Source organism: Rhipicephalus microplus, chromosome 7 (genome assembly GCF_043290135.1).
Source record: "Rhipicephalus microplus isolate Deutch F79 chromosome 7, USDA_Rmic, whole genome shotgun sequence".
NCBI lineage: Eukaryota > Metazoa > Arthropoda > Arachnida > Ixodida > Ixodidae > Rhipicephalus > Rhipicephalus microplus.
This window is the reverse complement of record NC_134706.1, coordinates 160,590,650-160,734,828: the sequence shown is the minus strand read 5'-3', so window position 1 is coordinate 160,734,828 and position 144,179 is coordinate 160,590,650. Positions and strand designations below refer to the sequence as shown.

Here is a 144,179-nt window from a genome sequence, read left to right as displayed (position 1 = left end):
AGTAGGAGGGGAAGGGGAAGGCGGGAAGTAGACGCTGCAGGACAAGGGACACAAGCCCCCGGCATGAGATGATTCGCATCTAAAATTACAAAAAAGAAGTTCGTTGATTTCGATGAGATTGGAATGAATTTGGTGACCTCTAGCTCCAACGACAAGTCACAGGCCGTCCTACAGGTTCCCGGTACTCCCCTCACTTCGACAATAACTCATATGCACAAAGCTTTACAGGCGCACCCTATATCTGATACTTCTCCAAATGTACCTTCATAACTGTGGTGGCACTGTTATCGTCAGCAAACGACCGAGTAGTGCGTCATGATATTAATGAGTTTAAAAAACTAGCGCAGGGAATGCTTGAGTAGACTTAGCGGTACGAAGTCTTTTATTACAATGTTGTAGGGAAATGGTACGGTTGACAAATCTCGCTGTGTGCTATGATTCGGTTAGTGACGAATCAGTGCGAGTTTTATCTTTGGCGTCGTGTTGACGTGGTAACTCGTACATAGAATATATTTCACCTACACAATTGGTGTTTTTGAGACGCAGACTGCTTCGAGTGCTATATGATCGGCTATTAAAACTGCTGCAAGAAGCCACACAGACAGGCAATGGCGCAGGCGGAAGAACGTCACGCATAGAGTGATTTGGTCCAGTTAGAGAGGCAGCGGCGTAGCCAGAAATTTTTTCCGGGTGGGGGGGGGGGGATACAGGCATCAGCTTTTCTCTGTGACGTCATTATCGGTGGTATTTAGGGAATTTCGTGTACATGTATATCAATATCAAGAGACTCCCGCACCCCACTCTTCCCACCAATCGCCATGCGTATATGCTTGTGAAGAGAAAAAGCAAAAGTACAGTAATAGCAGTAAAACATAAAGTAAAAGACTGGTACAGCGGTCGTTTCAAGCAACTGCCTCTCGTCAAGCCAGTAAATGGACCATAGTGTTCGAAAACGCATCACTGCGACGACCCGCCGGATTGGAGAAGACATTGGTAATTGTTAATCTCTGTTAAGCGTAGATGGCGTAGTCCTCGTCGGGCCGAAGTGCGTTTCACAAGTCAAGGACGGCTCCGCTTATAACGTGAAATGAGAATGACTGCATGCATATGGGAATGATTTTTAAGTTGAGCTCCATATGCCAAGCAGCCCTGCCACAGTGATAATTTTTGTCAACATTTTTTTTACTTTCCTGCGCGCATCTACGCATGCTTGCGATACGCAATGAGTATTTTTTTTTGTAAATTCTGCTGCACGTTGGCAGCACGATTGTGCACCCGTTATTTTTCAGGCAGACTTTCTCGCAACCATGGTTAACATTACAGTTGCACTGTGATTTATGATATCAATGAAGTACTCTGATCGCAGTGGTTTTATTGTGCAATCAGCGAGGGCAAGGTAATCATTGTAGAGAAGTGTTCGCTACAAATAATCAAAATGCGCCTGGAACCAGCCAATACCTACTCACATAGCAATAAGTTCTTCGCTTCGTATATGCGCTAGAAAAACCTGAATATGCACAAAAACGCTTAATGTACTCGTTATTTTTTTTCGTAGCTTTCGTCGCTCTGCTCCCTGAAACGATAGCATTGCAGCAAGGTGCATTCCGTTGTTTCCAAGCGTGCGGCCGTCATTTCAATTTACGTTAACAGATTCAGAATCATACAGAATATTTCACTGCGCAGCATGGATATGCCATGTACACGCTGCTCTAACTAGTTAGTGCAATAATGTTTACAGCACTTACGCCGTCTCGAACAAGAGCAGTCTAGTACCACACAAAATCTCGAATGATTGGTTCACTGATAATGAAGGAAAGAACTCCGGTCTTCTTCAGAGCATAGTGCACCATAACCAATTTCTCGGAACGCGTGATCTCCAACGAGAACTGCTAGAGTATGCAACACAAGTTTACTTACACAAGTGCACAATCCGTGAGTGTCGCTTGTCTGTTTCAGGTATTCTGATGCGAGGCGCTGGAACATCAGTGCTCGCATCAACACCTTCGCGTTCATTCACGTTTTTAGTATGCCACCACAACGCAACAGAACCCACCAGCTCCATGTAAGGGCGCAATCACAAACTCGAGACCTTTCGCGCGACGAGTAATATGCTGGGGCGCGCGCGACCTTACCGGCCCCTAAAAGAAAGCAGAGGAAATATATACCGGCGAATCTTTCCGCCAGAAGAAAAACGAGAGCTTGTGTTTAAGGCAGAATATTGCGAACCGACGTGTATTGTAGGTAATGTTCTCGTTCCTCGTATTAAGGGTCACTGCCCGAACTTTGCTGAACGCGTTGCTTCTAGCAATGCAAAGTCACCCTATTGAAATACGCTGCCTACACGTATTGCTGAGTAGTTCGTGTTCTGTGTCAATCAGTGCCCCTCTATGAAACTCGATAGCTGCGCTAGAGTAGAATTTAGCCGCGCCTAAACACCGTAAGCAACCGAGAATACGGTTCCCAAATGTAGTGCTGCGCTGCCTGAATACGACTCGTGGACAAAGAAAACTCCTGAGAATGAATCGAATTATGATGCATCCACCGAAACCGCGATTCCCGACAACATTGATCCTTGCGTGTTTAACGGGCCAAGATACCAGAAGTTGCAGCACGACGAGACTAGACGACGTTTGCTAATGACGACATGTAAACCAGGTGCTCACTCCGTACAGCTTTCCCCCAGTCAGTAAGGGTAAACTGAAGTTTCAACCTCGCTGGTAAGAAATATTTTCTTGGCTGCTGGCGTATTCCAAGTATGATGATGGAGCAAGACATGTGCGCTTTTTGGAAAAGAAAGTTGAGGCAAGGAAACTCTCCAAGTTTTTGGTGCAAACAAGGTCCTGTCTTCGTTCGCACGTCGGAAGAAGGCGCTCGACAGTCTCAGACGCCAAAACGAGCTTAACTACCACAAGACCGCTGCTCTCTAAGCAACAAAGTTTCTACAAGCACTAAAAGGCGTGTCAATCGCCAAAAAGGTAGAGTCATCAGCGCAAGCAGAAAATGAATAAAACAGAAAAGCAATACTGATCTCTATCATAGACACTGTGATCTTCTGTGGCCGACAAGGTGACATGAGAGACGGTTATGAGAACCACACTATGAATATGAGAGACACCATTGTTGGGCGTTCCGAACATTTCACCACTTTGGATCTTTAACGTGCACATAAATCAAAGTGCACGTTCCTCGCGCGTTTACGTCTACAATAAAAATACGACAGGGATTCAATTACTTGACCTGCGGGTCAGCAATGGAGCACCATAACCACTGGACCATCATGGCGGGCGGTAAAAACGACGATTTGGGTAAAATTATTATGCGCTTCTTTTCGTCAAGCTGTAGGAGTGCAAGTTAAACTGACTGAGGTATATTGCTGAAAATCACTTTTACACCATGCCAGAGTGATTTCGTTTTCTTTTATTGCCTACTTCTTGCTTTTCGGTGGCATTTTTTACTTGCAGACGTGGTTCGCAGATACAAAAGGTCTGAATGGCAACGCAACAAGCCAAGTTTGCATGTAACGATTCTCGTAAATTTTGGGTAACATATGTGGCATATGATATGAAATGTAATGCGCACGACAATCTTCATATCAGTTTAAGAAGATAACCAACAGTATTTCGCTGTGTCATGTGTCTGTTCTTTGCGTGAAATATCTTTTGCACAGAGTTTATTTCCTTCCCTCAAAAAATTATGGTTACTAAGTATATTGTTCTTAATATGGCATAGTAACATGTCCAGGTCCACCCATGTTTCTTCATTGTTTGCATTTCTTATTGTGCGCTATGTCGCTAGTTGCAAAAATCACTCGGTGTGCCCTGGCTTCCAGTCATGCCAATGTAAAAGGACGAACAGATGAAGCGAATCAATACAAATATTTTCAATTCGTAACATATTTTTTCAGTTTTATGTTCCGCATTCTTGCGCTGTTTGCCACGCTGCTGAACAATAAAACTCGTTATCACTAAAACTTCCCCACACTAAATTTCTCGTTATGCTGCTTTAGGTTTATGACCAGCACCTTTTTTAAATATGGGTATTTAGTAGGCCTTTCTAAGGTTGTGATTGGCCTGCACGTTTACCAGTGTTGCATCTTCTCACTAGACAACACTTCAGAGTACCTTTAGCAGTTAAAGCATAAGAGAATAGGTATCATTATATTGTACACTCACATACAAGTGAAGTTCGCTGGATAAGCCAAATATTCTGTAGCGCGCGCGCGTAAGTGTGTGTGCCTGCGTGCATGTGTGCGCGCGCGCTTGTGTGTGTGTGTGGGGGGGGGGTTGTTCACGTGTGTGTGTGTGTGTGTGTGTTTGTGTGTGTGTGTGTGTGTGTTTAGATGTTAGCAGAACGTGCGAAGGTTCAATCGAAATGTTTGTGTCGTATTTTGGTATATATTGGCACACGTTCGAAGAGTCACAAGGCAATATTCTTGAACGCGACCTATCAGACCTTGAAACTGCACATGGGTTTACAATTAAAATGAACCTCTGCCTACAGAAAATTTTTCGTAGCGATCGATTTCGACAAGGTCTGCTCCGGCGGGTACAAGTATGACCACAGGTGCAGCATTAATCCCGTACTCTTAAAACGCTCACGGCCCAGATTCCTGCCCAAAATCTCACAGAGTGTATCGGTATCTTACAGACGTACTAATATCTGAATAACGTACTGAAATCTCGCAGACGTACTGATATCCAAATTTCTGTGGCGAAACTCAAATGAGTCTGGCTCGAGTTTGACCATGGCTACCTTTCTTCTAACAAAATAACTATCATTAGATATATTTATCAGTCCCCATCATTGTCTTACGGTGACTTCCATGTTGAACTTGACAACATTCTAAGCTCGTTATATTTGAAAATACAATGTGATGATATTATGCCATAAAGATTGACATTGCAAATAATAAGGATACCTCTTGTGTTGAATACTCCAACTGTTGCATGGGGCATGGTGTAGAATCTCTCCTGGATTCTCGAACATGATGCATTTCTCCCAGCCGCAACACGCTTATTGACCATATACTCAGTAACGTAATATCTATTGAAACGGCTGGTATGGTCGATTTCCAGTGTCTTCCTACTTCTCTGTCTTCGTTTGTCGCGCTGTTTACCTTAAAAAATGAATCGTTACCAGCTCGCCAAATTTTCAATACTACTCATGGTCATTTTCAACCTGACAGACAATTATACAATTTTTCTGATATTAAATACGCAAACTCATAGCGAAACTAAAATTGCTAATAAGCGTGCTTTATATTCTGCAAAGTTCGTTGATACGGTATTGTGCTTCGGCGGGGGGACTTGTCACAAGATCTATGGGTCAACAAAGCGTTCAACGCTTTGACCGAGAAACTTACAGATTTCATACATTTGTGTACGTCTGCATCCATCATATCACGTTGGTACTAAGCCCCTAGAAACTAATGGATAACGAGAGGACGGCTGCGCAGCATAAAAAAGACAATCTCTACAAAAAAGTAGAGCTCAGGCTATTCAACTTGTCTCTTCGGGCTCACTTCAAAGTGTATTCACGAACGCTTACTGTCCTACTTAAAAAAGCTAAACGGACCTACTATCAAAATAGTGTTTGAGAATGGGAATGGCTGTAGAAAAAAGTAGAACGTATATTCATCGTTTATGTTCTATTTCAATAAAAAAAGAGTTCTTACATCTTGATCAGCCAGACACACTTTCAACAGTATTTTAGAATGGCACCAACACTATGACCACCGCCATTGCTATCGCCAATTCATTTAGCGAACAATTTTGCGACAACTCTGTATCGACTACCTTGCCTTCATTACTTCGCTTGTCTTAATTACTTTTCTTAAAACCCACATTACTAGATGAAGTTCCACGCACTATAAAAAGTTTAAAGACAACAGGATGTGACCTAGACCTAATTCATTTTTCTAAAATCAAACTTGTTGGCCCCGATTTATCATCTCAGCTTTCAGATCTTATTAACACCGCATTTCGTTCTGACGTTTTTGCTACTATTCTCAAACAAGGAAACGTAACAACTCTAATTAAAAAATGAGACCGAAAAGCTTTCTTTAATTATCGCGCAATAACGATCCTCCAATTATTCAGTAAGGTTATTGAGAAGCTCAATGTTAATCGCCTTACAATCTACCTAACAAAATTTAATCTTATATCACCTAAGCAGTTTCGTTTTCTTGCTAAGCTGCCGACCAAACTCGCACTAATAAAACTAAATGATAGTTTAATTAAAACAGCTTATCAATAAAGGTCTACGGGCAGGGGCGGTATTTATTGACCTAACCCAAAGCGTTTGTTACCATTAACCACTCTATCTTGATTGCTAAACTTAATTCATGGGAATTTGTGAGCCTACTTTAGCTCTTCTACAATGTTACCTTGGTAACAGGACCCAAGATGTGAAATGCTGCGGTGTTTTATTCATTCCAATGACAACTAACTAGAGAGTTCCACAAGGCTCACTTTCGGGACATCTCTTATTTCTCATCGGTATTAATGAATTACCATTATCGCTTACTTTTGTTTTGACGGCATCCTTTATGCTGATGATACAATATTTTCGAATGACAAAGATATCAACAATACGTGATCAAATTAAGCACTGATGTCAGGAATCTTGTTTGATGGTGCAATAACAACTCATTTAAAGTAAGCCCTATTGAAACAACTTTGATAATATTTCACTCACATAAAAAGCGTAACAATAAATGCGGACGTACACAAATACGAATGTGTTATTACACCGTCAAACTTCGTTACTTTTCTAGGGGTAATATTGGATTTTCACCTTTACTTTAACTTTCATAAAAACTATGTCATCAGAAGACAGCTTATGGCATCCGCATACTCATTCGCTCAAGACATTGCCTTCAGCAACGAATTCTCAAATCCCTTTGCTATGCATTTATTCACAGTCACCTTAATTATTGCATTTCATCCTGAGCCAACACGTACACCACTTATCTGGCATACATAATTCACCTTCAGAAAATACCAATACTTATCGTCACTCGTAGTTCACACACTGCATCAGCAGCACCTCTCTTTAGCATTCTGCAAATTCTATCACCTCCACTTTTAACTCAAACATGGTCTTTTATTACTCAGAAGCAAAACAGGTGACATTCCAACTGACGGAATTCCCCTAACACATCTTCACAATGGTAATAACGCATGGCTTTCTGAAAAAAGAAAAATTCTGCTTCCAAAAGTAAACACTAACTACGGTAAAATGGCAGCATTGTTTACTGCAATTTAATCCTTGAATTCACTTCCATCAACAATTAAATCAACCCCTTAACTACATTCTTTTCGGCGTCAACTCAAACAGTTTTTACTATCTAGACGCGTCACCTGATCGTATTTTTGCATTTATATGTGTGTTGGTTTATATATAAATGTATTTATGTGTGTTTGCGCACTATGGATGTATATCTCCTAATAAACATTTAAATAAGTGTTAGTTTCTTATACTGAAATGGTTTCTTACGGTTTCTTAGTTGTCAATCTTTGTTTACGTTATTTGTCATTGTTCTAACAGGAAGTTCCCCTCACAGTTTTCACTTTGGGACCTGCTTCTGTATTATACGAATTTTTGTCTTATTAAAAAAAGTGTCAAAACCTTGGCAAACACTGCGACACGTTTTTTTGCATGCAGATGTTATTCATTGTAAAATCAACCAGGAATTGTAGTGACACTACTTAGTTTCTAAATCATGTCAGCACGAAGCGACAATAATAGGTTGGTAAGGGCCGAGGAGGGGTGGGGTCGGGCGGAAAATTTCAAGAGGAATTTGAACCACACCCTTCTTGACGACGCGACTGCACAGAGGCCGGCTTTTGACGTGCACCTTCTTGAATTCGCAGCGCAAGCTACCAGCCACACATCTCGCTTCTGTGGTATGTGCGTGAGCATAGACGTAGGTTATCCTAATTCTGTGGAGCGCACAGCTTGAAGTATGTCTGCTCAGATGACGATACTTTGAATCAGGGCATATTAGGTACTGTTGTTTATTAAACAGTTGTTGATGCTATCTTCGCGCGGCATATTAGGCACGTCAGTCATCGTGATAAAGATGGACCACTGGGCTCAAAGTGTGCGCACTGACGTTAAGTGGTGCTTTTAGCTGCCAAACACCGACATACTTTGTACAAACTATCAAACATGACTGCAAAGCAATAAACTACACGCCTGTAAAGACTTGTTTCGCTTTTATGTTTTCCCGATTGCGGTAGTGTTTTTTTCTCAAGTTCGTTTATTGATAACACATGAAGGCCATTTCATCCTCTTCTGCAACCACCGAAAAGCTGCAGGAGGCAAGTGTGATAGGAAAGGTGAATTACCTGTGTGGAAAGGTATCTTGAACGGCCACTTCCTCACTGTTAAGGCTGTTACATCTTTACAGTATGATGTTACAGTCATAAATTTCTTTCTAGTTCCTATACATATTTTAATTTGGTTGCAGTAAATATGCACGCAGTTTTTTATATATCCAAGCCTGCTCCTCGGCATAATATCTTTTTTTTCAAAAATACACTACAAGTTTTCTTCATGTAGTAAGTCTAGTAGAGAACGGTGGTATGGTCCGCGAAGTCGGTGGTCAAAGTCGTCGATAATGTTAATTCTTTAGGTTTAACGTCCTCTAAGATGATATGATTACTTGAGATGTCGAAGTAGAGGGTGCCGATTATTTCTTCAGCGCCTAGTGTCTACACCCAGAAGGAAGCCTGTGCACTTAGACTTACTGCCATCGCAAGGTAAGTGGGGCCTTGTATGCGCCCCCAAGCGAGGATATAAAAATGTTGCGTTCATCATTAAAATCGTGCCTTGCCCCTTGCCTGCGCAAAATACGATGCCAGACAACGTACCTGTTTAAGTTTCCCGGTCCCAGGACTTTCATGTGACCGCTATAACTTTTTGCGTCAGTTCTGTATCCCGTTGCTCGGAAGGAGACGCTAAAGCAGATGCGTGACAGGTTCATGTGAGAGCCCATGTCGTCCACAAAGTCGCCGAGAACATTCGTAATAGTAGTGCGGTTTATCGTGCTGGTACGGAAACAAGGAGAAACAATGTTCATACATGTAGGTACACAAGGAGTCTTATACTGAACTGTAAAAAAATTGTTAAACAATTGAACAGCACCAACAAATTACATGACCGCATACAGCTTGTGTAACGGGCAAGGAGCGCTTTGTCTCAGCTCCCCCCCCCCCTTATCTTCTAGGCCTCATACTTTAGTAGATTTTAATGATGTGTATTCAAACAGAGGAGTCGCAGCGAGGTCGCGACGGAAAATGGGCGTACGGCAAGTCTGGCGAAGGCGGCACAGGTTCTCGCGCAATCAGAGCACGGGGTTTTTCGTTCTGTTTGGAAGGCGCATACGCGTTAGTGCGTATGCTGCGCTACAGTACCCCCGGGGTGAAGAGTAGCCATCCTGGCGGCTCAGGGAGTAAGCAGAATGAGAGGGTCGTAGTAGGGCTTGAGACGGTCGACGTGCACGGTCTCGCGTCCTCGACGGCGCAAATGTGGCAATTGTGTTAGGGGCTCGATGATGTTATTCACCGGCGAGGTTGCGTCAATGACACGGTATGGACCATGGTACCGGGCCAGAAGCTTAGAAGAAAGACCAGGAACGTGCGAGGGCACACAAAGCCACACAAAAGAGCCAGTACGAAACGTAAGCGCTATGTGATGAACGTCGTCACGTCGGGTTTTTTGTAGACCTTGAGCCTCACTTGTCGTAGACCGAGCCAACGGCAGTCTTCAGCGTGTCTGGCGACTTACGAAAGCAGGGAGCACTCCGGCGCCTCAGGGCGGTACGGGAGTATAGTGCCGAGTGGGTGGGATGGTTCGCGGCCGTACAACAGAAAGAATGGGGAAAACCCGGTAGTCGCTTGCGTCGCGGTGTTGTAAGCGACGGTAACAAAAGGTAATACAGCGTCCCAGTTAGTGTGGTCAGAGGAGGTGTACATCCTGAGCATGTCGCCGAGTGTGCGGTTGAACCATTCAGTGAGACCATTCGTCTGAGGATGGTATGCGGTACATTTCCGATGGATGATGTTGCATTCAGTGAGAATAGCTTGGATGACCTCCGGCAGGAACACTCGACCCCTATCACTGAGTAATTCCCGTGGAGCCCCACGGCGGAGAATGAAGCTGCGCAAAATGAAAAGTGCAACTTCGTGGGCGGTCGCTGCTGGTAGAGCTGCAGTCTCAGCGTAGCGTGTCAGATGATCGACGCCAACAATAATCCACCGGTTTCCAGAGCGACTATATGAAAGGGGGCCATAGAGGTCGATACCCACGTGGTCGAATGGGCGAGCCGGGCATGGGAGCGGCTGTAAGATACTGATAAGTTGCCGCGGAGGTGTCTTGTTCTGTTGGCAAGTGGTGCAAGACTAAACGTATTTCTGCACAAAGCGATACATTCCTCGCCAGTAATATAGTTGACGTCGCTTTTCGTAGGTTTTCAGGACACCAGCGTGAGCACTTTGGGGATTTGCATGGGAATTTATGCAGCTGTCAGACCGCATATGAGTTGGGACAGCAAAGAGCCATTTCCGACCACCAGGCATATAGTTGCGGCGGTACAAAATGTTGTCTCGCACGGAAAAGTGGGCTGCTTGTCGGCGTAGCGCTCTCGTGGAAGGAACAGCAGGCGGATTGGTAAGGTAGTCGAGTAACAATGCAAGGTATGGGTCTGCTCCGAAAGCATGTCAGTGGTGTCGATTGGTGGCAAGGTGGTAAAAAGGGGTGACAGAGAAGCCACATCTGGTGTTAATGGCGATCGCGAAAATGCATCGGCATCCGCATGGTTGCGACCAGAACAATATACGACACGGATGTCGTATTCTTGCAATCGAAGTGCCCAACGACCCAGCCGTCCGGACGGGTCTTCGAAGGTGGACAGCCAACATAGAGCGTGGTGGTCTGTGACCAAGTCGAGAGGACGGCCGTAAAGGTACGAGCGAAACTTCGTCAACGCCCAGAGTATGGCCAAACACTCCTTCTCTGTTACGGAGTAATTCAATTCAGCCTTCTTGAGAGCGCGACTTGCATAGGCGACTACGTATTCGGCTTGGGTGCCTTTCCGTTGTGCCAAACTGCACAAAGACCGATGCCACTTGTATCGGTGTGAATTTCCGTGGCAGCAGTGGGGTCGTAGTGACGAAGAATAGGTGGTGAGGTCAGCAGGTGGCGCAGCTGGCGAAATGCGTCGTCACATGCAGGTGAACATGCAGATATACCTTTGCTGTTGGAAAGCAGCCTCGTGAGAGGTGCGATGATGGACGCGAAGTTGCGCACAAAGCGACGGAAGTAGGAGCAGAGACCGACGAAACTTCGTAGGGATTTCAGTGATGTGGGCAACAGGAAGTCAGCGACAGCTCGGATCTTATCGAGATCCGGAAGAACACCGTCTCTTGTGATGACATGTCCCAAGATGGTTAGTTTTCGTCCTGCGAAGTGGCACTTCTTGGAGTTAAGTTGTAGGCCTGCAGAAGTTAGACACGTCAGAATCTTGTGGAGGCAAACAAGATGTGTCGGGAAATCAGATGAATAGACTACGATGTCGTCCAGGTAACACAAGCAACTTTTCCACTTATGGGCACGCAAGATGGTATCGATCATGCGCTCAAATGTGGCAGGTGCGTTGCAGAGCCCAAATGGCATGACTTTGAACTCATATAGGCCATCCGGCATTACAAAGGCTGTTTTAGGGCGATCACATTCAGGCATTGGCACCTGCCAATACCCAGAACGCATATCCAAGGATGTAAAGTACTCGGTGCCTTGTAAACAGTCAAGACCATCGTCTATTCGTGGTAGCGAATAGACATCCTTCTTCGTAATCTCGTTTAAGCAGCGATAGTCCACGCAAAATCGAAGGTGCCATCTTTTTTCTTTACCAGAACCACAGGTGATGACCAAGCACTTTGAGAAAGCTGTATGACTCCACGTTTAAGCATGTCATCTACTTGCTCCGTAATGACGCGGCGCTCTTCGGCTGAAACGTGGTGAGGACGCTGTCGCAGAGGCGAATGTGAGCCGGTGTCAATAGTATGAGTGATAGTCGTGGTGCGGCCCAAAGCAGGTTCTTGAAAGTCAAAAGAAGAGCGAATCTTGTTAAGGAGAGCAACAAGTTGGCGGCGATGCGAGAGGGGAAGGTCTGCGTCAATAGCATTGTCGAAGGCTGATGAACTTGATGGCTCAGACGCATGAGTGATTGCGGCAATGTGACATTGCGTTTCGTCGGGAAGAATAATATCATCGATATGGTCGACAGGTTGCACATATCCTAACGTTTCACCACGAAGTAAGTCAATGAGGTAGTTCCAGTGGTTGGTAACCAGCATTACGGTTAAACCAGACGAAATTGTAAGAAAGGCAAATAGAAGAACGATGCCCTTGCGTTCAGTGAAAACCGGAGATAACGTAAACACCACTGTGGCATCAGGTTGCGCCACACATGAAAGGCTATAGGGACCGAAGCTTCCGGAGGCAAGGTGATGTTGTCGTCAGCGATGAGTTTGCAGAGCTCAGGAGAACAGTCGGGTGGCAGAAATTCACATGTTCGCCCAAGGGACACTTCAGCACGGAAATAATCGATGATAGTGTCATGATGTGATAAGAAATCCCAACCGAGGATAAGGTCATGAGAGCAAGATGGTAGTACAAAAAACAATACGACGTACAAAACGTCTTGGATGACGACGCGCGCCGTACACACAGCCGAGGGATGAATGCGTTGCGCGCTAGCCGTGGACAGCACCATGCCACAGAGAGATGTTGTCACTTTCTTCAGTTTCCGACAAAAGCTTGCGTTCATCACAGAAACGGCGGCACCGGTATCAATTAACGCTAATGTGGCAACTCCCTCAACATCGACATCAACAACATTTTGCGGCGAAAACGGAGGCCTCGGGAATTGCGCACAAGTTGCGGTTCTTGCCTCCGGAACTGCACTGATTAGTTTTCCCTCCTCAGGAGGTGGTCGACGAGACATAGGCGATAGCGATCGGCGACGAGGGGATGGGAAACAAGCAGTCGATGGGCGGCGATCCAAATCTGAGCTCCTCTGTTCATATGCAGACGTAGTGGCCTGCTGCGGCGCGTAGGTAGAAGTTCCGAAGTATGCGTGTGCAGGTGTGGGACGGCGGCGGCAGAAGCGTGCAACGTGGCCAGCGATGCCACACGCGAAGCAGATAGGACGATTGTCTTGGGTGCGCCACTCATTAGATGGATGGAAAAAACAAGGTGGGGGCCTGTAAACTGGAGGTGAGGCCGGAGGAGGTGGAGCCGATAAGGCGACTGGATGTAGTGGGGGCCGCGCGACCATAGCTGCGTAGCTGAGAGGTGAAGGTGGCGCAGGTGGTGCGTAGCTGGCAGTTGAGAGATCCGATGGTACTGAAGTGCATGGGTAAGGACCGGTACTGTGGGAAGGGCATCGCAAATGTCAGTGCGTGTGGCCAGCTGCAGTGTCGAAGGCATGCTTTTGCTGGGCGCATCGCTATGCGGCAGCAGGGAGAGCTGTCGGGCGATTTCCTGTCTGATGAAGTCTTTAATCTTGTTCGACAGAGTTCCTTGGCGAACGTTGCCATTTGCGAGTGCGACGGCGGCGATGGAATCTGGTATTGGGACAGTCTGTCGGGCGATGGAACGCTGACGACGCAATTGATCGAAACTCTGGCACAGGCTTACGAGGACTGCCACCGTGGTGGGGCTTTTCGCCAGCAACATCTGCAATGCGCCATCCTAGGTGCCCTTGAGAATCTGTCGAATTTTTCTTCTTCAGGCATAGATGGGTTAACGCGCCTGCAGAGGTCGAGCACATCCTCAATATAACTACTAAACGTCTCACCAGGTTGCTGGGCTCGGTGTCGTATACGGAGGGTTTGCGGACCTCTGGACGGCCGTACGCTTTGGTCACGAGGGTCTTAAAGGTGGACCTGTTGGCGATGGTGGTTTCGCGGTTGGTAAACCATAGCTTAGCGATGTCAGCCAAGTAAAAGATAACATAGGCGAGCTTAGAGTCGTCGTCCCACTTGTTGCTGGCACTTACGCGTTCGTACAAGGAGAGCCTGTCTTCGACGTCTTGCTCACCACTGCCGCTGAAGATCGATGGGTCCCGCTGACGGGTAGAGCCGGGGCAGCTCGACGAAACAGCCGATGGTGCTGGCTGTGCTGGGATGGGCTGGTTGGCGACTGCGTCAGTCATGTTGTACGGTGGTCTTTCGGCCAACTTGCGAGAGCGGAGCTCCAGGTCTGCTTAGGGATCTCAGCAGCCTCCACCAAATGCGATGATGTTTATTCAAACAGAGGAGTCGCAGCGAGGTCGCAACGGAAAATGGGCGTACGACAAGTCTGGCGAAGGCGGCACAGGTTCTCGTGCAACCAGAGCACGGGGTTTTCGTTTTGTTTGGAAGGCGCATACGCGTTAGTGCGTATGCTCCACTACAAGATATATAATTAAAACACGTTGCTGAAGCACAAAGGCACACAAATAGAACGTAATTAGGCACACAAGAGGAGCGCGAACACTTGCGTGCTTACGCATGCCCTTTTTGGGGGCGAAGCTTCTTAGACTGTGGGTCATTCCCTACTCTGTAGTAGTGGTAGTAGAAATAGGAGTACTACCATTAGAAGCAGTAGTATTAGTAATACTAGTAGTAGTAGTCGCATGCCCCGCCGCGGTGGTCTAGTGGCTAAGGTACTCGGCTGCTGACCCGCAGGGCGCGGGTTCGAATCCCGGTTGCGGCGGCTGCATTTCCGATGGAGGCGGAAATGTTGTAGGCCCGTGTGCTCAGATTTGGGTGCACGTTAAAGAACCCCAGGTGGTCAAAATTTCCGGAGCCCTTCACTACGGCGTCTCTCATAATCATATCGTGGTTTTGGGACGTTAAACCCCACAAATCAATCAGTAGTAGTCGCATTAGTAGTTGTAGTATGTAGCCACTTCTAGTTCATGAATTCCACTATAGATGGTGTTGTGGGTATGTTCTTAGAAATATTTACACTAGAAGCGCTAGGGGTGTTTGTAGATTTGATAATTTTGTATAGTTGATGGACGAACGGACAGACAGACAGACAGACAGATGGAAGGACGGATGAACAGACAGATAGACACAGTCAGACGCTTCGTCCCATCTATCATCATTCACTCCGAGAATATGTTCTGAATTTTTAGTGCGCATTTTTTTCCGTCCAATGAGTGCGTTGCAAGTGTCTACCTTGCGCAACAAGCTAGCATCAACTCCTGCTTTTATGTGCCGACCTATTTATCAGTAAGGCTTGCTTTTCAGCATAGAGATGGGAAAATTAACATGCCTAGCTGCTACATACCAGCAAAGTTATGGATGTGGTGGCTGGGTGCCTGTGTTAGCGGTGTCAAGTTTAGCTAGGTATAAAAGTTTTTCAGCCAAACTCCGAAAAGTCTTGTTTACCTTGCAACAGAACACCTTGAGTGAACTTTAAGTGAATTATCTTCAAAAAAAAAACAGCGGAAATTCTCTACAAACAATCCTTATTTGTGCTGCACCAAAAAAATTTTTTGCAGCTGTACATGCTCCACCTAGTGTTGAACCCTGGTAGAGTACACATGTTTCGATGGCCCACCCATCACACTCGTGATTCTATATCAGTTGCGGCAGCACTCGCGGCACTGTGTATTGCGAGCTCGTTAGCCATGCATGCGTGTTCTGTTTGCGAAAAAAAATGTTAATGTCCAACAGGCTGTTACACATCAAAAGAACATAGATAAAATCGGGCAAGACTTGTTTACGTGCACTCACCTCTCATGCGATGTACAAGTCGGTGCGTCACATTTCAATAGTATAACACTTTATTCCAGTAGCTTATCACGCTTACCACAACGGCAAGATAGGTCAGCGCACCTTAAGCGACAGCAATCGCAACTACGAAACAAATTTGCATCCATCCACAATACAGCGGCACACCTGTCGAGCGTTAGCTTGCTGAAAACACCACGTTGTGCATTGATACAGCTTGTGCGCGAACGCTTTTTTCAAAGAAGGGGGATGGGGGGCTTATATATTCGCCTATTTTCGTGCTATCTAAAGAATATTATTTCACTGCTGCCGCAGTTGCCGTAGTTGTCATGATCATTTACCTTGAAATAAACTGTTAACAGTTGATTTCTATAGGGGACTATTTGTTTGCTCGCATGCTGACCGTTCCTCTCAGGCCGCCACTGCACCGGAAGGTTGCATGAAAGTAAACGCTGCTCCGCATAGTATAACTGTTCCTCCATAAGTTTGCATGAGGAACACTCGTCTTGCAGTTATTTCCTCCAAGCATTAACTCTTTGTTGCGGGAAGTTAATGCACAGCATACCTCCAATTCGCTCATTTGCTGCTTAGAGTGAAGCTTTCCGACGCGGCTTTCGCACCCCTTTGGGAAAAATTAGAAGCCTGTGCCACTAACACTGAACAACGAAAGCAGCTCCTTTCGCGCTCATTTCTCAGCGCAAGTATCTATGCGACACTTTTCCCCTATTCCATGTTCATGAACCTTTTGTTTTTTTATTCTGACACTGTGAGGCGGAACACAATGACAGCGTTTGTATAAAGTTTGATCACCAATGAACACTTTTTTTATCCTGTACCGAAACGTAGATCACGGAGGCCTTCTTTACTTGAGTACGGCTGTTGGATAAAAAACGAGATTTGGCCTGCTGTGTGCCGCCGAAGCGGTGGGATGGGCCTAGTTCATCTCGCGCCCGTCTGGCGCCACCGCTTCTCCCAGGACAAACACTTCCACACGCATTTCTGCGGGGAATATTAGGCCCTAAATAACGCGTTTTGTAGGTGCACATCACAGGTTCAATTTCGAACGTTATTAGGAGTACCTATTGCATGACATACGTGATTAGTTTGCCCTAGGAGGGTCAATCATTCGTGGAGTATGGACCTCGTTACTTTCTATGAATGATGCCCGTTTGACTCCCCTAAAATGAAATGGACCACTGATACCGTTCATTGAAAGGCAAGTTCTGGGTAGATTCCAAAGGCGGACGTATCGCCCCATCGAAAAGCACTGCAAAAGCACTGAAAACGCTTGACACCGTGATTTGATGCTGTCGTCTGGAGGTGGCAGCGCATGTCTGCTACAGTGCTCGTTTGTGACAAACATAGGTGCTCTGTTACAAATATGCGCATCCCGATACGCTTCTGGAAGATGTAGACCGCAAGGGAATACGTTGTGCTTCGATGTAGCGGTTTTTTTTTTGCGTTTGATCTGCTCAGCGGCACACAACAGCTTCGCGACGCCATACCACTAAAAAACCGTGTGTGGCACACGCGCGCTCCGAAGAATCGTTTTCGATCACAAAAAAACATGATTCAAACTGCCCCCCCTCCCCATTCACAATCGCACACAAGATAAGCACAAAAAAAGCAGACGGAGACGAACGAATCCTCACGCAACCACATGGAAACACGAAGTGCCATCTGCTTCGACGGGTGGAGCATTAACACCCTCCCCCAAAAAGCGGTCAGAACTGTGAAATCTGCCTCGACGTGCTTGCCCATTGACGGCGACGCGACGCAGCAGGCCGCACTTTGTGTTTTAACCAGTGGCCGTGATTCGAGTATGTTTACGCAACAAGAAAGACACAGGTGAAAGCGAATAGCTAACATTGAACAGTGTCACCCACGATACGCTCCAAATAGAAACAGCATTGCCTGTGTATGTGCGGAAAGTGAATAAAATATCCATAATTATGAGTGAAACTATCTTGCCTCTTTGATGGCATAGTTGATCGTTTTAGCCTGAGTGGATTCGCGATTGAGCTGAGCAGCTGCGTCAAGGCACAGCACATATTCGAGGAAAAAATAAATGTTGTTTGGCAGCCACAAACTAGAAAGTGTTTTTTTTCATTTTGTGGCCATGGAAACATGTTCGCTATAGCAGGAACTCAACCTCGTTTTTTCATGCTAAGACTTCTGAGTCACCACAGCACGTTGGAAACATCTTCGTTTCAGTGTTACTTACCTCTCGAATGGACTCGGACAAGAAGCGAAATGATAGCCTGGTCTTGGGTAAAAGCCGTGTGTTTTGAGGATTATCCAGTCGACCTTCAGAGCAACGTAAATGATGTCGTAGTTCTGCAGTCCCTCTTTCTTCCATGGAAGGATCGCACCTAGCGTGTATTTCGGTCTGCGAAGATTGTACAGTTTTTAATTCCTTATTTCGTCAAGCAACTCAGGCAGTGCGATAGCTTTGATAGGTGGGATATATTTCAACCTAAATGCGTGTGAATGCAAGTCATGTAATATTTATACATTTTAACAAAAGGGATCAAGTAACAACGAAGGAGATGCGCAAACAAGAAGCGCTGATTGCGAAATGTCGGCAACGATTGATAATCCTGTGTGCATTTTCATCGTCTGTTTTTCAATGCCTTTAATTATTGGTAGCTATACCAAAGAAGTTTGTCTGTTACAACATAAGGTATGTCATGAGCATAGAACGGCCCATTTTTTGTTTCTAACAGTTCGTTAGAAAGTCCACAATGTTTTTCTCGCTTTCTCTTTGTCAGAAGTGCCGAGAAGTATTGCTCAGAACATCGAAACGATAAACGGGAAATGATCTCGTGTTCTTTTTTATAAAGTTATGATGTTATTTTTTGTCAGTGAACGTTATTTTGGTTGAAGACACTGCGTTTGAAGGTTTTATAATCCCTCTGTGCACCACTCGATGAAGCCGTGCCCTGTATCCTCCTACTGAGGAAATGCATGTCCAAACTTAGCACACGAGTACACTCTCATCAGTGATGTTACACTGTATTAGAGATGTTCAACGGTGACCTAAGTTAGCTAAAGCGTGACGTGGTTTAGAATTTTGTTTCACTCTGCAATTTTTGTTTCGTTAAACTTGTGCGTCGTTGTCGTGACAGGTAATCTTAATGTCTTCTTCGCCGAACCTGTTCGCATTGTGCAGGCTGTTCACTAGTTTGTGGCGCTCGGTGGTTATCATTTTGTAACACAGGTTTTTATTGTTGTTTTTTATGCAAGCCGGCTTTAGGGTGACGCGTCAGTCTGATAAAAAGTAGTTTAAATCGATCGATCATCACTACGACTTCGTTGACATGCGTACGACCACATATATTTATAAATTCTAGGTGTGTGATAGAGGCACCAAATGTTCTTTTCCCAAAAGAACCAATAATGCGGTGAAGTCTCTCTTCTATGAAAATACGATGACGGTATTCATGATGAGGGGCGAATTTTTTTCCTTTCATGAGAAAGCATCAGTTGCTGGCCCTCTGCTGAAAAAATAACGATGCTTTGGCATTCAACGCTTAAAACAGAGAAACTTGACAACTGTGAAGACTAATGTGGGGTCTTGCAGGTTGGGCATAGATTATAGCTAGGTGGTGCAGATGCTGGGGTTCTTCTAGGCTGTTGAATTCAGAGAGGTTCGAGTTAAACCAGAGACAGAGAGACACGACACATTTGTCAGATTTCCAGAGAGAGAGAGGCATGAGGTCAAACCATCTGTTCCCACCACTAATAGATCTATGGACTCGTCGTCGTTGGCGTATGGCTTCTATAGCTTTGCCTTTTAGGGGCGAAGCTTCAAAACTTTCGCTCGTGTGTCCCCGATGTATGTAGTCGCAGTAGGTAGCCACATCTACTTTTGTCCTGGAAATGTCCGCTGGATGGCGGTACTTGTATATTATGAATATATGATGAAAAGATGCGAGATAGTGATACCTGAATTCTTCACTAGATAGACGGATGGATGGATGAATGGACAGACATACAAACAGACGGACGTACGTACGAGCAGGCGTACAGACAGACAGAAAGACGCACAGACGAATTACAAACGAACGATCGAACGAACGGACAGGCAAGCAGGCAGGCAGGCAGACAGGCAGGCAGGCAGGCAGGCAGGCAGGCAGGCAGGCAGGCAGGCAGGCAGGCAGGCAGACAAACAGACAGACAGACAGACAGACAGACAGACACAGACAGGTGGACAGATGGACGGACGTGGCCAGCAGTTGGACGATTCACGGTTTACCGACAAAAGCCCTCACGTATCGTCATTTGCTTCGTGGATATGCTGTGATTTTTTTTACCTAGGTCTGTTGCGCGTTGCCGTCGCTTCGTAGCTATTTTTGGACTACCTGCTGTTTTTTATTTTTGTACTAGACCAGTCGTGATGGGTGAAATTTTTTCAATTACTCTCGCACATACCACTTCAAAATTTCTGATACGATTGTTTTTTACGGTCATACGTTTTACATCGAACTTTAGGTCCATGGGTGTTGAAATGAGGCGGTGTAGTGAATGCTTGTCGAATTAGTATAAAAATGGCGGAACAGCTTGACTAGCAATATTGCACCAAGGTATGAGAAAAATCATCGGTATCTAAGCAGAAACTATACGGATTGCTCAATAAAATTTGGATGACGATACCACGAGCCCCCAGTAAAACTACACCTTCTGTCCACTCTCTCTATACTTTTGAGCAGAGCTCTCTCAGATGCGTAGCGGCTCTTGCTATAGAAGGGAGTGGAATTTCGGTTCCATTGTGTCCGTCTTGTATTGTCGTGACTGCTTCTGCTTGTGAAAAATGGAGACCAGCGCCTTTCGATACATTGCAACAATACGACTCTATGTACAGGAACTTATGCACAAATTTACAAGACTGCGCCACCGTTGGCACCGTCACATGTTGCCTCGGAAAAGTCGATAGTGCAGAGCACTCGTTGCTGCGACCAGAGTGACCGCAAGCAAACTGGAGCCAAGTTTTAACCCCTCGTTTGCTCCTCCCAATCATCCTCATAGCCAATCAAAACGATTCAGTTCGTTTATGGGACAGAATAAACACACTTGTTGTCGTCCTCTCCTCTCGCTCTCTTCTTCAAGCACTTGCAATAACCTCCCAGTCTGAGAGAAAGAGAAGAAATGACCGGCAAACACAAGACGTTCTGCGAACTGGCGAACGCACGCGATGGTGGCGCCGTTCGGCTGCAGGCCCATGCCATTACTGCGGCATGACTACGCTGTCCAGCGTGACAGCCGTCCCGCGGTCTCTAATCTAGATGGATGGGTGTCGATACACCGAATGTTCCCACGTCGCCCGCCGGCACTCGGCTGACCGGGGACCACCTAGCTGGTTGTTAAATGTGCCGACCGACCGTGGTATCTTACCAGAACGGGTGCCCTTACGCCTGGATTATGGTCTTCAGAAAATCGGCTCTTTGGGAAGCGCGCCCTTTTTCGACAAAGAAGATTCACCCCCCTGGCCTGTGACGCGAGACCTTACACGCCCTTCCCAAGATTCGCGCAAGGGCTTAAATGCAGCTACGCGAATTCCCACAACATAAAGGGATGGCGCTGAACATCCCCAACACTGGGGGCGCACTTCGCAGTTCCTTGAACGCCAGAGGTGTTTCTGCAACGCGTGCAATAAAATCTCTGCCTAAACCTAGTGTCTCTACCAAACGGGCGCCATCACAAAGGAACAAAAAAAAAGAACAAACAACAACACGAGGTCACAGTCTACACAAGTATAATCGATAGAGCAGGCAATCATATGCGCCAAACAGAAGAACACTTAAAAAACACTTCCCCGAAACACACACACCATTCCCCAACATGGTGTTGTTGAAGTAAAAAAAACCATAACACCTGCTTGCTTACCCACACACGAACAAAAAAATACATTTCACTGAGGCACACAAACATTTCAATGCATGGGGCTGTTCAAGTGTCGCCAGGTTCGCGCAGGTCACTCTTAACTAAAGTAGTGTCCACCACGTTGCTCTGTCCTCTAGTGTCTCAACATCCTCTGAGGCACCGCAGACATTTTCCGAACGACCATCACGTGCCTTCGACAGCGTGCATGTGTCAGCAACAATAGTGAGTGGCGGCCACAGACCATGGTCATCAGTGCGCTGAAGGGCCAGAAATGGAACGCTCCCGTATTCCAGCTGACTGACAAGGAATCGCGGGATTGAGTTGGAGAAAACCCGTGCCATGCAAACGCGATCGACACCTGAGCGTCGCTCTACGCCCGCCGCGTTCGGTAGGCCTCAGAGGTGGCCATGGACAAGTTCACTACGAGCCATTATGAATTTTCGGGATCTACTCTTATCAATGACGCTGCCCCACACACCGTGGCTCCGTGCTAGCGAGACGCCCCATCCGCCCACGCAATTTTGTCCGCCACCCGCTCTCCCATTAGCTCAGAAAACGGCAGAACTACCTCCGCGTAATTTAGCCCGTAGCTTAGGTAGTGTCCACACGATCCCTGAAATTCTATCAGCTTCGTCCTTATGGTTGCCACACTCAACTCCTTGACTTCCGGAAGCTTCTCATCGTCAGGCGCCCAACAAGGGGAACCTGCAACACGCCCTTAGTAGCTCTCCAAAAGACTCTCCACGCAACACTGTTCCCACTCAATAAGCCTTCCCACTTTCCTTTTTGCGTTTCTATGTGGATACGAGTTCTTTCGGGTTAACGTCTCTTCAAGAACTTCTAGCTGCCGCACCGAAGCCGCATTAGGTTGGCCGCCGAACGGCACCCCGTGCTTACTAAAATTTCAGGTACTCGGTCGTGGTCTCGTTTTCCGGCATTGGCCAACCGATCGGAAACCGGACAAGTACCCGCAGCACACGCTGCTGCTGGCCGCAGTTCATACTCAGCATCGCTAAATTCAACGCCTTGTTCGAATGATACACCAACTGACCCAATTTTTGGGCAACAAAGGCGCCATTCACTTGCGTCCCCCAGCTCTCGAGGCCCCGCAAGCCCCTGTACCATGCACAAACGCTCGCGGTGTCGCTCAACAATGCTTTCTGCGCCCTCCTCGGCTATCTGCGGTTTTACCTCGGCTTGCTCTTTTTCACTGAACTCCTCGGGTGCGCATGTATCTTTCCTGCCCGCCACTGGCGATCCATCGGACGACGCACGGCTGTCCTGGCGTTTGTCGTCGACCCCACTCTCTACGACAACATGGGTGATCGTACCCTTCATAGCCGCGGTTTCCCCCTGGCTTTCAGGACTCTCAGCTTCTAACTGCCGCACTTTACCCGTGTTCAACGGGCCACTTTTCTGCGTCAGCTGTGTGCCGCCTGTCTCGTACGCGCCCTTCAATATGCTCTCGGGAGCACACTCATTTTTAAGCGATTTCTACGTTTCTTTTGCTGTAAGTCGGTCAGTTTACGCGCAAAGCACGCGAACTGTTCCGTTAAGGTCAGCGCCAACGCCGCGTTCGCTAGACATTGTCAACGGGACTACCATGAGCTTCGCCTTTACTGTACCACTGAACGCAGAGTCAATAGTGCCTTGCGGCTTCACTATCTCCGGTGGGATCGCGCTCTCCTGCAATACAGTGATCTCCTCCCCCATGTCCAAAACCGCTCCGATATGTCTATCCTTACAATCGAGTGACACGCCGATAAGGTCACTGTGCGCTACCACAGCTTCTCCCACCGAAACGTGCGCCACTAAGCTCGTGCTCTCAGCGCACGGAACCCCCACAGTCGGCTGTTTCTGTCGCTGAGGGCAATTCTTTTTTTGGTGCCCTGCGCTACCGCAACTGTAGCTTGCCCTACACTTACGTTTTCATTCTGCGCCTAGGCTTTCTCCGGCACCGCGGCTCTTCGCTGTCTCATTCTGAGCTCTAGCTTTGCTCGCGTCTTGCAATTCCGCGGGCATTTTTAGGTGCGAATGAACTTTATAAGCGACCCTGAATCCGCCGACTGTGGTGCACCTCCTCCTCTCCCCTAGCAACGGCGCTAGGAGCGGAGAGGAGCGTCTGTAGCAACGGCGCCCGACGTCACACACCACGTGATTGCGCGCGCCGCACCGGTTGTAGACAAGGCAGCGCTACAGTGTCTAGAAAAATACTACCTAGTGTGCTGAGTGCGCGCATTTTGTACGAGGGAGAGTGGTCTGACAAGTGATGACTGCGTTCAGTTGCCGCAATAGGCGCTGCGAGTCGAGTGGTTGCCTGATTGTGCGAAGAAGTTTTCTCGTCCATTTGCTGCCAGAACCTCGCTACGAGTAAGATAAGTATTTGCCAGCTGTTATCTGTCGTATTGTGAGGTTCGATTTTGCCAGATGTGAGCAGCCACATACTGAGATGTTAAAGGCTAAGGGGCAATGCAAAGAAAGGACGTTTTGTGCCTCTGTGTTGAAGCGGTTATCGGTCGAACGAGGAAGGGGTATCATTGTTCACCGCACCGACAGACCCAGCACGGCTTGCAGAATGGCAAAGCGGGATCAAGAGAAGAGACAGAAGACTGACGCCGAAGGCTCTCGTTTACGAATGACATTTTGAGAACGACTGCATCGAACGATCTTTTCAGATTACGGTGAACAGTGCCATGAATGAAATCGCCCGAGAGAAGCCGCGCCTGAAGCCCGATGCTGTCCCTACAGTGTTCGCAAATTACCCAACACATCTTGTACCTAAAAAGTGTGTACATGTGTACGCGTGTGTGCGTGTGTGTACGTGTGTGTGTGTGTGTGTGTTTTGTGGGAGGCAGCCAACGCTGAGGTGTGTTACGACATTATCTTCATTTGATATTGCTAAATACGAGCACTTTGAGAGCAGTCTTGTATGTATTGTACAATAAAGCGTTTTGTAAAGAACTCTGAAAATACGAAAAATTGAAAGTTGGTCTCGCGCAACTCGGCCTGCTGAAAGCTTCGACGCGCTTGCGGAGCGCGCGGATTGAATGCAGATGCACCCACTCGCGGCGCAGCGCACCAAGCGGGTGCCATCGGCAGTCATCAGAGACAGAGCCATCTCATCGCCCGCGCTCAGAACACTAGGCAGTATTTTTTTAGACACTGTAGCAGCGCGGCGAAGGGCCCGTGATGCCGATCGCAAGCGGGCGAAGCGGGCCGTGGATCCCGAACTCCGCACGCGGGAGGCCGATGGGCGACGTAAAGGACGCATCGCCTGCGGTGATGAAGGCCAGCGGCGAGACGCCGAACGAAAGCGGATGAAACGAGCCGAGCCCCCGAAGCCGATCTGGCGGGGGGACGCGCGATGTGTGAGCGAGCGCTGGTACCGGAGTTTGCTTGTCCAGACGCGTGTTTCAAGCGCGACTTTGTGGATCGCAGCTCCGGCCACAGCTGCGCCGTGTGCGACCGGCTGTTGTTTGACAACAACCTGAGCTGCATTTCCGGCATGAGCAACGAGACCAACAGGTTGAACGCGTTGCGGGTTCTTTGGAACGAGTTCGGAAGACGGTCGGGTGAACACAGATGCAACGATATGGATGCGCAAGACCCGCGGCTGGCTCCCTTCGGTGCGTTGCGGGTGTGTGCCTCGTGCCGAGAGTCCCTGCTGGCCGGGCGGGTTCCGCCGTTGAGCAAAACCCACGGCAACGCGTACCCGCCTTGTCCCGCGGACCTCCCCGATCTGAACCCGGCGTAAGAGCGCCTCATCTCGCCTCGACTCTCCTTCTTGAGCATCAGGCGGCTGACGCGGGGCAACGGTCACTACGGCATTAAGAGAAGATCGTGAACGTGCCCATCGACGTTCCGAGCGTAATAAAAAACACATAAACATCATTATAGCGCGAATTTACTCTCACATATGCGCGTAAACTCACCAAGATATCTCGAGAGGGTCTAATGGTTCCTGGGAATCGCAATGTGATCACACGGGGGAGTTTACGTTAACTCAGGGACGAATGCCAACGGATTTTAACTTTACTCCCCCTCATACATCACCCCGTGAATTCGCACTGAACCATGTTCACCCTCAGGAAAATGCTTGGGAGTTTTCTTATTCGCCTGTCTCGCAGCGCTGTTCGCACCCTGCGCTTCCTGGAATGTTCGCAGCAATGCAAATATTTCTGGAGCACTCATCCACTTTCTCCCTTGTTGGAGTGGTACATACCACACGGCCTGCGACAAATTTTTCTTTAATTAGTCAACAACCAAAAGCCTAACCAGGACCTTGAATGTCGCCACACCCCCTTGGCTCAAAGTAAAAGTCGAGGTAGCTCTCGAAACATGTCGAAAAAGGTCTCCACCCTTCGTTCGCACGCTTCCTTGACCCCAAGAATCTTCTTAGATACTCCTCTGCCAGAAACTTGAGCTAGTCAAGCACGGTTTGCTTGATTACCTGGTAAGTTTTATGCTCTGTTGGGTTTAGTCGTATGGACAAAAATGGAACTCTCTGCGCTACCAACGGGAAAACCAACCGCCCCAAACTCTCCCGGTACCTCGTACGCTTCTAGGGCACTCTCCATGGACTCAATCCACACCGCTGCTTCAGACTCGGCTGGAAATTTCGGTAACACCTCTGTGAGAACTTTCGAGTAGCGTCTCAGTACGCTATGCAAATCCAGCCAGCCGAACTCAAGTCCACTCCACCGAAAGAATCCGCCCATCATCTGCGACAGTCTCTCCATCTCCAACCGCAACTCCTGCATTCTACGCTCCGGCGTGAAATTTCCGAACCGGTCATCTCGCTGGCTCTCCCATGCACTACCGTCTCCCGGGTTTGCTGCCTTGTTCTCGCCTCCCGACTCATGACTCATTGCCAGCGCTCGCCTGTCCGGGTTTAAGTGGGCAAACCTTGTGTCCACAGGACACCTTAAAACTCAAAAAAGGCAGCGGCACCCCTGAGACATAAGAACGCCAAAGGACGCACCAGTTCTGAAGCTGCTCCTCGCTGCCCTCTCACCTTGCGCGCCGTCAGACGCTCGACATCACCCGATGTCGCCAGAGTTGTCGCTGGACGGACGAATTCAGGAGGACAGTTGCTGGCCCTCTGACTTCCTAGGGTCAGTGGTTGCTGCATCGCAGACTCCTAGGCTCGGTGGCTTGCTTCTTCGTTGGACTGGCCCTTGTCTTGGCTTTCGTCTTCCGTGTCCTCCGCAACACGACGTACTCCTTGGTAAGCAGAGCGTTCCTTGTTGTCGTTGTCTCGATCTTGTCTGACTGCGCCAGTAAAACTCAATCTTCAGCCTACTCCCTCTGTCCCCTTAAGCAGAGCTCTCTCAGCTGTGTAGCGGCTGTTGCTATAGAAGGGAGTGGAAGGGTGGTTGCGTGGTGTTCATCTTGTCTTGTCATGGCTGCTTCTGCTTGTGAAGGATGGAGACCAGCGCCTTTCGATGCGTTGCAACAACATGACTTTATGTACAGAAACTTATGTACAAATTTACAAGATTGCGTCACCATTTGGACCGTCGCACGTTGCCTCGGCAGAGCCGATCGTGCAGAGCAGTCTTTGCTGCGACGAGAACGACCGTGAGGAAACGGAAGCCAGGTTTTAACCCCTCGGTTGCCCCTCCCAGTTCTCACAGCCAACCAAAACAAATCAGCCCGTTTATTGGATAGACTAAACACACTTGTTGCCGTGCTCTCCTCTCGCTCTATTCTTCAAGCCCTTGACCTCCCAGTCTGAGAGAAAGAGACGAAAGGACCGACATACACAAGACGTTCTGCGAACTGTGCGAACGCACGCGATGGTGGCGCCATTCGGCTGCAGGCCCATGCCATTACTGCGGGATGACTACGCTGTCCAGCATGACAGCCGTCCCGTGGTCTCTAATCTAGATGGATGGGTGTCGATACACCGGATGTCCTCACGTCGCCCACGGGCACTCCGTTAACCGGGGACCACCCAGCTGGTTGTTAAAAGTGGCGACCGACTGCCATCTTTTTACCAGAACAGGCGCCCTTACGCCAGGATTATCGTCTCCCGAGAACCGGCTTTTTGGGAAGCGCGCCCTTTTGCGACAAAGAAGACTCACCCCCCTGGCCTGCGATGCCAGACCTTAAACACCTTTAAGGACACTGCACAACTGCTTCAAAGATAACCAACCATCAGTATGAACTGAAAGATGATCAAGGCTGCTTTCAGCTATCCAAAATGAGTATGTTATTAAGATAGCATGGTTTGTATAAGACCATCTGATAACAATCTGAGAGCGTGCAAACGAATTTGGCGTAGGCGCATAATAAATCTCGAGTTAAAATTAGTGCTGAACAACGCGGTATTTCAAATTCGGGCCTTAACTTTTAAAAAGGAGGTAGAAAAAAACTGCGCCTTAGAAACATTTGTGTTTCCTAAAGCGCTTGACTCCCCCGACGTGGCTTTTTAAAATTTCTGACTTTTTCTTAGTATAAAACGTCGCTTGGGAAACACCACGATGAGGGCGAAGGCCCAGCTCACCACCATTCTCACAGCATACGAGAAGTGTTTCTAACACTCCCTGCCGGGTGCTACGGAAGCATTGCAAGAATCACCGAGGATACTTCTTTAGTGCGATTAACGTTTCCTACCTTCGGGTTAATTATTATATAGCAAATAAAAGTAAATCAACTTGGAAGAAACTGAAAAGTATGTCGATCTACTATCGTATTGGCCGAATGTTTAAAGTACCTGGTCAGTAGGTTAAGAAGCCGCTCCTATGCAAGAAGGCCTGCTTCCAAAGTTTGCAAGAAGGTGTGTGTTTTACTGAAGACAATAACAATTACCGCCCAAGCACTCCATACTGACGGTTAACCAGCGATGGCTGGAACGTGCTGACGGTTAACCAGCGATGGCTGGAACGTGCGGTCTCAGTGTTCAGCAGTGGGTTCACCCCAACGCTGGGCTGAAGTATTTCACAATTATTGAGCACATGTTCGTGCTTTGTAATGACGTTAAACACACGTTTGGATTGGATTTTTTACACTGCATATTTCGTATGCCGCACATTGTGCCTTGCAAGGTCACGGACATGGTGGAGGAGTGTAAGCAGCGGCGGCAGGGTTTCAAAATGCCTTATCACTGTGTTCTCAAACCCCAGGCGGTCACAGGCGTTGCAGCCGAAGACAAACTTCCGCTGGATAAACTCCGCAGAAACAGGCATTCGCCCCGACGAGTGCGCTTCTGCAATCGTCACGCTCACCCTGTAGTATTCGCAACAGCACCTGTTTGGCGCGTAGCTGTTGCAAACGTTTGACATCTCATTTTAGCACGGTGGCGTGGCTTGCAGGATCCGCACGCCACCGGCACTTCATTCCCGTTCAGGATTTAACGCAGCTGAGAACGCTGCCACATCATTTGTTCACAGTTGTTCCAGCCTCTTTTTTTGTGCTTGCTATGCGCCATCGCCGGACGAATGCGACCCATTTCGCATTTTCACTGTCGGCACTCTTTTACAGTTGTCCGGGGCTTACCCATGTGGAAGGTCTTATCAGAAACTGATGCGGACGTGCTCGGTGTTCCGGCTACGACGAGATGGACTTCGTTACTCGCAACGCAGGCAAAGGCGCGTGTGCTTCGATACGACACCGAGAATGACAAAACTGACAGCACAGACAATGAAGGTCGCTCGAGACACCATTGACGAACAGTTTGTTGATTCTCCTGGCCAAATACAGGTCTCGCTGTAAAAAAAACTGGTGTTTTTCGAGGCCTTGAACAGGTGCGCTCTCCCCAAAAAACATTCCTAGTGACGAGCCTCAGTAGCACGTTGGAGTTGCTGGAAGCAAACCTGCACACAGGTTTTTTGAACAACGAGCCTCGACAGCTCACCCACAGAGCCACATCTTTGGGGCAGTCCGAGGGCAGACACCCGGATCGTCACCCCCGCTGTACTGACAGGTTACGGTTGGTGACACGTCACGGAACGTGTGGGAAGGTTTTCTTTCCGGCGACCCACAGACGATCACAGCCACTGCACAGATACACAAACAGGTTGCTCACCAATTCCAGCTGAAATCTTTTAGAGGCTCACTGGAAGCGCTCGTCTAATATAAATATGCGCCTCTAGGTTTCCGGACTTTATTTTTCTCAGAACGGAGAGGGCACTTTTGTGAAATTAGTGTTTCGGCAGAAACTCTGCATTTATTAGAGTTTAGTCAGGGGTGGATGCAGACACCTATTAGGGAAGGGGGGGGGGGCGTTGCCTAAATGAAGACTCGTGGTTATGCTCACGCACTCTCCGGTGTCGTCGTCAGGCATGTACCCTAGCGTTGCCAGTGTACATCGGTCGTTGCACAAGGTCACCGCTCCACTCGCCTCTCCGGTGAATCCAACAATGCTCACCAGATGGCGTGCCGCAACCGAAGGCGTCACATTTCGATGGCCCACGCGTTTGCCTCCTCGCGACTATATCCACCCCATTCTCGTCTCTTCGTAGGCATGGCCCAAGTGACAAGTTCCTATGGTGAGCTTTACGAACGGGTACCGACATCCTCCAAAGCCCTCTCACTTGCCTGCTCTCAGCCTCGTCGAAGAAAGCCTGACAGCTTCATGTCTGCTGTTTCATAGCGTTATATCAGTGACCACTAACAGACATAAACTCCAAGGAAAGTAAAGGGGAGGTTCTAGGAAGTAATTGTGTTTTAACTGTGAAGAAAAAAATTGGGTGGCAGATCCAAACCTGTGACAGTCGAGTAACGTGTTCGACGCTCTACAACTGAGCAGTGGTGTTCCATACTGCACCGAAGAATTCCCATTCGGAGACATAAAAATTCTTCATTTTGGGGATTATTCATGCAACAAAATTTCCTGCGAAATTCTCTGCACATTGATACTAATTCCCGCCCCCATCCACGCACACACATACTATAATTACACGTGTCTCACGTGCTGGTGACTTGAAATAATAACTAGCCCCTCTACTGCCACACAACCTGTTAGTACGCTGCACATTGTGGATTTCAAGTCTAACACCGATAGTGCACTAGAAATCGCTCCGAGTAAATATCAGAAACGGAGCTCAAAGGCCATGCTTGCGTGGTGCATGCGTCAGAACAGATTGCAGCATATGAAGGTGCAGTGTGACCGCTAATTATCGCTTGTTCTAAGAGAATTTAATCATTCCTGTAATTCTCTGCAATATCGCGAACATTCCCGTCTTCGCTTTGGTTCAATAAGACTGGTGAAAATTTCCCGAAAAAGAGAATATGCCTTGCACAGAACATCACTGCAACTGAGCTGTGGTAGAGGTTATCCGCCCGTTCGCTTTAAAGGGCATATACATGCATTTTACCATAAATCGATGAATGTATGAATGTATCCAGCTGGGCCCTTTAGATAGGGTGGTGGCTCACGTCACCTAGCCATTAACTTAAGTACTCCCACTATGTGTTTAAGTATGACATTTAAATTGTGCCTCGATTGTAGCCACCAATAAGTTGGGCTCCTCCTGGGTATTTCTACCCTGTTAAAGTTTATTTTGCTTCCCTGCTCCTAAACTGGAATGCTTTGAAGAATTCTGCGCCTTTATCTTGGACTATAGGGTGGAGCCTTTCACAGAGAATTATGAAAATTTCAGCCATTTCCTGCTCCTCTTCACACGCACTATATACTGTCTGTCTGTGCCTTCGTATTTTGCTCGGTACGTTTTGGCCCGCAATACTATCGTTCCAGCATCAAACAGCAAAGAACTACCCCGAGACAGCGTCAGTCAGTCAGTGCCACCTGATGCCATGGCGGCAAGTGTTTTGTTTTTGGCATGACGTAGTAGGTGGTCTTACAAAAGCTGAACTGTCCGCTCTTGCTCAACCAGACCTTGTGTAGCATGTGGTCTATCTAAACACGTAAGCGTCTGAACTGCAATTGTTATTTCAGATATTGAGGGCAGCAACAGACGTCATCGTAACAAGAAAACCGGCTCTTGCAATTTTCGCATTCGTGTTAAGAAACACGTGTCGTAACGAATAATACACCGCAAATAATCATTACCGAAAAGTGTCAGCGAACGTGCTGAAGACGGCTTTGGATTTGTCCGGTGCGTATGGCTGGGACCAGCTGACGAACAGTCCATCGTATTGGAACCTATTTACCCATTCCAGGAGCAGTTTCGCCAGTTGGTCCAGTCTTCCAGAAGCCAAGTTGAAAAGCGCCGTCTCCAGTACTGCAGTGTTGGCGGACAACACAGTGTACACCTTATTTTAAAAGAAAAAGAAAACAAAATGAAGAATCGACGTTTTTCAGAAAAAAAAATAAATGCACGCGCTTCAATAACTTTCCGCAAATGAGAACTAAGAGACAAAAGAACGAAGGACGGTATAAGGATATGTTTGTATTCTGCAGGTAAAGTGTACAAAATGATTACTTTCCGCCAGCAGGTGCCAAACCTACGACCTTCGAATAAGGAGTCCGATGCTTTACTTGACCAGTCATAACATCCGACGGTGCATTCAAAGGTTCTGGCCGTGGAAAAGGCAGTCAGGTTATCTTCTCGTCAACTTTACTTTCTTCGCATTTATTTTTTATTTATTTATTTATTCACAATACCTTTCAGGCTCCCTCCTAATTGGAGCATTGTAATTGGAGCAATAATTTACGTCCTAATTACTACTAATGGCATCACCTATAGTTTCCTTGGCTATCGCGTCTTTGAAATACAAATGATCCTGCAATTAAGGAAAGTGAATGAGCCCTGTAAATTTCTTTTTGTTCTATAACTTACAATGTAATTTAAAGGAGCTCTCAAAACGTCGCATGTAACGTGACTACGCTGACCGGTCGGCACACGTACTATCATGATGACGTCAACCTAACTAGAGTACACCTTGATGGATGCTTATCAAGAGAAATCCTGCATGTTCAATACGCCTTTTCAGCTTTTGCCTAGATAAGCGTTCATGTGGGTACACTCAGGCTGATTTCGTCATCATAGTGCATGTCGCTGCCGGCGTTTTGAGGAGTTAGCTTTTCTCGACGCTTTTAGGAGTCAAGCACGCTAATAGAAATGGATTTAGTATTTTTTAAGCCCTTTTTGGTCTACTCGATTGATTACCTATTTTAACCAGATATGTGTTTTACACTAGACGAGAGGTCAGCAACTTTTTGATGCGGAGGTCAAGTTGCATGAAGCAGACACAGCAGCGGTAATCAGCTAGGAGGAGGAGGGGGACATTCCAGGACGACGTCAAAATTTACTGCATTCACACAAATTTGCAAAATAAATAAAAAATCATGTTCAATTTCAGCAAGCATGCCCCTCCCTATTGAAAATTCTGGTTTGGTGGATGCTGGAATTGTTGGTGGATATGGTGGAAATATTAGTGGATATGATGGAAACTGTAGTGGGCATAATGTTTGATGGCGGCGAGACAGGAAAAAATGGTGGCAGATGGTGGCGGTGGTGGCGAGCCAATGATGGGGATGGTGGAAAATGCCGGCTCATGGTGGCCATGCAAAACGTGTTTGGTAAAAGGCTTGCGGTGAGCAAGTTGGATGACGATGGCATGATGGAAGCTTGGTGGATGACGGTGGCATGATGAAAAGCACATGACAGTATGTGAAATCACTTATTTGTAGTGGTTCATTCTTGAATGCGCAGAGATATATTTTTACGTTCAAAAGAAACCACACTGCGCATCATGCTTTCTAGTACGTTTTTTTATTTTTTTGGTGTCAACAACGCTTTAATATTTGTGAAGCATAGAGCATGCGGCCGGGAATATGTTTACATTTCGCGCACATACTTACATAAGTTTGACATCCGTGATGTGTTTCTTTGTTGTAATGTTTGGAAGACTAGAGTTGTCACTGTGAACATGACAATAAATGTTTTACATCATCGAGCAGTTGTCGACAAATAAATAATAAATAGGCTCCAGTCCAAAATTCTCCCTTTCAATGTTGGAGCAGAACGCAGTGGTCACTTGATGTCGCCACGCTAGAAACGCAACTCTGGTAATTCTTCCACACTCTATTGTTCGAGCCGGACCTTTCAGTTAACAAAGTGCGTGCGAATATGCATAAACTTCCCCTTTCGACATGCCTCAAGATGAGCCCCAGCGAATTTGACTTTCAACCTTCTGTTCTACCACCATGATTTCCACCAAAGGTTAGACCGAGCCCGTACAAGTGTTATCGGTGCTTCTGGGCTTCAGAATACACAATTTTTACGAGTAAAAATGACAATACAGCACAGCTGCGGCATCGTTCACCCTAAGGCCGCGTTCACACTGAGCATTCCGGCCGCCGAAAGTGTTCGAATCCGGTTCGGCGGCGGCGAGATCCGCCGAAAGGGCCCTCTCCGCGCCGATCGCTCTCGGACCGATTTTTGCGGCGTCTGCCGCCGAAACGGTCACTGCGGACCAATAGAAGCGCTAGTCAAGAAATTTTGAAAAACAGGCAGCAGTTGTTCGTGGTAATCAAATGTTCAAATTTTAGTAGCAGGTGCAGATCCCATCCCTCTCGAGTAAACGACAAACAGAACTAAAGTTAAACAGCGACTCTATGAGTTGACTGCTTCTTTAACACCCGCACCGCAAACTGTCGGCGTGGAGCTTTCTCGGTCTTGAACAACGCCAATGCGTGGGAAAGAAATTAGTAATGCTGGGCGACAATAATTGCATCCTGAGCGCACACGACAAAACAAGCACCCGGGGTTACAGAGATAAGAGTACCGACATCTTGACTAGAATTATCGCAAAATGGGACGCCGAGGATGTAGCAGAGTGTATTACAGGCACAAGTGTGGTCAAGTACACGCATTTTGAAGGCCCTAGCCACACAAGACTTGACCGCATTTACGTTTCTGTCGACATCCTACCAGAATTCACTAGTTATGATGTCAGCCCTGTGTCTATTTCTGATCACTGCTCAGTCCTCTGCTCTATCGGTATTACGAAGCAAAATAAGTCTTTCTCATGAGAACTGTGGAAATTGAACGATAACCTTCTGCATGACGACATTTATAATACGAAAGTGAAAGAAGAAATTAGTAAATAAGCCCCAGCGAAAAGATGCACCTCTGGCAACAGTGGGAACTTTGAAAAGAAAAGCTTAAACTAAAATCAATAAACCGGGCCACGAGCATTCGGTACGAGGCAAAAAAAGAAGGAGACTGAGTTGAGGGTGTTACTCGACAAATTACTCATGCATGAGCGCCGAGCCCCGGGAAAGTGGAGTGAAGATATCAGAAAAGTAAAACAAAAGTTAGAGCAGCTGGATGAAGAGCGTTATCGGGACGCGCTGGTGAGGGCAAGGGCGGAGGACACTGCAGCTGCGAAAATGCCGTCGAAACGTGCTCTAAGCTTGGAAAAAGCCCGCGCGGAAAGAAACTGCGTACGCGAGATAGAGCGGGGCGGCACCGTATTAACTGATCCTGAAGGCATCACAAGAGCTTTCACGGACCATTATTGCGAGTTGTTCGCATTGCACGACGCGAATTCCGTGAGATTCCAGACTGAATTTCTGACGTTGTTACCCCGTCTGGATGACGAAGAAAAAGAGAGTTTGGAGCGTGCAATAACTGTGACCGAAGTAGAGGTCGCCATAGACTGGTTAAACCCAGGCAAGTCACCCGGTCCAGACAGTTTCACAGCCGCCATTTATAAAGAGTTTAAGCACGAAATTAGCCCTATTTTGACAGGAATACTTAATGAAGCATATAAACTAAATACCTTGCCGCCATCATACAGGACGTCCCATACGGTTCTCATACCGAAAACAGAGGATTCACGTAAATTGAAAGCTGTCTCAGCGTATCGTCCTATAGCCATAACAAACGTAGACTATAAAATCTACATTAAGGTATTAGCTCGAAGATTACAGGCAGTTATCAAGGACATCATGGGGCCTCACCAAACGTGCGGCATCATAGGGCGTTTCATCGCTTTCAAAATTCATAAGGCACGCAGCGTTATAGTATTCTGTGATTATTCTGATGAAAAAGTTGCCATGTTACAGATTGATCTAGAAAAAGCCTTTGATTGTGTTGATCACCAAATTTTGTTTTCTGTGTTAAACCATGGTAACGTCGGTTCTGTTATTTGCGAGGGAGTGACCCTGGCGTACAGGGACTGCACGACGAGGTTGATTGCGAATAAGAATCCGAGGGCCCCCATTAACGTGCAGCGTTCGGTTCGACAGGGTTGCCCCCTCAGCCCTTTGTTATTTCGTATATATATAGAAACGCTGTGCTCGATATAATCAACGACAAAGAAATTCATGGTTTTGAGTTGCAGGCAGCTGAGTCAAGGTGCTGGCGTATGCAGATGATGTGGCTATTTTCTCAAGGGATCAAGACAGTATTAAACGAGATGTTGGTACTGTGCGTGCTTTCAGTCAAGCTACTTGGAGCGGTGTTAACTGGTCAAAATGTTTGGGGCTCTGGCATGAATCGTGGCCAACGAAGCCAGACCATTTCGCTAACGTGCCCTGGGCAACGATCCCAGGCAAGTACTAAGGTGTCCCGCTTGGCGCATATCGCGACAGCGACCAGTTTTGGAAAGGCCAAATTAAGGACACACAGGAAAAAGGGAAGAAGTGGAAAGGAGGCGCGTTGTCGATGTTTGCCAGAGCCACCGTTTGCAACCAATTTTTATAAGCAAGCTGTGGTACGTCATGCAGGTACTACACTGTTCAAGGACAAATGTGCAAAAGTTCCACAGAATATTTGCCGTCTTTGTGTGTGCCTCAGAATGGGAACGCTGCAGCCGTACTAACTTCTTTCGAAGAGTGAAAGACGGAGGACTTGGTTAAGTCACCTATTTCTACGGCAGCTAGTTAATCGGTTTTTGTTTTTTCGAGACGTCACCGATCCCTTCCTGCGCACCCTATGTCAATTGCGACTAGGCAGACATCTGTTGGAATATGTTGTGACCACAGAAGAGAGTGTAGGAGGGATAGGGGGCTATTACAGAGAAATAGTGTCTAGTATGAGTTTTTAAGTGTTCGGTTTTCAAGACGATACCTTGCGATTGTTAAACGAAAAGAACTGTATTTCGCTTTATGCGATATTGTCTTTCCTGTGCCGTTGTACAGGTCATTATACGGCAAAGGCCCAGGCACAAACGTTTTGAAGAGAGTGAAGAAAATGTATGTACAGCCTGGAGCCAAAACTTTTTTCTTTAATTGCATACTGGTACATTGCCTGTGAAAAAATGCCGCCATATCCACGAAGTGAATGATGATGAGTGGGCGAAGCTCCGGAGGTAAACCTGGTAAACCATGAATCCTCCGTACATTTTGCCCACTCAATTTTATTGCAACGCTCCCCCTAGCCTACGTCGCCGCACTATATCGAACGATGACACGCGCCATATGTGGCATCATTCCTATTTTATAACACCTCGCATCTTTCATAATCAACTACACGTACCGCCGTCTAGTTTATAACATCTTGCATCTTTTGGACGGACGGACGGACGGACGGATGGACGGACGGACGGACGGATGGACGGATGGATGGATGGATGGACGGACGGACGGACGGACGGACGGACGGACGGATGGATGGATGGATGGATGGATGGACGGACGGACGGACGGACGGACGGATGGATGGATGGATGGACGGACGGACGGACGGACGGACGGACGGACGGATGGACGGATGGATGGATGGATGGATGGATGGATGGATGGACGGACGGACGGATGGACGGATGGACGGATGGATATGGCTGTACCCTTTAGATCGGGCGGTGGCTAGCGTAATACTTAGAACTGAACGAGAGGTGGCTACATACAGGGGACGCACAGCCCACGCCTTAAGGAGCTTCGCTCCTAAAAATGTTTGGAAGGAAAAGGATGCTATTTGCCCTGGGGCACGCATTGCCTAATTTGTAAGCTCCCAGAAACCATAGACCATGTGTTTTTACATTGCTGGGAAGGAGTTTATTTTTGGGATGTGCTGCAAAGGGCTCTTAAGAAAGAATTCCCGTTGACCCCACACGGGATTCGGTTCTTGAGTGTACAGGATGAAGATGGGCTGCCATTCGACGCAATTGTGCTCATGGTCCTCCACTCGTTGTGGCGTTCAAGAATGGCAGGCTATCATTGTGATAAAGATGCACGGCCTGCTCGAGCCTACTTCAGAGAGAGCGTCCACTGGTTTATTGAGATTCACAGAGCGGTACCGGAACCACCCGACTGGCTCTCAAGAGTAGAGCCACTGGTCACGTTACCAGAATTTTAATCCGACGATACCAGCATCACGCTGGTTGACAGCAATGTCATCGTATAAACGTGGTTCATGGTGTGGTTTTACCATCAGTGTTGTTTTTGTTGTATGTTATGTACCGAAGACAGGTAAAAAAAGTGCTGAGCCGTGAAAAAAAAAGTCGGCGTGGCACAGTGGTTAGTGTTCTCAGTTCATATTTCGGAGGTGCCAGGTTTGATCCCCGCAGGCGCAGCTTTTTTTAGGGGTGCTTGATACATTCTTGTTTTACACAATGATTATTATTATTTTTTTAGCGGCAGCACGTCACAGTGGTTCTGACGCTGCTTCTCACTCCAGCATTGCGGGCTGGAGCGCGCCATCCACCACACGCCACCATACACCATGTGCCACCATATCCACCGCCATAATCCACCAAAATGGTGAACGGTGGAATCCACCATTCCTATGGTGGACGCTTTTTCAATAGGGATGTTTCGATAAAACAAACGTTACAAACGAAAACCTCAATATAACTCAAAACTGCCATGTTGGCCTTTAGATATGAATTGGCCAGGAGAAGAGGTAGGGAGGTTCGACTCTGTGCCAGGACCGCAAAATGCTGCCACGCTGGCCGCAAGTGGTCTAGCCTTGTATTAGGCGTTTTTGTTGCGATAGAAATTATATGGGCACTCTCGACTGGTTTGCGCCACCGGCGTCGGTGTCGACGTCAGCATCATTCACCACATATGTATACGTATCTATATATAGAAAAGCGCAGAAAAAAAAATAACCCAGGAAAACTCTACAGCGCGTGGTGTCGAACGTTCGACCTTTCCTTCATGAGCGTGAGCTGTAAACCACTCAGCCACGAAGATGCACCTTCTTCCCCGTTGAAACAGCAAGCTAATGACATCTCCCACTTACTGCTGACGCTACCAACCTCGGAAGAAATGACGTGCTTTCAGCCTAACCAGCAAGATAGCACAATGAGCCAGCTCAGCGTATCTCGGCGCCAAGCTCGTCGCGATGCGTCGACGCGCGCTTATCTGCCGTTGTTATCCGTCGTGCTGAACTACGGCGGCGGCCTTTCACCCCTTACGCATTGTTTTGCTTTTTTTGTCTGAGCGGCGTGCTAGCCGCCTCTTCGGTAAGTACAAAAAATGAGCGTGTTATTCTCTCACGGCATTTCTAGCTATTGCGGTAAAATCCGTGTCGCCAGCAGTTCGTTCATATGACTGCAGGACAAAAAAAAAAGTCACAGCTTTGCCGCAAAGGCGAATAAATAGACGCAATAGCACCAAAGTGGAAGTGACGTGCAGAATGGAAAGCAGATCGAAACGTGCGCCGCGTTTCTCACGCATAAATGACATGCGAAACGAACTCACAGGTACAGATGTACGCGAATAAGCATCTGAGTGGTTACTTAGCTGTGTCTGAAAAACGCGCGTTTTTCGCAAACGAAGACGGCAATGATTGCAGTGACTTTTGTGTGCCTGGTAACTACAACAGAATTGTTCCAGGTTAAGCCCGAAGCCAGCCAAGATGTACAATCCGCCCCTTCTACCCACCAGGAGATCAGGTTGCGCAAGGGAGCGTCGCTCCGCTTTTCTAAGCGGGGAAAAGAACGCGTAGGAGATTGGAGTGCGCGCCGCCGAGTGATGTGGCGATGCGTGCTCATTACGCCAACCTACTGGTAATGCTGAAAACACGATAATTTCACCCAGGATACCTGCCAGCAGGGGTAAGTGGTAGATATAACTAGCTTGTCGTCGGGACATTGAAGGACGTGTTCTTTAGTGGCTATTAGGGTAATGCCTCGCACTCACGATTCAGAGTACCGAAGTTCAATGACGCACGGCGGAGACTTTTTCTTGTTTTTTTTCTTGCATTTTCCTATATATACATACGTATACATATACAGTGAGTGATGGCGACGCTGACACCGGTGATAAAGTCCAGCCGCAAGTGCCCACGTAATTGGTGTCGCAATAATAGGCTCTTGAGTGGTCGATATGCAAATTATATCTGTTGTCAATTGCCCCTACTCTGCTTTTTCACGCAGTTGTCGCAGTCGCATGCCCTTCCTGCCTTGTCTTGGAGGACCATCGTCTGCGATTAACTAATTGCAGTTCGTTTTTTTGCGTTTGTGAATGCGCAGTCAGAGGTAGCAGCGTGCAGTAAAAAAGCGAGAAATGAGAATGAGCTGAACGCTTAGTGCTGACATTCCACGTGTTCTAATTAAAAATAAGTGGTGAGGAGAAAAGAGCGCCTGTAGGAAGGGTAGTAAAGCGAGAAAGAAACTACTGTCTCGCCGTTGAACTCAGTTTCCTGACATCAACTTAATGGGGTGTTCTTTTTTAACTTTATAACTCTCAAGATGCCTTTACCACGTTAGGGAATAACAGTAATTGAAGTGAATTGCCCGTTCAATGTCCGACTGGGAATGGATGAATATTTTTTTCATTTTGAGGAAGTGAAAGGAGTGCAATGGCGGCAAGTTCTATGTTACAAGCTGCCACTCAAGCGTCGCCAGCGCGAAGTCGGCGACGGGAATGACAGCAGGTTGGTTCGTTCCACACGCAAGCAGAGACAGTGAAGAGATCAGAGACGTGAGAAAACAAAACAACTTTACTCTAGTGATATTGCAGCACACGGGATATAATACAACACTTCAATACAACTAACAAAGCACATCAACACTTGATGCAACTAAAAAATATATACAAAACAATAAATCAGCTTACGCGAGAAAACTATCACAAACTACACAAACTAACAACAATAGAAATACGGAGTAGAAAGTTCGAAGATATAAACAGGTGAAGGCATACGTGTGATGACCGGCAGCGTTGTGTCCCCGACGATCGGATGCGAGAAGTCGAAGAGAGTTCTGGCACGACTGCGATGTCGGTGGTGTTGCAACGCTGGTGGCTCCGGGAGGCTAGTGCTTGCAGGTGACTTCGAGCAGGTTGAGCTAACTCGAGGCGAAGTCCCGATGTCTACGTTGCCGACGTTAATATCGCGTTACAACTAGACGAACGGCTAAGTTTAGGTGGCCAGCCGATACAGAGCCACACTAAAAACTTCTAGAAGAGATGCTTGTTGATCTGTTTCTACACCATCTTGGTCAGCGACTAGTCTGCCTAGCAGGGCAAAATCCTGCACTTAAATCCCCCTCGTGTCTCCTCGCTCTCTTCCTTGGGGACAAGAGACCTCTACCTGGGTCCAATCATGCGCGTTTAATTGAGGGGAAACTCCGCCCCAAAAATATTTTGACCCCACCCCTTTTTAATAGGGAGAGGGCCCGCAACTAGCGAGAGTGACAACCTGTCGGGTTGTTGTCATACGGCTTGGCCACCAGAGCGTTTCCCACGCTTTTCTCTGTGGGAACGGTCAACCACTTAGCTCTCAGCCGGGCGTCTTGTAGCCTAATCCTTGTACGGGGTATACCGCGGCCTTCCACGACCTTGCAGACGTCGCCACGGTTACAAAAGGATTAACTGTCGGCGGCGACGTTCTAAGGAGAGCACCCCCATTTTGCACTTATCGGTTCCCTTTCATGTGCCACCGTTTCTCACGGTCGGTCGGGGAGTACGGCGCCCGTTAATTGCCGTGACGCGGTGTCGCCGAAAATAGCCGTCCGTGACATTGCCCCCCACTTTCAGAATGTTATTCATAACATTTGTTCGCACGGAGGGGAATTTTTTCGACAACAAGGAACAAAACACCACCAACAAGGAAGGCATGAGGACTGTCCCTCTCATACACAACATAACTAGGCAGAGTGCATCAAAGCAACAACAAAAGAAAAAAACAAACAAATTGTTAGAGTACCAGCTTCAGTTACATGCAACAATATCAATGCGCCATACAAACAAGAAGAGGAAGTAGCCGTGTACGGCAGCCATCAATACAGAATACACTGCACGAATGTATACTACAAAATAAAACGGAACAGGTGCGCTCCTCAACTGTAGTGCAATCCTTCAATGTGCATTACAGCAAGTAAAAACAACCAATGCACCAAGCAAAAAGAAAATAACTCAAAATACACTTCTTATACAATGAAATACGTACATACAAACAGAAAACAGCCGACGGAAGGAGAAAAAATGCTCATAGACCTCAATTCTCAATGCGCGCAACGACAACTGTACTGGGTCACGCCAATCTTAATCAATTTACGAAATCATTTGGTTTATGCTAACATCTTCCTCCTTAAATGCCAATTCACGCCATATCCACATGACAGTGAAGGCATGCGACATAACACTAAACCTATGAACACTAGAAAAAAAAACATTTTCTTGGTTTTTACCTTTATGCAAATTTTCGCACAATGATTAAATTACTTCGATGCTATTTTTCAGCCTTTGGTTCGGCGATTTCCCTTTTTGAAAACTTTAAATCAAATCTTGTAACCTATAAAAATTAAAACGACTCAAACATGAATCTCCAATGTTGCCCTGAATAATTATACTTAGTACGCGCGTGCAACAATTACTCAACTGACCGTGCCCCCTTTTCTACAATAGATTCGCTTGAATCGCACACGATGAGGTCGCGGTCCCGGCGGTTTTCCATCAGGCCTGAGGCTACTAAACACACGAACGTTAGGCTGCGTTTTGCCGTCACGCCTCATTCTGCACTTCGGCCGGCTTTCTTCGGTAATGTGAAAGGGGTACGAGAAGCAGGGGGGAAGCCTGTGCCATTTTTCTTTTGTGTTCTCCCCTATGCGGTATTTAGCCACTCTGCCCTTTCGACTCTGACCCTTCGGCAAAGGCCGCTTTCCCGAATTTGTCGAACTGAACCGCACGCTGCGTTGGGGTGGCGTACCTCGTTTCCTCCCTCTACACCTGGCTCGCCGCTTGTGCTTCCCTGAACGCCACCATTGACGTTCCTTGAAACGGACTAATGGCCTACCCTCTCGTCTTTCTTGCGACTGAGTGGGGCCTGACCTAGGCTTGCGCAGCGCAGTGCGCTTCCGCTTCTTTCGTTTCCGGCGATGTTTGCCTGCGCCCTTTCTCTCGATGCCATCATCAAGTCGCGTCGGGAACTGAGAAGTCGGGAAACTCGTTGGAGCTTGTGTTACATTTTGCCCCACGCTCAAACATTTTGAACTCGGTGTCACGACGGACTGCCGGGCCAAATTATCTTTGTTAATGCTGATGAAACCATTAACTGGGCCCTCTCCGATGGCATCGCTGCACTCCTGAAGCGTCGCGTTCTCGCTGTGTTTAGCCACTGTGCTAACCCTATCTGCATGTGACGATCTCGAGACGTCCTCTCGAGGCATGAGGATGGTTTCCAGCTTCTTACTGGGTCCATTAGGGCTGCTGGCACACACCTCATCCTCGCTAGGACCGTTTTTTGATACTGTCTCTACCTCGAGACCGGCCAAGGCCTCGTTCTCTACATCATTTATATGGCTGCATTCGAGAATATGCGGGCCCTTTTCTAGCGCGATTTCTGGTTCTGGCGTTTCATGACGCGCTTCAATGTCCAATGCTTTCCGACGCGCCTTGCTTTCAGACTCTTGTCTTTCTGCTTCGCGCTCTCTTTCAGACTCTTGTCTGAGCTGCTCTTCTTTTGTCCAGACAGAAGTTCCGAACATCCGGAGCATCTCTCCCTTAACAACCTCGTTGTTCGCGTTCTGCTGACTGAGTCGCGCAACAGCTTCATTTGCCTCGCAAGGCAGAACCGTGAGTAGCCCTTGACACCATGTGTCTCGCTCAAATGACAGTTTTTCGCCGGCATCGCCGTGCTCACTGCTGGATCGGCTCACACTGCTACTCTCATTGAGGCGAATCTTTAATTGCAGTAACTGCACTTCCCGTTCTCCGGCTTCCCTTGCCGCTTCTCGTTCTTTCGCCCTTTCTTGGCGCTCTCTCTCCCTTTTTTCCCTTGCCGCTTCTCGTTCTTTCGCCCTTTCTTCGCGTTCTCTCTCCCTTTCTTTTTCCCTTTTCTCCCGGGCCCGTGCCCGCTCTTCTCTGGCTTACGCCAGCGCCTGTTCCTGCTGCTCCTTAACACATTGTCTCAGTTCGGCGCCCTCGAGGCCTAACTGTTTACCGTGCGCGATCCACTTATCAAAATCCATACACTCCATGCTGCAACTGTCACTATAATGCCACTATAAAAATAGCGCCATCATATGCAGGATGCAACCGCTTCAACTGTGCGGCTCTATAGCACGCTATCCGCACGGTTCTCGTTCACCCCTCACTGTCTTACTCTTGTACGGAACGTCCTGTCTCGCGGACGCCAGTTTTGTTACAAGCTGCCACTCAAGCGTCGCCAGCGCGAAGTCGGCGACGGGAATGACAGCAGGTTGGTTCGTTCCGCACGCAAGCAGAGACAGTGAAGAGATCAGAGACGTGAGAAAACAAAACAACTTTACTCTAGTGATATTGCAGCACACGGGATATAATACAACACTTCAATACAACTAACAAAGCACATCAACACTTGATGCAACTAAAAAATATATACAAAACAATAAATCAGCTTACGCGAGAAAACTATCACAAACTACACAAACTAACAACAATAGAAATACGGAGTAGAAAGTTCGAAGATATGAACAGGTGAAGGCATACGTGTGATGACCGGCAGCGTTGTGTCCCCGACGATCGGATGCGAGAAGTCGAAGAGAGTTCTGGCACGACTGCGATGTCGGTGGTGTTGCAACGCTGGTGGCTCCGGGAGGCTAGTGCTTGCAGGTGACTTCGAGCAGGTTGAGCTAACTCGAGGCGAAGTCCCGATGTCTACGTTGCCGACGTTAATATCGCGTTACAACTAGACGAACGGCTAAGTTTAGGTGGCCAGCCGATACAGAGCCACACTAAAAACTTCTAGAAGAGATGCTTGTTGATCTGTTTCTACACCATCTTGGTCAGCGACTAGTCTGCCTAGCAGGGCAAAATCCTGCACTTAAATCCCCCTCGTGTCTCCTCGCTCTCTTCCTTGGGGACAAGAGACCTCTACCTGGGTCCAATCATGCGCGTTTAATTGAGGGGAAACTCCGCCCCAAAAATATTTTGACCCCACCCCTTTTTAATAGGGAGAGGGCCCGCAACTAGCGAGAGTGACAACCTGTCGGGTTGTTGTCATACGGCTTGGCCACCAGAGCGTTTCCCACGCTTTTCTCTGTGGGAACGGTCAACCACTTAGCTCTCAGCCGGGCGTCTTGTAGCCTAATCCTTGTACGGGGTATACCGCGGCCTTCTACGACCTTGCAGACGTCACCACGGTTACAAAAGGATTAACTGTCGGCGGCGACGTTCTAAGGAGAGCACCCCCATTTTGCACTTATCGGTTCCCTTTCATGTGCCACCGTTTCTCACGGTCGGTCGGGGAGTACGGCGCCCGTTAATTGCCGTGACGCGGTGTCGCCGAAAATAGCCGTCCGTGACATTCTATAACCCCGGATTGAAATAGATTGAAATGAAGGCGCCCACTCTGCAACACTGCTGGGGACGTTCTGTTTCAGGTGACTAGCAGCAGAAACTTTCCTCTCGGTTTCCAACACCTCCTTGAGTAAATGGCAGTTCACTTAATAGATCGTTAGCATGTGAAAAAATGTGCATAAATGCCGCTATGAATAAGCGTTGCCAGCAATATATTTTATTGGCACCTCGTGTTCTTTATTATGTCCGTATATTGTTGAGTCCTCATGAGTTACTTGCATGAGCCTTGAGCAAACAGAACTGATGTTAGTGTGAGCCACAGTGAACTTCAAGCCTTACACATGATTGTCCATTTACAGTTTGGGTTATATTTCGTGCCGTTGGCCCGAACTGCACATACCTGAATTTGTGCCTTTTATCGCACGGACGCTCAAACATTATACTTGAACGGTATAAGACAAATCACTGAAATCTGACTTGAACGCTTTATTTACACGTCCCTCAATACACAGCTATAACGGCTTCAGTTTCAACTGTGTCATTTTTTCTAACTAGAATACTATAGACTTAGCGGACGTGGAAATTGTTGGAAATACAAACTAGCAACCTAAAAAGACTTGTAGTTCTAAGTGACTACCTCCAAACGCAGAGTTTTTTCTGATTCTCAATGCTTTATTGTATAAAACACAGCGAAGACGGATAGCGGATATTTCGTGCGATCATTCAAGTATCCCTTTAGTTACATTGGCCAATATTTTTCAACACAAGTGTGCTCGAAGACCAAAAACTTGGGCCTAGCTTACGATACACCAATGAATGTTCACACAAGAAAAAAGGTTTCGGTCGGAGGCGTAGATGACTACTTGCGCTCTAATCGTCAGTTCACTCTTATTGGAAAATGAATTATTCGCTGCGGGGTAGCTAGCTGGGTAGCTGGGTCGCGCGTGCTTGAACCCTGAAAAGGAGCGACTCAACTCATTGGTGACACTTTCAGGATTGGTTCATTAAAGATTGAAGACGACTAAAAAGTTGGAAAGCATAGACAGACGTAGAATAAGAAGAATGAAGGATCAGAGCTGGTTCCATGCAGGCTACCTCGGGAATGATGCGGGCGAAACCCCCTTTTCTCCCGTCGGTTTTCTCATGTTGGCAATCCTATTGACCTGTGAAGTTGGGTGGGGAAGATGGACCTCTTCGATGGTGTCTGTACGGCGGGAAGGCAAGACGAACCCTCCAGAATTCTGAACATCCTCCCCCACAAAAGCTCACGCTCAATACTGGTCGTCTTCGACCCTGGTGGCTGCTTAGGCATTGAGCGCAATATAGTACAAGGCTTGCACTGGTCGTCGAAGTTCCCCTTTTCAAGGCGGAAGTACTTGGCAACCAGAAAAAGTGCAGGTTTCAATGGCATAAGCTTCCCCGTTTCTGTACAGAGAAAGGTCGGTCGAAGGACGAAAATTAACCTCAGTTTCTGCGTGCGTTAGAGCTTTAGAGACTGTCGAAGTCGAGATGTTGAGCCAATGCTCTATGAATTGTTATTTTCCAGAGTTCAGGAAGCTGCCGGCACGATTTGTTCCATCTCTTTTGCACATCTGAAAGAATATTGTTTTGCTCTGCTGTACCCCGTATCCACAGTCTTTGAAACATTACTTTTGCGGTGATAGTAGTGGGCGCGAGGAAACCACACGGACCGAAAATGCGTTTTGAGGCCTGTAGTACCAGTAGCAATTGCTTTCTATTCCGCCAAGCTACCAGGAATCTAATCAAAGCGGACATATCAAAGACGAACTCATCTGTTTCGGGCATCCATTCTACACCAATAATCAATGAGTGCTCCAACTCCGGTAGAACCTTCAAGGCTGTTTCAGTCTAAGCAAACGGTGCCATTAAAATTGAATCCTTCAATCACTTCTCCCTCATGTTCATGCCTCCGATCAAAAGTATAAACTGCGTTTTTTGCGTATCTGGTCCGTCTTTTCTACTCTGTCAGCACCAGTAACGAAGTCAGCGACATACACGTCACTCAGGATCTTTGCAGTGCGGGGAAAGTTATCTTCGCCACTTTTAAAATGATGACCTAAAATAGCAGCGAGGAGTAAGGGGCTGCAGGTAGCATCGATTCGTACCCTGGTTATTCGGTATTATTCGATTGGGGTAGCGTTTCACCCTGCTTTGGTATACTTCGATACCACAGAAAGCGCAGGGCGTCGCGATCCTTCGCAGCCAGCTCAGTTAGGAGAAATGCCTCTCCTATTTCAGACATCATGACCACATTGTGCACTTGCAATAGAATCGGAACATGTCATATTTGAATTTTGTTTGGACCTTGCGCAGTGAATGTCGTTCAACTATAGCTTCTCTGCTTCTTTTGAGGACGCATCAAATACGACCCTCAACTCGGTTGTTTTGCTACCTGGCCGGGAAACTTCTCGGTGTAGCATGTAATAAATAGGCCTCTGCGGGGACTGACCTAGTTCTTTGGCTTACTCAGCGTGTCTGATTTGAAGGTAGTTCCGGATTGGCTGGGCATAGTTGCGGATCAGTTTGAAATTTCGCAGCAGTTTTTCGGAGTGAGTGAGGCTTGTGCGATGCCTTTTGCCTGTCATCGGTCAGTTGCGATTCGTTTTCCTTCCATAGAAGCTTGACTTCGTATCAATTGTTCATGTGGACCATGGTGTCCTCAAATGCCCGATTGTCACGAACGGCCATTTTTGGCGGCCCCGTGTCACGGCAATTGACGGGCGCCATACTTCCCCACTGACCATGGGAACGGCGGCGCATGAAAGGGAGCCGAGAGGTGCAAAATGGGGTGCTCTTCTTGGAACGTAGCCGCCGAAGTTTGATCCTTTTGTAACTGCGGCGGCGTCTGCAAGGTCGTAGAAGGCCGCTATGTACCCCGAACAAGGATTAGACTACGAGACGCACCGGCTGAGAGCCAAACGGTTTAACCGTTTCCCACGGGGAAAAGCGTAGGATACCCTCTGGTGGCCAAGCCGTATGACAACAACCCAACAGGTTGTCACTCTGGCTAGTTGAGGGCCCTTTCCCAATTAAAAAGGGGTGGGGTCAAAATATTTTCGGGGCGGAATTTTCATCAATTAAACGCGCATGATTGAACCCTTGTAGAGGTCTCTTGTCCCCAAGGAAGAGAGCGAGGAGACAGGAGGGGGATTTAAGCGCGGGATTTTGCCCTGCTAGGGAGACTAGTCGCTGACCAACATGTTGTAAAAACAGATCAACAAGCATCTCTTCTAGAAGTTTTTAGTGTGGCTCTGTATCGGCTGGCCACCTAAACTTAGCCGTTCGTCTAGTTGTGATGCGATATTAACGTCTGCAACGTAGACATCGGGACTTCGTCTCGAGTTAGCTCAACCTGCTCGAAGTCACCTGCAAGCACTAGCCTCCTGGAGCCACCAGCGTTGCAACACTTCCGACATCGCAGTCGTGCCAGAACTCTCTTCGACTTCTCGCATCCGATCGTCGGGGACGGAACGCTGCCGGTCATCACACGTATGCCTTCACCTGTTTATATCTTCGAACTTTCTCCTCCGTAGTTATATTGTTGTTAGTTTGTGTAGCTTGTAATAGTTCTCTCTCGTAAGCTGATTTATTGTTTTTATATGTATTTTTAGTTGTATCAAGTGTTGATGTATTTTGTTAGTTGTATTGAAGTGTTGTACTAGATCCCGTGTGCGGCAATATCACTAGAGTAAAGTTTGTTTTGTTTTCTCACGTCTCTGATCCTTTCACTGTCTCTGCTTGCGTACGGAACGAACCAACCTGCTGTCATTCCCGTCGCCGACTTCGCGCTGGCGACGCTAGAGTGGAAGCTTGTAACACCGATGAACGTCGTCGTTTTCAGTGGTAAGTGTGGCGTTAACAATTATGTGAAGGTGTTTCATGCGTCATCAGGTTCCTAATTCACGCTGCGAGTATCACGCCGACGCTTGTCAGGTGTGTTGAGGCTGACCATGTCGTGTGTGGGCCCTGCAGCACCCATCCAAACACAGTCTCAGCAGCTATGAGCCTCTCGTTGAAGCGCTTGACACTACCTGTTGTGATGCCCCAGTAGTATTCAGCTATAACAAGTAGTTCAGTTCAAACTCCAGGCTCGTAGCCGTCAGGAAGTGCCTCAGCGAAATTGAGACCCTGTTCCTGCGCGAGGTGCGTAACGTGGTCTTTCGGTGGTTGCAGCAGGTCTCCGCAAATCTCAAATATCTCGAGTGCTTTTATGCAGACTTTGGTGTTGTTGCGGCCACTTTTCAGCCAGCATTCTAACTAACGACAGCGTATTTTCTACAACGGCCCCTAGCTTCCGAAGGCATAGATGATTGGCTTTTCCTTCCTATAACGTGGAGCTTTAGACGACGAGAAACCACTTCTCGTATGAATGTTCTCTGGCTACCACCGTCAAGCAGCAGTCGCACCAAAGCAGTGTTGTTCCCTCCTTCTGCAAATGCTAGTGCCGTATGTGGAAGTACTCTTGCCTTTCTTTGGGTTCATTCCACCTGTTGCGATAACTAGACTATGACACCGGCTGCTGAAGAACCTTCCCTTGAGGGCATTAGCACTGCTCTTTGTTGAGCTCGCAGACGCCTGTGGCGTGCCGTCCCGAACACTTCACACACTTGATCTATCTCGATGTTCGGCACTCGGCGGCACAGTGATTTCTTTTCGCGTACTTGTAACAGCACCGCTATTTTCACATCACCGCCTTTTTCTTGTCCATGAAAAGGGCAGTGATACAGCTATTCGCAGTGTGCCTGTTTTGATCACAAAAGATGCAGAGCACTTCACCACCACTGACCGCTAGAGCAGACGCAGACGGTGTTTCATGACAATCTCTTGTGCTTGGAACTTTCTGTTTCATAGCGGCGTCAGACATCAGTCTCTCTTGAATCTGTATCTCCACCTTCATGAAATTCAGGAACTGCTGAAGTTCATCGTCAGGAACGGCTTCTGTTTCTGTCTTTTTCCGGTAATACTCGAGGGAAAGATCATTCGGGATGATTTTCTGGAGAATGGTCAACAAAAGCATGCAGTATCAGCTCGAAGATGATACTGGCTGATACTGATACGAGGCACACCCAATGCCTCATGACTGCGAACACCTGTCTGGAGTTTATTGTAGAGTGTCTTTAGGCATTCGGTATCTGGAAGGTTGTGCACCGGGTGGACCGCAAGCAAAGGTGACATGTGCTCTTCCATGATGACTTCGTCCTTGCCAAGTCTTTTGACCTTTGTTTTCAGAGAAATTTCGTAGTTTTGTTCACTGATGGGAAGTCTATCAATAGCAGCCACATCCTTTCCGATCAGACAGCTTGTGAGATACTGGAACTTGTCAATGGTATGGAGCACTGAATTTCCGTAAATCGTACTTTAGAACTCGTTGCAAAATCTGGTCCATGAGTGCAGATCTTGTTGCACTTCGCAATCTTCAGCTTAAAAAGTCTGTTTGCCAATGACGTTAACTGGAGAGACGAAGGCGTCTTAGCGCTCGGAGCAGAACCAGAATGCACTGTCTGTTCCAAATTGTTGGTTACTGATTAGGTACTTGACCTAGTTTCACGTAGGGCTTCATTATTTGGGGCTCGCTTGATTTTAATCTTCGTGGTGGTGATCTTTTTGTTGTAGTCAATGAATTCCGTGAGCATGGCATCGAGTTTTTGTAGCTCCATATTCTCGATGCCGTCGTTGACTGTCTTTAGCTCATTTGCTTGCTCTATAAGGTTTTGAAATTGTTGTTCGAGCTCACCGGTTGCTGTGGCTGGTGCTTGCAGCATGATGCTGCTCTATGCGATGACGGCGTCAATGGCTTCTCGGGCAGTGGCTTGCTTTTTCTGCAGTCGCCCTATGGCGCTTTGTATGTAAGCTGGCGAAGTGATCCTGGGTTTTTACACTAGAAAATGTATAAGTTTACTTGCGCTATAATTTTCGTCGGCTGACTCTAATTAGAAAGCAAAGTGTTTGCTGCGATTCGACTCGTTGTGATAGTTTTGGAGTAATTCGACTCGTTGGTGATAGTTTTGAAACTGGTCTATTCAAAATGACTAGAAACTTGAAAAAGAGATAGGTAGAAATGGAGAAGGAAAGATCGGAGGGGATTCCATGACGGCTACCGTGGGAATGGTGCAGGCGAAACCCCACTCACTCCCGTCGGCTTTGTGTTGGCGACCCCCTCTCGACCTATTAAAATCGGGCGGCAACGATGGACTTAGAAGAAGGCGTCTGTACAGCGGAACGTAAGGACGAACCCTTCGGCATTCTTAACAAGGGGTGCAATAGTTACGGTAGTTTGGTGCAGACAGGGTGGCCAAATCAAGGCCACTGAGGTCACATTTCGGTATAGATGAACTGCTAAAGCACCATAGCGCTAAAATTTATGTGCATGCTCAAGAGCCACCCAGCAGGCGAATCTGCGGCATCCCTACACTAAGGAGTGCCTCTAAATGATAATCTTATTTTTCCCTGTGATAACACAGCTATTCCTTTCATTTTTATAATTATTGTTAGTAATTTTATGACAAATAATACAAAATACAATTGCCACATTACATTCAGTGATTACTAATAACTTGTTGCACATTTTAGGCAAGTGCTGGGAAAGATATACCTTTAGTAAACAAGACCATTGAGCGCACACAGGCGAGAACCTTCGAGGAATTGGGCATGAGGATGTAGAGCATACGAACCATACTTTTGCTGTTCTAACGTCTCTGTCGACTCACCTTCATGTGCTGAAAGCGCTTTTTGAGGATCTTGACGCTGTCCAGTCCACCGCACTCCATGTCGAACTCGGGTGTGGATGGCTTCAAGTCCCCTTCTGGGTCGGGAATGGTGATGGAGGCGTACAGCACGTGCTTGCAGATCAAGCCAGGAATGTAGCCCAAGACCATGCGGGAAACTGCGTATTACGGGGGTGGCGAGGTGCCGTAAACGGCAACGTTTACCAGCTTGACTGAATCATCAAGTGTGTTTTACAGAAAAGGTACTGCTTTCATGTGTCAGCAGTAGTTTAGTCTATTAAAAATATTTTGCGCAAAAGGAATTGAACGGCAGGGCAGTGTGGTCCATGATCAGTGCCTGCATTGTTAGGGCCACGCCTTTTCTCTACGGTTCTAGATGACACCCGATATTTGAGGTCTGTACGATTGCCTGGAAGGCCTATATATGGGAAAGTTGACAACATTCGGCCTAACTTTTTTGCGATTTCTGCCTTCGTGACAGAGTTTCAGAAGGCTACTGTGAGGCAATTGCAAAAAATGCAGTTGGTAAAAGATTAGACATAAGAGTGAATATGTAACCGAGTGAGGGAACATCAAAAATCGAAGCGTCGATGTTGTTGGCGCAAGGGTAGAGAGCATATAGGGGGAGGGTCGTATGCGGCTGTTTACTTAACAGCAAGTCCACGTGGAGGACCTCAGTCAGTGGCGCGCTGCCAGCATTTGGAAGACACATTCAAAGCAGACATTAAAAAAACAGAAAATTACCTGTACGTAGACAAACAGTCGCAAAGTCTCGCCGCGTCGGTCTAGTGACTAAGGTACTCGGCTGCTGACCCGCAGGTCGTGGGATCAAATCCCGGCTGCGGCGGCGGCATTTCTGATGGAGGTGGAAACGCTGTAGGCCCGTGTGCTCAGATTTGGGTGCACGTTAAAGAACCCCAGGTGGTCGAAAGTTCTGGAGCCCTCCACTACGGCGTCTCTCATAATCATATGGTGGTTTTGGGATGTTAAACCGCACATATCAATCAAATATTCTCACAAAAAAGACGGGAAAAACTAAGCGAAATGCTTATCTGCGTTGCATATTGACGGATACGATAATATTGCCATGAAAGTACAACTGCGAAAGATAAATACTATTCCCAGGATTTGCCTTCACTCCTAAAATCTAATCCAAAAAAATTCTGGAAAGTATTAAGTCCTAATCGGGACGATAACTTCATTTCATTACACGGTGCAAATAACACTCCTTTTGCCGACACTGATTGTCCTCATGTCTTAAATACATTCTTTTCATCCGTGTTTACTAGCGAGCATGCTCATCTTCCAGAAATTGTTCAACGCGATTACTCATTCATGTCTGCTATAGATATCACAATTGAAGGCGTATAAAATTATTGAAAATCTGAAGATGTCATCATCTTTTGGTATTGACGATATCAATTTAAAAATATTAAAGAACACTGTTTACGTGTCTGGCACTATCCTGTTTTACATTTTTCGGCAGTCGCTCACTACAAGAATGTTGCCTTCCTACTGGAAGATAGCGAAGGTAGTGCCAGTTCATAAAAGTGGTAGTAAATGTTCACCTGGAAATTATTGCCCCATTTCCTTGACGTGCATATGTTGCAAGATGCTTGAGCATATCATAGCTTCTAACATTTATGCGCATCTAGAACCTAACAATTTCTTTTTCTCAAACCAGCACGAGTTCCGAAAGGGTCGTTCTTGCGAGACTCAACTCTTTGAGTTCACCACCGACCTACATTTTAACATGAACAGTAATTTACAGACAGATTCTTTATTTCTTGATTTTGTAAAGGCATTCGATCGTGTTGCTCATTATCGCTTGATATTAAAACTGTCATCACTAAAACTTGATTCACTCACGCTAACATGGCTCAGAAACTTCCTAACTAACCGCCAACAATTCACTATCGCCAACAATCACTCTTCATCACTCTGTTACGTTTCCTCTGGTGTACCACAGTGCAGTGTTCCTGGTCCCTTACTTTTCCTCATCTACATTAACGACCTGCCTGACAACTTGTCCTCATGTATGCGTATATTTGCCGATGACAGCATTATCTATCGTTTTATCCGCAACAATAGCGATCATCTAACTCTTCAAAAACACCTCGAGCATGTAATTGAGTAGTGCAAAACATGGCAGATGGCACTTAATGTTTCCAAATGCAAACTAATCACATTTAGTCGTAAACGTGATAACTTTATTAGCCAATACACAATTGATAATAGCATTGTATAACGCACTGATCATTACAAATACCTAGGAATAAACGTAACTTCTACACTTTCGTGGTCCACACATATCACTTCTATCTGTGCCAACTCATCAAGATCATTAGGTTTTCTGTGCCGAAATCTATACAGTGCTCCCTCCTATGTGCGCAAACAGGCTTATCTTGCTCTAATCCGTCCTCAACTGGAGTTCGCATCCTCCATTTGGTCACCATATCAACAATACCTCATAGATAAGTTAGAATGTATACAGAACAGGGCTAGTCAATTCATAGCGCGTAATCGCAGCTACCCGTCCAGCGTAACACAGATTAAACATAGCCTTGCACTCGAGCCACTGACAATTCGTCGCGACATCTTACTTTTATCACTATTTCACAAACTCATCCACACCAGCATGATGCCATCTGTTCACCTTAATCTAGCACATCGAACTTCGAGCGGACTACATAACACCTTTAGCTTATCACGCATGTACGGCAATACTAACGCTTTCAACCAGTCGGCTCTTCCACGAGCTATTCGTTTGTAGAATAATTTGCCAGATGATCTTGCGTCAGAACAAGACCACACAAAGTTCTATCATACTCTTAAAAAATACGTATGCACCAAAAACTGCTCTATCGCATCTTCGTAATCATCACTGTTTATAGGACTGTTGCCGATGTTTGTGCACTATTGCTAGGTTGTAGTTACTGTCGTAATAGTTTTTTTTATTTCACCTTAACACACTGTAACTCACTTTTCTAGTATGTATTTTGCTTACATGTTCATAAGTTGAACTGCATTTTCTATTATATTCATTATTTGCCTTTGTATGTGTAGATATTATGTATATATATTTTTCTAACATATTATCTGTACCGCCCCCGTTACACAATGCCCCTCGAGGGCTCTGTAAGGTACTCTAAATAAATGAATAAAAATAAATAAATAAATGAATAAATAAATAAATAATTATAACTTTAATTCTCGCGGCTTTCCTCCTCGATGCTCACAAGCCGGTCTGAATAAGCACGCACTCTTACACACAAAATTGCACCATATTTTGACCCCACCCGTGGAAAACTTTGCTGTGTGCGTGAGTGAGACTTTTCATTTTTGTGGAGACGATCTACTGTCGTGATTTCGTCATCTGCGCTTCTGACTCATTAAACTGTATTTGAGAATATGACGAGTTGATTATAGCTTCTTCAAAACCAGTATGTGGTAGAACAAAGTAGCTCAGTTAGAGAAAATGACTCTGGTTTCTACATAGCCCTTTGTTGGCGCTGTCAACTGCTAAGAAATCTAAGGGAAAAAAAAGAGAGGTTCATTTAGGTACCACATTCCGAGCTGAATATTTTAACTGGATTACGCTGGCATTACCTTCCTTGTCTTTATATATAGAGACCGTATGTATTTCCCATTCGGAAAGGCAGAGTCGTTTCGGCTATCTCCATGTGCATACTTCCGTTACCTATCGAGCTTTGTCTCTGTGTTTTTGCACCTTTTCTGAGCCCGACCACAAGATTTGTTAGAGATCGAGAGTGGGCGGTGACAATTCATCCTTAAAGAAAGCTGTTCTTAGGAATGTTTTAAAAAGAGGCACCAAGCGGTGCTTTATTTTTCAGTCTTTTTCCTTGCGTGGCTTGTGGTGAGCGTTGGAACACGCTCTTCCGCTCCCCAACATACCATAAACTATGTGCCCTCAACTTTACTCTGTGTGGTATCTCTTTTAAACTGTGCTTTTACATGTACTTCATGTATTTATTGTATCACTGTAAACAGAAATAAGCCGAGATGTGAGTAAATGACCTTGTCCTTTAGCGCACGCCTCGATGCGAGTTTTATAAACACCGTCCGGAGGGAGTAAAAAATTTACTCCCCATCAGTAGGGGGTTTTTGCATGGTGCCAGGGGGGTTTTTGTTTACATCCATTGGGGAACTTTTTCAGGTCAATAAGGGAGTAAATTTTTTGTATCGATTGAGAAAAAAATTACGTCAGCAGCCGTACCTTGAGCAAGCGTAATTTTAATTGAATTACATTTAATGCGCACAACAATGATTACAGTACACAAACATTCTCACAACGTTCACGTAATATTACAACACTCGCACTCACCACAGCTTGCCACACGCAGTACACACCTATCATATAGTCACCGGGTATATATAGGCACCACATTATGACCTCCCATGTAGCCCAGGTAAAAGCCTTTTTTTTCTAATAATTAGGCAATAAATACGCATGACGTAAGTATGAACTTGTAGTGGTCTGATGTAGGCACTTCAATACACATGCCTTTTATCCTAATCCTGCCTAATATTCAATATTTTTTTACTAAAGCGAAAAAGTTTTATCAGTTGACGCTCTGTCGTACAGGCTGAATTTGCATTAGCAGTACTGTTTGTGGACCCGTAAAATGCACTAAATCATACACAACGTGCGCGCGGCCTTGAATGAACATATTAACGAGGTACATTCAGCAGCTCTAGCGATGAACCGAGGTAGACCGCCGCTACCGCGTTCGACGACTAGGCCCCACTCACGAGTACGGCACGGTGATTCGATGAATGACAGCTGGCGATCACAAAATGCTTGCTGATGTGCAGTTTACGTCTCGTTGTTTTTCCCATGCACAAAAATAGGTGTCCGCTATCCACGCAGTTTAAGCTACGGAGCGATAGACCTAAACGAATGAGACGGTTCGCAGTCGCTGTTCCCGTTGCTCGCATGCATAGCATGTATAGCTCGCAGAGCTCGCCACGGCGGCCGGTGCCCAGAGCGAGCTCGATACGATGCCGGCTTGATACCGACGCCATAGCGAGGCCTTCCTACCGCTTAGATGTTGCAGCCGGTGAAATACCGGTAACACTCCGAGAAGCCACTATCCGCGGAGACGGGGCGAGCGCTTCACCGGCGCAACTCTCAGACGGTCCGGCCAGCCTGCCGTAGTCGAGCGAAGCCTACTTCAGACCACTTTGAAGTTTTTGACGGTGAAACTCCAGGAGCAGCCGCTGACGATCGTAACAGCTTACTTTTGCTACCATTAATTTCTTCTTCGAAGTTTTTTGTTACTCGGCCCTTTGAAGCGCGGCATTCACGGCGGTTCGTTAAGGAATCGGACCGACGTGCAGCGTGGTTTAACGGTGCAAAATATATTGAAATGTTCCCAGTAAATACCAACCGGTCGTTGCTATTCTTCGTTGCCAACATACTCGATCATTGCCAACATACTCTTCCGCAAGGCAAATCTCATATCATCCGAGGAATTCGAAGAAAGGTATATTATATGGTTCCCAGCCCACACCCCGTCTGCGTCCCTCATTCCCAACCTCAACGAGGAGGCTCACCGCGTAGCGCGAGGTCTCACTTACCGCACTCGCAATGGAGCTTCACATGAGGTACTGGGAGGAGATGAGTGGGGGGAGAGGGACAGAATGTTTAGGTTCTGCGACATTATCCAATTCTACCAAAAGTCGAGGCGCAGATCTCCACCACCTAGCTCCACATTAGACAGATCTCAGGAGGTTCACTGGAGGCGACTTCAAACTAGAACATTTCCCAAACCGAAGCACCTAAATCGCATCTATCCCGAACTATACCCAGATGACTCGTGTAAACTATGTAGCATGAGACGCGCCTCCCTAGAGCATATGTTATGGGAATGCACACAGATACAGGACGCCAATGCAGTCTCCCCAGAACAGCTTGTGGCGCGGTGGAGAGCCGCGCTGATCAGCTCAGATCGGACAGATCAAATATGGGCCATCCAGCGAGCACGGGAGGCGGCTGAGAGACAGGGTCTCTCCACCCCCCCTGGTGCGGCTTAGGCCCACGCCTGAATCCGCTGGTTAAATAAAGTTTGGTCACTCACTCACTTGACAGATGTTCACACGGTTAGCCCCACAAAGCACATGTGTTTCACACCGGCGTGCAAACATATGCCCGTATATATATATATATATATATATAAACACACACACACACACACACACACACACACACACACACACACACACACACACACACACACACACACACACACACACACACACACACAAACACACACACACACACACAAACACACACACACACACACACACACACACACACGTCACGCGCAAAGAGGGTTTCTAAAGCTCCTATAGAGAGTTTGTAACCACGTGACCTGAAACTCCCTGGGGAGTTTAACAAGGTCATGTCGTTTATAAACTCTGTGATTAAGCAGGGGGCGTTTCACGATGATATGTGCCAAGTTCACTCCCTACCAGGGAGTAAATAATTGGGGCAGGGGAGTTTTGTGGGCTCATGTGCTGGAGAAACTCCTATCTCGGCTAACTTTTGCTTACAAAGTACATGTACTTCATGCTTGCATGTACTTCATGCTGAAATTTGCCTCGTTTTTTTTAAAAGAATCTGCAAAAGCGCGTAAAACAAGTGAAATATGTAATAGAGGTGCGCTTGAAGGCGTTCTTTAGGTGTTACATGGCAGCGTTTGTTCAATGTACAGGGCCTAACGCTTCTTGATGGATGCTCACTAGAACACGCGGCTGGTGCGTGTATCTTGAAGCGTGAGGCATCTTACAATTCACGGAGAAAAAAAATGACAGCGTTTGTGCGGGGTGAATGATGATGAGTGGCCGAAGACTGGAGGTACATCGGTAAACCATGAATTCTCATTGAACTTCACCCAGTTTATCAGCAAAGACGTGACAAACACTGCATAAACTCATGCCATGTCCACGAAGTGAGTGTTGATGAGGGAGCTTGCTCTGCTTGTCTGTTAGTCCATCTCTCTGTCTGTCTGTTTGTCTGTCAGCCCGTCCGTCCGTCTGTTCATCCGTCCAGCCATCCGTCCTTTTTTCTGTCTGTATGTCTGTTTGTTCGTCTGTCTGTCTCTCTGTCGGCCTGTCAGTCCAACCGTCAGTACGTCCATTCATCTAATCTCACACTGAAGCAGGCGTCTCCTGCACATCGGAGTGGAGCGAGCGCAGCAGCACCATCTAGTGAGCACTCATAGTACAAGGGGTGGCTATGACAGATGACGAGAGACAAGCCTACACCCTTAGCTTCGCCCCTAAAACGTAGCCATGTTTCAACTAAAAAATGACTAAGAATGCTCGAGTAGAAGCGCGCGAGCGTGCATATATTTAATAATTTTTGTGTTTTGTGTACTTGAATTTTTCTCGAAAAGAAAAACAACCAGGCTGATTTCAGCGAAAAAGTGCTTGATTCTGTGGTAAATAAACGCTAAATACAACGTAAAGTCAATATTGAATGCACGCGATCAAGAATAAAAAGCTGGCTATTTACATATAAGTAATAGAGGTCAGAGGTCAACGACTCTCTCCGTAAAGACGCTGGGTGGCCCGGCGTGCCGCGCATGTGCAGCTGGCGTCTCCGCTCTTCAGCTGGACCCGCTTGCCCGTTGAGCCGCTTAGCTATTACACTATTGTGGACACCGTGCCACTGTTCACCCAGATATCGCGCCGATGAACGCCACGCTGTGGCAGCATGCTTTCCGCTAGTGTGTGCGTACCTTTCCTGGCTATTACCGGCGTTGCGAGGGTTAGTGAAGCCGATCACGTTTCCAAATGGCGACGTCAACACCGACGAGGCACAAGCCAATGGAAGACCAGCGACACTGACGAGGTGCGTGTCAAGAACACCGTTCGCGTTCGAGAATACAGACAGCGCACGGGTACAAACGACGAAACGCTAGTCAAGGAAGGAGGAGGAGGAGAAAAACTTTATTCATCCCAAGACGGAAAGGTGCCATGGTGAAGTGTCAGAGGAGTCTACCCAGCGTAGGTCTCCGCTACCCTGTTGGCCCCATTCAAGATCTGGTCCTGGACCTCGGGCGCTGAGCTGCACATAGCAGCCTCCCACTGCTCCTTACATTATTGTGTAGAAAAGTAGGTGGTGGGTTTCGAGTACGCCCCCACATGATAAGGTCTAGGTTAGTATTTGTTGGCAGAAAATGCACAAAGGGGAGGGGTATTCGAGCGCAGGCGTCTTCAAAGTGTTCCTCGTCCCGGTTTTTTGCGTTTCAAACAAGCGTTTATTGGAGTAAACGCTACGCCGAGTTGGCTTCAAACTGTTTTTCAAGCACCCGCGTTGACACCTGTTTCAACCGGGTCAACGCCGTGCTGGGCACCACTGCTGCTTCGCAGCCCATCGGGGTTCCCTTGGAGGAGATGGTTCATAGTTCTTTTATTTGCTACTGCAATAAGAACCTTACCGTCATCGCTATGCAAGAGTTCATTTTGAGACTATTCAGAACGCCTGGAATGCAATAGGCACCACTGCGAAGTTCGCAACACCCACACTAGTGGCGTCCTTGTGTACCGTTTTTCTGATATTTGCAGCACTGCGTATTCAGTACAGTAACGTGGAGTAATGAGCTAGTGTTTTTATGAGGAGATTCGACGAGCCTAAATTTAAAAAAAAAACCGCTCGCGCTGCCGTAACAGAAGCTGACCAGTTTTTTTCTGAATGGAGTACGGCATTGTTCAGAAAAAATCAGCCAGCTTGGCCAACGTTATGAAATTTCGTCCATGTGGCCATTCAGGTTAAAAAACGCTACCAGCGAAGTTGGCAGACGCAAATCCTTCAGTGAGCGGAGATCCCCCTGAACTTCGCCCCGGCAGAACAGAAACTCATCGCTGTTCCAGTGGCGAGCAAGAATATTTTCGCAAGTTTTTGCTTGACACCAGGCGGAACAACCACTGTAAGTGTTTCGTCTGCCACAGTTTCTCTATTTGAAGCCTGAGCAGTGGCTGATGGGTGCCGAATACAAAATCTAGGAAGACACGCTGCCAAAGCACAATGTTTAAGCCATCATCAAGAAGACACGGAAGTGCGCTGCAGCAGCAGTGAAGACTAGTACGTCAGCTTGCGTACGTGTATATTTCTTTGCAGAATGTTTTACCTCAGTGTAACAAAGTGAAAACAAGCATGTACCTGCTGAGGGCGCTCACGAAAAATGAACATCAGTGAATATATTTTCGATATTACACACATACAGGCATTGGTCCTAAAGTATTTTATGAAGGTAATTTGAGCGTCAAACGTTTTTGCGCCCGTGACCACCATCTTGAATTCAGGAAATGCTGAAAACCAGGAACGTGAAAAATTATGATACATACAACATTTCGCACATTCTTTAAAAACTTGTTTTTTGTGTGTTTTAGGAGCAACGTGCTTTCATTAAAACACAGTTGCTCATTATAACCTGAAAATTTTCTAACTTTAGAATGTAGGCAAAAGTGAGTAAGTTGTAGTGTTTTCTAGAATTTTTCGGCAAAACACAATCATTGATAGAATTCATAAATAACTTCTGTCAAACTCTCCATGAAACGTACTAATTACGAATATATTTGTTTTGCCCGTGTGTGGTGGATAGGCCCTAAATTGAATCTTGAGCTTGGCAAAAACGCCACTTTGGCCTGAGTTGAGACGTTTGTAGCACTCTAAGGTGGTCCAAAAAATTCAGGAGAATGCACATAGTGCCGAGAATTATAGCGACTTTGTTCGCGGAAAGCTTATTCAAAGTCGATTTTGTTGTAGCGCAAAAAATATTTTTGAAGTTTAGTCCAATCACTGCGTTCTGTTGCTAGGGGGCCAATATTAGCCAACTGAATACGCTGCATAAAAAGAAGGCGTAGTGTATGTACAATACAAGTTTCAAAGTCATTATTATTGTTTCCATTTTCTGTATACATGTCGAGGTGATAATAAACAGCACTAAAATATAACAATCCGCATGAGATAAATGACATTATGCTTTTAAAAGTTGACCGCGTTACAGGTATTCCATGTGCTACACAGTGCAGGCGGCGGCCGGCGAATACACCACAAATATTTGATCTTATCTCACAACAGCTGCAAAACGGTGCATGTTAGCAGACTGACAGACATTCCTTAACGATAAAATGTTTCTTGCAACCACCCGGACAAGCTGTCAAAAAGAGCTTGGAATACTCCGGCCGTAGCATCGCGGACGGCGCACGGTAGGCGTGAATGCGCATGGCGTGGTCACAATGTGCACTGCATGCGGAATACATAAATGTACTTTGTGTGGACCAGCTATAAATGACCAATCTCACGCCTTCTTCTTACGGTCTATATGAAAGTTTCGACATCTTTTTGACGCCAGTGGCTTATTACAGCCACACGCAATAACTGTAACGCGAATACTTGTTAGGAACAGAGTGACATATACGTGTGACGCTATGATGACTGGGTGACGTGGCCTAGCTCATACGCCATGTTTATTCCATTCTGACTTCTTCCTCCTCAGCTTCTACCAACCATCATTTCATACGTCACACGATTCCCCCTCCGCCCGAAAGCTGGCAGCGGTTACAAACTACAACAAATTGAAAACAATATAAACAAAATAATGGCCAAATTCGCAGTTTTACGTCCCGACGGAGTTCCACAATCTCACTAAATCTTCAAGGCCGAGGGAGCAGTCCGGTGATTTTTATGACGACTCTGGTGGACGAGCTTGACTGTTGCGTTCCGGACAGAGCGGGCTACTCATGGATACTGACAATACTGCTTGAACTCCTCTGGGGATTGAGCAAGGATGGAACGCATTGTTGCATCGGCAGCTCGGATGTCGTCGGGGTTGTATTTTTCGTCGCGAATGGTGCAATCTCGGTGCTTCTTGCTTTCGTGCTTTTTGACAGACTGTGATGAAGTGCCTGAGTGCTTGTGGTGTGCAAGCAGTGCTTCCGCGTCTTTCTCGGCGTATTCTGTGGTGGTGCAGTCGGTGTAATAGCTGAAATAGGGAGTGTCTCTGGTGACTTTTCTTTGTGCGAAAGTGTCTGACGTCTTGAATGGGTCTTTGGTTTCGAGATCTTATTTTCCGATGTTCTTCAATTGATGAGTGCACTTCCGTTGAATTTTGCGTTTTTCGATGCCCTCGTTACAGTCTCTTTCGTTGTCTCCTGAGTTTGTGTACTTGGCTTTGCTTGCTTTGCTGGTGCTGCTCAGGAGATGGCTGTAGTGGCGCCCCTTCTGGAATTGGGCATTCATTTCCTTCGAATGTTGATGCGTCCTGTAGACAGCTGATGCATGGTGAAATGGTGTCTTGCTTATCGTGCATAGTTGGTAATGCGCCATCATTGATAGCATGCTCTTCAAAAGCTCGGTAAAGTGGTCCAGCATGAACGCCTCTGGCAGACAGCTGCGTGTGAGGTTTGGTGTATGTATTACTTCTGCAATGTTTCGGTTCTTGGAGCTGTGAGCACTGGATAGGGATACCATAGGTAACGTGGTATTTTTAGGTTCAGACTGCACAGCCTGCTGAGCCATAGAAATAAAGTCTTGTGATGAAAAACACCTTTTCGAGTGGTCATGGCGTGGTTGGGTATTTTCCCGACGCGTCGATGGTTCACCTATTGTGAACACGGTGTCCTTACAAGGCAGACGGTTAGCGTTACGAGCACCCGAGGAGCCACGTTATGTAAAACTGGGTGGCGGGCCCTGTATGCGAGACGAAGAATAGGGAGCATGAAGTGGTTGAGCAACGTCTCGTGTCATATGCTGAAGCGATGATTTTGGAAGTGCCGTCTTGCGTGTAAAACGGAGGCCCGCGTGATGGTCGTGGTTTTTCCGAAATACGCTTGGTCGCCTGTCGGTGTACTCATGTTCCACTTTGTGTTGTGGCAGTGGTCGATTCATGCTGGGCGTTCGTAAGCTTGAAGACTTCTTGTGAAATTGACAACTGAGTGCGATTGCCTGTGGATGGTTGGTTATAGGCGAGTCTTCGTCATAGTCATCATTGTGATATTGAAATTGGATTGTAATTTCTTCTTTAATCTTTCTCCATGACTCGTCATTTTGAAATATGTGAGTGAGGTATAATTTGAAAGCCTCACCGGAGATGTAGTCGGTAAAGTTGATGATCATCTCCCGTTCCGACTATGATGCAGCGGTAGCGTGGAGCTCGTACAGGTAGAACCAGTCCTGCGCGGGTCCATCGTCCGCTGCTCCGTTGTACTTCGGGATGTCAAGGTCGGCCGATAAATCCGTCATGGTGTTGGTCGTTGTGTCCTCGTTGAAGATGAATCGGTAGTGGATGTATGGTCAGGACGTCTTGTGGGGAACTGCGTCGATGATGAGCGATTGATGAAGGGGCAGGCAGGTCTCCATCCTGCCGACTCATGTGACGCTATGATGAATGGAAGACGTGGCCTAGCTCATACGCCATGTTTATTTCATTCTGACTTCTTCCTTCTCAGCTTCTACCAACCATCACTTCTTACGTCACATATATATATCCCATTGTTATATTTAAGCCTTGTTTATCACCTCGATATGTAGTATACAAAAGATAGTACTAACAAAAGAACATTGAACCATTGTAAGTGCATTGGCACTCTTTTTCATGCAGCAAATTAAGTTGGCTTCTCTTGGTCCCTTAGCAAAAGAATGAAATGATTGGACTAAACTTCAAGAAAAAATTTCTGCTAGAACAAAATTGACTTCAATTAAGCTTTCTGTGAACAACGTTGCTATACTTATCAACACTATGTGCATTCTCCTGAAATTCTGTTGGACCCCCTTAGAGTGCTACAAACATCCCAAATTCGACCAAAGTGGCGTTTCTGCCAAGCTCAAAATTTATTTGAGGGCCTGGGCACCACACACTGGCCAAATAATGGCATTGCTAATTAGTGCGTTTTATGGAGATTTTGACAGAAGTAATTTATGCATTCTATCAATGGTTGGGTTTTGTAGAAAAATGCTCGAAGACACTAGAATTTACCTAGTTTGCGTGCGCTGTAAATTGTGAAAATTCTCAAGCTATCATAAGCAACTGTCTCATAATAAAGCACATTGCTCTAAAATGCAACAAACATATGTAGTGAAAGACTGCGCAAAAGAGTCATTTTATTGAATTTTTTCCTATATTTTCCATCATTTCGTGATTCTAGAGTGGTGCTTACGGGCGCCAAGAATTTTTTCTGCTCAAGATATATTGAGAGTATACTTTTGAACTATTATCTATATAGATGCAATTTTCTCAAACTGTTTCATTCAAAGTGAATTTTGGGGGGCACCCTGGTTGGGAATGTTGGCGTGGAATGACCCTTGTAGAGCATATCCGCTAAAGATTGGCACGTCGAGCTTTTGCACCAGATTCTTCTCGTCATCAGAAAATCGTAGCTAGTGTTTGTATGGGACCTTGTAACTATTTCCACGAAAAATAAAATGTATACATAGGTTTGGTTCTGGCTGTTCATTAAAATGTCTTATTTCTGTAGTCTGTCAATTTCTATTGTTCTGCTCTGCACTCCCTAAGTGAGATAAGTTGGATTTCATGCTAGGTAGTATTTGTATATGCTATCGTTTGTTTTGTTTCCGAAATATTTCTACTATTTGCTTTCAATGCCATCTGACACTGTCTATTTACCGCTAAGAGAAGGCTCGTAAGCCGTTGTAGAGTGTGGTAATAAAACGCTCCGGTTTTTTATCCAAGCGACTAGGCCATCCCAGCTAGGAATATGTTGACTTAATCAGTGATGCAATGGCTACAGTGACTACATCTCAGTATGCTTTGCTGAGTCACTGCAAAGTTTTTGGCAAACACAGCTATTGGGGATGAAATATATAAGCCCAGTATATGTGGCTGTATATTAAAGTCTATGCATTTATGTCCTATGTGTCCAGCAGTAGTGAGTCCCCGTTTTCATTGCCGGCTTTTGGTTTTTAGGAACAGTATTGATCTTTTAAAATTGGGCCTGTATTAACCTGCCATGTTTAACTTAAGACACACTTAAACGAAACAAACCTGGTCAGTTAAAATGAGCAGCTGACAGGTTCTTCTGGTGCGGTATAACTTACCGTAGGGTCTAAGCTGCGTGGACGTGTTGAAGATGCACAATATGGAGCTGGCCCTTTTTTTCATTGAACCAGTGGCCGCTTTATGGCCAGGAAATTGCGGCTGACACACCGGCTGGTTTTCGCTGCTCAGCCAGATGGGGTCGGTGGTCAAGTGGGCAGGTGATGTGGGGCGCATGGGACGGAGACCCATGGCGAACGCAGTTAGGCTTAGCGGGATGAAGAGCATGATCCACACAGAGCAGCCGACGACCCAGAGCTTGTAGCAGGTAGTGTGCGCAGGGGGCACGAAGTCAACGCTTTCGAAGAGGCCCGACTCGCCCTGTGTATGATGTAGATATTGTACCACATATCAATGCAGAATGTGGAGAAAGTACTCGCTAGCGGAAGTTTAGGAGTCGTCCAACCCGAAATAATCACGTGACCTGAACTGTACCATCACGTATGAAGTCATTTACAATGCAGAACGACACTGTCAACTCTCATACTAGTATAGTCATGTTTCAACACAATGAGAACAAAATCACGTACGGTACAGCGTAGATAACTGCCGCCCCCCATGTTTGGCTTATCATTGACAGTGACAACATAGATATACTAGCAGTCTTCAGCTTCTTTGAACAATAAAGTCACTGCTTCAGTGCTTTGCACCACGTACCATTACCCACACTGTGCGGAAAACGGAACTGAAGCAGCACGAAAAGATCCATGCACAGTTTCCTAGCAAACGCTATCCAATCGGAAGCTTGAATTTCCCATCATTCCCGTGGGGGTGCAACAATCGCATCGCCTGACTTTTTTCTAGTCATTAATGTATGAAACTCCCTAGTATCAGAATACCGCTGTTTGTTATGGGCTTGTTGCTCACATTTACACGGGATTCGCCGTATGTTAACCATTTAAATAATATAACGTGTGGTTCATGAGGTATGTATGGTTGGGAGCGTGACTGGTCCCAACAAGCGAGGAGGCTGCTTGCAGGTTTACGAACAACACCTTATAAAAGCATAAAACACGCACACTAACACACACAAAAAAGAGCTGAAACGCAATGTAAACGAAAAGTGATCTATGGACAGTTTATAATGAGTATCAGTAGGAATGAAGTCCAGGTTGACGCAGCCTCACCCATGTGAGAGTCAAAGGTTTTGAGTCATTCGCAAAATATGCGAAGTTCGAAACTTTGAACAGGCCAGTGGCGTCTTTTAAAGGCTGGCAAGAAACAGACGTCTTGCCGAAGCGAAACGTCAGAGGTGGAGAAAGTCAGCGGCTACGCGAAGCCCGCATTTTATAGTGATGCTCGGGCATCGTGCCCCAACTGCCTCGAAAACCCAGCTCAGTCTGATATTTTTTACCTTTCTTCACCCACGAAACTCGGCACGTGCGCACATCTCCGCATGTGCCCCAGCGTTTTGGTCATCGTCTTCTCGCGCCTGCATCACATCGGGGCACTGCACTCTTTTTGGGCGCACATAACAGCCACATGTCCAGGCTGAACCTAACCTCTTCAGCTACCACATCTTTAAGAATATGACAATGGGTATTTAGTTATCGAGACTGAGATGCGCCTCTGAACGTCAGTGAGGGTGAGTCCACATCAAGCGGTAAAACATCAGCCAAACACCAGTGACTTTGTGCCAGCTCTCGTATATTATTGCACATTGAAAAACCAACTGTTTCTGTGTAGAACCTTTTTCAAAATCATGTGTACCGATTCATGAGATGAATGGGTCAACTATGTTTTTTTCGGTTTGTCTCTCCCTCTATGTACTCGTTCTCTCACGCATAACAGTTATCCCACCCAACACAAACAAATTGGCGCCTTGTTCTGGGAGAAAAGCAGAAGACGAAGTTTTCGAAGATAAACAAATGAAAGAGAATAGTGCATGAATAAAATAGTGTTTAGTGCAACAAACAGCTGATGTAAACAGATCCACTTTTAAAATTTAAATTTAACTGATAAAGTTGTAGATCAGAAGCGCGTTAGTAGGTGCCACAAGCTTTAGAATAGGAGATGACGACGACAAGCGGAAGATTACTGCAACCTTTCTTTTCCGACATAACTTATGGACCAACACACCCGTAGCCTCTACGTCTGTTTATATTAGTTAGTGACCTAAACATAGGTTGATCGCTTTCTCTTCAAAAATTAGGTTCAGCTGGTTCGCTTGGCCTACAGCTGCAATGAACTTGAGCACTGAAGTCCGTGACAGGGTTCTCAATGTCGCTCGAAAAAAGAAAATAACGAACGCGACTATCGGTTTGCAAAATGACACCTCTACTTATGTCAATGAGCACTTGTGTCCGGAAATGAAGAGACTACTGGGCATGGCAATTTCACGAAAGCGTGAACAAGGTTGGAAGTTTGTTTGGACAAGAAACGGAAACATTTTTCCCGTCGCACGGAGACGTCACCTATCGTGGCAATCTGTCGAGAAAGTGATCTTGAAAAAATTAGCGCCACTTAACAAGTGAAGCTTTTGAAATATTGGGTGATGGCTCTTTTTACCATGTTGTCGGCTAGTTATATCCCCGATGAGGACATTCAGCGCATTGTAACATCTAGAAAAAACGCCTGTAGTCTGTTCAAAGTGATGCATTTAAACGCCCGATCACTTCAACCAAAAAAGGATGATGTCACTTCGCTGTTGGAATCGTGTGGCACAAATTTTGACCTTTTAATGTTCACAGAAACGTGGTATACTGATGAGTCAGAACATTTCGGGTTACCAGGGTACAATTACTTCTTTTTGAATCGCATGGAGAGTAGAGGGGGAGACGTTGCCATTCTAACAACACTTGAGTTTTGTGAAGTAATCGAAGAATATAGTCTTATCACAAAAAACTACCAACCATTATGTCTAAAAAAGGGCACAAATGTACTTGTTGTTGTCTATCGCCCTCTTAGTGGTTCTATGGCTGATTTCCTAAATTTATTGATGGTATTTTGTCACATGCAAATGTCATGGATTATATGCTTAGCGTAGGTGGCGATTTTAACATAGATGTCTTGAAGTACTCGGTCCCAAGTTTCTGAATTTTTATCCATGCTTGAGTGCAACTCTTTTAAAAGTATCATTACTATGCCTACGCGTATTACTGAATCTACAGTGTCATTGCTAGACATATTTGTTACAAATATAACCGCAGAACAAATAATTTCCGGAGTGATCAGTTGTGACATAAGTGATCACTTGCCTATATTCATTTTCCTAAATATGCATACAAATTTGACTTATGTATAACCGCAAAAATTCATGCACCGTTCAATAACACCAAACACATTGGAACACTTTAGGTGCCGCATCATGCAAACACATTGGGATAATATAATGGCTGATGAAGATGCAAACAACTCATATAACAACTTTATTTCAACAATCAAGGACTTTACTTCGAATCATTTCCTCTCAAGGCACATCACAGGTCGAGCAAATTGCGGAAGCCATGGATAAAAACTACCTTAAGCGTCAGATAAACCATCAAAATAAGCTTTACCAGCAGTTCGTCAAAACACATAATGCGGACTAATGGGTTGAATACAAGGCTCTTAGAAATCGGTTGAATAAAAAAAAAAAACAAAGGGCGAAAAGAGACCACTACAGTCGTGTTTTTGACCTGTAACGTCAAGAGCAACGTAGTACCATGTGGAAAAAGTTAAATGAAGTATTGAACAGAGGAGCCCCTTCCACGAAAATAGATAATTTTGAAATCGATGGGAGGATTTTAAACGGCATCGACCTTGCTGAAAAATTTAGTGACTTCTTTGTGAAATTAGGTAATGCTAGCCAGAGCGCGCCAACAACCACTGACATTACTCACTTATCAAACACACTTTTTGTTAAACCGACTTCCACATGTGAAGTAATTACGCTATTCGATAAAATAAAATAAATAGTCGGAGCTGTGATCCTAACGGCATACAAATGCGATCAATAAAGTATGTATTAGACCTCATAGCAGAAAAGCTAGCACATATGTACAATTTAGTGTTATCAACAGGTATTTTACCAATCAACATGCAACTAGCGAAAGTTACTGCAATATATAAGTCCGGAGATAAAAACAACTTAAGCAATTATCCCCGTATATCTATACTTCCAGTTTTCTCGAAATGCCTTGAAAAAATAATAAACGATAGCATTGACAATTTCTCGAGAAAGCACAATCTAATAACCGAATGCCAATATGGTTTCAGAAAGAAACTTTCAACAGAAAGTGCCTTATTATCACAAAAAGAAATCATACTTCGCAATATCGAAAAGAGACCTCTGTCACTTGCATTGTACTTGGACTTTAGTAAACCCTTTGATCGTGTATCTAATGAACTGTTTCTAAATAAATTAGAATTCTACGGATTTAGGGAAATACCACTCAAACTTATGCAGCCATATCTGAGTGCGCGGTCTCAGTATGTTGAAATAAATGGCTTCAAATCACGCACATAACCAATTAAAACCGGGGTAGCACAAGGTAGTATTCTGGGGCCTGTATTGTTTTTATACTACATAAATGATATAGTCAGAATTGGTGAAAATTGTAACTTCATAATATATGCTGATGACTGCACATTATTTTTTACTGAAAAATATTTCACTACTCTCAAGGCTTTAGCGGCCAACACATGTTATAAGCTTCGTGATTGGTTTACCAAGAACAATTACATGTCAAATGAATCAAAAACAAAATGTGCCCTTTTCCGAGCTCTCGGAATATCCCTGCATGTACCAAATTATGTTACCCTAGACCCCTACAAAATTGCAGTGACCAAATGAATTAAGACGCTTGGAGTAGTTTTTAATGAACATATGTCCTGGAATGAGCATACAGACCATACTAGTTTAAAGTTGACACACGTGGTTGGCACTTTAAATCGTTGTCGACGTATTTTGCCCTTTACTGTAAAGCGACTCTTATATCAGGCTCTTTTCCATGCCCACTTGAACTACTGCGCTTTAGTATGGGCAAACACTACGTCAACAAATTTAAATAGGCTAAAAATACTTCAGAAAAGAGCGATCAGAGCAATAGAAAACATACCATACCTTGAACACACAGGGCAACTCTTTGTTAAACATAAAATTTTAAGGCAAATGACATAGACAAATTCAGATTGTTACAATCCTACACTAGCGCAAACAGAGGAAAACTCGACGCATTTCTGACACTTGAAAACCTTGAACATACACAACCATTTACTTTCATCGCTATAAACCCCCGTAGAAAATTCCGTTATTTCGCACCAATTATGTCACCCAAAGACTTAGCCACATGCTATAAACTATACTCAACTCATACGAGCAGCAAGACATAAAAATTGACACATTAAACAATATCGATGTGCAAACACTATTCTTGTAGATTTGTATTATTTACATAGGTCACTCTGTGTTGCTTTGAATCATTTTTTTGTGTACCTTTATTTTTTTATTATTTCTTTTGTGTAACCTCATTGTGTAGCTTTCTTATGTTCGAAAGCGATGATACACACCCTGCGAATTACTGTGCTCATGTGTTTATGAAATATTCCTTTTTATTTGTATACCTTGTCCTGTCATTTACTTTGCTTTCTGCTTGTATTGTTACTTGCTTTATAATATTAGTTTTTTTATTTTATTGTACTTCGTTTATACCCTGTCATTACTGACGTAGGTTAGATGGCGCTTAGTCAAGCTGCAATAACGGCAGCATTTTTGCCGTCTCCCGATTTCGAGCTATTGTATCTGTTTTGGTGAAAATTAAATAAATAAAATAGAAAATAGAAAATAGAATCACTCATTGTTGTCAGCCACTGCATCAACAATTGGCACAAAATTACTCGCAATAGTTTAGCGGATACCAAGCTTCTTAGAAGAATGACGAAAAATAGCGTGGCGATTGCCGGGCTACTACGCAGAAATTTTCATTAATAATGTCGTAGTGGCCCCACCGCGGTGGTATAGTGGATAAGGTACTCGGCTGCTGACCCGCAGGTCGCGAGATCGAATCCCGGCTGCGGTGGCTGCATTTCCGATGGAAGCGGAAATGTTGTAGGCCCGTGTGCTCAGTTTTGGGTGCACGTTAAAGAACCCCAGGTGGTCGAAATTTCCGGAGCCCTCCACTACGGCGTCTCTCATAATCATATAGTGGTTTTGGGACGTTGAACTTCACATATCAATCAAATCAATAATGTCGTAGTGGGCATTAAGCAAGTGTGCTTGCGGCAGTTACCCAATGAGTGTATAGAAAAGCTCTGAAAGGCCGCTCTTCTAGCTTTCGCTGTGACTGTGCTGAGCCTACCGACCAGGTCTGCCGTTTTTTTATTGTTTTATGCGCCATAATGTATTTTGTTCTCGTGCACATAATCTTTTGATTTACAATAGTTTTTTTTCAAGTGCAATCTGTAAATTCTATAGTCGATTATCCTGCGTATTTGATGGCAGGGTCTTCTTCCAATTGCGTGTTAAAGTAAACGTGAAAAGTAAATGAAGAAGTGCAAAATATACAGGGTGTAGTGACATTACTAGATCTTTTGACGGCTGCAATTTAAAGAAAGAGAAAAGAACATTAAAAAGGGGGTCGGAGCAACGCCATCTATGAAGCAATGAGGTGTTTCCTGCAGTGTCATCTGTTGGAATGTCATACTCACTGCATCCCTCGATATACCTGCACTACGCTATATGCTGATATAGCACATCAGAGTAAAGCTGAGAATATACGCAGTATGCCTTGTGCTCCGGGTAGGCATTCGGGACGCGTAGTCTACCGATCACGCATCCACCCCGAAGGGTCAATGTTCGATTATGAAGAGCGCATTGAGCGAAGCACGGATTAGCCCTTTTCAGGCATGGTACACCTCGTGCACAACCAATTGCCCGGTCGGGGGACGCCTTTCCCATTTAACCGGTGGGTGTCCGGTGGCAGGATTCGAACCACCTACCTCCCGTGGCCGAGACAGGCACCCTATCCACTAGGCCACGGCCACGATGAAATACGGCGCTCCAAAGATGATGCTTCACTTCAACGTAACCTGCTTCAGGCGTACTTTTTTTCATGTTTCTTAGGACGAGGCGGAGTGGGAGGGTTTTATCACATGATTTTGATAGCAGTCTTGACGCCGTCTTTTTTTTTAGGATGAACATCAATCTAGTGAAAAGTTTTACAATAAATACCAAGAAGTGTCTTGCAGAAATCACAGGAGCCCGTCGATCTGTTTATTCAATAATGAGGGAAGATAAGGCAAGAGAAACGCTCACCTCTCAAGTGGCAGTATGTACTTAACCTTGAAGTATGAGCCTGCACCCAGGCGCCATTCATTCGCCATGTTTGCTGGGTACGTAAGCGACCACACAAATGGTACGAGCGATCGGCTTAATGCTGGTCATTCTGAATGGCCGATGAGAGGAAGGAGTATCGCCATGATGACACGAATATTTGTTGCTGCCACTTTGCTTTTTTCGGTTTTCACCCTCGACGAGTGTCAGCAATGCTCACCGCAGCCAATAGGGAAGGAAAGCTCAAGTTTGTGCAGCCCCATCCGCCGCCCTAGCGGAGAGAGGGCAAAGCTCCGGTCGTTCTGACGGGCCGCGCTTGCTCAGCTTTCCCATTTCCTGCACGGAAAACGTATTCCTTGGGGAAATTATCTCGCATTTTGCACGCCATTCGCAGCGCCCCTTCATCATTCTGGAACGCAGGCACGCACTACGCAGCATTGTGAACAGCTACAAAAGTTTAAACATAACGACTCGCTCACTGATTTTCATGTCGACCGGTTGTGCCCTCGCGATCACCAACGACAGCGCAGCTCTAGCCGATAGGCATCGCCCTACGCCATCTCCTGACACCGATCTCCGATGACAGCACAGCTGCCCCGCCGCGTTGGTCTAGTGGCTAAGGTACTCGGCTGCTGACTCGCAGGTCGCGGGTTCGATTCCCGGCTGCGGCGGCTGCATTTCCGATGGAGGCGGAAATGTTGTAGGCCCGTGTGCTCAGATTTGGGCAAATGTTAAAGAACCCCAGGTGGTCGAAATTTCCGGAGCCCTCCACTACGGCGTCTCTCATAATCAAATAGTGGTTTTGGGACGTTAAACCCCACAAATGAATCAATCAATGACAGCACAGCTCTGGCCGACTGGACTCGTCCCACGTCATCTCCTAACGCCGACATGAGCTCTCGCTGAGTGGTGCCCCGTCCTCGGACTCCCGTGACCAGGTCCACCTTTCTTATCTCCTCTTCCGTCGCTCACTGTCCCTGCACCTCGCTCTCTCCTTTCCCTCTATATATATATATATACGTTTTAATCCTATCCTTTTAATCCCTCCTCACCCCATTCCTTGTGAGCTACTGTTGAGGTGTCGCACTCTGATGCAGGCAGTTACGGGGCCCACTTTTCTCTTCTTTCCTTTAGGAATCACATAAGAAAGAAACATGACGAAGACCTCAAAACTGCCCGTCAATTTCTACCTTTTCCAATGCAAGCAGTGCGAGAAGCAAATACGTCAAGAGTGGATTATGATAGTTCGCCGATACTACGTGGTCTCATTACTTTAAAGATTCTGTGTCCTGCGCAGTACTAAAAGCTAATAATTACCTGAAATAAACGTGACGGCGACACTCATAATAAAAGAAACTATGTTTGTACACTGAAAAAAAAAATTTGACAGATCCCACGTACCTGGGTATCGACGTTATGTGAAGTATGCGTAGGGAAGGGGACTGTGTTGCAATTTTTTTTTATTGAGTGACACGTCATGAAATGACGTTAAATATATGTACAAATGTTGCATGAACAGACTATGTTGAAGACTTGCAGATGTTTATACAACCAGTTGTTTGCACTTGTGCAACGATGTCAACTGTAACATGCGTACTAGCGACACCAGAAGCTGAAATGAAGTGTTAATGCTCGCGAAAATGCTGGCCCTGGACACTGCTTCATAAATCAAATTCAGCGCGTGGCACCTAACCACCCAACGTGACGGCTGTATTGAAGAAGTACATATGTAATGTTTATAAATTTGGGTAGGCAGCACTGCAACCAATATTTATGTTTTACGAAGATTACCATCTACTTAAAAAGACGTTCCCAGACCTGGCGTAGCTCTGTGGTAGAATGCTTGAGTGCCACACAGAATGCTTAGGTTCTATCCCTGCTGGGGCCCTGAAATTTATTCTTTGCATTCGTAGGGGGCTCAACGCTGCCTATATCAGGTTTTTCTTAACACTGACATTTATTCTTTGACTTCGTTGGGTCGAGGCTACCGATGTCGGGTATTGCTCACGCGTTAAAATTACCCATGTGTGTTCTCATCGTTCCTGGGTAGATACTAAGTGTCAACCCCTTGTAGCACATACCCGCATAGCAGCGGCACAGTTATCTCGTGGGTATGTGACACTGTCTGGCGGGAAGTGTTTGACGACGTACACGACGTGATTTTGACAATATTCATGTCTTGTCCAGCACATCATATTCGTCAAACCCTCTTGCCCTCCCATGCTAATTTTGGTTCACGTCAATTTAGCGGGTGACCACGAGAGCACCCAAACGTAAGCGGCTAGATAGATAGATAGATAGATAGATAGATAGATAGATAAATAGATAGATAGATACGCTCAAAGTTACCGAAGTTTGCTAAGGAATTCTTCGCATTTAAAAAGAACAGCAAAACAACCATTGTACATTTCACGATTGGGCTCTAGCTTTCCGTGACAACCATTGGTAGTGCGAAAGTGGTGGAGTTTTCTAGTTTCTAGTTAAAATACCGTACTGTGAGCCCTGCAAGTGTTTTATTCAGCTAATGGCTGTATAAACTCTCGTCGCCGCTCAGTGTAAACAGATTTGTGCTGCGGGTTCGCGCTGAGCATTTATACGTATAGATGTCTTGCAAGCAACTCTCACCCATAAGTTAGCATGATGAGGTGTTGCGATGCTAGGATCGAAGTCATGAGTTCGGTTCCCGCATACGCTTGCGATATTTTTTTTGGGGGGGGGGGGCGAAAGGCAGTAACACTGCGCTCAGACTTTGGTGCAAGAATGAAGGACACGGCTCGTTGGTGTTGCATATTTCAAGCCTACGGTGGTATGACTCTCAATGTAAACAGAAGCGACGATCGGTGTGTGTGCCCCTCTGTATGTAGTCGTCGTACCCTATACACTTCAAATAGATTTACTTTTGAGACTCCAGAATCAATCTGGAGTCTCAAACCATGGCATGCATTCTAACAATATCACAGTTCTGGAGCGTAAAATATTATGTTCTTGCATGCACCCGAGCCACGGGCGATATAAAGCTGGGGATATGAAAACGAGTTGGAAAAAGAACCAAGGCAAATATAAAGTTTTTGATAGCTTCGCGAAATTTGACACGGTTATTAGGGGCAAGTCTCGGCTTAACTAAAAACATGCTCGGTCCTGTTGGGTATTGTGTGAAACCCTCATCATCCGTCAGATACATAGCCAATAGCACCGTAATTGAGACCGTTTCATCCACAAAATACCTCGGCATTTTCTTTAGTTCCGACCTAACCTGGAACAGTCACATTGAATACATCACCAGCAAATCATCAAAAAAACTCGGTCTTTTGAAACGCCGCCTCAGATGCGCAAACTTGAAAACTAAACTTCATGCATATCAAGCTCTGATCAGGCCCTCACTAGAGTATGCGTCAACCATCTGGCATCCACACACGGCAATGTTATCTGATATGCTAGAATCGGTACAAAATAAAGGAGCTCGGTTTATCACCTCCTGTCATTCTCGCCACCAAAGCGTAACATGTCTTAAGCGTTCTCTGAACCTTCCATTGCTTGCCACGCGCAGAAAGTTGTCCCGCCTATGTTTTTTCCATAGTTTATATCATAGTGACTCGTCATTTTCCCGATCATTCATTCACCCAGCTTCCTACGTTTCTGATCGCGTTGGTCATGCACATAAGGTCAATACAATATATTCACGCACTAAGAAATACCAATTTTCACCTCTGCTGTTATCCATTAACGAGTGGAACGCGCTGCCCTCAAACATCGTCGCTATTACAGAACCCTCCCTTTTCCAGTCTGCAGTACAAACTTACTTAGAAGTTGACAATAATTTGTAACCACCATTGACATTTAATGTGTAACGCATGCTCAGAGAATGTTTATTGCTATTTCTTGAAATATGTTTCCTGTTATGGTGGGCTGCTTACTGTGTTTTTTGCTTATTGTGTTATTAGTAATGTTGCTTGGGCTATCGGTCTGTTTGATTACTAGTATTACTCCCTGACATGTTGTTTTTACTGATGCTATAGTAACCTCTTGTATGTATCCCCCCTTATGTAATTCCCTCCGGGCTCTTAAGGTATTTAAATAAATAAATAAATAAATATGATGACTACCAAGCGAGCTGTCAAAACAACCAAAGTGACATTCGAATCGGTGAGCACGCTGCGTGATAAGGCGTGGATATTGTTGCGTGAAGGCACAAGGGAAACTAGGCGTTTTAAAATATATTTACACAGCGCCAACGCGCAAGCCAAGATGGCGAACAAGAGAGAGCGCGCGCACACACAAGTCACCTCGTCTTCCTCAGCGCCTATCTCACTGTTTAAGTGGGGCATTGTCTCGTAACATAACCCCCGGGTGCTGAAGCACCGTCTCGGTGCTTTCTATTGTGTTGCCGAGTGGTAAAGCTTAAGGCGGGATACGTGGACAATGTCTGTAGACAGCGAAGCGGAGGCGGAGGAAGACTCGAGCGGGGCTATCTCGTATGTCACATCTGTCACCTGGCGCAATACGCGGTAGGGTCCCGAGTACCGGGAAAGCAGTTTTTCAGAAAGTCCGACGCGTCTAGTCGGAGTCCACAATAGCACAAGAGAACCTGGTGTAAAGGAAATTTGGCGGTGATGTGAGTCGTAACGATGCCGCTGGTGATCTTGCGATGCTAAAAGGCGCTGACGAGCAACTTCTCGTGCTTTGCGAGCCCTGGTGATAGCATCACGGGTGTATTCAGTCGTAAAGTCGACGGCTGTCGGAAAGATGGTGTCGAAAGGTAAAGTTGGATGACGGCCAAACACCAGGTAGAAAGGTGAAAAACCAGCTGCATCATGGCGTGAAGAATTATAGGCAAACGTAACGAAGGGCAATGCAACGTCCCAGTCCTGGTGGTCGGACGATACGTACATAGCGAGCATATCAGTTAAAGTCCGGTTGAATCGTTCAGTGAGTCCGTTAGTTTGCGGGTGGTAAGCTGTCGTAAATTTATGTTTCGTCTCGCAGGAGCGAAGCAGGTCGTCGATAACTCGGGAAAGGAAATAGCGCCCACGATCTGTTAGGAGTTGGCGTGGGGCGCCATGGTGAAGTATGACGTCGTGCAGGAGAAAATCGGCAACGTCTGTGGCGCAGCTGGTTGGCAAAGCCCGCGTGATAGCGTACCGGGTTGTATGATCCGTCGCGACAGCTATCCACTTGTTCCCCAAAGTGGATGCAGGGAAAGGGCCTAGGAGGTCAAGACCAAGTCGGAAGAAGGGATCAAAGGGAACGTCAAGTGGTTGGAGGAACCCGGCAGGACTCATAGAAGGTTTTTTGCGGCGTTGACACTGATCGCATGAGGCGACGTAGCTGCGGACCGAGCGATAAAGACTGGGCCAGTGAAATCGACGCTGTACGCGGTCATACGTCCGAGACAGTCCGAGGTGACCGGCAGTGGGAGCGTCATGAAGCTGGCCGATCACGCTCGCACGTAGGTGGGAAGGTACCACAAGGAGCAGTTCGTGTCCATCAGGGCGGACGTTGCAACGGTACAATGTGTCATCCTTAAGCACGAACAATCGAGTAGAAGGATCGGGTGCCGCAGAATGAAGCTTCTCGATGATGTTACGCAAGGCAGGATCTCGGCGCTGTTCCTCACGGATGTTGCTTAAAGCGGAGAGAGACAGCACACATGGCGATTCATCGAACGCTTCAGGTGGGTCCACTGGATTCCGAGATAAGCAGTCAGCGTCATGGTGTAAACGGCCAGATTTGTAGGACACCGAGTAGTTATACTCTTGAAGCCGTAGTGCCCATCGACCAAGGCGCCCAGTGGGGTCCTTCAAGGACGAGAGCCAGCAAAGTGCGTGGTGATCGGTTATGACAGTGAAATGTCGACCATGTAAATAAGGCCGAAATTTTGCTACTGCCCAAACGAGAGCAAGGCATTCCCTTTCGGTGATGGAGTAGTTCCTTTCCGCCTGCGAGAGGAGACGACTGGCATAGGCGATAACGCGGGCGCAGCCGCTTTGATGCTGAACCAAAACAGCACCGATTCCGTAACCGCTGGCATCTGTGTGTACTTCGGTAGGGGCAGAAACGTCGAAATGGGCCAGAACAGGTGGTTTTGTTAGCGATTCAATAAGTGTAGAGAACGCCGTAGCCTGCGCAGCGCCCCATGTGAATGAGACATCTTTTCTCAATAAGTCTGTGAGAGGACGGGCGACTTCCGCAAAGTTGTTCACAAAACGTCGAAAGTACGAGCACAGACCGAGAAAGCTGCGTACTTCTTTAGTGCAGGTCGGAACAGGGAAGTTACGCACGGCTCGCACTTTATCGGGATCAGGACGTACACCAGAGGAGTCGACAAGGTGGCCCAACATTGTTAGTTGCTGGCGTCCGAAGTGACACTTTGACGAGTTCAGTTGGAGACCGGCATTGCGAAATACGGCCAGTATTGAGGAAACGCGGTCGAGGTGGGTTTCAAAGGTCGGGGAAAAGACGATAACGTCGTCAAGGTAGCATAGACAAATTGACCATTTGAACCCACGCAAAAGAGAGTCCATCATCCGCTCGAAGGTGGCTGGAGCGTTGCATAATCCGAAGGGCATGACCTTAAATTGGTAAAGACCATCGGGGGTGACAAAAGCGGTCTTCTCGCGGTCCATGTCATCGACAGCAATTTGCCAGTAACCTGCTCTTAGATCAATAGAAGAAAAATACTTAGCGCCGTGAAGACAATCTAGGGCGTCGTCTATGCGCGGTAGCGGGTAGACGTCTTTTTTAGTGATCTTGTTCAGATGTCGGTAGTCAACACAGAATCGCCAAGTGTTGTCCTTCTTTTTGACAAGAACAACAGGGGAAGCCCATGGACTACATGATGGTTCAATTATGTCTTTGGCGAGCATGTTGTCGACTTCTGCTTGAATTATGTGACGCTCGGTCGAAGATACGCGGTATGGCCGTCGATGGACAGGGGAGGCATCGCCGGTGTCAATGCGGTGCTTTACCGCACTGGTTTGACCTAGTGGACGATCACAAAAGTCAAATACGTCCCAGTATGACTCAAGAACGCGAAGGAGTTCGTCAGCTTGATGCGGCAAAAGGTCTGACGCGATCATTTTTTTAACATCAGGAGACGGGCTTCCTTGCGAAGATCGAGCATGTGTGAAGCTGGAGTGTCGAGCCTCGTTCGAAGACAGAGCTGATATGACGCATTCTTCAGAAGGAGTCAGCATGGCGAGGGCGATTCCGCGCGGAAGCACTTGCGGACACAGAGCAAAGTTGAGCACAGGAATGCAGGCGTGGTTTGCACGTAACTGAATAACAGTGTGTGGTAAGGTAACACTGTGGGTCAAGAGAAGGGATGTGATGGGCGCGAGCACATAGTCACCATCGGATACAGGTGGCGAGGGCGTAACGGTGATGCAGGTCACGGTTTGCGGTAACAAACGGACATGTTCAGCAGAGCACATACGGGCTTGCGGTCGACTGGGCGGATCAATCGGACACGGTAGGTCAAGTTGCACAGTACCGGCTGAACAGTCGATGAGAGCGGAATGAGTGGACAAAAAGTCAAGACCGAGGATCACATCATTGGTGCAGTGAGAAAGAACAGTGAAGAGAACTGAAGTTTGACGGCCGGCAATAGTAACGCGTGCAGTACAGACGCCAATAACAGCAGCCGTACTACCATCAGCAACGCGAACGCTGCGTGAAGGGGCTGGAGTAAGTACTTTCTTTAAGCGGTCTCGAATGTGCAGGCTCATCACAGAAATATGGGCGCCAGTGTCTACTAAGGCTTTAACAGATAAACCGTCCACTTCAACGTCGATCAAGTTCTGATTGGTCGGGAGCGTCAACAGAGGAATTGGAGAGCAAGTCGTATCAGCAGCGTCACCTCCAGGAGCTGCAGCCGTTAGTTTTCCGAAGAAAACCGCCGGGCAGAGGACGGGGACGGGGAACGAGGTGGTGGTGGAGATCGGGAAAATCTACGTCGAGGTGAAGGTGAGCGACTGTACTGGGCAGTGGTCGTAGTGGTCGGGTCGTAATTAGCTGAGCCCTCACGCCGTGGTGGTTCCTGGTCATAGAGGTGGGCCGGTGAATGGGGGTTGGAGAAGTTTGGGTTTGCCCGATACGGTGAGGTCCACGTGCTTCGGCAATGACGGGAAATGTGTCCCACTCGTTCACATCGGAAGCAAATCGGCCTGTCATCAGGCGTTCTCCACGCATTTGGGTCACGATTACGTGGAGCAGGGCGGCGATACTGCTGTGGGTGGCTCGGGGTAGACGAACTGACAGCGCCGGGACGGTGCACAGAACAGACTGTGTGAACACCCGCGTTGGCTAGTTCCTGGCGAACAACGGTCTGTATTAGCGATATGGTCGGCTGAGGATCACTCGGTGCCAGTGCTCTCAAGGGGGCGGGTGAGATGGCTTCGATTTCACGGCGTACAATTCTCGTGATGTCACTGGAGTGTGAATTGGGCAGGGTCGGTACATGGAGATCCGCACATGTTGACGTCGCAGCAGTGTTGGGAAGGCGCGTAAAGTGGTAAGCAATGCGACGGCTTTTAGCCTCTTGAAACTGTTGGCACTCCAAGATAACATCTTGCACGGTGGAACAGCCTTTGCACACAATGAGGTTAAATGCATCGTCTGCGATGCCCTTGAGCACGTGCGCTACCTTGTCGGCTTCAGCCATGGTTCGGTCAACTTTACGGCAAAGGGTCAGCACATCTTGAATATACGCCAGGTAGGACTCCGTGGACGTCTGAACACGTGTGCCAAGTTCTTTCCTAGCGGCCTGCTTGCAGCCGGCAGATTGACCAAACAACTCGCGTAATTTGGTCTTGCATACGTCCCAGCTTGTGATACCGTCCACATTGTTATTAAACCACGCCTTGGCCGTTCCTTGTAAATAAAAGATGATGTTTGCCAGCATTAAGGTTGGGTCCCACCTGTGATTTGTGCTGAAGAGTTCGTAGAGTTTAAGCCACTCATCCACGTCCTCGCCGTCCGTTCCCGAAAAGTTGCCGGGATCGCGGGGTGGAGCGGCCACGAGATAAACAGGAGAGGTCGGCGCCATTGATGCAGTGGGCGTAGCAGTTGAGGAAGCGTCGCTGCCGGTGGACATGTTGGGAGCAGAGACTAGGCGTCCGCTGCGTAACTCCGTCGTGCGTTGTAACCCAGCACCTTCCACCAAAATGTTGCGTGAAGGCACAAGGGAAACTAGGCGTTTTAAAATATATTTACACAGCGCCAACGCGCAAGCCAAGATGGCGAACAAGAGAGAGCGCGCGCACACACAAGTCACCTCGTCTTCCTCAGCGCCTATCTCACTGTTTAAGTGGGGCATTGTCTCGTAACAATATTATCCGAAATGAAACATGCGCTGCAAGAAACATGCATGGTCGGAAAGGAGATATATTTTTTTTGTGCGCATCATTATACTTTCAAAGGAGCTGAAAATAATCAAAGGTGTCATTGAACTATGGTACGACGTTGTTATCATCCAATGAAAACCTCTGCAAAATTAAACCCTTATGAAACTTGTCACGGACGACTATTTTCGGCGACACCGCGTCACGGCAATTAACGGGCGCCGTACTCCCCGACTGACCGTGAGAAACGGCGGCACATGAAAGGGAACCGATAAGTGCAAAATGGGGTGCTCTCCTTAGAACGTCGCCGCCGACGGTTAATCCTTTTATAACTGTGGCGGCGTCTGCAAGATTGTAGAAGGCCGCGGTATACCCCGTACAAGGATTAGACTACAAGACGCCCGGCTGAGAGCTAAGTGGTTGACCGTTTCCACGGAGAAAAGCGTGGGAAACGCTCTGGTGGCCAAGCCGTATGACAACAACCCGACAGGTTGTCACTCTCGCTAGTTGCGGGCCCTCTCCCTATTAAAAAGGGGTGGGGTCAAAATATTTTTGGGGGCGGAGTTTCCCCTCAATTAAACGCGCATGATTGGACCCAGGTAGAGGTCTCTTGTCCCCAAGGAAGAGAGCGAGGAGACACGAGGGGGATTTAAGCGCAGGATTTTGCCCTGCTAGGCAGACTAGTCGCTGACCAAGATGGTGTAGAAACAGATCAATAAGCATCTCTTCTAGAAGTTTTTAGTGTGGCTCTGTATCGGCTGGCCACCTAAACTTAGCCGTTCGTCTAGTTGTGACGCGATATTAACGTCGGCAACATAGACATCGGGACTTCGCCTCGAGTTAGCTCAACCTGCTCGAAGTCACCTGCAAGCACTAGCCTCCCGGAGCCACCAGCGTTGCAACACCGCCGACATCGCAGTCGTGCCAGGACTCTCTTCGACTTCTCGCTTCCGATCGTCGGGGACGCAACGCTGCCGGTCATCACACGTATGCCTCCACCAGTTTATATCTTCGAACTTTCTCCTCCGTCGTTCTATTCTTGTTAGTTTGTGTAGTTTGTAATAGTTCTCTCTCGTAAGCTGATTTATTGTTCCTGTTATATATCCCTTTAGTTGTATCAAGTGTCGATGTATTTTGTTAGTTGTATTGAAGTGTTGTATTAGATCCCGTGTGCTGCAATATCACTACAGTAAAGTTTGTTTTGTTGTCCCACGTCTCTGATCTCTTCACTGTCTCTGCTTGCGTACGGAACGAACCAACCTGCTGTCATTCCCGTCGCCGACTTCGCGCTGGCGACGCTAGAGTGGCAGCTTGTAACAAAACTGGCGTCCGCGAGACAGGACGTTCCGTACAAGAGTAAGACAGTGAGGGGTGAACGAGAACCGTGTGGACAGCGTGGTGATAGAGCCGCACAGTTGAAGCGGTTGCATCCTGCAATGATTGCGCTGTTTTTATAGTGGCATTATAGTGACAGTTGCAGTATGGAGCGTATGAATTTTGATTAGTGGATCGCGTACGGTAAACAGTTAGACCTCGAGGGCGCCGAACTGAGACAATGGATTAAGGAGCAGCAGGAACTGGCGCAGGCCAGAGAAGAGCGGGCACGGGCCCGGGAGAAAAGGGAAAAAGAAAGGGAGAGAGAACGCGAAGAAAGGGCGAAAGAACGAAAAGCGGCAACGGAAGCGGCAAGGGAAGCTGGAGAACGGGAAGTGCAGTTACTGCAATTAGAGATTCGCCTCAGTGAGGGTAGCAGGGTGAGCCGATCCAGCAATGAGCACGGCGATGCCGGCGAGGAACTGTCAGTTGAGCGAGACACATGGTGTCAAGGGCTACTCACGGGTCTGCCTTGCGAGGCAAATGAAGCTGTTGCGCGACTCGGTCAGCAGAACGCGAACAATTACAAGGTAGTTAAGGCAGATATGCTCCGGATGTTCGGAACTTCTGTCTGGACAAAGGAAGAGCAGCTCAGACAAAAGTCTGAAAGAGAGCGCGAAGCAGAAAGACAAGAGTCCGAAAGCAAGGCGCGTCGGAAAGCGTTGGACATTGAAGCGCGTCATGAAACGCCAGAACCAGAAATCGCGCTAGAAAAGGGCCCGCATATTCTCGAATGCATCCATATAAATGATGTAGAGAACGAGGCCTTGGCCGGTCTCGAGGTAGAGACAGTATCAAAAAACGGTCCTAGCGAGGATGAGGTGTGTGCCAGCAGCCCTAATGGACCCAGTAAGAAGCTGGAAACCATCCTCATGCCTCGAGAGGACGGCTCGAGATCGTCACATGCAGATAGGGTTAGCACAGTGGCTAAACACAGCGAGAACGCAACGCTTCAGGAGTGCAGCGATGCCATCGGAGAGGGCCCAGTTAATGGTTTCATCAGCATTAACAAAGATAATTTGGCCCGGCAGTCCGTCGTGACACCGAGTTCAAAATGTTTGAGCGTGGGGCAAAATGTAACACAAGCTCCAACGAGCTTCCCGACTTCTCAGTTCCCGACGCGACTTGATGATGGCATCGAGAGAAAGGGGGCAAGCAAACATCGCCGGAAACGAAAGAAGCGGAAGCGCACTGCGCTGCGCAAGCCTAGGTCAGGCCCCACTCAGTCGCAAGAAAGACGAGAGGGTAGGCCATTAGTCCGTTTCAAGGAACGTCAATGGTGGCGTTCAGGGAAGCACAAGCGGCGAGCCAGGTGTAGAGGGAGGAAACGAGGTACGCCACCCCAACGCAGCGTGCGGTTCAGTTCGACAAATTCGGGAAAGCGGCCTTTGCCGAAGGGTCAGAGTCGAAAGGGCAGAGTGGCTAAATGCCGCATAGGGGAGAACACAAAAGAAAAATGGCACAGGCTTTCCCCCTGCTTCTCGTACCCCTTTCACATTACCGAAGAAAGCCGGCCGAAGTGCAGAATGAGGCGTGACGGCAAAACACAGCCTAACGTTCGTGTGTTTAGTAGCCTCAGGCCTGATGGAAAACCGCCGGGACCGCGACCTCATCGGGTGCGATTCAAAAGAATCTAGTTGAGAAAGGTGGAACGGTCAGTTCGAGTAACTTTTGCACAGGCGTGTTAAATACTGTTACTCAGGGTACGTCAAGATGCGTATTCAAGTCTTTTAAATTTTGTAAGTTACGTGATGCGGTGTAAATTTTTCAAAAGGAAAACCGCCGAACCAAAGGTTGAAAATTGAAGTTAGTTTAATCATGAGTGCGAAAATTTGCATAAGGTGAAAACGGAGAAAATATGTTATTTTTCTCGTTTTTTTCAAAGGCTTAGTGTAATATCGTATGCCTCCACTGCCATGGGGATGTGGCATGAATGAGCATTTGAGGAAGATGTTAACATAAACCAAGCGATTTCGTAAATTGATTAAGATTGGCGTGACACGGTACAGTTGTCGTTGCGCGCATTGAGCCGGATATAGTTCTTGAGGTCTATGAGCATGTTGTTTTTTTTCCTTTGGTCGCTTGTTTTCTGTTTGTATGTGCGTACTTCATTGTATAAGAAGTGTATTTTGAGTTATTTTCTTTTTGCTTGGTGCATTGGCTGTTTTTACTTGCTGTAATGCACATTGAAAGGATTGCACTACAGTAGAGGAGCGCCCCGGTTCCGTTTTTTTTTTTCGTAGTATACATTCGTGCAGTGTATTCGGTATTGATGGCTGCCGTACACGGCTATTTCCTCTTCTTGTTTGTATGGCGCATTGATATTGTTGCGTGTAAATGAAGCTGGTACTGTAACCATTGTTTGTTTTTCCTTTTGTTGTTACTTTGATGCACTCTGCCTATTTATGTTGTGTATGAGAGGGACAGTCCTCATGCCTCCCTTGTTGTTGGTGTTTTGTTCCTTGTTGTCGAAAAAAATTCCCCTCCGTGCGAACAAATGTTATGAATAACATTCTGAAAGTGGGGGGCAAGGTCACGGACGACTATTTTCGGCGACACCGCGTCACGGCAATTAACGGGCGCCGTACTCCCCGACTGGCCGTGAGAAACGGCGGCACATGAAAGGGAACAGATAAGTGCAAAATGGGGTGCTCTCCTTAGAATGTCGCCGCCGACGGTTAATCCTTTTATAACTGTGGCGGCGTCTGCAAGATCGTAGAAGGCCGCGGTATACCCCGTACAAGGATTAGACTACAAGACGCCCGGCTGAGAGCTAAGTGGTTGACCGTTCCCACGGAGAAAAGCGTGAGAAACGCTCTGGTGGCCAAGCCGTATGACAACAACCCGACGGGTTGTCACTCTCGCTAGTTGCGGGCCCTCTCCCTAATAAAAAGGGGTGGGGTCAAAATATTTTTGGGGGCGGAGTTTCCCCTCAATTAAACGCGCATGATTGGACCCAGGTAGAGGTCTCTTGTCCCCAAGGAAGAGAGCGAGGAGACACGAGGGGGATTTAAGCGCAGGATTTTGCACTGCTAGGCAGACTAGTCGCTGACCAAGATGGTGTAGAAACAGATCAACAAGCATCTCTTCTAGAAGTTTTTAGTGTGGCTCTGTATCGGCTGGCCACCTAAACTTAGCCGTTCGTCTAGTTGTGACGCGATATTAACGTCGGCAACGTAGACATCGGGACTTCGCCTCGAGTTAGCTCAACCTGCTCGAACTCACCTGCAAGCACTAGCCTCCCGGAGCCACCAGCGTTGCAACACCGCCGACATCGCAGTCGTGCCAGAACTCTCTTCGACTTCTCGCTTCCGATCGTCGGGGACGCAACGCTGCCGGTCATCACACGTATGCCTCCACCTGTTTATATCTTCGAACTTTCTCCTCCGTCGTTCTATTCTTGTTAGTTTGTGTAGTTTGTAATAGTTCTCTCTCGTAAGCTGATTTATTGTTCTTGTTATATATCCCTTTAGTTGTATCAAGTGTCGATGTATTTTGTTAGTTGTATTGAAGTGTTGTATTAGATCCCGTGTGCTGCAATATCACTAGAGTAAAGTTTGTTTTGTTTTCCCACGTCTCTGATCTCTTCACTGTCTCTGCTTGCGTACGGACGAACCAACCTGCTGTCATTCCCGTCGCCGACTTCGCGCTGGCGACGCTAGAGTGGCAGCTTGTAACAAAACTGAATACACCGCATTTAAACGGTGCCAGGAACAGAACAGAGCAGACATAAGTTTGATGTCTTCCCACTGACCTCCTAAAAAATTGAAAGCCGCGTGGCACACATCGCATTCAAGCGATAAAAATCTGAGCACTCAAAATTGTGGTGGTGTTTTGCCGACAGCTCTGATAAGACACGAATGCCGCAGCCAATGCGCGTTTTACCGGTAACACGCATATAGAGTTCGTGCCGTCACCTCACTTCTGATGTCAAAGAAAGGCAGCTGTTCACCATCAACATTCTCATAGCACTTGATCAAAGACATCGTGTTTAATTTGCTTGGTCTCAGAAAGGTTGTCAATGAATCGCTCTTGGTTCTGATAAGATTCACACCGTGAAATCGCATTTCTGATCTTTTTAAACCTTCGGAGCAAGTCACAGGTGACGTTGCACGTAGAGCGCGACCAGATAACGGTGCGTGCAGTGGGCGTAAACGAGCTGAGGCAGCGCAGGCAGAAGGCGGGAGCGGGGTACCGAGCGACCAGCTTTTGCAAGAAGCACGGCGAAACGCGCGTGCTGCAACGCCCCATGGTCGAGGTTGAGAGGCACATACCATAGTGTTGGAATGCTTCGAGTTTGTAATAGATCGTACGTTTAAGATTGTACGCAGGACGCGAGCAGCCAAGCTTACTCCAGAGCTTGCGCCACCAGCAGTGACAATGCCGGAAAGTTCGACGCGTGATGTATAAATTACGGCGTATCTCTACTGTAATCAACTTATCGATGGCCAACACTAAATTCACCAATATCAGTGTAGAGCGAAAATTTTTTGCTGTACTTATACCTTGCGTTTACCGGCCACAAGGCCCGCCAAAGAAGTGTTTTGTCTGAGATACGCTGACTGCGGTCGTTGTCAATGTCACGACTCCGTGACAATATATCTTCTGCTGGAGAATAAACATTTTTCTATTCCGGAGATGCACCCCTAAACGGAAAACGTGACTACCTATGGCGGTAGCGTTATCGTCAGTGTCAGAGACACAAGTAATTATCCCTACGAGGTGATGTACCATGGAACGTTATCATTGATTCATTGATTTGTGGGGTCTAACGTCCCAAAACCACAATATGATTATGAGAGACGCCGTAGTGACGGGCTCCGGAAATTTCGACTACCTGGGGTTCCTAAACGTGCAAACAAATCTGAGCACATGGGCCTACAACATTTCCGCCCCCATCGGAAATGCAGCCACCGCAGTGAGGATTGGATCCCGTGACCTGCGGGTCAGCAGCCGAGTACCTTAGCCACTAGACCACCGCGGTGGGGCTATAACGTTATCATTACTCGTCACCATGTTGGTGACCTGTAACATCACGAATACTTCCCAGAATATCAAACGTCAAGTACTCTTTGATAAAACGAACCTGAATGGCAAAATTCCAGCAACTCCACGTTATGAGCAGCAAAAGCCTAAAATACACGGGTGCTGCCAACAGTCACATGTGTTTCTTCGTCAGCGCCAATCGACACTCAGACTGCGTGCGAGATGCTTTACTCGCTGATTTCAAGGAATGTCTACTTCCCATCTTTCTTTAGCGTAACGGTTCTTTAGACAACACCCACTCCTTGTACTCGACAGACGACGACATATTCGCCAGTGCCTTCCCACTGAACGTGAGCAAGGACTAGGTGATTTAGTCGCTGAAGCATCAAAACTTCACCTCGTTGTAAAACTTGCTCAAGCACCGTTTGAGTCGCAAATGAGCTTCTGTACATCGAGCATTGCCCGTCCATTGAGATTCTATCGCGGCTGCCCAGACTTGAACGCGTGGCTCTGTAATATTTCAGGCAGGCAGTCGAGCTCTCGCTCGTTGGCGTCGTGAACGACAACGAGTGCAGCGTGGTAGAGCTACTCGGCCAGCAGGGCTATTTACGGTGGGTCACGTGTGGCCCACTCAACTTCACAGACCATGCTCAGAGGCGAGTCACCGAGAAAAGTCACCTCAACAACTCGACGTTCCCCTTTCGACCGGCCAAGGCTGGCAGACTCTGTCAGCTGATCACGGACCAGCAATTGCTCGAGAGCGAAATGTGCTTTCACCATTGCATCACAGGGTGGTCCATATTCATCCTCCTTCCCGGGCCACCTTGCGAGTAGACGGTAAAAATTTCATTTCTTCCTGAAGTACCGCTCCCTTTTCTGCTTGAGGTGCACACTGCAAGTTTCGAGCTGCTTGTCGTTTTTTCCCGGTGACTTAGCAATTTTTTGCTGTAGAACTCATTCTTTCGCCTTTGGGATAAAACACTGCAATATAAACGCTCAACTGCCTCCTTGAAGACACCTTGCACTTTCGTGTTGTACCGATTCCTGGAAAGAGTGACCAGCCATGTTGTTTTTAGATGCGGAAGCATCTTATACTCGCGCCTTGTAGTGCGCCGTCCGCACCGCTTCTCGAACATTCGACAGCTGACGCGCGCGCATGCGCCGTCGCGCCGTCGCCCACTCTTCCACCATCTGTGCATCCCTTCCTCCTCTACACACCGCGCGCGCTTCACTCCTCCACCATCTGTGCACCCTTCCTCCTCTACACACCGCGTTCGACATCTACAATTCTCCTGATTCTCCAGTGGACGCGCATGTGGCGTCGCGCTTCGAGAACATTCAACAGCTGACAGTGCATGCGCCGTCGTGCTGTATATATACTCAAGGTCGGCGCTCGCTCGCTCAGTTGCCGCTCGTCGGTTGGTTTGTACGGCGCGTCGACGTCCAAGGTCGCGGTGAAATGAATTCCAACGAACCCACAAACACAATGATCGACGTCCCTTCGACCAGCGCCGCCCTTTCGCATACGTGTGTACGTGTTCACTCATTTAACACCCCCTCCTACAACCACGTTAACCAATTTAGCCATCGACCCAAGTAAGTCGCAATTTAACACCCCATTTCACAACCACGTTAACCAATTTAGCCATCGACCCAAGTAAGTCGCACTTTAACACCCCGTTAACCAATTATATGCTCCGCATCCTCCTCAGTGTTCCCCCGAGGGAAGCTGCGGGCAATTTTTTTTGACGTCTCGCCCTACTCGTAAGGCACGCTACGTGCTGCTCTCTCAAAAGCAGTTTATGAAAACTACTGTTATCGAAACATTTGCCACGGCCTACGGGGTCATTAACCCTCAGGCGCCATGGTAACCTAGCGCCATGGTATTGCTGTTGTGGTCAGACCTTGCCGGGGGCCGTCACGAGTCTGTTTACTAGTATCGAGACGTGCATTCCGCGTGCACCACAAAGCGGCGTTGCTCAGGTCCGCCTCTTTAGCAACGTTTTCTGACTGCTTGAAATACAATCAGGTGAACGACAAAAATAAATGGAGAAACAATTCCTTGCCATTGTATACATTACGCGATTGTATTTCAAGCAATCATGAATCACGAACTCACTCAATCAGCCATTTTGACACGACTTTTCCTAATACATTGGCGGTAAAAACCAAGACATGGACCAAAAGCGTGAAAGATCAACATTCTCTATATGTAGCATTTTTTTAAAAACTGACATCAAGCGGTGATACAATCAATCCTCCATGAATAAGGGACCATAATGCTATACAAAAGTACATTTTAAGTACAGAGCAATAATTCTCTGACTCAAGTGCCATGATCGTTCAGTAGTTTATCGGCATTTTTTTTTCTATCTTGTAAAAAAAGGACGAAAACAAAAACGTGTTGGAGTAAGAAGTTACGGTGTGATTACCTACTGACCCAGAGTTTTCCAAAATCGATTCCAGTTGCGGTGTTAACGCGTGAACAGAGGCGAATGAAATGGTCCTGCGCATTGCGCGAATCCAGTTCGCGCTCAGCGACTTCAGGAGATGAGAATTTGCGTAGAACTCTTAAGATGTGCATAAACACTCTGTTGTTCAAGGTAGTTTAATTATCTAAAAATGCAAGTGCACTAGTCAAAGCATTGACTCCATGGAGAGCCCATGATAGACCATTTTCCAGCTCTTTTTCCTAAGTTTTCAACTTTTAGTGTGATGAATCGGCTTTGCTATATAAAACTCGTGTTCAGGAATTGGTTGTTGAGCGCAACCCTATTGGAAGCACGGCGTAGGAAACTTCAAGGACGCTTTCTAAATTCCTACGTTTGTTCGGCGAAAGCAATAACGTTTGGCATCGGTGGAATCTACATTTTTGTGCTCCTTCCCCATATATCTCACCGTGGAATCACTGGCCGGCACTTCTGCTCTGCTCTTTTCCTGTGAACCAAAGTCGCGCTAGATTATTCCCACTCACACCGCAAGTACTGTCCGTATAGATGAGTATGGTACCTAAAAGTTCATTTTTACTAGCGATATTATGGCGACTGGTTGTGTGCGATGTCAGAATGTCAGAACGTATTTAAAAGGACATCTATGCTTTTGAAAGAAAAACCAGTGAATTAACTGAGGGTCCGTAACGACACTTGTCACTCGACATGTGACCAACTTGACTAACCATGCGGTGCTTGAATGTTCCTCTCACCATTGAGAGCCTGTTTGTCGCTATGGCCTTATTAAATGTGAGGCCCACGGTATGGCTTTATGCTCTCCCATGGTATTAAAGTACCTCGTACCCGAAACCGTCGACTTTTTCTAAACACCCTTTGCCTCCAGTTCGGTCGCGAACATATCTCTTTCGTTCATCTTTGACTGGGGTGGCTTTTTGCTCTTCCATAGTAGTGTACAAATTACTCGTGATAGTTACCCACTTTTACTAAATACACACATATATATATATACTGCACAAGCGTATTGCTACGTGACGCCAATAGATGACGAAGGTATGTGACTGGTGAAACATGATAATCCTGAGTTGCGTGTTATGTGAGAACATGACTACAAGCCACAGTCAAGGCGCCAATACATTTCGACGTGACGCGGTAAGCGTGCTCGCCGGCGTTCATTTCGTCGCGTCACACTGGCGTTGCTTCACCAGGAGCCATTCGTGCCATATACTCGCAGGTGCGCACCGCGCTGTATTGCTTTGACGTATGCGCGTTTCAGTGAATCCGGCGTCCCTCCATCAGGAAAAGAGGAAGACGCTGTGATGTCTGGGTAAAGCATCGGTGCGAAATGCAGCATGTCGGATTTCGCACCAGTGGCCGTCAGGCCGCGCCGACGGACACTGGTCGCGCCTGGTCGCGCCTGGCGTCAAACTATAGAGTGCTCGCGTTTTGCAAACGTTGCGTCGCTGTGCTCAGCATGCGCGTGCGTCTACGCTACATTGAAGTATATTTGGTCCTTCATGATGCACTCGCGGCCGTTTGCTAGCTCCACATATACCAAATCTGATGTTACGTTACGTCAATGGATGACGAAATATATGACTGGTGCAAACATGATAATCCTGACACGCGTGTCATGTAAGAACAAGACAACATACCACACGAGTAGTGTGCTCGCGGCTGTTTCGCTAGCTCCACATGTACTAAATTTGGTATCACGTGACATGAATAGATGACGAAGGTAAACGACACGTCCGAACATGATACTCATGACACGGAAGTCGTCTACGGCATCATTTATTGATTGATTTGTGGGGTTTAACGTCCCAAAACCACTATATGATTATCAGAGACGCTGTAGTGGAGGGCTCCGGAAATTTCGACCACCTGGGGTTCTTTAACGTGCACCCAAATCTTAGCACACGGGCCTACAACATTTCCGCCTTCATCGGAAATGCAGCCGCCGCAGCCGGGATTCAATCCCGCGACCTGCGGCGGCTAAGGTACTCGGCGGCTAAGGTACTCGCGATGGTCTAGTGGCTAAGGTACTCGACTGCTGATCCGTGACCTGCAGATCAGCAGCCGAGTACCTTAGCCACTACACCACCGCGGCGGAATAATCATTTACTTCGTAAGGTTGTGCTGATTCTAAAGTGACATATCAACATTTCTCATTCGTGCTTCACATATCATCGATTCCCACTATACGTGGGATCTGCTAATTTTTTTAGTACTCGTAGCTCCATTAATACTGGGTTTTTCGATTGATCTCTGATGATGTGAATGATTTGCTCCAGTAGTGGTCTAATCAACAACGGAATGTGAAAAAACATTTTCGAGCACCCGCCTCTCGCTCAGTTGTGCGGCGTACGTTTTAATCTAGATTTTTGATTTTAAATAGATTCTATGCTATATTTGCCCCGGAGATTTCGTGTATGTCTTCACACACACACACACACACACACACACACACACACACACACACACACACACACACACACACACACACACACACACACACACACACACACACACACATATATATATATATATATATATATATATATATGGCACAACGGGAGCATTGTCAACAAGGATAAATATATTTATTTCCCAACAGTTTCAGGAGGGGTCCTCCCTTCATCAGGGGATCAGGAACTCATTCCCTGATGAAGGGAGGACCCCTCCCGAAACTGTTGGGAAATAAATATATTTATCCTTGTTGACAACGCTCCCGTTGTGCCATATCCCATACCTTCACGAAGACTAACTGGCCCATTGAATTACATTAAATTATTACTCCCACTATATATATATATATATATATATATATATATATATATATATATATATATATATATATATATATATATATGTATATATATGTATATATGAAGATGAAGATCGGACACGATCTTCATCAGATCGGTCTCCGATCGAAACGTCACACGTCACAAATAAATAGTTTTTTAGAGGCGTAAACTAATTTTCCATATATATATATATATATATATATATATATATATATATATATATATATATATATATATATATATATATATATATATATATATATATATATATATATATATATATTGGGCCGGCACATTGCCTGCAGGCAACATGTCTTTAAGTCGGCATTGCTGTTTATGCAGGCACTTTCGTGGATTGTGGGAGTGACAACTACGAGCGGCACATTCTGGCTACCTTCCCACGAGTCTCGTCAGACAACTGTGAGCAACAAGTGGGTTCATCAACCATCATCGGTGTCTACTGGTGGCAAAAATTGGCTGCCTTTCGATGGAACTTATCAGGACTCTGAAAGCAGCACCTGGACGGCTCGTCTGTCATCAGTGACGTCATCAACACCTCGGCTAGAAAAGGTGCAGCTCAACCAAGGAACCCTCAGAGGGCACGGCACATGACCTGCAGGCCACATGTCTAAGTCACCATTGCTGTTTATGCAGGTTCGTTACCTCTGTAATAAAGCATGTTATGGTTGTGACAATCCATTTTTGTTAGTATTCCCGTGCACTCACATTTGTATTGCTTGTGTCATTGATTGCTGGTCTGTGCTGTTTATGATTTTAATGTCTGGTGATGTTGAGCAAACCCGGGGCCAAGGACTGCTGAGATGTTGGAGCAAATCTCAGAAAAACAGGTAGCATCCGAAACGAAGATAGATGCTATGAGTAAAGAAATATCCGATTTAAATATTGAAACTGAAATGTTGACGGACTATTCTACAGTTATTGAAGAAATGAGTGAGTGAATTAGCAGGCTGGAAACTATAGTTAGGCAACAAGAACAGAAGTTAATTGATTACGAAAACAGGAGTAGACGTAATAATCTACTCCTTTTCGACTTCCGGAAGATTCTGGTGAAACTGAGTCAGACCTGACGGAAACTGTTGTTCATATACTTTTTGACGCAAAATTGGGTATTAAAATAAAATCAGTTGAGCGAATTCACCGGCTCGGCAAGCAAAAACCAAATAGCTCAAGACCGGTCATCATTAATTTTTACGATTACCGCAAAAAAAGTGTGCTAAAAAACTGCAAAAAATTGAAGGGGACTACTATTAGTGTCAGCAATGATCACGCAAAGGAAACTGTCTACGCTAGGAAAAATTTATGGCAAAGCTGCGAAACCGAAAGGGCAGAGGGAGCAAAAGTGAAGTTGATTCATGACAAGCTTATAGTGAACGTCGAGCTTTATCAGTGGGTACGACACAAAATATTCGTTGTCAATGCACGCAACAAAAAGATAACAAGGAAAGTAACCACAGCTCTGCAAATTCCGCTCATATCAGCTCGAATGTGCCAAAACCTACCGATGGAAGTGGCATAAAATCATCTGAGACGGCGCATTCATAGTAAGAATTCTTTCACTGAATGCGCGAAGCATTGTAAATAAAGTAACAGATTTAGAAATCTTGTTGATCACACACAGCCCCCATGTTGTTGTCTTCACGGAGACATGGTTGAATAATGCTATAACAAATAACTGCATCCTACCGCCAGGATACAAGATTTTCCGGTGGGACAGGGACACTCGAGGTGGTGGTGTGGCAGTGATAATTAAAAACAACGTATCAGCAACAACAGTACATTGCCAGAAACAGTGTGGTGCGAGGTGGATTACGCTAATTATACGCATCTCGTTGGAGCCGTCTACAGACCACCTGGAAGTCCACCCGAGTTTTTAGAAGAATTAAATATGTTTTTGAGTGATCATGTAAATTAAAATATAAGGCTGACAATGGCTGGTGACTTTAATTTAGCGCATATAAATTGGGTAAGCTTTTTAACTGATCATGCGGAAACCCGTAGTGGTGATAGGTTATTAGAGCTGATTTTTTCTCATAATCTCACACAAATCGTTAAAGATTATACACGAGTTACCCCTACGTCACAGTCATTGTTAGACTTGGTTTTCATATCAAGTAGAGTGACTGAATATGCCGTATCAGTTGAAGACGGCATATCAGACCACAGAATGGTTGCGGTTGACGTATTTCTTCATACCGGCTGTCGAGCAAAGCGTCATGTGTATGCACATATTAAAGGTTACGATCGTGCTGATGATACGGCGATCCTGAAATTTTTAGAAATGTCCCTTGGCGAATTTCAGCAGGCATCAACACTTGAGTTCGTTGAACAGATCTGGAATAGTTTTAAGAAAACTGTAGGTTATTGTTCAGACAACTTCATACCCACTCGCGTTAAAAAGACAAAACGAAGAAATGCATGGATAAGTAGGAAAATAATTTTCATGAAGCGTAAACTAAAAAGACTGCGCAGAACTCAAAGGGGCTCGACCGAAATATCATGTGCTAAAAAACTTGAAAGCAGAGATGGCGCAATCCAAGAAACATTTTTTCAATAACACACTAACTTTCTAACGAACTCACCGCGTAGGTTTTGGCTGTTTTTTAAGGAAGCGAATGAGGGAATTAATCTTATTGTAGATGAAAAAGAAGTAATCAGAGAGAAGTCGGATATAGCTGAATGACTCAATCAATTTTTTCAATCGGTTATCTGTAAGAATCAGGGTGACAACGATGAAATTGAATCGGGTGCTACACTGACACTTCAGGAAGATTATATAAATATTAACCGAGAAGGTATATTCAATCAACTACTTCTTTTAAATACCAAAACGTCATGTGGACCTGACGGTATATCGAAACAATTTTCGCGACGATTTGCGGAGTGGCTGTCGTACTACCTATTGATTATTTTCGAGAAATCTTTAAAATGCCACTCGTTATCTTAAGATTGGCGTAGAGCAGTTGTCCCAATTTTGAAAGGTGGTGATAGAACAACATTGAACAATTATAGGCCTGTCTCACTCACGTCAATATGTTTTAAAATATTCGAAAATAAAGTGGAAAAACTATTCGGCAATTTTTAGAACAAAATCACTTATTATGCCCCTTTCAGCATGGATTTCGCGGTGGCCTTTCAACAGTCACACAACTGGTTGAAACTATACATGACTTGTGTATAGCTGTAGATGCCTGTATGCCAATCGATGTTATATGTATCGATTTTTCAAAGGCGTTCGACAGAGCTTCACACCGTAAGCTGCTATTCAAGCTTCACAATGTCGGTATTAGTGAGAATGTTCTCAGTTGCATCAGAGCTTATCTAAGCAATCGACAACAAGCAGTTAGAGTGGGAGAGGCTATGTCGGGAAATCAGGAGGTGTATTCGGGATTGTTTCAAGGATCTGTATTGGGGCCCCTACTCTTCCTTTTATACATAGACGATATTTCATCAGTTGTCCAACTACCTGTAAAAATTAAGCTATTTGCAGATGACTGCCTAATATATTGTCTGGTATTGTGCAGAAGAGATAGAGTGAATATCATTCAGTGCTCACAAACCCTAAACTTATGGTGTTCTAAATGGGGTATGGAAATTAACTATAAAAATCCACTTGCACACACATTACAAAAAAGAAGGAAATGCTTTCGTTTGCATATGCCATTGGTGATAATATGCTGGTGAAAGTCTGTAATGTTAAATACTTGGGTGTAATTATAACGGATAAGTTGAGCTGGCGTCCTCATATTGATAACATTTGTCAATCAGCATGTCAAAAAATGTGCTTTCTACGAAGGAAGTTAGGCCGAGCCACAAAAGATGTCAAGTTGCTTGGCTACAAAACGTATGTCCGTCCGAGATTAGAATACGCTAGCGCTGTGTGGAGCCCACCCATAAAGGTCTTAAAAATAAATTAGAACGCATTCAGAGAATGCCAGCTCGCTTTATCTGCTCCAAATATCGAAGAAGGAATTCTGTTACTGGAATGGTAAAAGTATGTAAATTAGAATCGCTAGAATTAAGAAGGCGGAAACAGAGGTTGAAACTTCTTTTTCAGATCTTGCATGCCAGGATGAAAATAAACAGGGATGATTATTTAAAGCATTCTTACAAATGGTTTCCAAGAACAATATGCACTACATTCATACAACCAATACATGCTCGAACAGATATCTTCCGATTTTCCTTCTTTCCCGATCCTATTAATATGTGGAATGAATTACCGAACGATATGGTGCAACAAAAAACTTTGAGTGATTTTGAGGTTGCTCTTGATAGGCATTTTGTTGAGAATGTATAGTTATCAGTGTTCGTGTATGTGTTTCCTTAGAAAGTTTTCACTGGTCCTAGAGATCATGTTGTAAATATATTGAGTGAAAAAGCATGTAACTGTGTTTCTCATATAGTTACGCCATATCTTACAGAGTTCATCTTACAATTTTCAAATATTTAATTTTGTGCAACTCAATTCTTCACCCTCCCTGTAATGACCCTCAAGTGAGGGTTAACAGCATGACAACAGTCATAGTAAAAGTATTAGCAGTATATATATATATATATATATATATATATTGCCTTTGAAATTTTAGGTCAGTGCTTCGTTAAACCATAATTGCAGTAAGCGCTCCTCATTCAAGATTTTCAGCTTTAATCAACAACAGACTATGATTTTCCAACATTACACTGATTACTTTGCTGCAGATAACAAATCGAGCAAGATGACGGTTATCGGTGCATGCGTCATTGTAGCTATTTTCTTCTTTCTCTCCTCTTGCTTGCCTATATATTACCGAGCTGGAAATAAATGCTCGTGCCCCGTCATATCGACTGGTTTTCATGCCACCGTTACCGGCTTACGGCCGGTAGTACGTAACAGTGGCGACGAGGATTCTACTGCAACAAGAAGGTCATGATGCCCATACGCGATAGCCAGCAGAATGAACTCACCAACCATGGTACACCCACTACGGGTATACGATGATGCAAAAGATAAGTGGCCAGTGTACTTGGTAAAGGCAGAGGCTTACTTTTAAGCGAATGATGTGAAGGACTATACTAAGAAAAGAGCCCTGCTGCTAGCTGCGCTTGAAACGAAAACAATTGAGATCTTGAACGGAAAGGTTGCGCCACAGAAACCTAGTGCTCTGGCCTATGCAGTAGTTGCGCAGATGTCAAACAGCTACTGCGACCCAGTGACAAGTGAAACTGCTTAAAACGTTTAATTATTTCATCGCTGCTAACAATATAGGTGTCTGTGCATTAATTTATTGTGGCAATTCAACAGATAGCCCACAATTGGAGTTTTTCAATGATGCTGGACAGAATGACAAGGGATCTAATCATATAGTGGTTTTGGGACGTTAAACCCCACATATCAAGAATGACAAGGGATCGTATTGTGTGCAGAGTCAGGTGCAAGAATTGGAAAAAAAAACAAGCGCTAGCAATGAACAAGCCTAATCTTCAAGAAGCGCAGCCTCTTGCCCTTGCCGCAAAAAGCGCTGAACGCGGTTCGCAAGATCGCTGGGTGTATAACAATGCAAATGTTCCTGAAAGCATGGTCACAAAACCAGCGCTTGTGGGCTGATCAAGCGCAGGTGCTTGAAATATAGACGGCGAGGGCACTTAGCCAGAATGTGTGCGGTGAGTGACCAAACAAGCAGACAGGTAGCAGTGATAGCACAGGCAGCCGATAATGAGGACACAAACAACAGCGCGCCGCAAATTTGGTCGTTGGCCACTCATTGCTAACTCATACCTTCTTTCAGAAATGCATTCACGTGGAATGGCATTGAAATAACAATGGACATCTATACGCGTGCTCTCCTGTTTGCGCCATTCCTAAGAGCATCTACGAGACCTGCTTTAATCAATGGCCGCAGCTACAGAAGTCACAACTACAGCTTTCATTCTATCTGGGAAAGCTTCCGCTTCTTGGCGCATTAACGACGCTGGTTTCCCATGAAGGTACGAACAATAGTGCAGTTCAGTTTGACTACTTCATACTGCGATGGCCTCAGACTTTGCGGTTAGGATCTGCTGAAAAAAATTGACAGATGAACACATCCAGCTTCTTAACCTGCATCCGCAGCCTTAAAAACTAAGTGAAGCCCAGCAGGTCGTTCCAAAGCTGTTCCAGCAAAACGATCACTCTTAAACTGAAAGCACTAGTCTCATCAAAGGTCCGCCAGCCCGACTGCACATCAAGACCGGATCAAGCCCCAAGTTATCTAAGGCGAGGAAAATTTCTTTGACGCTTTATCGCGGAGTGCAAAAGGAGCTTGACAGATAAGTCACCGCAGGCATGCTTTCTACAGTCTCTCATCCCGAATGGGCTACGACCATTGTTCTCGTTTTAAAGAACAACGGAACGGTGTGGATATGCGTTGATTTCGAAATGACTTTAAACCCAGTGTGTGAAATTGAGGAGTACCCGTTTTTTGCTATAGGCCTTTTGCAAACTCATGTGGAGGGAAAAGTTCAGTATATTAGACTTTCGCGACGCACACAACCTGGTTAACATAGATGAAGGATCGCGGAAATTAGGCGTGATCAACACGTCGAAGAGGCTGTTCTGTCACAACACATAACAGTTTGGCATCGCGTCTGCTCCTGCGATATTCCAGCGCAAGATTGAGTTGGTGCTGTAGGGGTTGAAAGGGACTCGGGCATATCTGGATGATGTGCTGATATCCGAGAGCAGCAACAATGAAAATGCTAATCTGCGAGCAGTGTCACAGCGATACTGTGAGAACGGCATCAGACTTTGTGTGGACAAGTGCGGGTTTTGTGAATCATCAGTGACGTATCTTCGACACCGTGTCGACGCTGAGGGACTACTCACTCTTGAAAAGAACGTCGACGCAATGAGACCAGCCCCGTAGTCATGAAATAATACTGAGCTGCGATCCTCTTTAGGAGTGGTCACTTATTACAATGAGTTTCTGGCAAATCTCTCCACTGTATTTGCACCATGGTATACACTGATTGAAAAAGAAAAAAATGTGTTTTGCACACTAAAGAAAATGAGACATTACAGAAGGCAAAGAGAGCTTTGCCCCAGGGCTAACGTACAGTGCCGGTAAAATTTCTCAAACCACGGGAGCATGTGTATGGATGGATAGATGGATATGGCTGTACCCTTTAGATCGGGCGGTAGCTACCGCCACCACGCCATAATACTTAATGAACCAAAAACTAGATTTATTTTTTTTTAGTAAGTGAGTTAGAGGTTTCGTACTTTGCAGTGAAGAGTTTAATTTTCACTCGTGCCATGACTTTAGCCTCCAATCAGATAACCTACTTCTAGTTAAGTCTACCCGCTTAAAGTCTATTTTGCCCTCCCGGTCCCTAAACACCAGTGCTTTGAAAAACTCTGCGCCATCATCCTGAACTATAGGGTGAAGCCCTCTACTGAACATTATCAAGTGTTCGGCAGTTTCTTCTTCCTCTCCACACGCACTGCATACTCTGTCTACCCCTTCGTATTTGGCCCGATATGTCTTGGTTCACAGTACTCCCGTCCTGACCTCAAACAGTGGAGAACTACCCCGAGTATTATCATAGATCCTTTCCTTGGCAATTTCCTGCTTAAAAGTTTGAAAGATCTCTGCGGACTTCTTAATCATGCCCATTCTCGACATGTCAGTCTCCGTTTCCTTCACTTTCTTCTTAACCGATAGTTCTTTTTAAATTGGCCACCTGCTGTTTTCTAAGAGCGAATTCCATTGGGCGAACAGGAGCAAGTGCAGCGAGCAGCCAGATCAGCACACGGGAGTAACGGGGACGTGCACTTTCGTTCCGCGAATGAAACATTCGCGCTGCTCCGGGAGCAGAGAAAAGAGAGAGAGGGCATGATGTCACAGGTCATGTGACCAAACTTTTCCCGCGCTTGCTTTTCGGAGCATTTCGCGCGCTCTCGTTGTCCGCACGAAGTTATTCCACGCCAGTTTCGCCAGACACGTGCCGGTGGCTTTGTGTCTGCCTTCCTCATGGCGATGAATGATGAAGCCGAGTGGATGTTCATGGCAATGCTAAAGGGGTCAGCTCTACGCGCTACACCAGGTAAGCATTGTGTCTCGCAAAAATTAGCTACGAGCGATAACAGCGTCAATCTAACGGCTTTGTTTGTGCTCACTACAGTCGTTATCGATGCCTTGGCCGCGCGGGAGAGCATCGACGAGAATCCCCACGGTAAGCGCCAATAACTAACAAGCACAGGCCATATTTCGCAATACTTTTTGCCAGTTTTTTTTTAACCTTTTGTGCTGAATGGCCCATTTCAGGTAGCGGGAGCGTCGCGGTGTGTGAGGAAACGACGGACGAAGACGGAGAACGTAATTTGCGTATGTATGCGTCACGGGGCCGCACTTTGGTGCTGTACTGTCGAACTTTCTTCTGCCGTTTATCGTCACTTCTACTGGTTGACGTTTTGAAATTATTTGCATGCCTGTTTGAGTACACAGAACAAACCTCTTTATGTTTGCGTTCAGCAAGGGCTGATGACATGCTACATTCTGCGTTAGAACGGTGGTTTGGGTTAGTTGGTGGTGCATACTTAAATTCGAAACGGCGCGAAAAGACGGGGCAGGGGAAACGACGACACCAGCGCCTTGTGTCGTTGTGTCCCCTGTGCCATCTTTTCGCGCTGTTTCGAATTTCAGTATGGTACATTCATCGCACCCGGAGGCGTTTACTTCGCGAACAGAACACCATAATCATTTCACGTCGCACAGAATAGGCACCTCAGCAGAGTTTTTACACTCGCACTTAATTTGCACGTGCAGAAACCACCAGTTCATCAACCGCCGGCGAGATGGGAACGGGCCCAGCGCCACAAGGGAAAAGAGGTGGCGGAGGTGAGCTTCTACCGCTGCAGTGCCCCACACATGTGCTTTAAGCAAGCTTGCCTTATTTCTATTTCAGCTCCTGAGTGGACACTAGGGGAAACTAAATTCCTATTAGACTATTACTATAAATACTTCCCTCAAGTTGGCCCTTTCAAAAAGTTTAAGAACAAGAAGATGCTTTTTAAACAGGTTTCCCAGGATCTGGCTGATGTGCTTGGATGCAGCAAAACGCCACAGCGATGTGAAAATCGCGTAAAAACGGTAAGGAGGCAAAAGAGAAGAGCGTGCGATAATAACAAGTCCGGTGCTCAACCTTGCCCCGTCCCATTCGACGATGAAATGCAAAAAATTTAAAGCATTGACGACAGCCTCGAGCCCGAAGTCCAAAGGGACTCTTATGGAGCGACGTACAAGGCAACTTCATCAAGTTCCGACAGCTCAGCTGATGTACCCTCAATTTCACATGAAATCTCCAGTACTCCGGCGAGTGGCTCAGACAATGGGCAAAGCACAAAAGGGCCAGCAGATACCAAGAAAAGGGAACTTCGCGCTAGTACCAGTCGTATGCAGGAGATGCAATATTTTTTTGACCAAATGCGAGCTATTAGTGCAGAGCGAGCGGCTCGCAGGGAAGAGCTAGAAAAAGAAAAGAAGATGAGGCGCGCCGAGCGGCGAGCTGAGCGCATTCAAGAACGCCAGGAGCGCCACAAGATGCACGAAGACAAACTTCAGCTCATCCGCGAGGCCTTGGGGTTCAAGCAATAAAGAGGTGCACTTTAGAAAAACATGTTTTCATGACTGTTTATTTCATACTCAACCATTATGTCCCTGAAGATTGGCAAAATCGGATGCTGCTTAAGCGTTGCATTTAATGTTTGAGCACGATATGCTTCCATTAAGACAGATTTTGTGGCTGCCTCATCTTTAGCCCCATCTTAGATTTCAGTCTTTCTCGCTTAACCTCTGCAAGCGCCCGTAAGAGGCTCTCTTCTCTGGATGTTCCACTGTGGACTCTGGCTCCATTAGGGTTCGGATCATTAGCACCCCTAGAGTTCAGATGCATGCCTGGAACTAGACCATCAGGCGAGTCACCGTTGTCAATGCAGATGTTGTGGAGGACACAACATGCGAGGATAAATTTTGTCATGTTGTCTACTGTCGTGAGGTCCACACGCTGCAGCTGCCGAAACCTACCCTTTAACTCCCCAAACGCGTTTTCAATTAGCACTCGGGTAGATGAAAGTTTGGCATTAAATGCCTTGTCAGAGACATCGAGGCTTCCGTAGTCGTGAATGGGAGTCATTAGGTACTCGCGAGATGGATACGCTGCGTCCCCAAGAATGTGGTATTTCCCAGCGCAGAGTTGAGGCAGTTTTTTCGAAACGGTTAAAAGCCGGAAGATCCTGGTGCCGTGAATTTCGCTGGGTGCATCTGTGCTGACATCTAGGAACCTCTTCCGGTTGTGGCATATTCCCTGCAGCGTCAAGAATGGGTAGTGGTGCCGATTCACGTACACTGACCGCACTTTACCAGCAGGCACCTGACCGGAATATAGCTTCCGTCAATGCAGCCAATAGTGTCCGGAAACACTGAAACCTAAAAGTTTGAAAAAAAAATGGTAGAACGTTTCACAGAAAGAGCAAAAGGAGCTAACAAAGTAGCAAGTGAAGTTGTGCTTCAAGCGCAGCTCATTTTCACATGATTTCCTTGGATGTTGGTTTTGTACTTGTATCTGTTCGTTTTGTGCAGTACTAACGTAAATTCATTGGCATGGTTACGTGCGCAATAAAGCGTGAAATACATTGACAGTTCTAGCAAAGGGTCATTACGCACAGTGGCCGAGAGCTTCAGCTTGATATGTTTTCGCAAACTCTACTACGTGCAGGTGTGAAGAACTTGCAATGTAACTGCAAACAATGGCTTTGCGAGCTATTCAACATCCCCATGCAGCTTACAGCATAAATGATAACTCACTGCTTGTTCCAACCGTACTGTTATACACCAAATTCAAGGGTGTCTCATATATATTATGTTTAGCAGAAGTTACATCCCCTTTATGAATAAAAACACAGCTTTGAAGAATCATTCCGATGGAAGCGACTGACATGCTGCTTTGATTAAATCAAAAACATTTTTGCAGTTGAAATTGAGAGTGGGGGTTTTCTTACCTGCTTAAAGTCGTTGGAAAGTTTCTACATGTCATCTGGGAAGGTCACGATGCGGGGGGAAATGTCGAGAAGGAAATCCATGACTCGATACATCATCCTGTGGTGCGTGCTTTCCCCAACTTCAAAACGTCCTGCAACATCCCGTATGCGGGATTTGTTGGCGGCATACCTGCAAGAAATGTGATAACTATAATAATCCTAAATGGTAAAGAAGCATTTTACGTTGCCAACAAGCCTTGAGCGAAGTGTCGGAAAAATCCACATCTGCCCAGTTGTCTGAACAAGCTTCAGAGCACATTTGGTGCAGACGTGCAGTATTTTACCCCTAGAATGCCTTACAACAGCACATGCAAGAATGGAATGAAAAAAATGAGAAAATAGAATCCAGTGCGATTCGGGAACTGAAATGCGCGTGCAGCGAAAAAGCGATTACTTAAGCCTGGGACTAACGGAACGTCAGTGGCACGTAAAAGCGAATTCCAGGCAGCATAAGCATTTAGTGAAAAATCAGTTGGTAAACCTTCACGCGGCGTATTAGTGCATTCAAGTTCAGGCTTCGCTTCCGGGAACATGTGCCATGAATTTCATGCCCTTAAAACTTCGGCAGGTGCCTCGTAGACGTGAAATTACCCCCCCCCCCACACACACACACTCACCCGAGACCATGTTAATTCTCGCGAGGTCACATGCGCGCATTTCTTCTTCAATTTCTACGTACACATGTGAAGTTTACGTGAACTCTAGGGCGTCGTGATATGCGCGCCGTACTCGTGAAGCTCGGCAACAAATGCAGGCCCGAACTCTCTCACCGTTTCCTGCTTTCGCATATTACTTTCTGACCCCTCCACTTTCTAAATTTTCATCTGATTAACTACACCTCCTGCGTCCTGATCTCTTACTTTTCTTCCAGCACAACTTCGCCAGCACCCGGTCGATGCGATGCGTGCGCTGCCGGGGCGCGTCGGCGAGCACGTACGACAATTTGACACGCCTGAGTTTGTTGCAGAGCTTCACGAGTAGGGCACTCATCTCACAACTAAGCTTCTCTCTTTACTGCTATATAATTGTAATACTTTACCTTAGAAAGCACACGACATGCTCTTCAGGGGACTCGGGGGGTAGGCCTTCGCGGTCTCTTCTTGAAGGGTAGTGCGGCGACTTCGCGAATTCGGCAGCAAGTGCATTTGCAACCGACCGTGACAGTCGGAAGTTTCTGCGAAACTGGCAAGGTAAAGAGAAAAAAAAAAGCAGGCCGGTTATTGATTACGCGTTTTAAGTACAACGCAGCAGCTCACCTCTTCGTCAGAATACGCGGCAACCGTCTTTTCCAGGTACGATTCAACCTTCGGTCGCTGCTCCGGCGGAGAGAACAGGTACTCGAACATAATTTCATACAACGTCAAATCGTCGTCGTCATCGCTGCTGCTGCAGCTGTCCGAGGATGAGCTTGCGCTTGAACCTGTGGAGCTTTCAGCATCTAAAAGTAGCAGCAATTCCTCGTCCAGACGGCGGCGCTTAGCTGCTTCCGAACGCATTGAACGACTATCGCAGCTGCTGGATTCCACGATTTTTTCTCCGCCACCCCGGTGATAAAACCAGAAGTGACGTAAAAGAGGTCATGTGACTTGCTCGGCGTTCCCTGTTACTCCGCCGCTGCCGACAGAGCACCGAGAACTGCTCTCGGCTGCTCTCGGCACCAAAAAAGTGCTCCTCCTCGACCAATGAAACACAACGTCCCTGCTCCTGCCCGACCACTGGAAGGCGCCTGAACTCGCGAGAGCACTTTGAGTGCAGTTAGAAGTGCTCCTGTTCGCCCAATGGAAAGCGCTATAAGTATTTACCAGTCAATTTCCTGGTTCGCTTCCTCCGTTTTGTATCGACATTCTTCATGTACAAGTAGCTGAAAACCTTCCTAGCCCAACACTCCTCCCCCATTTCTCTCAATCGCTTCTCAAATTTTATCTTGCTGCTAGCTTCCCTGCCCTCAAACGATGTCCATCCCATATCACCTTGTACTCCCTGATTTGGTGTATTCCCGTGAGCTCTTAAAGCAAGCCTACCTATTCCACGTTGCTTAATTTCTAATCTTGCTTGAACTTCTGATCTCATGCACAAGACCACATTGCCGAACGTCAGCCCAGGAACCATGACCCCTTTCCATATTCCTCTCACAACACCATACCTATTGTAATTCCACAGTGCCCTATTTTTCATCACTGCTGCATTCCTGGTACCTTTAGACGTCACGTATATTTCGTGTTCCCTCAGGTACTCGGTCCCATTGCTTATCCATATGCCCAGATATTTGTATTTACCTGTTATCTCTAGCGTGACCTCCTGTATTCTAAGCTGACTACCTTCGTTATCATTGAAAATCACGACTGCTGTTTTTTCCTTACTGAATCTAAAATCTAACCTATCTCCCTCATTACCGCAGATGTCCATCAATCTCTGCAAATATTCCTTGTTGTTGGCCATTAGCACTATATCATCGGCGTACATTAATGCTGGTAGTGCCTGATCAATGAGATTTCCTTGTTTGATTAAAAAGAGGTTGAAGCCCAGTCCACTTCACTCTAATTTGGCCTCTAATCCTTGTAGGTACATCATGAATAATAAGGGTGACAGGGGACACCCCTGCCTAAGCCCCTGTTTTACCTCTGCAGGCTTGGATACCTGTTTTTCCTACTTTATAACTACCTTGTTACCTTTATAGATATCCTTTAAAAAATTAGTGACTACATGTTCCACGCCTAGTGTGTCCACTATTCCCCACAATTCCTCTTGAACCACGCTATCGTACGCTCCCTTGATATCCAAAAATGCTAGCCACAGGGACCTGTGTTCCTTTTCTGCTATTTCGATGCACTGCGTCAGTGAGAACAGATTGTCTTCCAACCTCCTGTGTTTACGAAACCCATTCTGCAGTTCCCCCAGCACCCCCTCATCCTCTATCCATGCCTGCAGTCTTTCCTTTATAATCTGCATCACCAGCCTGTAGACCACTGATGTCACTGTTATAGGACGGTAGTTGTTTATGTCAGCTTTGTCCCCCTTTCCTTTATAGATCATTCTCATCCTGCTAAGTTTCCATCCAACGGGAGCTCCACCATCGATTATTATTTTGCTCACTGCCTCTCTCAAAGCCTGCTTAGACTTCAGACCTAATGTCTTTATCAGCATAATTGGAATGCCATCTGGGCCTGCTGATGTACTACTAGGAACCCTTTTCTCAGCCCTTTCCCACTCTCGTTGTGAAAATGGAGCCATTGCACCACTTGATTCGTCCTTGTCTATTGTGGTGCATAAAGTACTTCTTTGTTGAAATTTTCTGTCATCCTTGTTCTTATATATTCAATAGCTTCGTCCCCTTTTAGCCTAGCACCTTGGGCGGTAGTTATAAAACTCTGCTCTAGGCTCGTCTCATTTCTCAGGGAGTTTAGATGGTTCCGAAATTTCGCAGCTGCCTTTCTATCTTCTTTATTTACTTCTGCCAGCCACTGAGCTCCCTTTCTTCTAATCTTTTCATCGATCAGAAGGAATGCATCCCTTCTACAGCTTAGAAAGGTTTCCCATTTTATTTCAACATCATCTGTCGGTACACCCCACTGCTTAGCATGTCTGTGTTCCCTAGAGGCTTCCTCACGTTTTGCTATAGCTCTCTTCTTTTCCTCATCCCACCAACTTTTGGGTTTGTGTCTTCTTTTCCGGGGTGACTTGTCACGCGTCTTAGCAAGCTCTAGCTCAAAGAGTCTAATTAGATTCGTGTATGTCCACACTGTCTTATTATCCTCCGTGATTACTTTATCAATTTGTTTAGTGGCTATTTCAATTTGCCTTTCTGGATAAAAATTTTCCTGTAGTTGCTCATCTTGTCTCCTTCCCACTTTCATTGCTCTTCCAAAACTTAGCTTGATACGTTTGTGATCACTACCCAGACTTCTGGAGCCACCTTCGTCTATGTGCATTCCCCTGAGCTTATCATGCATCCTATGTGACATCAGTGCATAATCTATCGTCGACTGCAGCCTTCCTACCTCCCATGTTATTTGCCCTTCACACTTCTCGGTACTGTTGCAAATATTTAAATCAAGCCTTTCACACATATCCATGATCATTTTGCCTGTCGGGTCGGTATACCCATCTATATCTTCTATGTGCGCATTCATTTCTCCTAGTATAATTATCTCGCACTCTCTTACTAACTCCTGAATGTCCTTTGATACACACTCTACCATTGCCCTGTTTTCCTCTCTGGCCTTTGCTCTTGTCCACAAGTACACGAAACCAAGGAGTGTCTTTTGACCAGCCACTTCCCCTTTTAGCCATAAATGTTCCTTGCACTCCTGCTTGTCCCTTTACCAGTCTGTACTTTTCTGAATAAATGCCCCAATACCACCCCCCTTTCCGCTGCCTTCTGTTCTATTACAATATTCCCACGCGTAGCCCGCATTGTTGGGAGGTTGTTCCATGTCCCTGAGATGTGTTTCTACAAAACCGTATACCATCGGCCTCTGTTCCCTTAGCTGTTCTTCTATCTATTCCCACTTCAGCCTGTTCCTACCACCCTGCATGTTAATATACCCTATGTCTGAATGGGCTCGGCGCTCGTGGCTACGTATATTTATGCCCCGGACTCTACCTATCTGAGATATTGGTGCCACTTTGGAATTGTATCTGTCCATACCACCTGTAGAAGAGTCTCCCTGGTTGTTTTCCTCGTTACTAGCTATCCTGCACCCCGAAGGGATCGCTTGCCCCCCAAAACGCTACTGCGCGTCCTGCAAATCGCCAACCCTCCTCATGACATAGCCGCCCATCGAAGTGAATTCTGTCACGTTGAAAACCACCCCACCTATGCACCTCTCTGTTTATTTCCACCACCTCAAAGCCTTTCTCTCGTCTCATTCGCTATATCTCTTGGTTTGCGTTGACAACCGCTGTCTGCAGGTTGCTATCACGCACCGGTACCTCCGGTATCGTGCATATCACTACGTGTACCTTAGGAGAAGTGGCGCGCATGTTATCGACGCCTCATCGTCATCGACGCCTCATCGTCATCGACGTGTTATCGACGTGTCAAACACCACCGCGGCGCTTTCTGGCGGCTGCCTGTGAAGCTCAAAAGCGCGCAATTCGAACGGGCGTCCCCTTTTTTTACCCACCAGTACGAAGAATCTTTCCTTCCTCCGTAATAATACGATCAAGACCAGGGACTGCTTCGAACGAATACGGTTTATTCGAAGAAGCGAAGTAGCGCGCGCACGCTCCAGGCTCCAGGCAGCAGTCTTTTTTTTCTTTTTCCGGCGTTTGTTGATGATATTTTATAGGCTCCTGCCCGCCCAGTTGAAATGGGATAAGCTCTCGCGGGCTATTTGAAACAACCTTCCATAGGGTATATGTGGTTCACCGATCTTCTTAGAAGCTCTTTTTTGCCTGTGCGAAGGAGAGAAGCTCTTGTTATTCCGTCTTGCCCAGGGTAGAGTTTTTCAATACGGCACATTTTCCAAAATGTTCTTGGAGCCTTGTCCTCAACCAACGCGATGTCACCCTGTGAGAGTGGTTTTGCTTGCCGCGTCTTGGCTTTGACCGTAGCTCCTATTTCCTTGATGTATTCTTGATGCCATCGTTTCCACCAAGCACGCACGAGTTTGCATCGGCGTCGCCATGCGTCTTCAATGTCACCGTTGTCTTGTTTGTCCGTCTTGAAGCTGTCGCCGTCCACCTATGATGTCTGCCGGCGTTAGTGGCATTGGTTCGCCAGGTACTCGATATACGTAAGTCAATGGTTGATTGTTGAGTGTTCCTTCAACTTCTGCTACAATAGTGCCTAGCTCCTCTACCGAAGCTGTGCTTTTCGATATTTTTCGCATCGACGTCTTCAAGCTTCTTATGAGGCGCTCGTAAAAGCCTCCCCACCATGGCGCGCACTCGGCTATCGTTTTCCACTGAATTTGTTGGCCACTGCAGTAATTATTTAAGACCTCGTTTTTAATTGTTTCGAGAATTCCGTTCATTTACTTTCCAGCTTTTATAAATGTTTTGGCGTTGCCCGAGTAGATTACTGCTGGCATTCCCCGTCGAGCTGTAAATCGTCGGAATGTTTGTAGGAAACTTGACGATAACATATCGTTGGTAACTTCCAAGTGTACTCCTCTTGTTACCGCGCAGGTGAATATTAGTACATATTGCTCCACAATCTGGTACTTGTCCTTCGCGTAAAGAGGTCCTGTGAAGTCAACTCCCGTAACTTCAGTGGCTCTGCTTCAGTGACTCTGTCTGCCGGAAGTGAAGGTATGTCTTGAGTCGCCGGTCTGGAGTTACGCTTCTTGCAGACGACACATTTATTTAGAACTCTTTTCACTGCTTGTCTACCCTGCAATATCCAGAACTTAGTTTGAAGTTGCGCTAGAGTCACTTGAACTCCTCCGTGTGATACCATTTTATGCACGTGATGTATTAGCAGTTCCGTGAAATGCTCATCCTTTGGAATTATTATTACGTGCTTGTTGAATTCTTGGCTGCACTGCAATCGCCCCTTCTGTCTGATGATTCCATCGTCATCAAGGTAGACTTCGTGTCCATTAATTTCAAATGATTGAGTGTTTGAATAGGCCTCACCCTTTGTTTTTCTCAGTGATAGTTGGGTCTGTCTTATCCAGTATTTATCTGCATTTGTTACCTCTTTTCCTGTCAACGGCCCTTTGTGATTTTCCTTTCTTGTGTTGTTTATGAATCTGAACACCCATGCTGTCACTTTTATAAGCCGTCCGTATGATGAATACCTTTCGATTTCCAGTAGTGGCTCAATTTCGGCTCTTTCCATGCATTGGTGACATGGTGTTTTATGCTGGTCTTCCACGTCTGTATTTGTGCCAATTATGCTTACTAAGTTCTTTTCCAGTGATGTTATCCATTCGGGACCGTTCCATCATAACTTTGACGTTATCAATGCCTTTGCGCTTATTGCTCGTGTAAGTTGGTCAGCAGGGTTGTCGTTACTTTGAACGAATGACCAGCTTGCTTGAAGTGTTTTTTCTCTAATTTCTGCGATTCTGTTGGCAACAAACGAATCCCTTTTGCTTGTTCCCTTGATCCAGTGAAGCACAATCATCGAGTCCGTCAAGCAGTGTATTTCCTGAATTCTTTCGTTGAAGTAACCTTTGATGTAGTCGCATAATCTTGATGCTACCACCGCTGCCATCAGTTCGAGTCGCGCCAATGTCAGCTCTTTAATTGGAGCTACGCGGCTTTTTGCTGTTACCAGCCTTGATTCTTTGCTTCCGTCGTGGTATACTGCTATCAAGTATGCTCCCGCTCCGTATCCTAATGGGCTCGCGTCGGCAAATACATGCAGCTTGTATGCTTGTACTGGTTGATTCTTGCTTGCGTAGCATTGTGGAATTTCTAGAACTCGAAAGTCCTCCGCTTCAGACAGAAGGTTCTTCCATTTGTCGCATTCATCTTTCGGAAGCTGGTCGTCCCACGTGACGTTCGTTTTTCACAGTCTCTGCAGTCCTATTTTCGCGCGTACTGTGAATGGCGACAATAAACCGAGTGGGTCAAATATCTTCGCTGTGGTTTGTAACACAGCCCTTTTTGTCAAGTACGTAGTATCTGTTAATAAATTCCGCTTTTCCATAGGGAAGCAAATCATGTCCTTTGAGTGTTTCCATGTCAAGCCCAGAAGCACTGTAAATCCTCTAGATCGAATATCTATGTGAGAATCGTCCCTTTCGTTTTCATCAATTATTTTGTTTAATCGCTCTTCATTGGATTTCCATTTTCTCAAATTCATCGCTGCCTCTCTGAACACTTGTTTTGCCTCTTTGTACAACTTGACTGCTTCATCAAGCGTTGCTGCTCCCAAAATGACATCATCCACGTAGATCGCTTTCTGCAGTGTCCTTGTCGTATCAGGAAACTTGTCTTCCACTTGTTTCAAATGGTGTTTAATTGTAGCTGCCAGTATAAACGTGCTTGGTGTTGTTGCGAATGTTACTCTTGTCATGCGCCATGTTTGCACTTCCTTCATTAACCTTCCTTCATCGTCATGCTTCCACCACAGAAATCTCATTGCATCTCTATCCTCTTTATGTATAGGGATTTGTAGAAATGCCTTTTCAACATCTCCAACTAATGCCACCTTTTCTTTTCGGAAATTAATGAGCAGCGATAGCATGTCCTCCTTCAAATTGGGTCCTGCCTCTAGGTTCTCGTTTAAAGACATGCCTTTTCGAGAATGTGATGAGGCGTCAAACACCACGCGAACCTTTGTTGTGGCTCGGTCCTCTCTAATGATCGCATGATGTGGCATGTAGTAGCAAAGTGCATTTGGCTGTTCTGATGGCTCTTGGACCTCCTCTGGGACTCCTAATGCCATATACTCTGATATAGCTTTGTCGTAGCGATACAGCATGTCTTCATTTTTCTGCAGCCTTTTAGTCAGTAGCTGTAGTCTTTTTATCGCATTTTCCTTGTTGCTTTCCAAGTTTACTTCCTGTTTCCATGGCAAGCTGACTTGATAGCGACCGTTTTGTTGTACAATCTTGCGCTTGAATTCGTCGACCACTTCATTTTCGGTGTTGTCCAAACTATTTCTTGTGATCCCCATTGACTCCAGGCTCCAGCACTTCTGTAGCTCTTGCTGGAGTTCTGTCTCCGCAGCTTCGACTTTCAGAGCCATGACTGCTTGATTATGTGTTAGTTTTGTCTTGCTTTGCTCTGACGGCCCTTGTAGTACCCATCCCAGTATAGTTTCTACTGCCATCAGTATGTCCTCAATTCTCTGAGTTCTACCAGTAAAGAATTCCCAATAATAGTCTGAGCCGATCAGTAGTTCTACAGAATCTGTTGCAGTCGTCTTGGTCCTGTGATCAGCCACTTGCATCTTTAGCTGTTTCATTTTCTCGCTGAGTTTCCTTGTTGGAGTGGGTATACAACTGTGCGAGATGACGTCGACTTGTAACGCTTCAATCACTGTTGTCGTGCTTGTTTCTCGTGATCCTACCGTTACTTGCACCACGTTCATTAGTTTGACCTTTTCGTCTCCTCCAAATGAACCAATCGTCAGCCTTTCCTGTCGCAACACTTTCGCACCTATTTCTTTCGCTAATCCCGCTTCAATAAATCAACGTTGACTTCCGCTGTCTAATAACAAACGGCAATGTCGGCCACATGTTTCTCCTTCTACGCATGCTACAGCCGTCTGCAAAAGCACAAACTTATGCTTTATGTTTTTGGTTGCGTGTAGCGTAGACGTCGTCGCTTCGGCTTGCGCTGTCGAGATCAGCTCTGCCTTTGTTTTTTGCATCACCGTTCTACACACTGACGTGGCATGTCGTCCCTTGCATTGCTTGCATTTTACATGTGCCTTGCAAATACGTGCAGTGTGGTTTTATCGCGTGCATCTGAAGCATGCTCTATTTTCGGTAAGCATAGCTTTCTTTTCATTCCTTGGAATGCTCCTATGACAGTTTTCGGTTGCGTGGGTATGCTTGCAGAATAAGCATATTCTGTCCGCTGAGCTATAGAAGCTTGAAGTTGTGCGTATCTGTCCGCGGTTCTCTCTTGGTTTTGCAGTTATCCTCTCTTGTTCACGTTGTGTTTCTTCACGAAAAGCCGCTTGCTCTCTAAAGAATAACATGAGCCTGTCCAGCTTTTCCTCGCACGCTTTTCCCGTTGCGTTGTTTTGCTCGCCGTTTTCTGAAGCTGAGCTGTTTCTCATAGCCTCTTTTGACTTTAACTGCACTGATAATTCTGGTGGAATTGCTCTTTTCAATACCGGTAAGAACATCGGCGCATAGCTCTCGGTTTCCACTTTTAGTGACTTGAGTGCCAATATGTTAACTTGCACTCTCTGTACTAGCCTATTTGAGTCATCGGTATCTTGAACAGACCTCACTTTCTCCAAACTCTATAGCTCATTCATGTGCATTTCAATGGAATGTTCTCGATTGCTGAATGTTTTTCGCAGTATTTTGATTGCGTCATCATAATTTTCCTCTGCCGAGTACTGAAGTCTTTCAATAGCAGCCGCAGCTTTTCCGGTTAGTGATGCTAACAAGTAATTGAACTTCTGTCCCTTGCTCATGTTTGGTCTCAGGTGAACTGCCGACTCGTACTGAGACCAAAAGCGTTCCACTCCAAAGTTTTTCCCCCAAATTTTATCATTTTAAGCTTTGGTAGCTTAACTAGTTCCGTTGCTTCTTGTCCTGTACTTGAGGGCGTCACCTGCGTTGTCTTATCGCTTGAATCCAATTGTTCAGGCTGTCGAAGTCTGAATTCTATTGCAGATAAGATCGTCGTTAATTTCATGTTGTACTCTATCAAGCTTTCGAATTAAGCTTCGGCACTGTCTTCTGTTAAAAACTTTTCAATTTGCGCGTTCGCGCTCTCGAGACTGTCGCTTACTGCTTTAATCTGTGCCTGCGTTGTAAGCAGCTGCTCCCGGTTAGCTCCATCATCAATTTGCTGCTCGACTGCGTTAATCAGTCGCGTGATCTGGAAGCGAAGCGCTTTCCTTTTCTTCGTTATCACTTCTTTGATCATAGTGAGGCGGTTAACAATGACTCCTTACTTGTCAATCGTTCGTTCTGATGCTCGTACTGTCCACCGTGGTCTCGTCGCTCGATCCAGGTCGATCCTCTGCTCCTCCGCCGTTTTCTTCTCTGCTGCTCCGTGGCAGGTTGATCTTTCTTGCCGGCGAGGAGGTAGTATCCTGGTTAACGCCGACTAAATTTTAAGGCCGAAAGGCTGCCGCAGTGACGTCAGAGGGTGGGGGCCCAGTTACGCCGTGAACGCGGCGGAACGCCTGTGTGTCGTTCACGTTTCAGGAGAACGAACGCTCCCGCTCTCGCAGCTGCTGCGGCTTGATTGGGCCGAATAAAAGATGTGGAAAAAAAGTCTTACTGAGCATGCTCAGTTGGGCAACTGGGCCCCCAACCTCTGACGTCACTGCGGCAGCCTTTCGGCCTTGAAATTTAGTCGGCGTTGATCCTGGTTCATGGCGCCATTATTAAGACGATCAAGACAAGGGACTGCTTCGAACGAATACGGTTTATTAGAAGCGAAGTAGCGCTCGCTCGCTCCAGGCAGCAGTCTTTTTTTTTTTTCTTCCGGTGTTTGATGATGGTATTGTCGCGAGAGCAATGTTTCGCGGAAAACCTTGTTCTTTTTCGGCTACAGCTCGAGCTTGTTCCTTGCTGGACGCCTTTGTTAGCGACGCCGTTTAACTTGTCTCGGGGAGCACGCCTTGAGGAAGAGGGAGTGAAGAGAAAGGGCTGCGTCTAGTTGGTCTCTGTGCGCTTGGCGCCAAGGCAGGCGCCGCGCCGTGCTTTGGACCATACCGCAGAAATTGGGTGCCTTTCTCCTTCTTCTAACCACTGAGCCCCCACGCTTCAAACGAACGAGCCGCCGCTTCGGTCCTACGGGGACAAAGGGCACCTAAATTTGAGCAGTCATTAGCGCGTCAAGGCCGTTTCAGAGAACGCGCCCGTTTCAGAAGCTGCAACAGAGTTGTCGCAGACAGGCTGCAGGCAACCACATGTTGATTGTATTATCCTCGGCTTGCCCGGTTGGTCCGCGCCATCGGGGACGCTACAAAAAACCCCATTGAAGCAGCGACTGGGGCTCTTTTTGAAGTGAGCGGAGTCGGGTAAACAGCGGATCTCACCACCGGAGACCAGCGATGCAGGCCGAGGGGTATGCCACCATTTTCTATGTTTTGTCTTTGTGACCTAGTGCATTTTGTAAATTGAAGTTGTGTTAGCTAAATAAACCCCCAATGAGTGCTCCCCGAAATCGTGTTGACTTCTCATCAATTGCCTCCGCGGAGTTTCACCCACACTTATTCGTCTCCCTGGTCGTCCGATGCGCATAACTTTGAACAACCCCGACATTTCGCTACAGTATTTTATACTCCGTGCCTACCAGCCTGCTCGTTCACTCCCTTTAACAGCGTGTGCACCGGAGAAGAAGTGCAAGGAGTCACTCCGGCTGTCAGAGCTCGAACTTATCACAAAGATCGATTACCGAAAAACTGACGCCGTATGCATGTTCCCGACACAGCGGAGCGTCCAGGACTAAGGCGCATATTGCAGCGCGCACTGAGCACCGCCACTACAAATTACACGTGTTTTCTTCACGACATCATCGCTCGGTGTTTCCGCTGCGACAGCAGAAAGTGATAATTTGCGCTGTTTCTGGCATTGTGGTGCACGCTCTCTTCAAGAGCGAATGAGCGGGCTGGTAGGTAAAAATGGGCGCGCGGGCACAGTGCGTGCTCTCGAGCTTTGCAGGCAGCCGTCAGATGGCGCATCAGTATTTGACACACGTTCCCTGGGTCCACAGTATTTTGACCGCCACTGTAATATGATCCGCAACGAGAGTTGCTGTTGAAAGCGACACTCCCAGTTACGGTATCGGTGCTACCATTTTTGACCACATAAGCAGCGATGACAGGTTAATTGGGTTCGGTTCACGAACTCTCACCTCCGCTAAACGGAAGTGCTCCAAAACCAACCTTTTTTGTCTACGTATCGCGCTCGTATTTCGAATCATCAGTAATCACCAACTCGCTCAATCAACCATTTTGGCATTTTGACAAGCGCTGAGAAGCTTTAACCCTAATGTTTGGCGTGCCACGCTTCGACGATTACGTTTTGGGACGGTAGTTCACACTGGTAACAGATCACCGTTCATTGTTGGGTGTACTGAGACCGGATAGCCAAACTTCTGTTGCCACCCACATTCAGCGATGGGCGTCATTGCTGGGGGCGTACAAATACAAGTTTATTTGTAAACTTGGCAAACATATGTTAATCTCGAATGCTCTAAGGCGCTCACCTCAAACATCGCAGGAGCCAGGAGCCAAAACAGAACTCGCGGAAATGATGGTTGTCACTGCCCAGCTGAATAAGCCAAGTTTCGCACAAATAACTTTAAGCACTCACTGAAACTGATGGCGTTTTACCGGTTCACAAGTACGTGACTGAATGATGGCCCCCCGTGCATCCATCCGGCCATCCATGCATCCGTCCGTGTGGCCGTCTGTCCGTCCAAGCATCCGAGCGTCCATCCCTGCGTTCGTCCATCCATCCATCTGTGCGTTTGTCTGTGCATCCGTCCGCTCGTCCATCCAACCGTCCGTCTGCTTGTCTGCTTGTCTGTCAGTCTGTCTGTCTGCCTGTTTGTCCATGCGTCCGTTCGTTAATCTAGTGAATACTCTAAGTACCGCCATCTCGCATCTTTTCATCATATATTCAACATATAGAAGTACCGCCATCGAGCGGGCATTCCAAAAACTAAATGAAAGGTGGCTACCTACTGCTACGACGACGACGACTACTACTACCATTACTCCTACTACTACGCGGACGCATGACCCCCGGCTTAAGGAGCTCCACCCCTAAAAAGCCGCACGCATATTCCTACGTCTGGAACTCGAATAAATGCGCCGCAGAGTGGGGGGGGGGGTATCACGTGAGTGTTGCGTAATTGGGTGTGGTTTGAAAATGTTTAATTGTTATTTCGTCTTTATCATTTATTGAATGAAAGAGAAGCGTTGCCTTCAAAGAGTGTTGGGACGCTGATGTTGTGTTGCGCTTCATTACTGGTTGAGGGTACGGTTGCTTCCATCGCATCGACTGATTCAAGCAAAGCGTCAAGTCAAACGGAAGCCGTTAAGACGCCCTTGACTGAATTCCAAACGCACAATCCAGGCAGCGTGCAGTCGATTTTTACGATCTGACTGCAGCGCCAGAACACATAGCCTAGCGGATGAAAAAGGCAACACCGAGACGGGTCGGTAAAAATAGAACGCGATGCTAGCGTCTCGCGCCCTGCATCACAGGGCGGATTGTCGCCGTGATACACAGGGGCCGCGTGCACGAATCTATTTTCTTCGTTCCTCTAACGGCCAATGCCAGAGACTTTGATTCGGGCAGTTTGAGCAACGCTGCTCCCTCGGGGTGGCCAGTGAACGGTTGTGAAGCGCGAGCAGTCTGTTTTACCATAGAGTTTCTCTCAAATACCTATAGAGGTAAGTGTGACGCTACCGTCTATACAAATTTTCAAGGGGCGATGTTGGAGCGCTGGGAATGACGGGGCTTGTGGTAGCTGGTGTTGAGCGAGGCTTCGGCTCAAAAGAGAATACGACTGCGTAAATAAAGCTTCTCTAAAACAAAATGTTTATAAGCGGATCTCATTCACACGTATCATATTATAAAATAAAAGTCCACTCCTCTTGACGACACAACTAAATGGCGAAAGAAAAAAACAGACGACATAAACCTGGCGGGACGAACGCTCGCTCTGTCGTATGCCTGCCAAGTTTAGCGGCCGTTGATTACTTTTTACACTTAATAAAATTGTACATCAGAGTAGAAGGTTCTAGCGTTAAACACAGCATGTTTCTGTGCAAAACAAAATAAATATTTTACTACGTGCTCTTTCAATAAGAAGTCAATCATTTTAACGTGAAACCAGACGCGTGTTCGAAGTATACAAATCCGAGTCAAGTTTGAAGCTCACGTATCCTGCCATTTCCTTGCATCCAGCAGCTCACTAGCGCCAGATTTCCTTCTATATATGATTGTGAGAAACTCTGTGAGTTTTACCGCATCGTTTTCTAAAATTAACTGAAGGGGCCTCTGGCGCTGCGATCGTTCAGTGACCATGGAAATGATGGGTAGTACACGAATTTGCCTAGTCTTCGTACTTGCGGGTGGCGAATTGCCCTTGCGCCTTCGTTTATTGTTGGTTTCGGTTTTGTTTTGAGGGAAAAACGAACCTCTTTGAACTGCCTGACTCGATTCAAAATGGCAAGCCTAAAATAATAAGGTAGTGAAGCGCAACCACTGAACATTTCCTGATTTTTGTTTTGTGAGGTAGCAGCTCCAAGCGACGCATACACCAGCGGAGCCAAAAGCAGGCCATAAGTACGAAGACTAGATAAATACGTGTACTAACCATCATTCCCATGCTCGCGGAAGTGGCACGCGTTGCACCTCCCATAGGCACTAGCGCCAGAGTTCTCTTTAGTGTGTATTAGGAAACTGTATGGTTTTCACTACCAGAAGCTGCCTGCGTCGGCCTTGCGAGGCGAGAGAGATTGGAGAGGGGGGGGGGGTGCCACAGTTGGCACGAGACGCGATCATTCGTAGTGGGGGTGTAGACGACACCACCGACGCCGGATTAGCAAGTAGGTGCGACTATAAATTGCTCCGCGTGTAAAAGGACTGGGTGGATAGAACGAGTGCTGTTGCTGTTACAGCACTCTTTGTTTACTCTGTTCATTTTTACATTCGTGCGCTGACTAAACTCATCAATATGTCTACATACATTCTAGCCCAAGCTTCTACTCTTAAAAATGACTGAGCTTTTGTTTCTCGGACACCAGCAGAATCTACTCCGCTGTACAGATGTGACAAAATATTCATCCTTATTAAATGTTACCTACTTCCAGCTCACCAGAATGTCCGTTATGCTGATTCTAGAAAATGATCTTTCTGCACTTTTAGGGGAGGAGTTCCTAAAGCCATAGGTCTATCACACATGTACATTTGTGACCAGCTCTTAACCACCTAGTTGTAATACTCACTCAGTAGGTGGCGCTAGTGTGAGTGACAGACAGACAGACAGACAAACAGACAGACAGATGGACGGACGGACGGACGGACGGACAGACGGCAGACAGGCAGACGGACGGACCTCATTGCCAATGACTGCATCGTGCAGTACATCCTTACAAATACGCACTCTGATGTATCCATATACAACCTACCACGGTCCAAGGGACGTGCATAGACTTGGTGCTTGAAAAGTTCTCACTGCAGGCAGCACAAGAACCTATCTCGCTTCATTTGACGGGCCCTAATGCCGTAGTAATAACGGGACCTCGCAATCCAGCCGCATGACAAAGAAGAAATGAAAAGAACAAACGAACAAGACCAAAGTAAATGTTGATTTGTGTAATATAGGCACAGGCTTACGTCTTTCTAATGATGTAATTTGCTAACTTTTCACAGAAGAGTTATTGTTTAACAATGAGCTCCACCCCCCCTCCCCAGCTTCACCCACTTATCAAAATTCGTTCCGTGGATATGGCGCAATTCGTTTTTATTCTGATGCTTGATTTTTCTTCTGCAGTAGCACTTCTAAAAATTTCCCCTCCCACTTCCTGGTATTTATTATTTGTTTTTCTTTTCAGGCACTCGGTTACCGTTGCAAGCTCCTGAACGTACGATCTCCTAATCAAAGCGTGGGAGGCCGAGCTCGTCCTCGAGGACCTAGAAAACCAGCGATAACTCGAGACGAGGGCCAAGAAAACAGTCGAAGTCAGACAGTACCTGTAATAAGGAACCTTCCCACCTTGTGGCGATACGAGGCATCGCTTGGAACACTGTTTCAAAATAAATGTTTATTCTTTCTCTGTTCTGGCACTACCTGGTGCAGCGGTGCAGTAGCACACATTCGTCGAGGAATAACAGCATGCTTGGAAAGCTTGTTTCGGGGAATATTGCCGATCTGATGAAATGATCTTGCAGTAATTTTAAATGTGTTACATACCTCACTTCCAATGGCATCTTTTTCGTTTCATACAAGGGCTGCTATGTTGATGTCATGAAATGCTCATTATTGTAATTCCAAAACCAAGAGTTCGCAGCTGAGAAGTAGGCCAGTAGAGTTCCAAAACAGTGATAGAGTACTTCTTGCCGAAGCTAGTAAGTAATTACTTGCTATCCAGTACCGCCATCATTATTAAGACCCCGCAGACCAAGCTTTCCACTCGGAAGCTCCATGAGCTTTGGTGCTTAGATTCAGAAAATTGGTTCATCACTGAGAATTGTTGTTTCACAGTTATAAACTCCCTTTCAAGTTGACCGTGAACGTCCAGGTCGTTGAAGCACTTTTGGCTCATTCTGGTACGGTCTTTCGGGGTGTTTTATGCCATACTCCAGCTGAACGCCTCTTCTGCGTCTGCTTGATGAGCAGACGCTTATCAAGCGCACTACAAGCCCAGAACATGCACTGACTGGTGGAACTCTTTACATTATGTCATCTCGACAATCACACGCAAGGTTACGCATTGAGTGTCATGCAAACCTTGGTGCACAGTCTGGGTACACAAAAAAAAACACACTTCCACAAACATTTTACAGTGCCTCCTAACGTAGGTGCGCATAATTCAAACCGCATCGTTGTCGTTTATGCTGGAACTTTTCGCTCAGTTTTCTGACAAAATCACGCAATTTGCCTCCACAGCCTAAATATGTCACCGTACGGATTCTTCGCCAAACAATGCAGCTTGTGCTATGGCTATGTGTGTCTTCTAGCTTCGAACAAGGAGCTCACTGGAAAAGTGTATCAAGTGGCAGTTAATGTCACACTGTTGCGAAGGAACCTAAAGCGTACTTCATCATGAAGTCACCTTCTGAACCTCAATCACCCTTGTCCTGGTCCTACCAATCAAGATAGCATCTCCTGGTACCATCATTGTTACAGTTCGTTCGTAAACACTGTCGCCAGCCCCCCTCATACGAAATAAATAGCCTGGCCAAATAGTGACAGTGATTGCTCTTCCAAGTCGCAGGCACTGCCATCTCTTCCTTGCCATCGACTGTATGACAAAGCCCAGCGGTCTCGTGGATCCTGGTGGTAAAATATGTGTCCTTCTTGCGTTGGCTGAACGGCGTGATCTTTCAGGCTCCCGTCTTTTCAGAGCACTCATGGAATCGACTATCTCAGCTTGAAACCAGAACTCGATAACTCTTGATGACGTCACAACATACTCCTTGATGAATAATTGTGATGGTGTACGTGCGCCAAGTGATCATGGTAACGAACTCTTCACCTGCACATGATCATGTCGCTGTTCCCGAAAAAATTTGAGCACATGCTTCACTTTAACTTTAGTTTCATTTGTTCTTCGTCCAGTCCTTAGACCTCACCTTGTAAAGGGAGGCCAAAAATGGTTATTGGCGCTGATGCGGTACTACCATGGTCTTAACAATGCTACTATTTTCGCTAAGTACCGCGCTACACATATCTAAGATATTCTTTTGGAATTGCATGGATACACCAAATCTAGCAAGAATGACCGGACGAATGCCTATCACAAGATTATATTGCAAAAGTGACACTAAAGACCACCGCTATTACGTCCTTGCGCTCGATGGAATATCTTGGCGTGCCACTTGGTGTTTGAAATGCTGCCCGGTCCTTTCAACGTTACCTTACCAGGACTTACATGAATTCACATGCTGCTTTGCCTATCTAAATATTTTCAAAAAATATTGGAACTTCCGAAGCTTCCAAGCTTTGAATCGAATGCTCTTGAGGTGGAGCCAGTATAGCCTCTTTAATTGGTAGAACTTCAATTATAATGTTACGTGATAGAAATTTCTTGGCCATCGCGTCTACCCACGTGGTATTTCAGCACTACCAGCTCCTGTAATTGTCGTTCGTGTTTCCTCAACCAGCAACCACCAGGCGGCGGCCAGAATTTCTCGCCTTTGCCAGAATTTCTCGTCAGCAACTTTTGCTGTCACTCCATTCCCCGCTACACCAAAATACCGGAGCCTTTCAACCTCCTCACGAGAGTCAAAACCTGAATAGTAATATACCTTAAAATGATAAGGCTCGGCATTGGCGCCAAAGATTCGAGTAGTAGTCTGCCTTGGATCAATAGGGCTCATCACGTTTAGAGACATTAAAGAAGCTATTGCCAGTGCTACGCTTCTCGCACACTCTAAATGCGGCGTCCGAGCATCGATCATGTAGACACGTCTGACACTCACGGCGCACTGCAATGTTTGCGAGCAAGCAGGCATAACATGTCGTATATTTTTGTACCACTTGGCCATACGTAGTAAGCAAAGCAAGACATACGCAGTACTCTAATTGATTACAAATAGAAAGATAAAAAATATTGGCAGATCCCACGTATAGTGGGAATCGATGATATGCGAAGCACGAATGAGACATGTTGACATGTCACTTTAAAATCAGCAAAAACGTTACGTAGTGGAGGTAAATGATGCCGCACAGAACTTCTGTGTCGTGATTATCATCTTTGGATGTGTCATTTGCCTTCATTCCCTTTTCATATCACTTGAAACCAAATTTAGTTTATGTGGAGCTGGCGAAACGGCCGCGAGCAGGCTATGAGCGTGGTAATGTGTCATGTTCTTACATGACGCGTGTGTCAGGATGATCGTGTTTGCACCAGTCATATAGATCGTGATCCATTGACGTCGCGTAAAACCAAATTTATTATATGTGGAGCTAGCAAAACAGCCACGAGCGGATCATGAAGAGCCCAATATACTCCAATGTAGATTCGACGCTTGCGCACGCTGGACACAGCGACGCTACGTTAGCAAAACAGGAGCACTCTATAGTCTGATGGCAGGCGCGACCAGCGTCCATCGTCGCGGCCCGATGGCAACCGGTGCGAAATACGACATGCTGCATTTCGACATTTTGCGCCGATGCGTTACCAAGACAACACTGCGTCTCCCACTTTTCATGACGGAGGGATGCCGGATGCGCTGAAACGCGCATGCGTGAAACCAACCTAGCGCGGCGCGCACCTTCGAGTATATGGTAGGACTGGCTCCTGGCGTGGCAACACGGGCGTGACGCGACGAAACGAACGCCGGCGAGCATGCGCACTGCGTCACGTCGAAATGTATGGGCGCCTTGACTACGGCATGTAGTCATGTTCTCACATGACACGCATCTCATGATTATCATGTTTGCGCCATTCACATACCTTCGTCATCCATTGGCGAGACGTACGTAATAGCAAATTTGGTATATGTGAAGCTAGTGAAACGGAGGCGAGCGCATCATGAGCGTGGTATGTAGTCATGTTACATGACACGCATGTCATAATTTTTAGGTTAGAGTCCGTCCATTCTGTTTGCCATGCAATCATGTCATACCACACTAGTTTTGCAACACGCCATCTCAACGAAACCACCGGAAGAGCTGCAGGACTATAAAAAGTAAATCATGACATACGTGCCATGATTTTCATGTTATGACTAGTTTAATCTGTTCTTCATACAGTCATATTATGCCATAGAAATTTTGGTATCGATAGCATTATCGAAACTGCCAGGAGAACTAATAATCGTAAGGGGCTAGCTAGCTAGCAAGCTAGATAGATAGATATGTAGATAGATAGACAGATAGATAGATAGATAGATATATATAGACAGATAGATAGATAGATATGCTCAAAGCCACCGAAGTTCACTAAGAAATCATTTAAAATTATCAAATTGAACGTTTTGCAAAGTAGCCTACAACTCTCTTAACAATTTGTCCCCAGCCCTGTTGCTTCAAACATTACGCAATTTAAAGCTAAAGTGTTAGAGAGTTCCTGTCGCAGAAATTCCGCCGTCGGTGTCGCAACCGTTGATTGTGAGCGAAAAATTGTCCGCGAGCGAAAAAATGAGAAAGAAGAAAAGAATGGCAGACCCCGCGTACAGTGGCAATCGATGATATGCGAAGCACGAATGAGAGACGTGCATATGTTACTTTAGGATCAGCACAGCGTTACGAGGTGGAGGTAAATGATGCCGTACAAAACTTACGTGTCATGATTATCGTGTTTGGATGTGTCGTTTACCTTCGTCATGTATTCACGTCACGTGATACCAAACCCAGTGTATGTAGAGCTAGCAAAACGGCCGTATGCACGCTATGAGCGTGGTATGTCATTATGTCCTTACATGATACGCGGGTCAAGATTATCATGTTTTCACCAGTCATATATTTTATCATCCATTGACGTCACCTAACACCAAATATGGTATATGTGGAGCTAGAAAGACGGCCGCGAGCTCATCATGAAGTGCCCAATATACTTCAATGTAGCGTTAACACACGCGCACGTTGGGCATAGCGACGCTACGTGAGCAAAACGCGAGCACACTATAGTCTGACGCCAGGCGCGACCAGCGTCTGTTGGCGCGGCCCGATGGCAACCGGCGCGAAATGCGACATGATGCATTTCGCACGGATTGTCGCATTTTGTGCCGATGCGTTACCCAGACAACACTGCGTCTCCCTCTTTTCGTGACGGAGGGACGCGGACGCTCTGAAACGCGTATGCGTCAAAGCAACGCAGCGTGGCGCGCGCCTGCGAGTATATGGCAGGACCTGCGCCTGGCGTCGCAACGCCGGTGTGACTCGACGAAAGGAAACGCCGGCAAACAGACGCACCACTTCACGTCCAAATATATTGGCGCCTTCACTGTAGCATGTAGTCATGTCTCACATGACACGTATCTCATGAGTTTCATGTTTGCACCAGTCGCATACCTTTGTCGTCCATTGGCGGCACGCAATACCAAATTTGGCATATGTGAAGCTAGCGAAACGGCTGTGAGCGCATCATCAGTGTGGTATGTAGTCGTGCTGTTACATGACACGCATGTCGTGATTATCGTGTTTGTCGCCCGTTTGCGTCGCGTGTTACCGAGTTTTGTACATGACAAGCTAGCGAAACGGCCATTAACGCATCATGTAGTCATGTTGATACATGACACCCGTCTCATGTTTATCATGTTTGCAGCAGTATCATACATTCATCATTCATTCACATCCCGGAATACCAATTTTGTATAAGCGTAGCTAGCGAAATGGCCACCAGCGCATCATGAGCGTTGTATGTAGTCATGTTGTTACATGACACGCATATCATGATTATTATATTTGCACCAGTCACATATACATATTCGCCATCCATTCACGTACCATACTACCAAATTTGGCATATGTGACGCAAGCGAAACAGCGGCGAGCGCATCATGAGTGCGGCACGTAGTCTTGTTACATGACCCACATGTCATGATATTCATCTCAAGGTCTGTCACTTGTGTTCGCCCTGCAATCATGCCATACCAATCCAGTTTTGCAACATGCGATGTGACCGAAACCTCCGCAATAGCTGCAGGACCATGAAATGGATATCATAACATTCATGACATATATGTCATGAATTTTTGATCAAAATGTTTTTATACAGTGATGTTGTGCCCTACCAAGTTTGGTATTGATACGATTATTGAAACGACCAGGAGAGCTAAAAGTCGTGGGCGGCTAGATAGATAGATAGATACGCTCAATGTCGCCGAAGTTCGCTAAGAAATGCTTCAAATTTAAAATAAAGAATAAAAATCGGCAAATCCCGCGTACAGTGGGAATCGATGATATGCGAAGCACGAATGAAAAATGTTGATATGTCGCTTTAAAATCAGCACAACGTTATGAGGTGGAGGTAAATGATGCCATACATGACCTCCGTGTCATACTTATCATGTTTGGATGTGTCGCTTACCTTCGTCATCTATTCACGTCACGTGATACCAAGTTTATTATATGTAGAGCTAGCGAAATGGTGGTGAGCACGCTATGAGTATGGTATGTTGTCATGTTCCTACATGAAACGGATGTCAGGATTATCATGTTTGCGCCAGTCATATGTTTCATCATTCCTTGGCATCACGTAACACCAAAGTTGGTATATGTGGAGCTAGCAAAACGGCCGTGAGCGCATCATGAAGAGCCTAGTATACTCCAATATAGCGTTGATGCGCGCACACGCTGGTCACAGCGATGCTACTCAGCAAAACGCGAGCACTTTATAGTCTGAAGCCAGGCGCGACCAGGGTCCATCAGCGCGGCCCGACGGCATCCGGCGCGAAATGGGACAACACTACATAAATGCCATGTAGCGGAAGGAGTCTCATTAATGCATTTTGTTCGACAGTTGTCACGAAGAAAACGAGCCATTCGGTGATTTGTAGGCGCATATGGGAGGCCATCAAACTACGTCGAAAAAGGCCGGGATAGTGCAGCCATCGCCGCTGAAAACACACAAAAACTTTCAAACAGCTCCAAAAATGGACAACTATGTTGCCTTTTAAGAAGCGTTGATCAAGGAAACGGAAAACGCTAGATAATGGGCTGCCATTTATGAGGTATTTATAGCGAGATTCTTTAAGGCCTCCGCAAGCGCGTGGCGTGTATGTTGGAGGCCATGCGACTATTGTTTAGGTCACAAACTTATATGTACCATTCGTGTGTGTTTGTGTCATTTGTGAGACATTGTGAAAAACGTGTCTAGAGTACAGCAGAGCGCTGTTCTAGTAAAGGTAAGTGGCCACACTGCACAGTCTCTGTATTATTATAGATACGTAGCGCTTGCGTGCACGCGTGTTTGTGTTTGAGTGTTATTACACGTATTAAACATATTAAGTATGTATTTAGAGGTTGAGGGGCGCACTAGGGGCTGTATTTCGCTATCGCGTTGTCGCGCTATCGGGTTAGTGCACTTCAAATTACCCGCCTCAAGAATCGTACCAACCGGACTGATTCATGTAACTGTTGCCGTGCCCAACATTGCCCGGATTCACTGCGCAAGTAGCAGCAGACCAAAAGCAGCGGCTGCCACAGCAGCAACAACGACCATTGAATAATTTCCCGCTATTAGCTTCGAGATTGCAGACCGTTGTTTGTTTCAACTGCGCCCTGCTAGATGGCACCATCTGTCCCCTGTAACCACGCGAAAATTGAATTTTTCAACCACTCGCGCCATTTCCCATAATCATGTGTGGTGGTTATTTTTTCCATGAATCAAACAGAAACAAACAAGCAGAATTTTATTGGGTTTCTTGATGTGCGGAAGGTTCTTTGTTTTAGTTAGATTGATTACTAGTGATTAATTGTAGGCGGTCCGTCTGATGTGATCGCGATCATTCTGAAATTGTCCTACTGCGGCGGCGCTTGTGTTCTCATGCAATAACCTTGATTTCTCGGTAAGTAAGGAACTGTTGTTGACAATATTGTCGTTCTGGATGATGTCATACATTGAGAATTCACTGTGACGTAAGCTGTTACTTGACTTTTGTGTCCCTTTGACATTTAAGGGTCCACAATTTTTCGCTTGATTTGGCTACTGTGCAGAACGCAGGAGACGTGTGACTGACTCTATGCAGTAGTTACTAAGATACAGTTAGTAAATGTCTAGAAATAGCCGGAGCATGCTATATATTTTTCTGAGTATTCCAATTTATTGCATAAGTGTAGGAGGATTGCTGCATTTGCGCTATCAGGACAATTCATTGTTTCGTTGCATTATCAGTTAATAAATATTAGTGTCGTTCAGAAAACAGCATTCATATTTCACCAGCGGTCCTTGAACAAGAAGTAAATATAATTTGAAATTGAACCGTAGAAGAATGAGCACGTCTTGTGGTACGATTATTAATTCAAATATTTCCAAAATTACTGCTGGATTCCGCTTACACGCGTACTTGTGATGCTGTGTGGTGATCAATCAGTCATTATAAGTGGTGTTCTTGGGTATGGCAGCACGGGTTCAAATCCAGATGGAAGTGGTGACCTACAGGGGGGGGGGGGGGGGCAGAATTCATTAGCGGCTTTGTGCTTATTTAGCTTGACGGCACAAAAAATTAGATTGTTCAATATTTACAGTAGGGCCGGATGAACAAGCTGTCTAAAAATTATATTGCTTTTTCCGGAAGAAAAGTTTCATGTGTTTGAATAAATCATACAGCTTTGACTTGCCATGTTATGCAATATTGTAATAAAACAGATATGGTTCTCACGTGCGCCGATTGATGCTTTGCAGTCTCTTGTGGCTCAGCCTCTGCTTCCTCTGCACCCGCTGTCTTGGTAGCAATATTAGCAGTCGCCTTCGTTGCCGGCATCCCGCTGACAGCCATGGACATCCTCCGCAACGCATTCATGGCTGAAATCTTAGATCAGCGTTGTTTTAAGCGAACAAAGTCAGCGCTAGGGCTTTCAGTGCCTGTCTGGCAAGACGAGCGCTTCTTCTTCTTTGTCTTCTTGTCGTTTCTAAAATCATGGCACTTGCCCACCACGCGGGTGGAGTAAAAGGCGTTGATTAATAAAACCTGCCCCAAGGCACCTCCACATTTTCAAAGATAAAATTCTCCACCCTAGAAAAATACAGACGGATTTCTTTCGGCCTATACTGAAGTTACTCGGAATCCTTCCGACAATTTACCCTGCCGTCTGTCCATGGTAAGCCGACTTTCTACCACATCTCGTAAGGACTGATTAAAAGCCGCGCAACTTTGCCAATTTTCTGAGGGAATCTTTCATATCTGTAATAAAGCAGTGCAAGGCACAAGTCGCCAGCTCCTACTCGGGAGTGCAGCTCGCACGCCAGAATGAAGCCGGCCGGGCGGCTAAAGCCAGTAGAAACCTGGACGAAGGGTCCCAATCATTGGTTCTTCAGGATTGCCCTTCATATTTATTCTGATTTCCACCCTCTCTCTGGCATAAGAATGATGTTAGGACAATGTTACTATTATTACTAAATATTGACTCGTAATTACATGAACACATATATAGGCGAAATTTCACTCCCACTTCATCAGTAAAATTGGCCATTAAAGTTTCAATTGATTTCCTGGGCCTAAAAAAGGCTTCATGTATACGCCCCTGCAGATGTAGATGCTCAGGCAGCTGGTTCAAATCGAGCCTGGGGCACTGACCAAGATTTTAGTCACAGAAATAAACATAGAAAGAACAATATCCAGTTACGCTTGGCCGGAACTGATAAAACAACAAAGCTGGTGGCGTGCATGTTGGTTGAATAAAGTGCGAATTATCTGAAATGAAGTGGGTGACTGAAGCGGGTGAAGGGGCTGGAGCACTAGTGGGCAAAGTAGTGAGTTGGGGGAGTAGTGCCGTGGTAGCGGTGGGATCAGTTGAACATATGTAGTGGCAATTACTCACTTTCTAGGAGTAGATCCCACTACCTTCAACAATGATTGTTCGACAGGAAAGCCTTGATCAACACTGCTTCGCTGTTAAAACCATTCTGTTGTTTTGATAGATGTTTTAGGGGCGAATCTGTTTATGGCGTGTCTTTTGCGTCCCCCTTGTCACAGTGGCACATACCCATATACTAGTGGCACATACCCGCCCTCAGACACGTATCCCCATCTGCACATCTTTTGAAAAAACGTAGCACGGCGTCGTTATCACGCTCTCGGTGTTAACAAAGCGCTGACAGCAGAAATGTGGTACCTATTCTTGTTTAGTCCTTGGATTGTCCGCTGGATTCGATGGTAAGGAAAGAAAGTTCAAGACGTATTAGTTCTTTAGGTATAAGAAGCAACTATTAAAACACATGTGGAAGTTACCCTAGCCCATCACTTAGGATTGCGGTGGTATCGCTCGTAGGTCTGCGTTGTGGGCCTCGGCGTATTTCTTGGTTTAGCTGTATGTTTTGAGCACTGTGAAACTGATTTTAGAAACCACGTAGAAGAAGTGAATCGAAGAGGTTTGCCTTGCCTGATGATGCAACAATGCCAGCTGTTTGCCACCTGTCAATAAACACAGCCAACTACTTTTGGATTTTAATATTACTGATAATTTGCATTGCCGCTAAGGATGGATGTTCAAGGCACTCATTTTAAAATTTGCTGGATTGAGGCCTTGTGGGAATTAGTGTCACGCGAAGCAGCTGGCAACTAATAGTCTATGCTGAATTTTTTTCACTCGGAGAGAAGTGTGACGGTGTGTATCGACGTTAAAATTAGTAGTTGAGTGCATAACATGCGCTCAGCAGCAACGTCCACTAACTACCCGACTGAAACGTTCCGTATGATGCGGAGACCTCAAGTACGGAATTATTGGAATATGAAAGACGTATGATGCGGCCTCCGCATCTTATGGAAAGACGTATAATGCGGACTCCGCACCTTACAGAGAGACGCATGATGCGGACTCCGCATTTTATGGAGAGACGTATCATGCAGAAAAACTGAAATGTGTGCATGCTACGTCTGAATCTGGTGCAAAGCAATATAATGTGTAAATTGAATAGACGCCCACATCTTGAGTACATGCAATACTGTGTACAAATCACAATATTTCTTAAATATGCATGATGAGGGATTGAATCATCGGCATCTTTCTAATTGTCGTGTTGCGGAAGCAAAATTAGCTTTTAACTAAAATACGTTACAAAGCTACTCAATTAACATGCTAGCGATCATAAATGGTGGTTACATTGCAACACACTAATGCAGTGTTCTATGCAAGAAATAGAACATATAAAGTTATTATTTGCAATAGAGAAGCATTATTATACATATCAGCCCTGCTACAATCAATATATATTTTTTATTTGTCTGTATGCTTCAGCTGTGAATAGCGACATTGCAGTGTTGATGGTACACAAATGAGGTGACTACACCGTAATTTCACAAGCTCCACCTAAGCCACAGGATGGTGGCACAAAACACAATGTAACAGCACTTTTGGAATGAAATCTTTGGACATAAATAATAATCATAGCACTGTGAAAGTGTGGCGCTGTGTTTATCTCATGAACGCCTTGTGGAGATTGGCGAAATGCTGCTTGAGGCTCCGGCACCACTGTAGATTTGGGAGGGCACTGCCGCAGAACTTATGTGGCCTTCGTAGGTACCTGGAAATGTAAATAATTGGCACAAATAATGTCAGAGACACATGTTAGCCCCTTAGTTCACATGCACAAGAAATATAACACACATAATGAAACTGAAAATGTAAGGCACACAATCCTTCATGTTATGCATACGTGAATAAAAGAAGAAATAAGTGTATAAATCAGTTCTGCCACATTAAAGAAAAAAACATGCTTATCACAGTGAAAATAACAAGGTTGTCGTGATTTTCAATGGTAGAGATAATCTATTGATATGTCCTTATAGAATTATGATTTAAATGCTTCCTGCACAGTAAAACTTTAGGAACTACCAGTGAAAGCTCTCAATGTAGATTTATTAGTGTGTGCATGTACATCTGCTGCCTTTATACTATACAGTTTGTGCAGAAAATTGGCATCTTGAACAATTTTCAGAGGTAAACCTATGCAAATTATGAAGGTTAAAATCACCATGAAAGCAAGCAGGATCAGGCAGGTGCCATTAAAAATCTGTGCAAGCCAGACAACTATAACCGAACTGCACAGAAATAGGGGAGCAAGAGTAACAGAAATTTGGCTGCTGACCCGCAGGTCGAGGTATCGAATCCCGGCTGCATTTCCGATGGAGGCAGAAATGCTGTAAGCACGTGTGCTCAGATTTGGGTGTACGTTAAAGAGCTCCAAGTGGTCAAAGTTTCCAGTGCCTTCCACTACGGCGTCTCTCATAATCATATAGGGGTTTTTCGGACGTGAAACCCCACATATAAATCAAGAAAAACAGAAATAAACTTCCAACAGAAAAGTTGGGTGCATGTGCTATCTGTAAGTGCTTACACCTTACTACATACAGCATGCTCATTCCATTTTAAATATCAATATTGAAAATAACTGCTCTATTAGGAATGTAAAAGGTAAGGTAGAACTGAATGCCTACAAAAAGTGACCCTATTATGACATCACGTTTTCTTATAACAAAATTGACTAAGACTCTGAAATATCATTATGCAAGAAAAAATCTTCAAAAGAACAATCCAGTTTGAAGTCATAATTTTTAATATGGCTACTATGACTATAACCCAGAAATCGACCTCAACATGGCTAATGTTAGTTTTTAAGGCTTATGTTCACTAGACAATGAACTATACCACAAAAAGCACAGCGTTCAGGCAAAGCACCACACAAAAAAAGAAAGCAGTCCTTTTTGTTATTACCTACAATGCCTTTAAAATGGTATTTTTACCTGTACTTTCCGCTTTTTATCTAAGTAACTGGTGTGAAACAAGTTAGCTGAAAATGCACTGTGCCTCCAAAACCTGTTGGTTGAATCTGAATTTTTAAAAAATGGTGAAGTTTGCACTAAATTAGGCTCCACAAGCCTTGGAACAGCGAGACTGCATGACTCTTAGGACTACTTTGGTTACTTGTGTTTTGTTTCTGGGCCTAAGCATAAAGACAAGGGCTTGACTGAATTGCTGCTAACAAACAAATGCTTTCGAAATTGCCCGAGCGTCAAAGGATGCTCAGACATTTGTTGTTTTTCGCACTGGGCTATTCTACACCAAACATACAAACCATACTGCCTGGCGACCATCACAGATGTATAGTTAAAAAATGATGGTAATTTACTCTTCTGAAAATAGTTATTTGCAGAAATGTCTTGAAGAGAAAAAAGTAGTGGTCACGTGGGTACCTTCAAAATTTCGCAGAATGTCGTGCGGGTGTTATTTGTGAGAAAAATTTCAACGTACCGCTTCTTCTTGCCATATCAAATTTGATCTACATAATAAGTAAAGGTGCTTCTTAAAGTATTTGAAGCCGAGTAACATTAGTGCAATTTTTCCGCTACATAAGCTTTGAAGAATTCAGCCAAACTGTTTATCGTTTGCATTTCTCGTATGGCAATACTGCACTTTGTATGAATATTTGAGCCACAAATACTCACTGCACAGAAGTTATATTTCACGAAAAAAATAATGTTAGGTCCAGATTACAAGTATCACTATATAATCGTTTTTGTCCACTTTGAGATGCAATTTGAGCTGTGTGTTTGTCGAATTGAAAATTACTTTTATGTGTAAGTTGAAAGCAAATAAACATTTCTTGTTATATGGCAAGTGTTATCATTACAATTTTCGTATAAATGAGGAAAATGATTTTTGAAGTCTCCTATTGAGGGCCATGAAAACTTCGGAACGGAAGCTGTCGTATATCAGTTGCAGAAAACAGCCATCATAAGAAAACTTGAAAAATTCATTTCTACTTTAGGACAAAGTGTAATCATATAACTTGCCTTATAAAGAGAACTGCTTCCTTGCTTTTGATGTGGCAAAAAAATTGCACTAATATTACTGAGCTTCATGCACTACACACAATCACCTTTACTTAATACCTAGACCGAATTTGGTCTAGAAGAGGAAGTATTTTGGAAACACTTTTTACTTTTTACAAACAACACCCAGACGACATCCCGGGAAGTCCAGAAGGCACCAACGTGGGCTAATATTTTGTTCTCTGCGATATATTTCAGCATTTCGCTGTTTCAATACAGTAAACGAGCACAATATTTTTTTTTCAAAACACATTTAGGACGGTTGGCAAAATGGCTGGGATGTTTGATGTGTAATTGCCTCACTGCCAGCATTTATTCTTCCGAAGCTCAAGCTATCACCTCTCTTTTAGTGCCTCCCTCACATACAATGCCTGCATAGGAAAGAAAAAGAAAGGCAGGTCCGACAAAGTTCACAAGGCAAGATATTTTCATGCTGGATAAATTCATTACCATAAACAGCAGCAAAATAACATTCATTTTGAGTAGTCCAAGACACAAGCTATATACCAGCGTACTAAGAGCCAAGCACAAACTTTTCATTTGAACATGCGTGGTGATAGACAGGAAGCACTTATTGCAAGACTGATCAGTCTGTAATTAACTGAATGAAGTACAATGCACTGATCAATCCAACACCACATAGGCATCTTTGCTATAGCAAAGCCATGTGTCATACTAGATGGGACAATGCAAATGTAACAAAAAAGGTGAAAAAAGAAAACAAGGGAAAAAAAGAAGAAAAGGGGGGATGCAAAGTAGGAGCAGTGTAGCACTACCTTTACTTTGCATCCCCCTTTTCTTTCTTCTTTTTTCTTCTTTTCTATCATCTATCTTTTTTTTGCTTCCCTTACCCCCAACCTCCAACAGGAGAACACTTTGTATCAGCGCAACCTAACTTGAAAAGAAGCACGGGCTGCACTCTTCTGCGTTATAGGTTTTTTTTTTTCAGACAAACATTTCCAACAGGCACACACGCCTACACCAAAAGATGATTTCATTACTGACCCCATTTAAACATGCCAAGGATGACAAGGTGACTTCTAAAAAATAGGTCCTCCTATCGCAACATCGGTCAGCCTGTCTGAAGCACTTCCACTGTTCACCCTGATTACCCCACTAGATGTTTCCATCTGTCGGCTCACATCTTCATTTTGGATAACACTAAGACGAGCTTACATTGATGAATACGCACGAAAGTTTAGTGATGTATCATGTATCAGATTAAGCAACTCTGTTAAAAAATTATTGATAGGTTGCTTCCAGGCTTTTTATACTGTAGCCTGAAACTTCGTAATGTCTTCTATGCATATGAACCAGATTGACAACGTAATGCACAACATGCTTAAGAATACTGCGAGGAACATGATAAACGACAAAACGACCAGCCACCCAAAATTTTCGCTGTACATGTTTATAAAATGTTCATGTACACCCAAACGAGGTGCTTATGATACAAGCCGAAAAAACCTACAAGTAGGGCCTTGGAGCCTTCTGGAAGTAGACGTGTTGCATTTTTTCTGTGGAGGGCTTTACACCCATAAGTGAGGAACAAAACTCCTGTATAATGAAGAATGTTGGCAGCTATCAGTTATAGAAAAACCTAATGCAGCTAATCTTCCCCGACACATCTGTACATTTAGAGAGGTGACGTAGCTTCTGTGATTGTGGCAGTAACTCCAACAGGACCAGTGCGAAAATTGGCACTACTTGGCTAGACAAATGTCCAAACATGGCTGCCCGACTCCCTCTAGCCATCCCGGCTGAATCTGACACATGATTTCTTAACTGCTGGCTGGACAAAAACAAAACCACTGAAGCACTCACAATACACAGCGTGAAGTTCCTTTGGAGTGGTCAACTTCGTCTTCTGCGATGAAAGAGCAGCACAGTGTACTGATAAGGCACTCCTTGCAATGGTTTTCAATGCCCGCAGTGACCTTGCTGTTTCTGTCGAAGAGAGCTTCGGGAGCTTGGAGGGTGCTTGCTCTTTTCTGGGGGCTGCTGCCGCTCCTCGTTTTCTGCTCAAGGTCAACCTGCACAAAGTTGTAGACGAGGCTTTAAAGGTTGTATATAATGATATACAAATTTTCGCTGAACACACATTTCCTCATGGCACACTGAGGAATTTCTTATAAAACTTAAGGCCTCGCATATGCAAACATTTACAATCGATCCGAAGAAGCACTCGACTCTAAAGGAGCAAGTTTGTTATGTAGTGTTTATAAAGAAAGGTCATTCAGCACAACCACAACTACAGTTGCACACGAAAACGACATTTTACACGATCCTGTTTATTTACATGGTCCATTTTATTTTATTTACACGGTCCATTTTACACGGTCCTGTTTTACACGATCTGGGCTGCATGAACTCTTGAACCGGGCACCATATAGGTTGAAAGACACACACAGAGTTTGAGACAAACCTAGTTTCCCGTGGAGCATCCTCTTGCACTATAACAACACATCTCAATCTAGTTAGTTGGTCAGAACGAGGTGAAAACAGCTCGCACTTGAAAAGCATGGGCAGAAGGAATGACGCCTGCACCCTGTGCTCCCTGTACATTCTCGTTGAGGGTGCAGTTTTCACCTTATCCTTATGCAATTTCGCATTTATAACATTGTTCGCTGCGTAATCTTTGTGGCATTCAAGTGTGTGATACCGTCGTGTGTATCCCATGTAATTTATAAAAATAGAATACAAGATAGCTTGATTCAAAAATAACAAAGTGCATCCAGCGCCATGTCCTGTAGCCATTCTTTAGGCAAGTGGCAGAATGATTTATTCTTCAAAACATATCTTACTTGTAACCACTACAAGAGCTAACTCGTACACTCGCACATTCTGTTTGCCTCTTCAGATTATAAGGTACCTTTTTTACACCAGAAAATCTTCAAGAAGAATAGAAGTGTTGTAATTGGGAAGAAAGAAATGTAGAAGAAAAAAAAAGATAACCTGCCCTGTACAGGGACCGAGCCTGCGAACTTCGAATAACATGTCCGATGCTCTATCAACTGAGCTACCATGGCGGCTATCCCTCTTCCATTTTGTACGGTATATATGTGCATTTATACATGGAAGAGTCAGTCAGCGCTGCCTATTACCATTATGGCGAGTGTGGGACACCTTTTTTTTGCCTACTGGCAATTACATTACGATTGTAATTACTTTACGATTACTTCCAATATCCCTATACTTCTTTGGCAGCATTATGCATCTGTCAGTTCTCAGAAAATCTGCTAGTCACAGGAGGTGGCAATGGTTCGCCCTCCCATCTAAAAACATGCACTTGAACACATGCACAACTGATCAAAAAAAAACAAGTCACACACCGCTAAGATTACTGAGATCCACTGTTTCAGATTCATGAGTAAAGGAAGGAACTATAAATTTAAGGGTTTGTTGTCTTTGTTGAACACATTATAATGAGTACTAGTAGAAAATGATGCCAAACAAACTATAGGGGATGTTATAAAAAGTAAAATTAACAAAATTGTGAAAAGAAAAGTGAACAAAAGCGTAACTTGGCAACGTTTTTCGACAATTGAATTGAAATTACCTTTTATAACATCCCTATATTTTACTGGGTAATGTTGTCGGGTAATTCTCATTATTAGAGTGGTGAGTAGGCTGACAAAGAAAGTATATGGCATTGATACTTCTTTTGAACACCTAATAGTTTGAGGACCTTAAAAGAGCGGAAGCTACTTTGAGTAGACCAGAATATTTAGTTGGAGCAAAAAAAAAGTACACACATTTTTACCAGGCCTTGTAACACATTTTGAGACATAAAAGTGTATGCTGCCAGTAATGTTAAGTACCATTACTTTTGTCACAATATGCACTGTAGCAGGTGTAGTAAGAGTGGTGATAGTGAAGGATTAATCAAGCATGCCACCAACTGCGTTCACATCAACGGTGGCGCATTTTAAAAATATATCTGCTGTATAGTAAAAAAAATTTTACAGCACTTATGATTTTATCCAAATCAAGTTAAACCGACTGGGTAAGCAAACCATTTGCATAAAATCAAAAGGCATAAAGTGATTCATGCATTATAACTAAGTGAACAATTTCAGCAACGCAGGGCAAAGTGACAACAGTTCTATTAAAAACCTCCCTCATTATAACATGCATGAAAAGCACCACACCAGAATATTTTATAGTGCATGTAATATCAAGACTACTAGACTGTCTATTGACCTTTTAGAAGAAGGATATCTCTTTCACGTTCAAGGGGCAACCACTTAGTCTTTTCCTGAGCTTTTCTGTGAATATTTCCTGAATTTCAGATATCATTAGGATTGATTTAGAGTGAACAGATTTTGCTTACGCATCAAAACCTAGTTCTGTATGTAACTGCAAATATGGGTGCCAAACCACCTGCAATGAATTTTTAACAGTTAACTTATTTTTTAACTGCAGCAGCACAACTAGCTATGGGTGCCCAAAAAGTAGCTAGAAACAATACCTTTACCTCTTTGAGCCTTTTGGAAGTGTTCAGCTTCTCAGTGCTCACCTTACAACATTTTTTTTTAAATACCTGTTTGTGTGCCCACTGCCCTTGCTCCTTGTACAGTGAGGAGGAGCACATGGCAAGAAGAGACAAGAAAGAAGCATAGGGAAAAAAAGCGAAATAAGCGAGGACCTCTTTTGTATCGTACAATGTGTGTAACTTTACTATTACGACAGCATATAGACAAATTATCACGGCTATGCATCCATTGTAGAGTCATACACAGCTGCAACACCACGACTAAACTTCAACCTTGTGTTGGTTTAGGATCCCTTTATAGTGGCAAGCTAATGATATCTGCATTTGTTTGGCACATATTAAGATGCAGTGAAATGTGATATGGTAATCTCATTTAGAATGCACGTCATGTGGCTTCATTGTATATGTGGCCACAAGTAACTCTGGTTGCAAAGCAATATGGCAGAGCCTAAACAGACGTCACCGACCACTTAAATCTGAACTTGCCTTTGCTACTTGCCCATTATCATCCCAGCAAAAAATGAATAATTGAATCTGCTACAGATATGTGCTAGCTTATGCTAAGGACCAAGTATGAAGGGTGTTTTGTCATTATTGAGATCAGTTATTTGTTCAAGAACACTTGCTGTCAAACACAAATACTTTGCTGTCGAAGCATCAAGACTCAAATATAAAGCAAAAAGAAGTGTCTCTTTAAAAATTACAGGCCACAAGGTGCAAGATAAATATTTGATATACTTGGGATGTAAGGCACGCACAAGAGGTGCTGCCATATCATACTTTTCCTTGTGTTGAAACCTGCTTGCTTTACTCACCCAACACATCTGTAAAGATGCCGTGAAAACACCAAGGAGCTGATGCAGCAAGATTGAACACATGTCCAGGGATTCCACCATTCCTAAGCAGCCCTACAGCCTCCACAGTCCTGCAACCATTTGTAAGATAAATATAGTTCTATCCAAAGTTCTTGGTTTACAGACACACAAGCAAGACACATAACCACTCTATAGGAAGTTTGCATGATAATGTGCTGGGTAGCAAAACAGATGCCAATATCAAGTATCCCGGCCTGCCGCTTCTTTCTTTCCGTTTTTAATTAATCAATCCATGGTTAATAAATGTTACCCCAATGTGAAGTGTACTGGCAGTTCGGTGAAGAATTGCAATTTATTTCAAACACAGTCCAATTCATGGCAAGTAAGCAAGCAATAGCGTTTTGTCAGCTGTTCGAGAAAAGAGCATGAAGTTTAGCTAAAACTCATGTTTTTTATAAACACCATTCAATTTGATATAAAAGTTGTGAGCATTATGTGAAGGAACACGGATTCATGTTTAATCAATGATTTCTTATAATGTACTGATATGAATGCAACTAACTGAATATGAAACGATAATTTTTGCTTGAGAATTTAGAGTTATGAACACTATCGCACTTGCCAGCTGCATCTTGTCCAAAACAGCGGCAAGATAGGCTAGTTTCTGTAGGTGAGCAGTAATGAGCAGTGCAAAGTAACAACAAGAAACACCAGTAACAACAGTATGGGGCAAGCACAGACTGCCAACTGTATAATTTATTGCACAAAAGTTCGCCTGAATATCAGTCAGACAACTCGTGCAAATGAAGGTCCAGTTGGGAATGAACAAGTTACGAAATCAACAATGCCTGCTTTCACTAACAGGACCCTCATTCACATAAAGTATGCAGCGATAGGCCCCTACCGAGGTACGTCACAGCATGATGTCACTGGCATATGTAAAAGGTGTGGCTGGAAAAACACTCCCGCTGGTGGCTCAGCCTGGTACAGTCGTGCGGTGTTTGGGGCAAGTTTTAATTTTTCAAAGCTTACAATTCACGTTACAATGTCGACATTAGCTGTAGTATGTGTCAGCAAACATCTAGCTGTGTGGTAAACTGTGTGGTAAAATATTTGCCACGCTGTCTGTTTATCTTCAAGAAGTGAACACACGTGGTGGCCTGTGCGAGGAACAGCGGCATAGTCTTCAAAAATGTGCACTGTTGATTGCGGCATGTAGTGTGCATTAGAAGGTATTGAGAATATCAGTTCAACTGAGAATATTGTGTGTGGTGTGTGCAGTGTCAATAACAATGTGTCTTGTTTGCGAAGACGTTAGCACTCATGGCAGGGACCAGTTGATGAAAAAACTTGATTCGACATTTTAGTCAAGGTAAATATGCACTTTACGCGACCATCTGCGAGTGGGTACATCTCGGTGTTTGCGCTGTGTGCAGAAAAAAATTGCATGGTCACCGGGCTGGAAGATACCATTTGCTGAAGCTGCATGTATGAATCGCCCCGACGAGTACGCAAGCCCAATAAAGGAACTCGTTTTATCGAAGGCCTCATATGTCTTCATGGAATAAGCAGAGATTCTTGTTTCACATATACTCAGTACCTTTACCGCTCGATATTCATGAAGTGACAATGCAAACAACAAGTTTGTGTGTTAGGTCCTAAGGGAGCAATGTAAATGTGCAAATAAGTTGTAGGTGTCAGATGCAGCGATGTAACTGCACAAAAGATTACGTATATATTAGGCTACAGGTTTAGAATCGCATACATCGCAGTGGTCTCTCAGGAACGTCACAAACAACTTTCTTGCCAACCAGCCCTTGCACAGAGGTAGGGAATGGCTGGCACGGTGCTCGAAGTGACGTCACACTATTTGCAAACATAGAGAGGTTTCTTACTTAGGCAACATTTTGCACAATATATTTTTTAGATGCAACACTGTACTCGTCCACATTGATCATACTGATGTTTTTTGTTGTTACTTTGTGCTGTGAATTACTAGGCATTTAGTCACCATGATCTTTAAAAACTAATTTCAGTGTTCTCTCTCATACTGCTGACAACTGTGTTGTTGCTTAAATTGGGCAAAAAAGCAACACAGAAAGGCTGTCACAATAAATACACCAACATGGGTATTCTCCTGCAAAGAAAAGTCGTCACTGGTCCTGTCATTACCCGTCTTCCTTCTCTCTTTGCCTTGTATGTGCTGAAACAGCCAAACACCTGATGAGTTAGATGAGAAATATTAACGCATCAAAACTATAATTGCTAGCATCAGCAACTACACAACAGTGTGATAACCGCACCCATGCCACACAGCAGCGAAACATATTTTGAACATTCTGGCAGTGTATTATTTTATAAAAAGCAACTCTGGCAGATTACAAAATCACACATTGTGCATGCAAGTTTTCTTCAAAGTCAGGCGTACAATGTAGGGGCTGGCCGGTACATTATTAGTTACAAGCAAAGGCGTCTTGCAGGTACACATGCAGATTGCACGAACACCTCTCTCTCTCTACACTAGGCACACACATTATACCTTTCAACAAGCACACGCCACAATTTAGGGGCATAATAACGCTCTGCCGAGAACGTATGCTAATCAACCCAGTTAGGCGGTTGGCTAGGTGAATCGAGCCAAGTTACAAATTGTATCGCCCGCGAACGTAAACAAAATGCTGCTTTGCATCAAATGTCACTGCAGGCTTCGTTTAATCAACAACGTAGCAAGCGCCGTGTGCGTCTTCCTCACTACATTGCACATATGAAAAAATCGATCACCATACACATGCATGTTGCCGCAGTTGTCTCGAATCAGCTCCAGTAAGGCCGCGCCGATGCGCCATGGCTCTGCTGGCGTTAGCGTTGTCAAAGCGAATCGGCAACCGCACTCGCAAAGGCGCGTAAGGTTGCCGTTTCACGACGCCTCGTTCGAGTGCAGCAACACACACTTGCACTGAGTGGCATACTTGGTCTACATAAAAAAGTGTCCCCCTTACCTTTAGTTTCTTTCACACTGTCCTGGGGAAGCGACCACAGGCGTCAGCCGTCATCTCGGAGTCCTTCGAGCGCCCGCCCAACCCGCCGATTCCTTGGACGACTCGCACTTGATCCGCACTCGAACAACCGCGGGAATAGGGCGCAATCTTAGCACATCACACGAACGAGGAACGGCGCTTCCTTACGTAAATTTAACATTTCGTGCTCTCGTGTGTAGCAGCGCAAACACATAAGAGACGCACCGAAACGGCATGCTCACGAAAACAAAGAAGACAAACAACATGTGGCTTTAGCTGTGAATGGATTTGACTTGGATATCTGTGTGAGGAAAATAAAAAAAACTTCTGTCGCTGTTATAAACTGAAAAAATGTATGTTATCTGGCAAAATAACTTTAAAAGTGATAAACGGTTATTCAAAAAACAAGTTACAACTTATGAATATTTTCGCAGGTCTTTGTTCTGTTTTTGTTCTAGCAGACGACAGCCTCCTACTGCTTCTACGACAGACGTAGTGCGGTTTCACGTTCGGTGCGTGTCGCCGACGCAAAGCTCTACAGTAGTGATATCAGAGTTATCAATTCTCAATGAATCATAGGATGGCTACAAAGCAGTAACATTTTGACATAGTGCAGTACGCAATCTTTCAAGGTATGACATTTCTTTGCTCTGAAGCAAATCGAAGCAAGCCGGCCGGCGCATTCAGCTGATGTCGCCACTAC

The 144,179-nt window shown here is 45.8% G+C and overlaps 4 protein-coding genes and 2 long non-coding RNA genes across 6 annotated transcripts; 3 read left to right on the top strand and 3 right to left on the bottom strand.

Moving 5' to 3' along the window:
- The first annotated feature begins 39,256 nt into the window (after positions 1–39,256).
- On the top strand, positions 39,257–94,997 carry LOC142767119 (uncharacterized). The gene is made up of 2 exons (XR_012884762.1): positions 39,257–39,596; positions 94,641–94,997. It is a non-coding gene; the product is annotated as an uncharacterized LOC142767119 (long non-coding RNA).
- On the bottom strand, positions 49,964–66,399 carry LOC142767159 (uncharacterized). Its single transcript, XM_075868377.1, has 3 exons — positions 66,094–66,399; positions 51,990–52,165; positions 49,964–50,275 (listed from the first exon to the last, which is right to left on the bottom strand). The coding sequence occupies exons 1-3, from the start codon at positions 66,317–66,319 to the stop codon at positions 49,964–49,966; spliced, it is 714 nt and encodes a 237-aa protein (XP_075724492.1). The 5' UTR covers positions 66,320–66,399.
- A 7,244-nt stretch (positions 94,998–102,241) lies between the features above and the next one.
- LOC142767117 (uncharacterized) lies at positions 102,242–103,899 on the top strand. The gene is made up of 5 exons (XM_075868343.1): positions 102,242–102,380; positions 102,459–102,509; positions 102,602–102,661; positions 103,103–103,174; positions 103,242–103,899. The coding sequence occupies exons 1-5, from the start codon at positions 102,308–102,310 to the stop codon at positions 103,517–103,519; spliced, it is 534 nt and encodes a 177-aa protein (XP_075724458.1). The 5' UTR covers positions 102,242–102,307; the 3' UTR covers positions 103,520–103,899.
- Positions 103,900–104,016: 117 nt separating this feature from the next.
- On the bottom strand, positions 104,017–106,875 carry LOC142767116 (uncharacterized). The gene is made up of 4 exons (XM_075868342.1): positions 106,629–106,875; positions 106,412–106,554; positions 105,334–105,502; positions 104,017–104,761 (listed from the first exon to the last, which is right to left on the bottom strand). Exons 1-3 carry the CDS (start codon positions 106,866–106,868, stop codon positions 105,358–105,360), a joined length of 528 nt encoding a protein of 175 aa, XP_075724457.1. The 5' UTR covers positions 106,869–106,875; the 3' UTR covers positions 104,017–104,761; positions 105,334–105,357.
- Positions 106,876–114,658: 7,783 nt separating this feature from the next.
- LOC142767115 (uncharacterized) lies at positions 114,659–121,765 on the top strand. The gene is made up of 2 exons (XR_012884761.1): positions 114,659–114,764; positions 121,544–121,765. It is a non-coding gene; the product is annotated as an uncharacterized LOC142767115 (long non-coding RNA).
- Positions 121,766–132,546: 10,781 nt separating this feature from the next.
- On the bottom strand, positions 132,547–143,793 carry LOC142767114 (uncharacterized). The gene is made up of 4 exons (XM_075868341.1): positions 143,459–143,793; positions 140,460–140,569; positions 136,974–137,182; positions 132,547–132,841 (listed from the first exon to the last, which is right to left on the bottom strand). Exons 2-4 carry the CDS (start codon positions 140,538–140,540, stop codon positions 132,733–132,735), a joined length of 399 nt encoding a protein of 132 aa, XP_075724456.1. The 5' UTR covers positions 140,541–140,569; positions 143,459–143,793; the 3' UTR covers positions 132,547–132,732.
- Positions 143,794–144,179: the final 386 nt, after the last annotated feature.

Bases quoted from the DNA above. Each gene is read 5' to 3' on its own strand.
- LOC142767159 (XM_075868377.1), bottom strand. From the start codon at position 66,319: ATGCTCTTCATCCCGCTAAGCCTAACTGCGTTCGCCATGGGTCTCCGT. The intron at 52,166-66,093 runs GTAAGTTATACC...CGTAATACGCAG, and splicing joins CACGCAGCTTAGACCCTACG to TTTCCCGCATGGTCTTGGGC. The intron at 50,276-51,989 runs GTGAGTCGACAG...ACCATTCTCCAG, and splicing joins AGCGCTTTCAGCACATGAAG to AAAATCATCCCGAATGATCT.
- LOC142767117 (XM_075868343.1), top strand. From the start codon at position 102,308: ATGGCGATGAATGATGAAGCCGAGTGGATGTTCATGGCAATGCTAAAG. The intron at 102,510-102,601 runs GTAAGCGCCAAT...GGCCCATTTCAG, and splicing joins CATCGACGAGAATCCCCACG to GTAGCGGGAGCGTCGCGGTG. The intron at 102,662-103,102 runs GTATGTATGCGT...TTGCACGTGCAG, and splicing joins AGACGGAGAACGTAATTTGC to AAACCACCAGTTCATCAACC.
- LOC142767116 (XM_075868342.1), bottom strand. From the start codon at position 106,868: ATGCGTTCGGAAGCAGCTAAGCGCCGCCGTCTGGACGAGGAATTGCTG. The intron at 106,555-106,628 runs GTGAGCTGCTGC...TTACCTTGCCAG, and splicing joins CCGCGTATTCTGACGAAGAG to TTTCGCAGAAACTTCCGACT. The intron at 105,503-106,411 runs GTAAAGTATTAC...CATTTCTTGCAG, and splicing joins CATGTCGTGTGCTTTCTAAG to GTATGCCGCCAACAAATCCC.
- LOC142767114 (XM_075868341.1), bottom strand. From the start codon at position 140,540: ATGGTGGAATCCCTGGACATGTGTTCAATCTTGCTGCATCAGCTCCTT. The intron at 137,183-140,459 runs GTGAGTAAAGCA...AACTTTGTGCAG, and splicing joins CATCTTTACAGATGTGTTGG to GTTGACCTTGAGCAGAAAAC. The intron at 132,842-136,973 runs GTGAGTGCTTCA...TTACATTTCCAG, and splicing joins GGAACTTCACGCTGTGTATT to GTACCTACGAAGGCCACATA.